The 111,519-nt window shown below is 60.1% G+C and overlaps 6 protein-coding genes and 1 non-coding gene across 8 annotated transcripts; 5 read left to right on the top strand and 2 right to left on the bottom strand.

Moving 5' to 3' along the window:
* Nucleotides 1-2,839: 2,839 nt before the first annotated feature.
* Nucleotides 2,840-18,482, bottom strand: SCAMP4 (secretory carrier membrane protein 4). The gene is made up of 7 exons (XM_031438165.2): nt 18,397-18,482; nt 12,063-12,110; nt 10,720-10,848; nt 10,377-10,533; nt 8,920-9,021; nt 5,969-6,086; nt 2,840-4,494 (listed from the first exon to the last, which is right to left on the bottom strand). Exons 2-7 carry the CDS (start codon nt 12,067-12,069, stop codon nt 4,315-4,317), a joined length of 693 nt encoding a protein of 230 aa, XP_031294025.1. The 5' UTR covers nt 12,070-12,110; nt 18,397-18,482; the 3' UTR covers nt 2,840-4,314.
* Nucleotides 12,119-18,469, bottom strand: ADAT3 (adenosine deaminase tRNA specific 3). Its single transcript, XM_031438115.2, has 2 exons — nt 18,397-18,469; nt 12,119-14,764 (listed from the first exon to the last, which is right to left on the bottom strand). Exon 2 carries the CDS (start codon nt 14,746-14,748, stop codon nt 13,693-13,695), a length of 1,056 nt encoding a protein of 351 aa, XP_031293975.2. The 5' UTR covers nt 14,749-14,764; nt 18,397-18,469; the 3' UTR covers nt 12,119-13,692.
* Nucleotides 18,483-20,289: 1,807 nt separating the features above from the next.
* Nucleotides 20,290-20,364, top strand: TRNAA-UGC (transfer RNA alanine (anticodon UGC)). The gene has a single exon. It is a non-coding gene; the product is annotated as a tRNA-Ala (tRNA).
* A 13,955-nt stretch (nt 20,365-34,319) lies between these two features.
* ABHD17A (abhydrolase domain containing 17A, depalmitoylase) lies at nt 34,320-42,769 on the top strand. 2 transcript variants are annotated; one of them, XM_064479662.1, is made up of 6 exons: nt 34,320-34,454; nt 37,845-38,381; nt 38,888-39,052; nt 39,565-39,759; nt 42,033-42,212; nt 42,296-42,769. In XM_064479662.1, exons 2-6 carry the CDS (start codon nt 38,050-38,052, stop codon nt 42,519-42,521), a joined length of 1,098 nt encoding a protein of 365 aa, XP_064335732.1. In that variant the 5' UTR covers nt 34,320-34,454; nt 37,845-38,049; the 3' UTR covers nt 42,522-42,769. The 2 variants fall into 2 exon arrangements, with proteins under 2 accessions (XP_064335732.1, XP_064335733.1); XM_064479663.1 differs by lacking the exon at nt 38,888-39,052.
* Nucleotides 42,770-51,932: 9,163 nt separating this feature from the next.
* KLF16 (KLF transcription factor 16) lies at nt 51,933-62,566 on the top strand. Its single transcript, XM_064479661.1, has 2 exons — nt 51,933-52,533; nt 60,271-62,566. Exons 1-2 carry the CDS (start codon nt 52,083-52,085, stop codon nt 60,570-60,572), a joined length of 753 nt encoding a protein of 250 aa, XP_064335731.1. The 5' UTR covers nt 51,933-52,082; the 3' UTR covers nt 60,573-62,566.
* A 2,975-nt stretch (nt 62,567-65,541) lies between these two features.
* On the top strand, nt 65,542-89,327 carry REXO1 (RNA exonuclease 1 homolog). Its single transcript, XM_031438054.2, has 16 exons — nt 65,542-65,787; nt 77,561-79,317; nt 80,266-80,370; nt 81,501-81,711; nt 83,360-83,523; nt 83,839-83,970; nt 84,046-84,169; nt 84,835-84,948; nt 85,054-85,191; nt 85,362-85,475; nt 85,849-85,922; nt 86,098-86,208; nt 86,670-86,785; nt 86,951-87,089; nt 87,264-87,384; nt 87,455-89,327. Exons 1-16 carry the CDS (start codon nt 65,631-65,633, stop codon nt 87,541-87,543), a joined length of 3,666 nt encoding a protein of 1,221 aa, XP_031293914.1. The 5' UTR covers nt 65,542-65,630; the 3' UTR covers nt 87,544-89,327.
* Nucleotides 89,328-91,675: 2,348 nt separating this feature from the next.
* Nucleotides 91,676-109,727, top strand: ATP8B3 (ATPase phospholipid transporting 8B3). The gene is given in 28 exon segments (XM_064480273.1): nt 91,676-91,777; nt 92,401-92,459; nt 92,952-93,043; nt 93,462-93,575; nt 94,678-94,776; nt 95,034-95,095; nt 95,607-95,679; nt 95,779-95,849; nt 96,269-96,351; nt 96,932-97,090; nt 97,521-97,609; nt 98,294-98,484; nt 98,610-98,946; nt 99,793-99,954; nt 100,361-100,556; nt 100,638-100,750; nt 102,300-102,464; nt 102,565-102,676; nt 103,490-103,565; nt 103,758-103,878; nt 104,126-104,510; nt 104,620-104,843; nt 106,389-106,472; nt 106,617-106,856; nt 107,023-107,161; nt 107,415-107,542; nt 108,684-109,308; nt 109,311-109,727. Coding segments are annotated over 28 exon segments (4,602 nt in total). The 5' UTR covers nt 91,676-91,688; the 3' UTR covers nt 109,625-109,727.
* Nucleotides 109,728-111,519: the final 1,792 nt, after the last annotated feature.

Here is a 111,519-nt window from a genome sequence, read left to right as displayed (position 1 = left end):
TGCATGCGTGTCTGTGTCCAAACTTCCCCTTTTACAAGAAAGTTAACCAGTCATAAGCGTTGGGTACCATCTCAATAGTTCCACAAGCATTGACACTACGGTCGCGTTCTGAGGTCCTAGGGGGTTGAGACTTAAAACAGAAATTTTTAGCCAGGGAGGGGGACACAGTGCAACTCATCACAAAGTGCAAACACATTCCCACATGCTCGCACACGCACGCACATGCACACGCACGCTAACCTCAAACGCAAAGATAGACCAGCACCCACCATTCTCCACCTGAGGGCAGAGTTGAGCCCCCTCGGCACCCCCAACTGTGGAGGTAGGGGGCTGAAAATGTGTTTTTTTCCTTAAGTTACAAAAATGTAATGAGTTTTTTTTTTTTAAGTGACATTAACGAGTGTGTTAAAATTTTGTGTCTTCAATCCTAATCTAGTACATTTCAGTATTTAGCTGGGAGAGGCAAGAAGGATGCCCCCAGGGCTCTCAGAGGAGCCTTGACCCTGGGACACCTCAACCTCACTGGTCAGACCATGTGAAGCTGTCCAGTCTGTGGCCCCTGTTACGTGGACCTTTCTGCCTGCCCCTGGCCTCTGGGGAGGTTCTGGGTCTTTGTTGATGAACGCAGAGCATCTGAACCCAAATTACACCCCACTACACACACACACGGGTGAGCTTTCTTTGAGAGGGTAGGTTTGAGAAGAAACCCTGCTAATCAAACGTGATCCTGATCGGTCATTTTCTCTGCAGCAAAGTGAAATGACTATCAGTTGCCTTCTGTTTCCACGTTCTTACTCCTGGGAATTACTTCCATCAGGATCGATGCTTCTGGGTGAAACTAGTACTTGATCCTTCTATAAGACTGAAGAAAAGAAAAAAAAACCTACATCAATTTTCTAGTTCAGTTGCAGCTCTTGACTTCCACTGAGAACAATTTTGCCAGGTCAAATCTCACATCTAAAGCAGAGGGTCTCACCTGGGTGGTCCGTCCTGCCCTCGGGGGACACTGGGTGATGTCTGGGGTGGGGGCCAGGGAGGCTGCTCCACACCCCACAGCACCTGGGACAGTCCCCACAGAGATGCTCCAGACCTAGTGTCCACAGCAGGTGAGAAGCTGGCAACTGTTGGCTATGCACTAGCAGCAGGAACTTCCTCGCCCGCCAGCCTCCCATTGCTGGAGGTGACTGGTCCCTGCTCCTGACCCAGGGCAGGGCCTCCCTTACAGATCCTGCTGAGGAAGCTCTCAGCCCAGCCTCCCCTCCACGGGCCCTGCTCCCACCCTCACCTGCAGCCCCCTTGGGCTTTGTGCTGCCCCGCCATGAACACGGTTCTCCTCCCATTCCAGGGACCTGGTCCCCCAAGGGCAGTCCCCTTGGTGCAGGGCTTGGCTGGCGGACACACCCGCCCAGGGCTGTCTGCTGCTCCGCTGCTCTCCCTCAGGCTCGTAAGGCTGAAGTTCCCCCGCAGGGGCTGCACCACGGCCCCACCTCCTAGAACTGGTGGGTCCTTTCAGATGTAATAAAGGTACAGATGACGTTGAGGTCATGCTGGAGGCAGAGTGGCCCCCAACCCACGGATAGTGTCTTGTAAGAGACAGAAGGAGACGCAGTGACAAAGAGAGCAGGATCCCCCAGCGGCTGGGAGAGGCAGGAAGCACCCTCCCCAAAGCCCTGCCACGTGTCTGGATCCAGAACCGAGAGATAAATCCTTTGTTTAGAGCTCAGGTCTGTGGTCCTGGCACAGTAGATGGCTCCCTTCCCGACTCCCCCGGGGTCTCTCTCGCCTCCATACTGTTCTGTGTCCCTACATGTCACCTCTGAGCCGATGACACGCAAATCGCCTCCCCAGACCCAAGTGCCCACTGCCCCAGCACCCCATCAGGTCTCACTTTCCTTCTCTGCTCCCTGCTCTGCCCACCTGCCCCGGGAGACACAGCTCCTCACCCTCCAGGCGGGTCTGCCCGACCCGAATCACCCCCTACCCATGACACGCGAGCCCTATGGCACAGCGCCCGCTACCTCACCTCCCCCATAACCAGGAGCTGGCTGTAACCAAGCACCACAAACAATACGACAAACACATCCCCTCCCAGTTCCAGGGCCTCGAAGCCTGAGATGAGTGTCTATCACAGGGCTGGCTCTTGCCCCCCTGCCCCACTCTCTCCCGGCTTCTGGGGTCACTGGCAACCCTGGCCTTGTGGCAGCATCACCCATCTCTGCCCCCATCTTCTCTTGGCCTGCCCTGTGTGTCCGTGTCCAGGTGTCCTCTCTTGTAAGAACAAGAGTCCTGCGGCATTAGGACCACCTGCTCTGATGTGACCTTGCCGTGACCAGTCACTCCTGCAAGGACCCTGCTCCAAATAGGCCCTGCTCTAAGGTGTGGGGTCAGGACTCCATGAACCACTTGGGGGGCCACGAGGAAACCCAGGCCACTTGCTTTGGGCTCGCTCTCTTCCGCTGGTGGCCAAGTGCTCCATGGAATAAAAGACCTGCAGCCTTCCCTCCAAGTCCATGTGGGGGGTCCGCTGCCGCCCAGTAGGCCCCACAGTGAGCCAGGATGGGGGTCCCTGCAAGCCACACCCATCCCTAGTCCGGCCACCTCTACCATTACGTCTCCTTTCCGGCGAGGGGCGCTGGTATCCAGTATCTCACCTTCTGTAAACTTCCTTTTTCAAACAAAAACTGGGGAGCAGGAAGAAAATGAGGTGATTGAAAACAAGAAGAGGGCACCACGGTGGAGGCCACAGCTTGTCTAGCCGGGCAGGGGCTGCGGGCGGGCAGCCCATCGACCAGACCTCCGGGGGTAGACTCACCACAAACAGCCCCTGAGGAGGCCCACCTAGTGCAGGAAGGATGTATTTATTTCCTGGATATTCTCACATAACAAAACCTTCAAGGTACAGCAGGCAGTGGGGAGCACAGGGTGGGGTGTGCGCACTGGGCGAGCCCCACAACTGGCCCCATGGCTGGCTGACGCCGGGTCAACCGCTGTCACCAGTGGCATCCCGGTCATAGGAGACTCAGCCCTGAGGAGCGTGGCACCAGCCTCGGGTGAGGGGCCTGGGCTTCCCATCCCAGGAGGCCCTGCCCCTGGGGGACCCAGACCCAGGCGCTTTCTCAGGGCCATGGCCACCCTCGAACAGTGCGTGGCGTTCAGCAGTAGCAGCCAAGCGAGCAGGCGCGGGCGAGCAGGGCGGGTCAGCGGCCGGGAGGCTCCTGGGAGAGGCCGGTGTGATGGGAGGGGCCCATCCTGCCCAGGAAGCAGGGCCAGCGAGGGCCAGGAGGCTGCTGGGAGGGCTCTCCGGCCCATCCATTCACCGGGCTGCTGGCTGCTGCCTGGGAAGGAGCTGGGAGGACCGGTGGGGAGAGGGAGGAGGGACGGCTCTTTCCTCACTAAGGCACAGGTTTGTCTGTCTGGTTGCTCCTCCTGAGGAACCTCCCAACCCTGCAGCTCCAGAAAGGGCTGTGCCGCGGCCCTGCGCCTGGCCTTGGGGCACGCACTGTCTGTCGCCCTACCTGGACCTGGACCTCGACCTGGACCTGCAGGGACAGGCCAGCCGCTGCCCTCCTCCCCTAGAGGGAGTGGGTCCCAGGTTTCGGATCTAACAAGCTCCTGCCCGAGGTTCCCAGCTCTGAGACCCGGGACCGGCATGGCCGCTGGCAGGAAGGCTGGAGGCAAGATGGCCAATGGACAGATGGACGGACAGACAGATGGGGAGGAGCTCAGATCATGGCACTGAGGCTGCAGTCGGTCTCTAGCCCTCCCCATGGGCTCGTCCACTAGACGACGACAATATTGAGGCTCTGGCTACACATCAGGAGATGAAAACTTGGCAGGGAGAAGGCCCCCTCTCCCAGCTGGGCCCCGGGCAAGGGCAACCGACCGGACAGAGGCTGGGCGGGCAGCATGCGGGGCCAGGGCCCTTCTCAGCATCATCAGCTCTGGAAGAGGGCAGCCAGCCCGCCTCCGACCTGGGAGGCCCGGGTCAACCCTCCACGACCCCCGGGGAGAGGGCCTGCTGCGTAGCAGGCCTCACGGGGACCATGCGTGCTTGGAAGGACTGAGATGGGCGCTCTTCCACCAGACAGCAGAGGCCGGACAGCCTCTGGGCGGAGCTTGCAAGAAGCCTGCTCCTGGGAGTGCGATGGACACCGCACGGGTCCCCCACTGCCAGCTGGCTTGGGGTTGGGGCCTGGCCGCTGCCTGGGAGGTCGGGGGACAGCCACTCAGGGCCTCAGCAGACCCAGGGTGGCGGGGGTGGACCAGGAGGAGGAGGTGGGCTGGTAGGCAGGCAGCAGGGCCGCCTGGCTCCCCCTAAGGCCACTGGGCACCGCTGGCCGGGTAGCTGGGCACGGTGGGGTACTCGGGCAGGCTGTTCCCAGAGAAGTTGTTGTACCGGGCCTCCCGGGATGGCGGGTTCCTCCAGGTGCCTGCGCTCCACTCTGACTGCGCCTTCTGGAAGCTTCCACCTGTTCCCCGGTAGATGCTGTGCACCTGTGGGGGGGGCGCGGGAGGCAGAGAGCGGATGTCAGCAGGCAACCACACACACAGGCTACAGCGTTTGCGCTCTGAGAGCTCCACCTGCCCCAGCAGAGCCCACGCACTCGGCCACAGGCGCCTCTTCCAGCAAAGAGGGAGGTTCAGGGCCTGCCTCCCCCTAGCACCCACTCGCCGCCCACCCCCCACCCCTCTGGGGTGCATTGGGTCCTGGACCCCGCAGGTCGCTAACAGCGGTCCCTGCAGTGACCCCCTCAGCAGAGAGCCCTGGGGAGACCACCGCCTCCCACCATCCAGAAAGGCCGCGCCTCTTGGAACACTGAGCTGTGCTATTTCTAGAAATTCTGGCAAATTCAGTAACTGAGAAAACGGCGTTTGCTAATCGCTTTTGTCCTTTTCCACTGGAATTTATCCTTCTTCTGTGCAACCACCTCCTGGCAAACACCCAAAACGGGGGTTGGTGCTGAGGCCTCAGTAGGGGGTCGGCTGTGCTCGGGGGCACTGCTCAATCCTGGAGCACCCCCCGTACATACGGGTGCTCTCGGCTCCGCTGCGGCCAGCATCTTGCTGGGCCTCCCAGCCGGCCTGCTCTCTGCTGGGTCATCCCTCCCCTCATCGTGGTCCATGCAGCTGAAAGACTTTGGGGACAGGCACTGGGGAACCCAAGCACCTCTCTGTCCTCCTAGATGGCCCAGTGCACCCACTGAACAGCCCAGGCCTCAAAATCCTGCTGTAACAGCTGAGACCCGTGGCAAGGAGGCAGTGGGGGTTCAAAACCCAGCTGTCAAGCATCACTGGCAATGCACAGCCCAGTGCAACGCTGGGCGTGTGGGAGGAAGACGGCCGAGTCAGGCACCTCCAGGAAGGCAGAGGAGGATGCGCCACCAGCCTTGTTGTCACCCGTCACCTTCCGTGAGGTCCCAGGGCAATCCTCACGTGGCCAAAGGCTCAGGGCTACAGTGCACACGTTTTCCCCAGAAGTCTCCAAACACCAGGAGCGGTGGCGCCTGGGGGAGCTTGTGTCCCAGCCCCACGTGGCCACTGAGCACTCGGATGAGGCAAGCAGGATGGACAGATGGACTTTCTAATTTTAGTTTGTTACACTTAATTTGAATTTAACTGTAAACAGCAACACTCAGCCTGGGATGGCCGAATCAGCAGTGTGGACTTCATTCTGCAACACGTGTATGGTGGGGCTCTGGCAGATGACATCCCCAAACACAGGAGTGCTCCCCACTGACCCACACAGAGCTGCTTCCTCGAGTCCGCCCTCCTCAGAAGGCCACGTGGGTGGGGAGGCAGGGCCCCGGAGTGAACAACCAAGGGTCCTGACCACGGAGGGTCTCCCCTGCTGACAGCGATCACTTCCCTCCCCAGACGCACCATTTCTTGCTACTGGAATGGGGATAAGATGAGCCCCTGCAGCCAGGAAGTTCAAGGCACAGGCTGCGCAGGGACCCAGAGGACTCACCTTCATGATCACGATGGCCATCGTGGCAGCCGACACAGAGAACATGATGGCCGGGAGCAGCATGACCACAGCGGCCCCAACGCTGGTCTGGAAGAACCCGACCGCTGCCAGCCAACCGCTGCAGGGGCAAGAGCTAATGTGGGAGCCAGCACGACCACCAGACACCGGCCCAGCATCCCACCATCCCTCATATGTAAAGAGCTCCGACAAATCAACAAGAAAAATGTAATGAGCAATTCGTAGACGAGTACCTTGGGGCCAGAGAGCTTAGAGAATGATACTCAAACCCACAAATGAAGATGTGCAAGTTAGAAAAGGTGCGGTCTTTACACCGTCGTGTGGGCAAGCCTCGTGTGCAAGGGGTCAAAGAAACAAACTACTGTCAGCAGCGGGGCGCTGCCCTATAACAAGATCTGAACATTTATTCCTTCTCCCCGGCTATTCTACTTGCAAGAATCTAAGCCACGGCCACTGTCTGCAACAAGGAAAAGCCAGGGAGGATGTGAATGTCCACCTGCTGGGAACACCAGGAACCTAAGTCACACTAAGGAGGCATTAAGATGAGAGAGACCTGAACCACGTTACATCATCAGCCCCCATGGAAGAACATTTATCTCATCTCCACATTTACCTCTGGGAGGGGAGGCAAGACGTACAGTGTTTCTGAGAATTTTTTTCTTAGCACGTAATAAAGACGCAGTTCAAGACTCAGGAAACTGGAAAGAATATAATAAACTCTCTCCTGGCGACCCCCTCCCCCACCCAGAGGGAAGCGGTGTGGCTCACCTGCTGTGGACCCTTCCAGAGAGTCTGTAAAACTGTGTGCTGCACGCACACGCCAACGCCGCCCCGCCCCTCTGCGGAACGAGGAGGACGCACACCGCACCGCGCTCTGACGGGTGTGAGCACAGCCGGGCGGCTGCAGGGGTACTAGGCGGGTGGACAGGCAGCTGGGGCTGGGTCAGGGGGCAGGACGCCATTCCCTGGGCTCCGGGGGGGGGGGGCGGCTCTGCTGCAGGAAGGTCACGAAGAGGACGGAAAGATCTCCCATTGGATCTGGTGCTCTGAACACGAGGCTGGCTGGGCAGTGGTCTGGGGAGGGTGGGGATGGAGAACAGGGAGCCTGCTCCATGGCACCAGGCCCCAGACACGCCTGGGAGGGACTGCAGCCACTCCTTCCAGGGAACAAGCTCACTTATTACGGCTGGAAACCGGCCTCCGCCAGCGACGGACCGAGGTACATGTGAGCCTGCTGTCCCCTGGGTGGGGTGGGGGGCGCACTGCTGGGAGAGATGAGGGTCAGGGAGGGGACACGGGCACCAGGTGCTCCCACTGGGCCACTTGGCCAGTAGCTCCAGGGGCTAGAACCAGGGACATGGGGACAGAAGGTGCTAAAGGACAGAACAAGGGACACAGTCTACAGAAGCGGCAGGAGGGCCTGGCAGCTCCTCAGAAGGTCAACATCACTACCGTGTCGCCCAGCAGGTCCATGACCAGGTGTGCCCGGAGAAACAAAAAAACACACATGCACACGGAAACAGGAACCTCACAGCAGGACCACGAGCAGCAGCAAAGCAGCACAGCCACCCAAGTGTCCCTCCACGGGCAGTGCGCACACAGGCCGCGTCCCACCACACACGGGAGCGTCGCTCGGCTGTGACCAGGAGAGCAGCCCTGACACCGCTCCCACGTGGACGGACCCTGAGAGCACGGTGCTCAGGGAGAGAAGCAGACACAGAAGGACACAGAGTGTGTGAGCCCATGGACGTGAAACGTCCAGAGCAGGCCAGTCCACAGAGAGGGGGCTCCTGGTTGTCAGGGGTTGGGGAACGTCAACTGCTGATGGGGACGGGCCCTCCTTTTGGAGTGATGGTCTGTTCTAGAACTAGATAGAGGTGATGGTGCACAGCACTGCAAATGTACTAAATGCCACTAAATTGTGCACTTAAAGATGGAAAACTGTATGTGAAGTCCATCTCAATTTAAAAAAAGGGCGGGGAGGGTATAGCTCAGTGGTAGAGCAGGGGCTTAGCATGCACGAGAATTCAACCAAGACACTTGGACACACGGCAGCACACATGGGCGGGAAGAGAGATCACGTGGTGTGTCCTGCCGGGCGCTGACAGTGGAGACAACTCACAGCACCCACGTCCTGCTCCGGGACCTGCGACCTGTCACCTCACGGGGCAGAGAGGACCCTGTAGGTGGGATTGAGTTAAGGCCCCTGGGATGGGGGTGACCCTGGGTTCCCTGGGGGAATCCGTGTCTTCACAGGGTCCTCATCAGAGGGAGGCGGGGGCGTCAGAGTCAGAGAGGGAAGATGCTTCGCTGCTGGCGGTGAGGATGGAGGGAGGGGCCGAGAGCCAGGAAAGTGGTGCCTCTAGAACCTGGAAAAGGCAGCAGCTACTTCTCCCTGGAGCCTCCAGAGGGACCAGCCTTGGCCACGCCTGGGTTTTAGCCCTGGGCGTTCTGACCTCCAGGACTGAGATGAGAAGTCTGTTTCATTTCAAGTCACTGAATTAGGAGTAATTTGTCACAGTGGCCACAGAAAGCTCATATGTGACCCCAAAAGCAAACACACAAGTGACAGCTCTTACCCTTGACAGGGCGGGGGGGCCGCAGGCCCTCAAGCTGCTCTCTGACCGCTCCCCTGGGACACACACTGACCACGCCGCACATTCCCTGTGGTCGGGTGACCACGAACCAGGTGGCAGAAGGCGGGCGGAACCTCTGCACTCGGGCCCCAGGTGACTGCAGACCAGATGCCCCGACCTAGCACCTCCCTGGAGGGCTGACAGGTGCAAACGTCGACCCGCCTCCAGCCGCTGGCGTTACGGGTCCTCCTTGCAGCCCTCAGCCCACACTAACGGTACCTGTGTGTGACTTGTGTTCACACACGTGACACACATCACAGGTGATGCTAGTCCTGGGCTCTCGGGGGCCCTGCTTACCACGCGCCCCAACCTGAGAGGCCAATGGCCTGGATGACGGTCAGGACAAACTGGGCTCCAAAGATGAAGAAAAACGCCATGAAGTTGAAGGAGCTGTCAGACCTAAAGGGAAGGAAAGCAGCATTACCACAGCCTGAGGAGAGGGGGGCCTGAAGTGGGGGGCAAGGTGCAGGGGCTCAAGGACAGGGGGCCCGAGGAGTGGGGGGTGAGGTGGAGGGGCCCGAGGAGGGGGGCCCGGCACAGGCTGCGGAGCCGGACCGTGAGGGGCCCACTCGGCTCAGAGGGAACGCCACACCTAACACGTCCCCACTGGGGCGGAATTCCAGACACCTTCCTACGCCGAGGATATGACCACACCGGCAGGGCACGCGATCAGAAGATGTTAACCTGGGAGGTTAATGGTAGATTCGAGACACTCTCCACGCTGGACTCCTGTCCCTGCCCTAGACGAGGGAAGGCTGCAGGGGCCGTGGCCCAGGCCCCTCCCAGTCCATGGAGTGGGGGCAGGGGCTGGGGGGACCCACAGCTGGGGGTAGGCGAGGGGCAGGAGCCTGTGGGGTCCGTCCCTGCATGCAGTCGCCCGAGCCAGCCTGGGACCTCAGCTTCAGCACACGTGAGTGGGTTTCTGGTTCTTGTCTCCAGGAGACCATTGGGGCCCTGACTCAGTCTGAGAGTCTGGGATTCGGGGACCACCCAGGGGGCAAACAGCACACACTGGGCAGGGTGGTGGGGGGAGTGTTCACAGAGAAAGATTCACAGCAGCCAAAAGATGGCAACAACTCAAGTGTCCATCAACGGATGATGGATAAAGAAACGTGGTCCCTCCACACATGGGAACGTCACTCGGCCATGCACAGGAGAGAAGCCCTGACACTCACTACCACGTGGACGGACCCTGAGAGCACGAGCTCAGGGAGAGAAGCAGACACGGGAGGACGCAAAGTGTGTGAGTCCATGGATGCGAGACGTCCAGAACAGGCCAGTCCGCAGACACAGGGAGGGGGCTCCTGGCAGTCAGGGCTGGGGAGAGGGTTGCGGGGTGGGTGACTGCTGGTGGGGACAGGGCTTCTTTTGGAGTGATGGAATGTTCTGGATTAGAGATGATGGTTGTCCAACCTCGTGAAGACAGTAGAAACATTGAATTGTTGAGGTGAGTTGAGTGATAGGTGAAGTACACAGTGTAACTCATTAAAAGCAAACACAGGCAACAGCTGGATGTGGCCTGTGGGCCACCGTCTACAGAGCCTGATGCAAAATGCTGTCCAAGATGGACCAGAGGAAGGGACTATGCTGACACTTGGGCCCGGGAGACAGGTGCAGACTGGGGCATGGGGGCGTGGTCCTCCACGGGGTTTGGGTGGAGCTAAGCATGCCCAAGGGGAGATGTCCTGTTCCCTCCCCTATACCGGACACCCCGAGAGCCCCTCTAGGGTGCAGGCCACGGCGCCCCGACTTACCGGAAGGCCTTGTAGGCAGGCCGGAACCAGCACACGTAGCCACAGGGGGAGAAGAGCAGCAGCCAGATCAGGGCCAGGCCGAAGTTGGCGCCGGAGCCGCCGGCGATCCACCAGGCGAGGCAGGCGACAAGGTTGACACCCAGGGTGGCACAGTAGACTGGGGGGGCAGGGAGGGGCGCTGAGCCGGGCTGGGGCGTCCAGCCATCCCGCCCACTCCATCCACACCAGGCCCCAGCCAGAAGGGAGCTTACTACAAAAGCCTCAGGCTCTTACCACCTGGGCCAGGGCAACTCCCAAGCTGGGGTCTCCGAGTGGTGCCAGGGACCCCCCTCCTCACACTCACACAGCCACAGCCGGTAGATCCTCTTCACCAGGACCTGGTGCTCGATGGGGATCTCGTCAGAGAAGTTCTGGTAGAAGCAGGGCTTCAGGGGGATGAACTTGGGCAGCGGGGGGAAGTTGTTCTCCTTGCCTGCAGGACACACGGCCTTGAGCTAAGCCCCGGCTGCAGCCAGCTTGTGGCGGCCCCAGGACATGAGGACGTGTCACCTCACAGCGCAGAGGGGACTCTGCAGGCAGGATTAAGTTAAGGCCCCTGGGATGGGGGCGACCCTAGATTCCCAGGAGACCCATGTCCTCACAGGGTCCTCATCAGAGAGAGGCTGGAGGTCAGAGTCAGAGAGAGACGGGGGATGCTGCGCTGCTGGCGGTGAGGATGGAGGGCGGGCCGCGAGCCAGGGATGCGGCGCCTCTAGAAGCTGGAAGAGGCAGGAGCCGCTTCTCCCTGGAGCCTCCGGAGGGACCAGCCCTGCCCAAGCCTGGACTGAGCTCCATGAGGCCTGAGTAGGACCCCTGACCTCCAGGACGGTCAGAGAACAAATTCTGCTTCCATCACTGTGTTTGTGGCGATTTCTTAGAACAGTTCCAGGGGCACACAGACTCGACGGCAGAGCCCAAACGCTGTTCACACCTGGGGCTCCCAGGAAGGGTCTAGCCCTTGGAACGTGAGCTTCTGGCAGGGGCGGCTTAGCACAACAGAAATGCATCCCATCCCCATCCTGAAAGCCAGGCGACCCAGATGCAGATGAGCAGGGCCGCGCTCCCTCTGGAGGCTCCGGGCGAGGGCCCCTCCTGCCTCCTCCGGCTCCTGGGGCCCCGGGCATCCTGCGCACGTGGCAGCATCACTCAGGTCTCTGCCTCCGCCTTCCACAGCTTCATCGCGTCTGTGTCCAAATCTCCCCCTTCTTAGGACGTCTGTCACTCTACAGCAGGGACCCCTACTCCAGTGCAACTCGTCTTACAATTACACTGCTGACAAAGTCCGCTTCCTGGGTCCTGGGGTCAGGACTTGTGTGTGGCTGTTTGAAGGCAGCCGCAGCGGGCACCCAGGTGGACCTTGTAGGGGCAGGGATACGCGGGCATAGCCTGGAGCTGCTCACCTCTGCCCACATCAGAGCGACCAGGCGGCGCCCCGTCACCTCTGCTGCCAGACGCCCAAGCTGGCCGCTCACCATGAGGGCTGTCTCCCCATCGTCTGGCTCAGTGCCAGGAGCAACCCCATCAACCCCCCGCGGGAGGACAGAGGCTACGCCCTCAGGGGTCGACGTGAGTCCAGCCACCTGGGGCACTTCCCAGAGGGACAGAGAAGCTGGAATCTCCACCATGGGGCCGGCGGGCAAGACTCACCAGACATTTCCGCTGTGACGACAGGGCGGGGCAGAAGCCTGCAGCCACCTGGGGAGGAGACAGCCATAGTCAGGGAGTCCTCATCACTGCTAGGGGACCCCGACGCCAATTGCAGGCCCAGGCGGCCGCCGCAAGGACAGCCCTAACCTCCAGACTGTCCACAGAGGTGTCTGGGCTCTTGGCCCAAAGGCCAGCCCCAAGTATGTGACCCGCCACCTCTTCACCTCAGAGGCCCCAGGCAGCTTCTGTACTGACTTGAGAGGAGGCATCGGGCCAGAGCCCGGATGTTCCTGGGATCCCAGACACTCACCCCCGCTGCCCTCCCGCCTCCTTACCCTCTCAAACTTCCCCATTACCTACAGACGGCTCTGCGTGCCTCCTACAGCCCCAGGGGATCTGATTCACCAAGAACTAAGTTCATGCTCCTTGCTGTGTGACCTCAGGCAAGTCACACAACTTCTCTGGTCTGCAGTTTTTGCCCCTGGAGCTTTGCAGGGCCAAGGACCCCACTGCAACCCAAGTGAAACACTTGCAGATGGGCTTGGCTCCCAGCAGTCCTGCCCAGAGGGAGCCCAGGAGCCTGTTTCACAGAGCAGCCCCTCACAGGAGGCACCATCAAGGCACATCACTGTGGGGGGCTCACCGGTTCCACAAGGGCCCTGTGGGTGGGCGGTACCCTGTTCGGGAAATCTGCCTGGCCCTCATGGCACAGCTGGGCCTCAACTGTCCCCAGCACCTGGCCCTGGAGCAAGTGGGGGAGCTGTGCCCGGAGGCAGTTCAGGCGAAAAGGTTCCAGTGACCAAGAGTTCCCTCGGTCCACTCTCCAGCCCCACTGGGACCTGCAGCCCCGCCCGGCCCTGTCCTGTCTGCAGGCCCAGCAGGCTCACTGCCCTGACCGACCGTCCATCCAGCGCGCCCACCTCACTGGCTCTGGCTGAGACCCTCCACCTGCCCTGCCCCCATGAGCTGGGAAGGGCTAGGGGCTCGAGGGTGGGCTCAGGGCAGAGATGTCTCAGGGCCCTAAGCCACCCACCATGTGCTCAGTCAACGTGAGTTTGCTGGATGGACAAGAGGGCCACTGTGGAGCAGACCCCCACCCACCCTTCTAGGGGTCCACTGGCCTCCTTGGACAGTCAGGAAATTGATGTCCAGGTTGGCGGGGCTCTTCCCTGGAGTCCAGCCTCACGCTTCCAGACTTGGGGGGCCCTGCTCTGCCCACACTCGGCTCAGGCGCTCGTCTCCCCAGTACAAACCCAGGCACCAGGAAAGCGGTCTCCCCCGGATCCAGGGACCAGTGGCCACCACAGCCTCTACCTCTGTCAACAGACACCAACCTGGTTTTAAGTTGTTTATTGTCACACAACAGAACTGTCTTCTGACACCTGAGAAAAGGGGACACAGTCCCCAAGGACCCAGGGCTTCGCCGGCTGAACCCCCGCTGCACTTGGGCCAGTGGTGGGGGAGCCCATCCAGGCAGGGGACGCCCCCATGCGCTGGCAGAACAGTGTGGTGGGGGCTCCGGGGCCAGGAGACACGCGTGTCTCTAAAATCGAGAAGGGACGGCAGTCCCCTCGTGACCATGTGGGATGCCTGGGCCAGCGGGGAGCAGAGGAACTTCAGGGCCGGGCGCCTACGGGTCGGGGTCCAGCTGGCGGCACTGGGCCTCCAGCACCCCGCGGAAGGCCTGGAAGCGGTGGTTGAGGTCTGGCCGGGCATGCATGCGGAAGCGGGTGCCCAGCGCGCCGTCGGGCGAGGGAGCCCCATAGAAGACACGTCGCACGCGGGAGTGCACCAGGGCCATGGCGCACATGGCGCAGGGCTCACGGGTGATGTACAGGTCGTAGCCGGTGCACACGTAGGGGAGGCCATCCGCGTCCTCGTCCAGCTTGCGCACGGAGCCCACACGGACACTCTGGGGGGCGGTGGCCGGGGCGAAGGAGCAGGCGGGGTGGGGCACGAGGTCATAGGTGCCGCGGCCCTGGCCCTGGGCCACCAGGTCGATGCACACCATGGTGGCGTGCAGCAGGGGGCGGGCCGCGCCGCGGCAGTCATGGCCCGTGGCCAGCACGCGGCCCGAGGCCGGGTCCACCACCACTGCCCCTACAGCCCTCAGGCCCCTAGAGGCAGCCTGCTGAGCCGCCCACACAGCCCGCTCCATGTGGCCATGCATCGTGGCCCGTTCCTGTGCTGAGAAGAGCTGCCCAGCCAGGGCTCGGGTCACCTCCCTGTCCTCGTGGAAGTTCGTGGGCCAGTGGGCGCGTGCCTCCTCGAACTGGCCCCTGGTCAGGGGCGGCCGGGCAGGCACAGGCACCAGGAAGGGCTGTCCCAGGCCACGGGGGTCCACGGCCGGCTCCGGGAGGAGCTCAGCCAGCGATCGTGCGCCCGCGGCTGGCCCCGCCAGGCACAGCAGCATCTCCAGTGCATGTGGGCAGCTGGGGTCCTGGCTGGGCCGCACCCTTTTGAGGTGAGGCTGTGCAGGTAGTGGGTGGACGGCTGACACCTCCTTGAGGAGGCGCGAGGTCTGGCGTTTGTCCAGGATGGGCGCGGCATACGCCAGCACCAGCTCCACATCCCCAGATTGCTGCTCGGACAGGACCGGGAGGGCTTGCCATGGCGCGGGCTCTCGCTCGGGGCTCCCTGCCTTCTCGTCCACACGCGGCTCTGCGATGCCCAGGGCGGGGTCCATCCTGGCGTGGCTCCGACTGTGGGAGACAGAGACCGGAGCAGAGCATCATCCGTCAGCGTGGAGGCCTGGCTAGGCCGGAGAGCGGGTCCCGGGAGCCTGCAGGGTCTGGAGGCTCAGCGGAGAGCTCGGCCCCCGTGAACTGCGGCAGTGGTCACGCTCTCACTCAGGTCCTGCTGACTCCTGGTTTGCACGCAGTTTGAACCACCCCAGTTCCGGTGTTTCTCCCTTTTTTCCTTTGAGACGTGCTGTGAGTGGAGACGCACACTAGATTCCAGAAACTTATGACAAAAGGACGTGAACGGTCTTGGTGGGTTTTGTTTGTACAGTTAGCCCTCCGCACCCACGAAAAATCCAGATACCGACGACCAGCAGTACTTGGCCATCTGACACCCACGGATTCTGTTATTCTCAGGGGTCCTGGAACCAATCCCCTGCAGATACCGATGGACGACTGTGAGGACTACATGCGGAGGCGGGGATACTTCACATGTTTCAGGGTAAATAAATGTATCGTTAGGGTTAACGTCACCTGTTTCTTTGTACTTTTCAAAAAAGCGGTTTCTAAAAACTCGACGTCATGTACGTGCCTCGCGTGACATTGCTACTGGGCAGGACTGCCTAGGGCGCTGTTAGAAAGGAACCTCCTCGCGGGACCCCAGAGAAGCACCGCCCGCCCAGGCCGCACCGCCCCGGCAGCGTCTCAGGGGGACCAGCCGCTCCCAGCACTTCCCCACGGACAGGGAAGTGCTGAAGCGACTTCACCGCTGGGGCTTTTACTGCTGTGATGCACCCCGGCTCAATCCGCAACCCGCCACCCTCAGAGGGCGTGTGCGGTCCCCGCCCACCATAACGTGTCCTGAGCCCACAATACAAGCGTGGCAGACACTCAGAACCGGGGGCCGCTGGCAGCTCTCAGAAGCAGCAGGCGTGGAGCGGCCCTGGCACACCCAGCACGGCCGTGCCAGGCAGGGCCTCAGATTCCAAATCCGCGCGCCCGGCACACACCACGCCCGGGACGCCCTGGCCCCACTGCCTGTCCCAGGCCACAAAAGCTCCCAGTGTCTCCGGGGCAAGACAGACACAGTCCTGTTTGTCCCTCCGAGGGCACAACCTCTCTCTGCTTAAAAAAAACACGCGGCAAATAAAGGAGGCTGCCACGGGGACACTGCTGGCCGGACTGCTGACTCCTAGAGAGGAAAAATAAAAACCACAGGGGTCACCATCTGACCCTGCAATGCCACTCCACTCCTAGGTGTGGACCCTGAAGAACTTAAAACACACGTCCATGCAGAAACCTGCACACAAATGTTCAGAGCCACACACTTCACAGCAGTCAAAATGCAGCAACAACCCCTGCCAAAAGATAGACGGATAAACAAAATGTCTCCCCACACACAGGAGCATGGCTCAGCCGTGACCAGGAGAGCAGCCCTGACACCCTGGACGGACCCTGAGAGCACGACACCCAGGGAGAGAAGCAGACACTGAAGGACACACAGTGTGTGAGTCCATGGATGTGAGGCATCCAGAACAGGCCAGTCCCCAGACACAGGGAGGGGGCTCCTGGTTGGCACGGGCTGGGGAGAGGGAGGGAGATGATGCCAATGGGGACGGGGCTGCTTTCTGAGATGACAGGATGTTCTGGAACGAGACAGGTGATGGTTGCACGACATTGTAAATATACTGAAAGAGGCTAAAATGTACGCTCTAAGTGGACGAACCACAAGGCGTGTGACACGTATCTCAGAAAAGCTGCTGCTGCTGAAGGGAGGAGGAGGGACACCTGGTGATCGGTAGGGCAGCAGACCCCCAACCAGGCCCAGTACCTCATGATGGTGCCGGAACCCCGGCACGTCCTCGAGCTTCCACGAATGGGTTCCCCGACCCCTCTCCACGACCCAGGAAGGAGACTGCAGGACTGTCCCCTTTCCTTAAGCCAAGGGGTTTTGCCCAGGGCCACATGGCTGGGTCAGGGAGGGGGCAGAGCTGGGACCGAACCCCACGGCCAGGTGGCCAACAGCTCACTGACTCTGCCTCCGGCCCCGCAGGACAGGGGTCCTGAGCCCACAGACCGGAAACAAGTGTGGCAGAGGGCAGCCCCCCTAGACAAGGAGCAGCGGCCCCTCCCTGGACAGCGCCAATGCCTCAAGACATGCTTGAACACCCCAGGGGCCTAAGAGCAGCCAGGCCGGCCTCTTCCTCTTTTTGTCCTCAGAGCCTCGTATCCACTGCCAGCTCTGGGCACCCAACTGCCCGACATCCTCACTGTGCTCTTTGCGGGCCCTGTGCACCTCCCTCTGCCCACCGCTATGGCCTAGAAGTGCCTGTGCTCCGGTGCGGTGGCCACCTCCCCAGGGCTGTTTACACTGGTGATTGTAGCCTCTGCCACAGGCAACGACAGGGCCAGAAAGGGCTCCATGGGCCGTATGCCATGCGTGGGTCCCCTGGAGGGTCTGGGGGACCAAGAAGACCCTCAAGAGCCAGTCCTCTCACTGGGTACTCTGGGACTCCTGCAGCAGCGGGGGCTGTGGGTCTGGGGTCCCAGGAGAAGTTAGCTCAGCAGGGAGTAAGGAAAGGGTGCTTATTCAGGTAGCTGAGTCAGGCTCTGCAGGTGACAACCAGGAGAGGCCTTACCACAGCCCTGGGTGTGTCCCACCCCTGTCCTAACCCCGACCCCAGCTTCCCCCTCTGGGACATGGGATCCATCACTGTCCAGCACTGCTCTCTGGGGCAGAAAGTGAGAATACCCATGTGGGGCCTGGCACTGTCCCTGGGCACAGCCCCTCAGGGGCCCTGTGCCCTGACTGTGGCAGGAGGGCTCCTCAGAGGCGGTGACCCACCGCCGGGCCTAAGGCAGGTCGAGCAGGGTAGGGAGCCCAAAGCAGAAGGAACAGCCGGTGCCGGAGTCTTGGAGGCGCCCACATCCAGCTTTCGAATACGGTTTCCAGGACTCGGCCCCACTGAAGGGCGAGCTCCCCCTTAGAGTGGGGGTCGCCAGACAACATACAGGACGCCCCGCTAAATTCCAATTCCAGGTGAGCAGACAATTGTTGGCATAAATGTGGCCCACGCCATCTCTGGGATATACTTATGCCCGCTCCGAAAATACGTATGTATGCACACATATTGTTCACACGAAATTCGTACTTGGCGGGGCAACCTGCGAGTTTATTTGCGGACCCTGGCCGCCCTACGGGTGCGTGACATGACAGGGCCTCGGGCACGGGGCTGCGGGAGAGACGCGAGGCCAGGCCCTGAGAACTCACTTTGCTTAAGGCTCAGGAAGGACTATCGACGTTGAGGACGTCCAGAAAGACTAGGGCCTTCCACCCAAAGCGGGCGGGAAGCCGTTACACGGACAGTCCGGGCGACAGCGCGGAAGCAGAGGGCTGGCCGCGATGACCCCACGGCGGGGCGCACCGGAAGCGGCGGGGACACAGGGTCTCCATCCCCGGCCGCAGGGGCGCGCGCACGCGCACACGGCGCCTCCCCCCGCGCCCGTCCGCGGCGCGCACGATCCCTGCCTGGCTGCCCCCTTGCTCCGCGCTGCAGGCGCCCCCCAAAGCCGTGCCCCCCGCCCCCGCCCGCGCTCGCCCTCCGCGGGAGACTGGGACGCAAGACCGCAAGACCGCGGGGTCGTGCGCTTACCTGAGAAGAAGGCGGGAGCGCTGCGCTTCTCCAAGTCTTAGCAACCGGCCAGCTTGCCCCGCCTCCGCCACCGCCTGGCGCCGCGGGGCACGCCGGGAGCGTAGTTCCAGGGGCGGGGTCGGCGCGAGGCGGAGGTGGGGACCGGGACTACAATCCCCAGAAGGCCGCGCGCGCTGCCTCGCTCCGACCCTTTCCTGAGAGCGGTTCCCGTGACCGGCAGGAGTGCGGGGCGAATGCTGAGTTGAATGTTCGAGACCCATGGGGCGGCGGGGAGAAGTCCGGCCCTGGGGCCTTTGGGAAATCAGCAGTGAAGGTACTGAGGCAGGAGGCACACGACCCGGAGTGTAGTTTGCTGCTGCCACGTGGCTCATCCGGAGGGGGTGTCTCCAGAGAACTAGATGCAATCTGGTTCCAGTGATGGTCTGGGGTCCCAGCCAACTCCAGCCTCATTTTTCTATCTGTACAGTAGGCGAAGGAGATCTTGTGAGTCTCCCAGAAGTGAAATGAAATCAATATTTTATGGCAAGATAAAAATTTAAACATAATTTTCTGCCCTTTGACCTCTCCTCCCTGCTCTGTGCTACTGTGTATCTGCATATACATCAGCTCAATCTCCCCCATGGCAGGAATGCCTGCTCAACCATAAACAGCAATTGTCTCCGAGCATCAACAAGACAGCTCCTTAAGAGATAACATTTCTCCTAGAGCTTGTAAGGGGGTTACGTGACTAGGATGACCCTTAGGTCTGGATTATGTAAACTGTCAACAATATATCATTTGATGTTCAGCCCTCTGTCTCAAAAAACCATTTAAACTGTGCCTTTATTTTTTTTTTTTAATGGAGGGACGGGGGATTGAACCCAGGGCCTCCTGCATGCTAAGCATGTGCTCTACCACTGAGAGTTACCCACACCCCAAAAGTTTATTGAGGGCCAAGCAAGGAGGACAGGGTGTTTCATGCCCAAGAAAACCCCAACTCCATTTTTTTAAAATAGTTGTTAGTACTGTGTAGGTTCTATACTTTGTGTTGAGCGTGACTTATTTTATATATATATATATATATATATATATATATTTTTTTTTTTAATAGAGGAACTAGGGATTGAACTCAGGACCTCCTGCATGCCAAACATGCGCTCAACCACTGAGCCATACCCCCATCCCCTGTGCCTTGATTTCCAATGGATGGAACAGTCCTCAGAGCAGAGATGCTCTTCCCAGGTTATAATCCTCAAATTTGGCTTGAATAAAATTTCCCATTTCTTTCTTAGACTGACTTGAGTGATTCATTTTCCATCAACACAGACAAAATATGCTAATTTTATGAGCAAGTCCAGTTATTAATTCTAGTTACACAGGTTTAACCCAGAGGGTCTCAACCAGGGGCAGTTTGTCCCCCCACCCCCAGGGGACAGTGGGCAATGTCTGGGGGTATTCGTGATTGTTAGGGTGCTCCTGGCATCCAGACCCGGAAGCCAGGGAATGCTACTCAACACCATACAATGCACAGGATGCCCTCAAAACAGAGCTTCCCGTCATGTCTGCAGTGCGGGGGTAAGAAGACCCTGGTTTGACCCCATTGCTAAGCAAGGACTTAGTATCAGATCTAAAAGGACTCTGAAGGGCGAAAATTTTATTCATATCTTTCTATTTTCTCCCTGCTCCCCTCCTGGAAGAACCAAGGAATCCCCTGCCAAGATCCATCAAATGTCTACCTTGGGACCGGTGGCTGGAGGGGAGAACCCACTTCCTGGTGTCCCCACTGCAGCCCAGATCCTCAACACTGCAGGGCCCTTAGAGTCCAACCCCGTGTGTTTCTCCTCTTAATTTGCAAAGCATCGCCTGGTGTCCTGATCTATTGCATACAACAACACTCGGGGTGGGGGGTGGCTGGGGGTGAGTATAGCTCAGTGGTAGAGCACATACCTTGCGTGCATGAGGCCCTGGGTTCAATCCCCAGTACCTCCATTAAAAAAAACTAACAAATAAGTAAACCTAATTACCTTCCCCCCCCCAAACAAACAAATGACACTCTGGGAAAACATCCTGCTTGAAGCTGGTCGCTCTCTTTTTCTCTTTTCTAAATAAAAACGCAGATTAATATGTGTTTTAGTTTAACTTTTTTTAAAGATATCTTTCCATCCCTGGATGTCCCACTCAAGCTAGCCAAGAGTCCCTGTTTTGCTGATTCTTTTTTTAAATGCTCTTTGACAAGTTGTTAAAAGCAATGCCTAGATTTTCTGCATCTAAAGAATGAATCTCTTCAGCATATGTTTCTGCTTATCTTCAATTTCTCAAAATGCAAAAACATGTACAGGTAGGGACATAGAATGGTACAGCTGCTGTGCAAAACGTTTTGGCAGTTTTTCAAAAAGTTAAACATAGAATTACCCTATAATCCAGCAACTCCACTTCTTGGTAAATATGGGAGAGAGAGGCAATTGGGGACTTGAACACTCACATTCATAGCAGCATTATCCACAATAGACAAAGGGTGGAAACAACTCAAGTATTCATAACCAGATGATGGATAAACAGAATGTGATCATCCATACAATGGAATATTACTCAGCCATGAATTCGAAGGAGATTCTGACACCTGCTACAACATGGATGAACCTTGAAGATATGATGCTTAATGAGAGAACCAGACACAGAAGGACACACAGTGTCTGATCCCACTCACTGGAGGTCCCTGGAGGAGTCGCATCCATAGAGACAGAAAGCAGGTGGTGGGGGCCAGGGGCTTGGGGAGAGGATGAGGAGTGCCTGCAAATGGGTATGGGTTATAAAAATATTCTGGGGTTATAAAAATGTTCTGCAAATAGAGTTGATGGTTACACAACATCGTGGATGTACTGTCTATAAAACTGAATTGTACTCTCTAAATGGTTAATTTTATATTACGTGAAATTCACTTAAAAAAAACAAACAGGAGGGGATGGGCGGATATAGCTCACTGGTACACTAGGTGCTGGGCGTGCACAAGGTCCTGGCTTCAATCCCCAGTACCTCCATTAAGGGGGCAGGTGTGGAGAAAAAGGAAAAAGAGACGTAAAAGAGAGAAAGGAAATGACCCTTCTCTCCCTACCTCTTGTTCACACGCTGCCTTCATCTCCTTGCAGGACAGGGACAGACAAGATTTCTGAAATCCTCTCTCTGCAACCCGAGAGAGGCCGGCTGGCTCCCAACCCAGGGGTCCCCTGTGTGGTCCCCTTACCCAGGGACCCTGCTGTCAGGCTGTCTGTGTAGACGCATGTTGCAGCCTCTACATCAACACGAATAACTTCACTTTGGGAAAGAAAACCAGCAAAGACCGGCTAAGTCTTTCTAACGAGTCATGCATCAATTCTGTGCATCCAAAGGGCAGTGCTGAGTTGGGAGGGGGAGGCCTGTGGGGAGTGGGCAGAGCAGGGTGCACAACACAGATCAGCTGTTTGCTGGGCTAAGGGGCATCTCTTCTCCCCTGGTACCACCTGGCCATGGGCATGGATACAGCCGAGAGGGTGAAACTGGAGGCAGGGCATTGACTCCCAGGTATACACCCAAAGGAATTAGAACAGGGACTCAAATACTAGTACATGGATGCTCGTAGAAGTTCTACCCACAATAGCCCAGAATGAGAAGCAACCTAAGTGTCCATCAACAGATGAGCAGATGAACAGAACAGGGTCCCTCCTTACACTAGCATGTACTCCACACTGGTCCCGCATCCAAGACAGAGGAGCTGTCTGTGCTTATGTTTCTAGGACTGGGATTGGGGTGGGAATGGAAATGGATTGGCATCTCCTTATGGGAAGCCCCACAGAGGCCAGGCACCTATAAGTGGTGTCTATGTTCTACCCACTTCAGATCCAGCACAGCCTTCTGGACCTGGTGCCCTGATGTTTGTGGGAGACTGTTCCTCTCACGACTCTCAGTCCACGTGGTTCCAGGGACTCCACTATCAGCTTGGCCACATCAGTCAGGGAAGTTCCCTCACCCTGGCCACAATGATTGGCTCAGGAACAAACAGGTGACTCAGGTGGGACCAGTGAGAGTCAGCGGGGACTTCATCTGAAATATAAGCAGAGTCACTCATTGTGCCACAGGGTGGAAGCCTGGAGATGCTAGGAGTCACTGTTAGCAACTAACAGTTGAGCTTGTCTGAGAATGAAGTCAAAACAAAGAGGGCAGATCCTCAAGAGAAAAAAAGGTCGTGCCTCCACAACACTGCTTAACACCTGGATCCAGCCATACCTGAATCAGGATCCTCTTTTTGTTTGTTTTGTTTTGTTTTGTTTTGGTTTTTTGGTTTAAGCTAATTTGAGTCACAGCTTCAGTCTTTTATCAACCAACAGCCTCGACTGGTACTGTCCCTTTTGTTTTGACATTGTTCATCATTCAGCACCTCTCACAAGAAATGTGACCTAGAAAACTCATGGTGGCATGTTTGTGTCCAGCACCAAAAAGTTGCAAAACCATGGACTCGGCTCCCCAACTGTAAGGTTAATAGCAGAAAGCGCCCTGGAGTCAGTCAGAACAGAAGCTCAGGTCGGCTGCCAGCCATAAGCTCTCCCACCTCTGCAAGGCAATCAACAAAAGAGTCCTGGAGAGGAGAGAGGCTGCCCTCCAAGTGTCCCCTATCTCCATGAGGCTGGGGCCAAAATCAACAGTCCTCACGCCAAGTTGTGTGGCTTGTGTTTTTCTGGCTGTTTATCCTGTTGACTTTCTGAGGTTGCCCCGGGCAGCTGGATGGACCCCAGGTATTTCCCGCCTCTACGGTGATCTTCCTGGAAGTAGGCTGGGGGGATTCCCTTCAGTTGCCCAGGGAAGGCAGATGAAAGGCTGCTGGAGTCTGACAAGGAGTGGAAAGCTGCCATCTGCGGCTTCCCAGAGGCTTTAGGACACTTCACTGCTCCCAGCAGGTCTCTCAATGAGTGAATCCCTGCCTACCCACCCAGACTCTAAGAGGACTCCATGACCCTATCTCTCTCTCACCCCCCCCCCAACCATCTGTCATTTGGCAATTTCCCCCCAGGGTGGTAAACATTTTGTTTCTGAAAAGCAAACTCAAATGTCACAAAATTCAAAAACCCAACCTCTTTGCTCACAACCCTTTACTTCTTAGTTCACACACAATTATGACCTACCTGGTTCTCTGCTTTCTCAGGCCTCAGATGCTGATGTTAATGGTAATAATTCATCACGGTTAACATCTCCTGAAGGCTTATTTGGAACAGACACCATTCCAAACTCTTTGATGGTCTCACGTAGTCCTTTCAACAACTCTGTAAGACCGTACCACTAGTAACCCATTTTCAAGATGAGGAAACAGACACCGTCTCCTAGGCACCCAGCTCTCTCGGTCCCATCCGTGTCCTTTTGATTATTCTACATTAGGTGTAGGTTTACGCCGGCACCTCCCCGTGACATCCGGGTAGGGTCCTGCTGCGCAGCCGCCCACCGCAGCTCTGTCGTGGCCTGAAACAGGTCCCGGCACAGATGGGAAGACCATGAACATTTGTCCCTGAGTTTTGCTGCCATGGAATGACCTCTTCCCATGTCTGGGGGCTGGAAATGCACCCCACCAGGCACACGGTCTAACTGACCCTCCTCAAACCCTGGCCACGCGGGAGTGGGGGCCAGAGAGGAGCCCCCATCTCCTAGTCTCTCCTGGCCCGCTCTTTTATTGCCTTCTCCCCATTTACACTACCTGGTGATACCTTACTTATCTAGAATGTCCGCACCAGGATGGCTGGAAGTTTTGATACTGTGACAACCCCATGGCCTGGCCGGGAGTGAGAACACGGTGCACCTGAGTGGACACCATGATTACTGTTGTGCTGGCGAGCGGGATCGCATGGCCCACGCAGCCCCCGGGGCGGCCGGCACCCCTTCCTCGACCCTCCGAGATCAAGCGGGCACTGTCGCCACCTACCGACCAAAGGCAGCACGGTCCGAACCCCTGGCTTCAGGCCGGATGAGGAGCTGCAGTTATATGAGCGCTTCCCAAGAAACACCCACACCCACCGCTCCTGGCTCCCTACACTCGGAGGGAGGGGCCCGGTTGCAGGTCGCAGCGAGGCCGGCACCGCCCGACAGTAGCGGTTCTCCAAGCGGAATCCCCAACACCAGTAGCACCTGAGGTCCTTCAGAAATGCGGATTTTTGGACCCCACTCCCGACCTGCTGAATCAGAAACTGGGATCTGGGCTGGGCCGTTGGCGCTTCCAAGCCCCCCCCCCCAGGGGATTTGGCTTTAGGCCCTGAGCAGCAGTTTGCAACCACGCTTGCTCCTTCAACATTTGCAATGTCTGGGGACATCTGTGGGTGTCACAAGTCGGGAAGTTTCCCGGCATAGAGCGAGTGGGCACCAAGGACGCTGCTCAACACCCCATGGGGCTCAGGAAGGCCCCGCCTCAGAGAACGACTTGGCCCCGGATTTCAGCAGTGCCGAGGTTAAGAAGCCCCGCAGTATTGGGGGGTGGGATGGAATCCTACTCAACTGAATCCCTGCTCACACTACACACACCACGATAAATCCCAGAAGGTCAGACGGTCTAGAGTAGGGCAACCCCCAGCGACTCTGAGTCATCGCCTCTCCCTTCCCCTCAGGTGCATATTTAAATGTGTGCGGAATCCTAGGACCTCAGTAGGTCATGGAACCATCTCCTAGGGAGTTCCTGGAATCCCCTAATCCAGTGGGCCCCCCCCCCCATGGGGGACCCTGCCAACTCCCCAGGGGACGCTAGTAAATTTCTGGGGACATTTATGGCTGTCATGACGGGGGGGAGGGGGTTGTGGCTGGCATCGAGTGGGTGAGGCCAGGGGTGCAGCTGCACACCCCGCAGCGCACAAGACAGCCCCCACAACCAAGAATCATCCACCCCAAGTATCCTAGTCTAAAACTCCTGCCCCAGATGGAGCCAAGCAGATATGCTAATCATAGTGGGGAATCTTGGGCAAGGGTCTTGGGGCTCCGAGTCTCAGTTTTCCCAAGTGTAATTTGGGAATGATGACAACACCTACTGACCTAAGGTTGTTGCGAAGACGGGACCAGCGTGGACAAGGAAGAAACCAGTCCCTGGTTCTGGGGGGAATCTACAGGGCGGCAGACACCTCCCCTAAAACGGAGGACCGTCCCGGACTGGGGGAAATCTACTTAAGGAGATAGGGAAACTTTTGCAGAAGTCCAAGCCCATGTGCCAAGGGCTGGGGGAGCCTCCTTGTCCTCCCGCCCCACTGCTGGGTCCTCCGGGCTGTGCGGTCCCAACGCCAGGCCGCGTTTCTTCGGTAAGGCTCCAGGAACGCGGAGAGCGACTTGCTGCACGTCCCGCCCCCCTCCCGAGAAGCCCGCTTTCATTGGCTCCTGGGCAGCGGTGGCGGGGGCCGATTGGCCGAGAGGTGTGCCGGGGCGAGTGATAGACGGGTCGGGGGCGGGGCCCCCGGGGGGCCCCCGGGGGGCCTCCGGGAGTCCTCCGGGAGTCCTCCGCATTTTCCGCGCGCGCAGGCTCGCCAGGCCCCGGACTCTAGCCTGGGGGGCGGGGAAGGGGCGGGGAGGGGGTGGCAAAGCACCCCACCCCAACGGAATTGCCCCGCCCGCAATTCGGGGCGGAGACCCCAGCTGCCGGGAGACTCCCTGTCCTGCTCTCACTGTTTTCCCTTCTCAGATGGGGAAACTGATGCTTATTCAAAATGTTATTTCCTCTACCGTTTTTTGCGTTACTTTTGATTTTTAAATATATTGCAATAAAATAGTAGTTATCTCTATGACTGAGTTTTGCTGGCGCGACCCAAGTCCAGCTCTGCAGAGAAGGACCCAGGTAAGTGATCCCACTGGGTCCGCTGCGGCTTTTTGGGCTGAGGGCAAGTCACCCTTTAACATTCCCACCTGCGGCGTGTGGAGTTCTGATTTCTTCACACCCTCACCAACACTTGTCATGATCTGTCTTTGAGTTTATTTTATTTTATTTTATTTTTGGTTGGGAGGAGGTAATTAGGTTCATTTAGTTATTTAGAGTATTGGGGATTGGACCCAGGACCTCGTGCTTGCTAGGCACGCACTCTACCGCTGAGCTATAACCCTCCCCCCGCATCTATTTTTTGAATGCAGCCATCCTGGCAGGCATGAGGTGCCACCTCACTGTACTTCGGGTCTGCATCTCCCTGGCGGCTCATGATGTTGGAATGCTGCTATACTCCAGGCTCTTTCCTAGGCCCCGGACTTGGTCCCTGCTCCAGGAGCGCTCCTAAGCAGCGGAAGGAGACAGGTGAAGTAAAATAAAGCTGAGAGCGCAGAGGTAGACTGAGTGCTTACCATGAATGTGGTCCCGGGTTCAATTCCCCGTACCTGTATTAAAAAAAATAAACAATAAGAGGCCATTTCCAATAGTCACAGTAAGCACTCTACGGGGACTGCAACGTGGGTGGTAACGTGGTGAGCTGAGTGGTCGGGGATGGCATCTTTGCAGAGGCGACACTTTCCCTGAACCCTGAAATGATGAGTTTTCTGTGCGAAGAGCATTCCCGGCAGGACCTGACTCTGCGTGTTGAAACCGGGAAGATCCCACAGGTTGGAGTTGGGAGAAAACAGGGGCGCGTGGAAGAGATAAAGCCAGGGGCCAGAGAGCTTGGCTACTTTGGTAAACCACTGGGCAGTTTGGACGAAATCTAAACTCAGGTATATTCCGTGACTCAGCAAATCAATTCCTGAATGCATAGGTGCCTGTTACGGACTGAATTGTATTCCCCAAAATGTGTCGTCCATGGAAGCCCTAATCTTCACCTGTACTTCAGAATGTGGCTGTAGTTGGAGGCAGAGTCTTTTTTTTTAATTGATATATAGTCAGTTACAATGTGTCAATTTCTGGTGTACAGCACAATGTCCCAGTCATACATATATATACATATATTCGTTTTCATATTCTTTGCCATTAAAGGTTTTTATGAGATTTTGAATATAGTTCCCTGTGCTAAACAGAAGAAATTTGCTTTTTATCTATATTTTTATATAGTAGTTAATAATTGGGGATCTCAAACTCCCAAATTTATCCCTTCTCACCTCCTTTCTCCACAGTAACTATTAGATTGTTTACTATGTGGAGGCAGTCTTTACAGAGTTAATTAGAGTGAAATGAGGTCTAGACCCTAATCCCATCTGACTGGTGTCCTTAGAGGAAAAGGAAATCAGGACACACACACACACAGGGACACCCATGTGAGGATGCAGGGAGAAGACTGCCCTCTGCACAGAAGGGAGCGAGGCCTCAGAGGGGACCAGCCCCACCCACACCTTGATCTCTGGAGCCAAGAACTGGAGTGGATAAAGCCAGCACAGAGACAATGTGTGGTGTGACTCTGATTGCAGAAGGTACAAAATCAGGCAAAATGCATCAGAGGAGATGGGAAGTCAAGCAGTGGTAACCTCCAGGAGGGGAGGGACAGGGACAGGGCAGGGGGAGCCTCTGAGGTAGAGGTAGAAGTGGGTCACAGTGCATGGGTGTGTATGCATTTGTGTGCATTTTGTGTGCATTTTGAAGTGCTATTTTTAAGAGCAGTTTTAGGTTCCTAGAAACATTGAGTGGAAGGTACCGAGATTTCCCATTACCCCTCCCCGCCATGCACAGCCTCCCCAACTCTCAACGTCCCCCACCAGAGGGGCACATTTGTGACCAGGATGAACCCACTGGGATTCGCTCTTGGTGGTGAGCATTCTGCGGGTGTGGACAAACTCGTGGCAAGATGCATCTACCATGACGGTATCAGGTATTAGCAAGAGTCTCTTCGCTGCCTTGAACCCCCCTGTGCCCCACCTACTTGTCCCCTCCCTACCCCAACCCCTGGCCACCAGCAATCTTTTTGCTGTCTCCCCAGTTTTGCTTGGATGAGTGCCATTTCACTAAGCTCTGCAGTTCACATTTGTGCATGTTACAGTCTGTGAGTTGTATCTTCTTTTGTTTTGATATCTTCTTTTTTTTTAAACATTCTTCCTAGATGTGTCTGTGGGGGTGTTTCAGGCGAGGTGATCGTTTGAATTGATGGGCTCTGTAAAGCAGATGGCCCTCGCCAAAGTAGGCACCAACCAGTCCATTTTGGACTTGAATACAAAGCAAAGCAAAAGAAGGGAGAATTTGTCCCATGAGCCTGATGGCCAGCGGGAACATCAGTCACCTCCTGCCCTTGGCTTGGGACTTGCAGCGCCAGGTATCTTGTGCCACCAGTTTGCAGATGGCAGATCCAGACGTTATAGCCTCCACAATCCTGATGAGACGTCTGTATAGCAGTATCGTACCATTTATGTCCTTATATATTTATCGGTTCCGTTTCTCTGGAGACCCTAAAATAAGCTCCCAGGGTGGTCCTCCTGCACCTCTTTATTTGGAAACCCAACTCCCGAGGTGGATAGGTGGGGCGGTGGTGCTGGGTCTGGCTGTGTAGATGGCAGGAGGGTGCTGGCTTCCAGGGGAGGGGCTTCCTTAGAAAAGTCCCCGTGCCTCCTGGCACTCATTATTCACTCCTGTCCCATCTCCCCTCCCAATCAGCTGGGCAAGCAGTGCTATTTTCAGATGCCCCCCCCAACTTCCTTCCTCCCCGTGTCAGGAACCCACTTCCTGACTGGGTCTCTCTCTCTCCCCTCTGGGTGGGGCAAGGACAAACTTGCACCTTGGAGTTTTTCTCCACCAGCCCCAGGGTCCCAGAGCCTTAACTTGGGTCTCCCTGTCCTCTCCCCAAACCAGGACTGGCCACCTAATGTGCAGATCCCAGCCCCAAAGGAAAATACAGACCCCCTGGTTCAAGGATTGTTAGGAATTCCAAGACACAGGGCACAGAGCAGTAGGGCATGGGGCAGGGGGCCCCTTCTGAGCTTGGGGCCCTGAGTGACTTTCAGCTCATGGTTTCAGCGCATGGAGCTAGCATTGCCTCAGCCACCTCCCACCTTGTGGTTTCAGGAAGTTTTATTTATTTATTTTTATTGTGGTAAAATACATCGCAAGACTCACCGTCTCAACCATTTTTAAGAGCACAGCTCGGTGGCATTAAGCACATTCACACTGTTGTGCGACCCTCCCCACCATCATTTCCAGAACTTTCTCATCTTCCCAAGTTGAAACTGTCCCCATGAAACACTGACTCCCGACCCCCTCCCCCAGCCCCGGCCCCACCATCTGATGTGACTCTCCCAGGGACCTCCTGTGAGTGGGATCAGACAGTATCTGTCCTTCTGTGTCTGTTTCTCTCCCTGAGGATCATGTCCTCAAGGTTCATCCATCATCTGTATTGTAGTCAGTGTCAGAATCTCCTTCTTTTTTTTTTTTTAATGGAGGTACTGGGGATTGAACAGTGGACCTCCTGCATGCTAAGCATGCATGCTACCACTAAGCTATTATCATCCTCCTAGAATTTCCTTCCTTTTTAAGGCTGGATCACACTCCAGTGTGCAGATGGACCTCGTTTTGTTCATCCTTTGGTGGACACTTGGGTGGCTTCTACCCTTGGCTGCTGTGAACATTCATGTACAGGAATCTGTTTGACATTGTTTCAGATTTTTCTGGTTTGTACGGATAAGCACAAACATTAATTTTTAATGGTCAGTTTTTATTTAAACCTCTAGTTTTTTTCAGCTTCTGGCTGATCCTAAAGGTGAAACATCCTTTGCCCAACAAAACTGACATGAACTCAGAATTTTCATCAAAGTGTGATGAGAAAAAGTCCTCCCACATCCTCAACCCCCAGCGTCCTCGCGTTCCCACTGTGGTGTGTCTTCTTTCAGGGGGAGCTAGGCTCACTCTATTTCCTGGATGTGGTAGGTGGATCTTTTCATTAGACTCCCCTGGGGGGAGGAGAGTATAGCTCAGTGGTAGAGTGTGTGCTTAGCACTCACGAGGTCCTGGATTCAATCCTCAGTACCTCCATTTAATAAAATAAATAAATAAACCTAATTACTCCCCCCAAAAGACAAATAATCCTGTGCTTTCTAAAGTCTTCCCCACAAGTCCCGCCCACGGGTGGGAAATGCCCCCACGTGCTGTTGTCACCCCCCCACAGCGGGAACAGTCTGCTACGTGTGTCATCGAGAGGGGACTGAGACCCCCTGGGGGGCTGTGTGAGAGGACCCCACGATGGGCCAAGGTGGAAGACATGACCACCAGTACAGTGTTTTTGAAAGCTATAATGTCTGTGCGGTTTTTTTTAGAGTGTTTTTTTTTAATTGAAGTATAGTCCATTACAATGTGTCAACTTCTAGTGTACATCACCGTGTCCCAGCCATGCGTATACATACATATATTTAGTTTCATATTCTTCTTTATTAAAGGTTATTACAAGGTATTGAATATAGTTCCCTGTGCTGTACAGAAGAACCATGATGTGTGTTTTTTTTAATTAAAAAAAATTATTTAATTTTGGTGGAGGGAGGTCATTAAGTCTATTTATTTATTTATTTTTAGATGAGGCACCGGGGATTGAACCCAGGACCTCGTGCATGCTAAGCATGTGCTCTACCACTTGAGTTATTCCTTCCCCCCCATGATGTGTGTTTAAAACATAAAAATAAAAAGTGGAGAAGGCCTCTTTACAGCTGCTCATAGGTGAAGACAGGTGCCTGGGTTTCCTGGCATCAAATCTGGAGCGACTGGCAATACTGGCTACCTTGAGATGGGGCCATCTGTTTCCTGGCAAACAGGGTAGGGGAAGAGATGTTTTATGCACAGCCTTTTAGACCCTTTGAATTTTGAACCATGCTACACATTTCCCATAAAAACATAAATAAAAGTAAAACTATTAAAAAAAAAAAAAGACCAATAGCCTTGTTATATCAGTCTCCATACCTCAGCTGCATTTTTTTTTTTCATCAAGAGTTAACCATGGGGAAAAAAAGTCAACCGTGGACCTAGAAATTGTCATGCTAAATGAAGTAAGTCAAACAGAGAAAGACAGATATCATAGGACATCACTTATCTGTGGAATGTAAAATATGAAACAAATAAACTTATTCACAAAACAGAGTCACAGACATAGAAAACAAACTTATGGTTACTAAAGGGAAAGTGGGGTGGGAGGGATAAATTAAGAGTTTGGGTTTAATAGATACAAACTGCTGTATATAAAGCAGATAAACAACAAAGTCCTGGTGAGTAGCACTATACACTATATTCAACATCTTGTAACAACCTATAATGGAAAAGAACATGAAAAAGAATGTATACACGTATAACCGAATTACGTTGCTGTACACCAGAAACTAACACAACATTGTAAAGCAAGTATACTTTAATTATTAACAACAACAACAACAACAACAACAGTCAACCATGATCTTTTAATCCAGTCTCTTCTCGCCACTTTGAGGCTATTTTTCTCTTTTCACTTTTGGAAATAAGGCAGGGATGGACATCTATGGACAGAACGTGAAGCTTTCACCATATTATTAACTTAGATTTTTAGAAGAATTCCTTCTTTCCTCTCTCCCTACTTCTCTTCTTCAAACAACATTTATTGAGTGCCTACTGAATGCTAAGCCCCAAGCTGGGCGTCAGGACACAGCTGGGAACAGAAAGGACACAGATACCGATGCCTTTCCTCTTGGTGCTCACAGTCTAGCCTGTTGCTTCTAGAACTTTCCCTGATGGATTTGTTCTCCATCAGTGCCATCCCAGATAGCAGCAGCCAGCCCCACTTGGCTTGTGGGCACTTGAAATGAGCCCATTGCAACTGGAGAAGTGAAATTTAAATCTTATTTAGTCAATTCATTCAAATTTAAATAGCCGTACGGGGCAGGGGTGGGGGTGTTGATGGCTTCCATATTGGACGATGTGGCTCCCTGCGGGAATACTTTTAAGACCATTGGTTCCTGTGGTCAAGTTATTTTCCTGATGGGTTGGGTGTCTCAGGTCAGGAGACAAGGAAAAGCACAATGTCGGCCTGAGGTATGTGCTGGTGGCACCCAAAAGCTCATGGAGCCTCCGTCCATCCTCCTGAAAGCCTTCTTCTGGGTTAAGAATCCTCTTCCTCCTGTGTGTTGTGAACCCATTGTTCATTAGACAGCATGGAGGACAGCTGGGGACATGGTGGACAAGAGCCTGGGTCCCTGCCCCAGGGAGACTGGAGCTCATGAAATACAGGGAAGACAGATGATAATCAAGGAAACAATTCAATAAAATGACCAGATGGCAAGTTCTATGTTGGAAATAAATAGGGTGTGGTAGGGACTTTGGCTGGGAGTGCTCAGGGAGGGCTTTGTGAGGAGGTGATATTTGAGTGGGGTCCTGAAGATGAGGAGGAGTTGGTCATGTATCAATGTGGGTGCAGGGTACTCCAGGCAGGAGGCACAGCTCATGCAAAGGCCCTGAGGTAGCAACAAACTTGGCAAGGCAAGCTTAACTAGGACAGAGAGGGCAGGGGCAAGTGAAGGTGGTGGGAGGAGAAGTAGGGAAAATGGGCCGGCAGCTTCAGGGCTATACCAAGCAGGAGCTTTGTAGAGGGGAGGAGAGAGGGGTCTTCTGAGACATTGGGGCATTCACATTGGTGCCTTCATCCTTCTAGAGCACACTCTGGTCAGTAGGGGAACTTGGTGAGGATGGAACAGGCCACATCTGAGTGGGGACTGAGCCTGTCCTCACCTCCTGGGCCCGCCGCCCCTCTGCAGTGTTCTCCTTGGGGCATGTTGGTCCTGGTGGAGCTGGCTCTCCCAAGCGATGCAGCCACAGCTCAGGCCTTTTCCAGCCTAGAGGAAGAGGGGGAAGGGGTTAGGGAGGTTGCAGGCAGTCCTCTTCCTGCTCTAGTTCAAGGAAATTGGAAGGAACCTAGCCTAGTTGTGACCTTTGGACCTCGGGAGAACAGCTGACACTGGGAGCCTTGACAGGGGCAGCAGAGGCAGGGGGACTCTGGGCACCCCTCGACAGCCCCTGGGCACACAGCTATGGGAGGTGGCAGCGGAGCCCTGCACTGGGGGCTGGAGGAACTGGCTGGAAACCAGCCCTGGGCAGTGTCCACCCCTGAGCCTGTGTTCTCTCCTGGCAGCTGCCCCCAGCAATGGGGCCCTGGGGGAGGGTTGGCTTATCTGTGCAAATGAGGCCGAAGATTAGAATCCCTGGGGAGGAGAGGGAGCTGGGGCTTCCTACTGGGGGTGGGGCGGCTTTTGAGGCTGGAATAGGCGTGCAGGCAGTGGAAGGGTGAGGCTGTCCTGCTAACTCACCAGCCTGCCTCAAGCTAGGGCCCTCTGCAGCCTTCCTGCCTCTGTCCCTGTCACTGGCCTCTGTGCCCCGCCTCAAAGAAGTTCCCGGGTCACCTTCGGCAACCCTCCCCACTGTGCTCCCAAGCCTCATCCTAATCCATCTCCTCTGCTCTCAGCTCTGTAAAAGCTGCCTCCCTCCCGGCAGTGTGAACTGAGCCAGTGTGACTGGGGTGAGCAGGGCGGGGCACTTGCCTTAGGACATTTAAGGACATTTAAGGAATACCAAAAAATTCAGCCAGTAAGACCCATAATATTTTAATGCATTAGTAAAAAGCCAAAACCAGTGCAAAAGAATCCGTGATGAACGAAATAGCCAGATTTTAAATAAAGGCAGGATCACTCCCCTTACCCCAGTCAGGGGACTGGTTTCAGTAAAATTTTGGTGTTTTTTTTTAAGTAGTGCATTAAAATTTTTTTAATCTTGATAACTGAGTTTTATGGGATCCTGTAGATCTTGCTTCCCAGGATACTGCCTCACTTGCCTCACCCTGGTCCTGGCCCTGGAAGGAGTGAAGGAATCTCCACTCCCGAAAACCTGGGCTGGAACCTGAAGCCAGGGCCCCACCCACTCCACGATCGGCCACGCCCACCTGACTAGCCCCGCCCCCATCCTGGCCCCGACCTCCGCCCGCTCGGCCCCGACCTCCGCCCGCTCGGCCCCCGTGCGCACCTGAGCGTCACTTCCGGGGCGGCGGCGGGAGTAAAGCTCACTTCCGCCCGCGGGGGAGCGGCGGCGGCGGCGGCGCAGGAGAGCCGGCAGGGGCGCGGGGGACCGACAGACGCACGGGCGGGCGGCCGGGAGCCATGGAGCGCGGCCCTGGGGCCGGGGGGCGCGGGCTGCGGCGGTGAGTGGCAGGCAGGGGGGGCGCGGCGGCGCGGATAGGTCTTGGTGCCTCCCGCGGCCGTTTGGGGAGCCGGGCCGGGCCGCGAGGCCGGGCAGTCCGGCCAGACGTCCCCGAGACCCCGCACTCCCGGAGTGTCCGCGGTCCGGAGCGGGGGACCGCGGGACAGTGTCTCCGACTCTGGCAGAGTCCGGTCCGCCGTCCGTTCAGCCCTGCGACGTGGGGTGTGCGCCCGCCTCAGGGACGCGGCCCCGCCTTGGGGGAGTGCACCGTCCGAGCCACGGACTCTGCCCCGGCCCCCGAACTTTCCCCCATCCGGACCCGGGCCCGCCGCAGCAGCCGGAGCCGAGCCCTGCTTCCTAAACGTCTCCAAGACATTTCTGCCCTTTCGCAGGCGTCCTCCGGCCGGCTGGGACACCGGGGCAGGTTTACGGTCCCATCTCCAGGCTTGAGCCAGAGAACATCCACAGCCCTTCACCCTTGGGGTCCACGCCTACCCCGCGCCCAGGACTCCTCCAGGGTTCCCCGTTTCCCCCACGATGAAGTCCAAACTCTGCATCAGGGCTCACGGGCGCGGCCCAATCCAGCCTTTCTCCAGGACCAGGCCACTCACCTCTTCCTCCCAGTGTCCCTCTATCGCGGGACCCGCAGTGCCTCGAACTTGCTGTCACCTCTGGGGTTGGCCTGTGCTGTCCCTTCTGCCCCGCTCCCTGGCACCTGGCACTTTCCCTGCGCCTTTCAGGCTGCATCTTCTTCCGGGCAGCTCCCCACCCCGACTGGCTGGGCGAGGTGCCGTCGCAGTCGTCCGTATACAGGTCGTCCTGGAGGACTGTGATTGCCGGGCTCCTTGTTGGTCCTCTTGACGCTGCCAGCCTGGCAGCGGGGTGCCCTTATCTGTGCTTGTGGACGGGATCGCTGGACTCCGGGTGCCAGCCGCGCCTGCCAGTGAGCGAGGCACCTGGGAGTTCTCTGTCCTGTCTGAAGCCCGTCTCTCAGGGCACACTCAGTGACATCCATAAAAGACAGTGGGAAGCCCCAGGTTTATGTGCCCTGAGATGAGACTGTCCTCCCTCCATCAGGCCTGGTAGACTGTAGCTCCCTCCTTTCCCCTTTGCCCCTGGTCCTTTGTCCATTCGTTCTGCCACCGTTAATTGAGCAAGAACAGCTGTCCTGCCCTCCTGGAGTTTCTGTTTGGTTTGTGGGTGGGGTATGGTTGAACGTGTAAATATAAGCTGGAGAGACAGATCTGGAATCATGAGCGAGGGGGTGGGGCTGAGTGTTTGAAAGGGCACTGGAAGGGAGATCTGAAGGCTGGCTGGGACGAGGGGCAAGGGCTGTCTGGTGAAACAAGGGGGACTGGGTGAGCTGCGGCTCTGAGGCAGGAGGGGGCAGTGTGGCTCGTCTGGGGAGAGCCGGGTACAAGATGAGTGAGGCTGAAGAGGGTGGCCGCAGGCCTGCTGCAGACTGTCAGGTTGTGGCGAGGAATTGGATGTCTATCCTGAAAATAGTGGGGTCACTGGGGCACCCCAAAAGGGAGACTGGGTGATCAGATTTGTGTTGTGAAAAGATCTTTCGGCTGCTAAGGGGAGGATGGCCTGGAGTGGGGTGATGGTGGCCAGGTGGCTACCAGTGAGGAAGGAGACTAGGCATGTACCAGGTGTGGGTCGGGGGCAGAGGTAGGGTCAGCAGGCCTTGTGAAGGATGGTCTGAGGGTGGAGGGAGGTGTCAAAGACGACATCCAGGTTTCCAGCTTGGTCAGTGGAACCTTGTCCACCTTGCTGTGCCCGTTCATCCTCGGGTTGCCGGGGGCCTCCCACCTGCCCACTGGCTCTCACCAGCTCTTCCTCTCGAGACCAGACTTCCCTGTGCCACCCAAACTCCTGGAGCACCAGGGAGTGTCACCTGTTGGCACCTGGATCTCTTTGAGGATGTCTTGGAGCAGCCTCAGTTTGGAGGAGGGCATCTGGCGCATTGTGCAGTGTTGAGCAGTATCCCTGCCTCCCTCCTCAATGCTACTACACTCTTCTCTTCCCAGTCATCACCACTGGAAAAGTCCCCAGGCATTGGCAAGTGTCCCCACGGGGCAAGTTCGCCTTCCTCTGAGAACCAGTATGATGGACTCTCCCTCTGAAAATACTTGCACGCAAAGTGCATATCCCACCTCAGAATCTGGGGACTCCTGGAGGCCATTGGTGTCCCCACCTTGGCTTTCATGGCCTCTCCCACTCCCCTCCGTGTGCCCCAATCCGGGTGACTGTGGGATGTGGCGTATCATGGCCCTCGGTCTCCAGTCACAGGTCTGGAGGGAGCAGGTGTGTTTCTGGGCCTCAGACTGCTCCGACCTGCTCTGAATCTGAGTGTCCCTGGCCTGGTGGTTTTCAAAGGCTGTGGCCCCGAAACAGAACATTCTCAGGTGCTCTGCTGCCTGGAGCTGAGTTGTGAGTGTGCCCTCTCCCTCATTCGGCCTGTAGGAAAGACGTAGTAAGCGAGTGGGTTTTGCTCAAACTTTTGTTATTTCCTTCCAGTCTCTGTTGGCAGCTCTGTATTCGGTTGCTGTTGCTTTAGCAGTTTAGCTGTGGTCTGTTTCAGAGCACGTTTCACAACCTTCTGCGAAAGGGAGAATGTTTGTTTTTCTCTGCCTCGTGGGGCCCTCCACTCACCCCTCATCTCATTTGCTCCCTCTGTGAGGTGAATGGTGTCTGCATTGACAGATGAGGAAACTGAGGCCGCAGACCCTTAAGCTGGCAGAGCTGAGGGGAGCCCTGGCTCTGTGGCCTGGGCCTGGCCCCAGTGGGGGAGAGAGCCTTTGTCCAGGCACAGCGGGTGTCCCCAGCCCCAGTGTGTCCTGCTTTTGTTTCCAGAGCCTTTGTTTGTTGTATTTCCTTTGCTTGGGCTCCTGTCTCCGGATGTCGCCGTCCTGCATCCTGCACGGGGCTGGCTCTGTGAGCACTCTCCTGGGTCCCGGTGGTCAGCAGTCTGTCCTTGCCTTGGCTGAGCTGTGTCACCTGGGGGTGGCAGATGAGATGGGCCCTGGGGAGTCTGGGCCAACTGTGTGGACAGAGGTGCAGGGGGTGACAGGGTTTCCCTGGACCACAGGCGGGAGCTATGTGGGGGACAGCTGGGTGTGTCGGGTCTGATCGCCCAGTGTAGCCTGCAGGCTGAAACTGGGCTGATGAGTGGGCTTAAATGGCAAGAGTTGGTGCCTGCAGGTAGAGGAAGAGTGGTAGCAGGCGGGGGCTTGGTCAGGTTTGGGTCCCATGAAGGTCACTCAGGAGGTGTTGGTGCCCAGGGTGGGCAGGCTTGGCCCAGATGCCGGAGGCTGTGGGTAGAGTGGGCTGTGGGGAAGGCCAGGGCTCGGAGTCCATGAACCTGCATCTCACTGTCCCCCTGCAGGACTTCCCTCTGCACGACGTGGACACACGAGGCTGCCAGGCTCCCGAGCACTCGGCTTGGACCACGATGGGGTTGGGCTGCGGCCTCCTAACGGGGCTCTCGTCTGGGGCGGTGGCCGGGGGTCGCCCTGCCCCCTGCCTGCGTCTCCGAGCACCCCCACCCCTCCCCGGCTGGGCGAGGTCTGCCCCGGGGCCCGGCGCCCGCCATGAACGGCCTGTCAGTGACCGAGCTCTGCTGCCTCTTCTGCTGCCCACCCTGCCCCGGCCGCATCGCCGCCAAGCTCGCATTCCTGCCTCCGGAGCCTACCTACTCGCTAGTGCCTGAGCCTGATCCCGGGCCCGGTGGGGCCGGGGCCGCCCCCTCGGGGACCCTACGGGCCTCAGCCGGCACAGCTGGGCGCTGGAAGCTCCACCTGCTGGAGCGCGCTGACTTCCAGTACAGCCAGCGCGAGCTGGACACCGTCGAGGTCTTCCTGACCAAGAGCAGCCGGGGCAACCGCATCTCCTGCATGTACGTGCGCTGCGTGCCTGGTGCCAGGTGAGCCTCGGGGCCGCCACGTGGACATGACCTGAGGGTGGAGGGTGGGGCCCGGGAGGCTCCTGGCCCTGGGTGTGCTCTGTCCTCAGAGCTCCTGTTCCAGCTGGTGGTGGCCCCCAGAGGCCCCCCCAGAAAGCCTGTCTGGTGGTGTGTGTGCACCAGGATTCTTCTTGCTGAAGGAAGGGGCAGCAGATGAGATCTGCCCATGAGGCCAGGTGCCCTTCCACAAGCAGCACCCTGAGGCTTGGGGAGGTGGCTCTGAGTGCCACATCACCCCACCTGCTTGATGAGGAGCTGCCTGCTTCTGGGTCTCTGTGTTGACCTGCCCAGGGATGGTCTCCTGGGCCCTTGGTGCCCGGTGAGGCCTTGGCACCTGCTTTGGGGCAGGGGCACCTGAGGCCTGGCTGGTGGCTTGTGCCAAGTCTGATTCCTTGAGTTCCAAGGTGGGGCAGAGGGGGGCCTTCCTGATGCTTCTATCTTCAGACCAGGCTGGGTTCTGACTGCAGATCTGAGTCCAAAGGGCAAACTTCTACCTTCCGTCTGCACCGGGCTGGGCGGGGCCCGTGGTGCTGGAGGAAGAAGACTCTGGGAGGCCATCAGCTTGGATCCAGCCTGGTCTCCTGCTCTTGGCATGACCAACTCGCAGGGCTGCCACGGGACACAAGGCAGAAGTAAGGGCTGTGGTCATTCCCTGTCTAGGAAGAGCTGCACCACTTTGAACAGGGATCGGCTTCATTCACTTGTCAGGGCTGGAGTAGGGGCCTGCTGTCAAGAGTGTGGGGCAGCCCTGCCGACAGAGAAGGCGCTGTCTCATTCTCTAGGAAGGTTCTGAGCAGTGGGCAATGTGCCTACCATCCCTAGGGGCTGCCGGAGTACCTCCAAAGGAATGTTCCAGAGGAGAGGCGGCTGCTACCCACGGGGATACGTGTGATGGTCACTGTAGCTTGCCAAGTTCACGCGGAGGGGCCCACCTGTGCCAAGAATGTGACCAGTGGTCCCAGTGGCCCCCTTTCATGAGGGGAAGCCTGACACTCCGCTGGCCATCCCCTGTCTGAGGCCCACTGGGAGGAGTTGGGCCGCTGTTTGGCACAGGCAGCCTGTCCCCTCATCAGGACTCCTGGGTGCTGGGCGTGAAGAGCCCCTCCCTTGCCCTCTGACCTGTGCTTCTCCACCCCTGCCCAAGGTACACGGTGCTCTTCTCGCACGGCAACGCGGTGGACCTGGGCCAGATGAGCAGCTTCTACATCGGCCTGGGCACGCGCATCAACTGCAACATTTTCTCCTACGACTACTCGGGCTACGGCGTGAGCTCGGGCAAGCCCTCCGAGAAGAACCTCTACGCCGACATCGACGCTGCCTGGCAGGCCCTGCGCACCCGGTGAGCTCTGTGCTGGGGCTGGGGGAGATGAGCGTTGCCTCACAGGTGATCCACCCAGGTGGAACCTCCCACCTGGGGGAGGGAGGGAGCCCAGGCGGGTGGGCCTGCAGGAGAGGGAGCCTGTCTGCAGCCACCCTGGGCCACAGGGCAAGGCCTGGCCTATGTTCTCTCTGCGTGGTGATGGGCGGGCAGGCCTCAAGCCTTGCCTGGGCAGGGGAAGGGACAGGGCCTGACACTGTCCCCATTGGAGGCTCCACCTGAAGGGAGAATGAAGGGAGAAGGGTGGACAGAGGACGTGGGCCCCTCCCAGCCCAGGAGGGGGTGTGTGAGGCCTGTGTGAAAGGACTCAGGGGACCCCCGAGGATGTGGGAGCACTTGGTAGGGTGGGTGGGGCAGGGCCTCTGCATCAGGTGCTGGCCTCATCCTGAGGGCAGGGCTCCTCTGGGCCTAGAAGGTTCTCTTAGGCAGCTTGGTACCCAGCACAGCCCTGGTGGCTGGTAGGTCAGCGAGCAGAGGCTGGGTCCTCCCCAGGCACGGTGTCCAGCACACACCTGCAGGCCTTACTCAGTGCCATCGTGATCTGGTCTGCACCTTCCCTGGACCCCACTGCCCTGATCATCCAGACCCTGGCAGCCCCCTTCCACCCTCGTGCTCGCTCACCGAGCACAGCGGCCCCACCTGAACCAGTGCGTGCGGTGTGGCCCCATGCCCCATGCTGCTTAGAGGGACACCCACCCAGCCCCTGCCCTCCTGGAGGCTGCACCCTCCGCCTGCTCAGGGCTGGCTGCCCCATCTCCACCCTGCCCGGCCAGCTGATGCGACCAGCTCCTGCTGGGACCAAAGCCAACCTGCCCTGGGGAGGCGGGGGCCCTGGTTGCCATAGTGATGCCCCAGCAGTCCCTGATGCAGGCCCTGTGAGCAGGGTTCCCTGACACCACCCTGGCACTGGGGACCCATGGTTGGTGGCACAGTGCAGGTATGTGTCCACCCTTGGCTGCCTCAGCCTGTCCCCACTGGCTGGGGGGTCACTGCAGAATCACACCTCATGAGGGACTGAGAGTTCGGAGCTCTGTCATCCATCTGTCTGTCCTGCTGCCAGCCTTGACCTCCAGGGACCTGGTTCCTCAGCCCCAATAGCTGAGAAACATCAGGAGGGCGGGAGGCTTGGGTCCAGGTTGTGACCAGGGCTGGGGAGGCCTGGAAGAAGAGCTGCACCATCTGGCACCTGTTGCGTTTGTCCTGGTGGAGACAGCCAGGTGGCAGCTGGGGGTCCCTGCCTGGAGCTGGGTGATAGGACTGGGCTGGGACTCAGCATAGCAATGCTCACAGCGAACCAGGGAGCCGGCCGGGGAGGAGCGGCCAGAGTAGTAGGCATGAGGCCAGATGGCTCCCCGAGGCCTGGGGGTGTGTCTGGGGGTTGGGGCCAGAGGACCGGGACTGTGCACATGGCCCCTGGGTGGACAGGGAGATGGAGTCTGGCTGCCTAGGTGAGATACAGACCTTCCCTGGCTACTGGGAGGAGAGCCTCCTTTGGGATCAGGGTCATGGGTATGTGGAAGGAAGGCCACAGAGGCCTCCTGCACTGGAGGGTGGTGAGTGGTCCTTGTGTGGTCAGGAAGGGGCACGTGGTGTGGAGCTGAATCAGCCCTGCTGGTGTGGGGCTAGGAGAGCTTGGGGTGGCGAGTGGGGCCCAGGACCTTGCCACTAAGTAGGGAGGGAGCCCAGAGAAGGAGGCGGCGGCTACCCATTTTCCCTCGGGAGCCACTGTTCCTGCTCACCTGTGTTGTACTAACACCTCATTGGGTATAAGGGACACTGAGGGGTCACAAACTGGCTGAGACATCAGAGGACACAGCTGCCTCCAATCCCTAGGGCTTGCCAAGGGGGTAGATGAGGGTCGGGTGAGGGCTGCTGGGGGGAAGACGCGCCCCCTTCCAGTGCAACCACAAAGGGCCGTCCAATTCAGAACAGCAGGGACAGGAAGGCCCCAAGCAGGTGGCCTTGGTCAAGTGTGTGTAGGGGTTGGGGGTAGCTGGATGACCAAGAGGAGCGGGTGGGGCCCTTACAGGTGCACTGCCCAGGTGCGACCAAGTAGATACTGTCCAAGAAACGGCAGAGTGGGGCCGCTGTTGGCCAGCTCCCCTCACGCCTGTCTGGGTCCTACCTCCCGTATTAGTCCTACCGCTTCGGTGTTGGGGGACTGCCCCAGGAGGGCGGGCAGTGGGAGGGGTGTGCGCGCTGCGTCGCGGCTGATCCTGCCCCCTCGCTGCCAGGTACGGCATCAGCCCGGACAGCATCGTCCTGTACGGGCAGAGCATTGGCACGGTGCCCACCGTGGACCTGGCTTCACGCTATGAGTGCGCCGCTGTGGTGCTGCACTCACCCCTCACCTCGGGCATGCGCGTCGCCTTCCCAGACACCAAGAAGACCTACTGCTTCGACGCGTTCCCAAAGTGAGCATGGGGCGGGGCGGGGCGGGGCGGGGCGGGGCCTCGGCGGGGTGGGGCGCGGAGTCCTAATATGCCCCGCCTCGCAGCATCGAGAAGGTGTCCAAGATCACGTCGCCGGTGCTCATCATCCACGGCACGGAGGACGAGGTGATTGACTTCTCGCACGGGCTGGCGCTGTATGAGCGCTGCCCCAAGGCCGTGGAGCCTCTGTGGGTGGAGGGCGCCGGGCACAACGACATCGAGCTCTACAGCCAGTACCTGGAGCGCCTGCGCCGCTTCATCTCCCAGGAGCTGCCCAGCCAGCGCGCCTAATCTAGCGGCCGCCCAGCCGCGCCGGGACCTCAGCAATAAGGCGGCGCCCGGACCCTGCCCCGGTCCCGGGGGCTGCATGTAAACCCCTGGGTGCCCCACGCCCTCGAGGCAGCCGGCAGGTAGGGGTCGGGACCTACCCCAGCCCAGGGGACGTGGACAATGTACAGGCGACGGAGCTATGCTCTCATTTCCTTTTGGAAGCAAAACAAGGAAGAACGTGAAAACAAATTAAAGATTTAAAATTTTAAGTTTCCTCTCCTTTTCACGGCGCGTGCTTTCCCTGGGGCTCAGCCAGCCCGAAGAGCAGCCCGGGCTTTGTCCCCAACCCCTCAGCAAAGTTCATCACAATTGTAGATGTCAGCTCACCCTCTACAGAAGATGGGTGGGGTTCGGGTCCTTGGGGCTGCCGATTGTCTGGGTGGTGATGGAGGGGCGACAGCTTTCGAATCCAGGACCCTGCCTGCTCATAGGGCTTGCCTGGGGAGGATGGCGGGCTCCCTGTTTTCAAGACGACCCTGGGGATGGGAGTGGCCGCAGCAGGTCTAGGCTGGGCCTGCTCTGGGGCCCCAGTGAGGCATTCTTCCCTACCCATGTAGTAGACGGGGACGCTGTGTAGTCTTAGGGCTGCCCTTCCCGTCGTTGACCCCCCTGCACAGAAAGTCAAGAGGGTCTTTTGCAGCGAGGGTGCTTGGGTCCAGGGGAGGGCAGTGGCAGGTACGAGGCCCTGTGGGGTCTCCCCAGGAATGGGGACCCACCCTGGGGCTGGGGTCATAAGGATCCCTCCTGCAAGACGCCACGGGGCCTTCGTCTGAGCTGTGTTCAACTCCCGGGGTGCCCTTGAAGGCAGGGGTGGCATGGGTCTCCCCAGACACTTGGCGGACGCCAGGTCCCTAGAATACCCTCTGCGACCTACAAGGGCAGTGCTTTAGAGTGCGGAAGGCCTCAGAGACGGTGACCTGTCATCCATTTGGAGGTCGGGCGGCGGCTTGACGTGTGTGGCGGCACTGGGCAGTGGCGAGGCCAGGACCCAGAGCTGCTTTCGCCTTGGCCCCTCTGGGTCCGCGGCCCCTTTAAGAGGGGGAGGTGCTTCGGCCTGGGGGCGGGGACGACGCCTAGGGGCGCAGCGGGGGCGGAAGCGGGAGCGGAAGTGGAGGGGCGCGCGCACGGCAGCCGTGGCGGGCGGCGAAGCGCGAGGAGGCCGGGGCCTCGGCGGTAAGTGGCGGCGGCTCGGACCCGGGCCGGCCGACCCTGCCCTTGCCGCCGCCCGGCCGTGGGGCGCGCAGAGCGGACAGCCGACGCGGCGTGGGTCCTTGTCAGCGTTGAGGCCGAGTCGGGCGAGGCCGGGGTCTCTCGGCGTCCGCGCGGCGGCTTTGCGCGCCGGTACCTGGCCCCGCGGTGCTCTTTGTCGCTGGGAGCTGGGACTTGGGACTGAGGCGCTCGAAGAGCTTAAAGCGGCCCCTGGGCACGTCAGGACGGCCTGCCAGAATCCCGGGCTCTCTGGGCGGACCCGGCCTGGGCCCCCGAGTCCCGACCTGCCGACTCTAACACAGGACGGTGCCCGGCCTAGTGGTGGGCGGGAAGCTGCCGTGCCTTTGTTCCTCCCGAGTTCCACGGGCCTCCTTGCTGGGAGTCTCGTGTCGTGTTCGATAGTACGGGACGTCTGGGAATAAAACTGAACGTGTGTGTGCGCTCACGGGAGCAGAGAGCATCAGGGCCCCCTCTCTCGTCTGCCCCTTTCCCCACCGGGCCTCTGCACAGGCTGATCTCTGTGACCGGCGTGCCCTCACCACCTCCCGGTCTTGTCCCTGTCTTTGCCGATGCCCCTCAGCATGGCTAACGTTTCTCGACATTCTGAGTCATCTCAGTCTCTTGCTGCAGTAGTTTCTCCCCGAAGACCCCCTCCCCGCCCGCCCTGACCCCCTACTCTGTGCTCCCACTGACCCCAGGTGCTGACGTCATAGAGCCTACTGTCTTCACCTCATCAGAACGTAAATTCCCTGAGAGCTGGGCTCAGCAGTGCAGCAAGTTCAAAGCCACCGGCTTACAAGTGGACAAAAATATTTTCCCACACACAGAGTAAAAAATTCAGAGTATAAGAGAGTATGGGGTGAATACACAGTGTCTTCCCACCCCTGACCTCCATGGCCTGGTTCCTGTCCCCTAGGGCAGAGAGAAAGCAGTGTCTTCGGTTTCAACAGAGAAAGTGTGCATGTGTATCTAATGAGTTTACACTGAAGTGTGATCCTCTTACTAAACATGGCTTGGAAACTTAATGTTCCCACGCCTAGATTGGATTCAGTCCTCCTTGTGGCTGCCCCATTTTTTATTAGCACTATAATTTATTCGTCCTGTTTTTTGTTGGTTGAAATGTAATTTTTTTCCCAGTCTTCTGTAACAGACAATGCTAGGGTCAGGATCCTTGTACAAATGTCTTTCTGCCCAAGTAGGAGGATCTCTGTGGGTTGAATTCCTTAGTGCAGAAGGGCGAAGTCAAAGGGCCTTCCATAGATCCCTGAGTGGGTATATGATCTGTTAAAATAGTATTTCATTGTGGTTTGATTTGTGTTTCCCAGGAGTGTAATTAAACACCTCAGTGCTTCTGTCAGATTTATTATGTTGGTCATTTCTATCACTAATATCATTTTGAAACCAGAAAAATTTGTTTATTACAAATATGTGTATATTTAAAAGCCATCTGTATAGCACATTCTTGGTCCATTATTCTAGCTGGATTGTGGCTGTTACTGTTTCTGAGGAGCTCTTTCCATGTTCAGAAAGTTAAGCCTATTGTCTGTTAGGAAAAAAAGTACTTTTTTCCGATCAGTCATTTGTGTTTGATTTGGATTGTAGTTTTTGTTTGTTGATTTTATTTATTTATTTATTTATTTATTTATTTATTTATTTATTTATTTATTTATTTATTTCCAGCATTTAAAATTGTCATCATTTTATCATTTATGGCTTCTACATTTTGTATCATGCTCAGACTTGTGTTCCCTACTCCAAGATGATAAAAAGTGTTTTCTTTGAAAAATGTAATGGTTTCTTTTTCAAATAGGTACTTAAATGTTGGGTCTAATTCTAGAGAGGACTTTTGGGAAGGGGTGAGGTAGGAACCCAAACTGCTTTTTTCCACGTCATTTGCCCCAACTCTATCTCCCGAAAAAGCCTTTCTTTCCCCCACTGAAATGCCACCTTTATCCCTCACTGAGCCCCTTGTGCCTGTGGGTCTGTTTCTAGACTCTGCCATCTGAGTTAGTGGGAACCTGGCTGTTTTCTTTACTGACTGTCCAGAGGCCCGTCTCCCCTCATCTGAGTCAAGAAAAAATTGCCCTAATAAATATTCGATGACTTGAACGTATTCCATGGAAGGGTAGTTCCACAGGGCACTCTGGTGGAAGAAAACTTGTCTTTGCCTGCCCGCTTGGATCTTCACAGGGCCCGGCGCTGACCTCTGTTGAGGCGTGGCTTTTGTCAGGCTGACACCCTAGGAGCCCCACACCCCTGCTTTTCTCCTACGCCTGCCCATTGCACGTGAAGGGTAAACTAAGGCAGGCTCTGTGGATCAGGCGCTTGTCAGGCCAACCTGGCCCGCAGCTCTGCCCTTCTGTGGGGACGCCCCTCTCCTATGTGGGCTGCCTTGGAGGGGCTCACCTGCAGCCTCTGGGGAACCACACCAGGGCAGTGATTGGGGGGAAGATCTTGGTACCTTCCAGTATGTGCCCCCCTTCCCTTCCACTTGGTATGGCCCATGGGCCAGGCCGCCTGGGACAGAGGCCAACTTTCGGTTCTCCATTTTGTGAATTTTCCAGGACACATGTGTGTTCACACCCAGCAGCATTCTGCTGTTCAGCAGATGCCCAGGCATGTGCTCCCCGGGCACGGGCCCCCTCAGCTCACCGGCACCTTGGGTCCTCCCCTGGGCACCTTACCAGCAAAGCTCAGGTGTGGGCCCTGGGTCCCAGAAGCAGATTCCTGGTTTCTCTCCCATGGCTTAGGCACATTGCCCTGACACCAGAGACCCCAGGGGACGCAGCTTGCCCAGGGTGTGTGGCTGCGGCAGGGGCAGTGGGCTTCAGCTGGTCGGGTCCCTCCCTGAGGGTGGGTCTGGGGCGCACACATGTCCTTCACCCCGGAGCTTCTTTCCTGGGGCTCGATACCCGTGGAGCCCGGACTGGACTTCCTGTGGGCCCAGAACCCGAGGGCCGGTCCAGCCTTCCTCCCCTCCTTCCCCCCAGGCACCCTGCTTCACTGATCACCCGTTCAGCTGAGCTGGTGGAACCCACCCCTCTGGTTCTGGCATATGAACTGGCGGCCCCCAGAGATTCCGGGAGAGGATGGGGGAGTTCAGTCTCCTCCCCTGCCCATGGTGGCCCTGGTTGTGAGGAGCAATGGCCCTGCGGGGCCCAGATCTGAGATGGGCCCTAGGGACGGGGTAGCACCCTTCGGGGCCCCGGGCACCCCATTTAAGGTGTGGGCACTCCCTCGGGGCAGACACCTGTCTGGTTCACAATCAGAGTACAGGGCCGACCTGTTAGCTGTGGGACCCCATCACGTGGGGGTGCCAGCCCAACATCAGAGTCCCCCTTCCTTACGTTTCGAAGCTTCTGCCATGTGCCAAGTTGGTCTCTGGGACAGTGACAATTCTGGGCTGCTGGAGTCGCCGTCCCCACTGTCCCTGCTCACAGGGGAGATGGCTCAGGCCAAGCTGCCCTCGGAGAAGGTGCCCTGGCACCCTGGCTGGGCTGAGGCCCTGGCTTCCCAGGGCTCAAACCCTCTTGGGACACAGGCATGCCCCTGCCAGACAGTGGACCCCAGGACCAGGCTCAGGGGGGTGGGGTGGGATGCAGGTCAGGGCTACTACATGTGTGTCCAGAGCACACGCGCAGGTGAGATGGAAACCTGCCTGGCCGTGGTCACAGCAGAGCTCTGGGGCTCTCTGAAGCTTGCGGAGCCTAGCAGAGCGCCCTGACCCTCGTGACAGGAGAGGGTCTTGAAGGAGGCTGGTCAGGGGAGGCTAGGCCCCTGGGTGGCCCTGGTGAGCATGGCAGGTCAGACCCCCACTGTGGCTGTCTGTCTGAACAGTGACTCTGAGCCACTGCTTTCCAGGTGATCCTGGCCAGCCAAGGAGTCAAGGTAATTCACCTGGATGGGGCCGGATCCTGCCCCTACCCCACCACCTCCTGGAGAAGGGGTGGCAGCTCTGGGTTCTCCCCAGCAGCTTGGAGGGGGGCCTGGTGCTTTCTGTGGGGGCCAGCTGCCCACCAACTGGCTAGGCCTGGGGCCGGCTGCACCCACTGTGTGTAACGGACCGCCCGGACCACGGGGAGTCATCTAACCCCCCTCAGGAATAAACACGGATGGGTTACAGATCATGTAAAATGTGCACAGATTGTTTTGATTAGAAAATTTTATTTTGGTTATTATTTGTGCACCATTTTTAAAAAATGCTCTATCATCAAAGTAGAAGATCCTGCTGGAGCAGCAGCTCCACGAGGGGTGGGGGGCTAACGGACTGCAGACACAGGCGGAAACTCGGGGAAACTTTGCAGCGGGAACGTGCGTACCTCCCCGTGGGCTGCAGCTGCCTCTGCCCCGGCCGCGTCCTGGGCCTTCCAGGGCACGAGCTCAGGGATGCGCCTGTACTCGTGCAGGTCCATCCATCTCAGCGGTGCAGCCACACACAGACACACCTGCTTCCTCACGAACACTTTCTGGGTACCTCTTCAGGAGCAGAATTGCTGGGTCAAAGTGGTGAATGTCCGGGTGGTGGCTAGGATGTGAGCTGCTAGGATCTCAATGCGGTGCTGATTACTATATGATGTCCACCTCCGCTCTTCACGTTTGTTTTCAAGTGTTCACCTTGCACCAACATGGGGTTTACACCTCTACCCTTTGCCCCAGTGACCCTCAGGGGAGCGCCTTGTCACAACCAAGACCCAGCTTGCATACCTGCCCATTCACAAGCTACAGACTTGGTTCCCGGCTCAGCAGAAACATCCTTTTCTGCCCCAGGATCCAAACCAGGAGCCCGCACGGCGTTCAGCCATCACGCCTCCTTAGTCTCTTAAATTCTGTGACGCTGCTCCCTGCCCTCCCCTTGTTTTCCATGGCCTTGGCAGCTTGGTAGGGTGTTTTTTGGGGAGGGAGTATTTTGTAAACTGTCCCCTAATCTGGGCTCGTCTGAGGCTTTCTCATGATCAGACCAGGGTTGCAGGTTTGAGAGCACACTGAGGTGAGGTGGTCGCATTCCACTGGGGGCGCTGACACCCTGAGGACATCACCCTGAGGTTGACCTTGACTACCTGGCTAAGGTGGGGTCCCCAGGGTTCCCTACAGGCAGGTTGCTGTCCTCAGCCCAGCCCACACTAGGTGGAGATTTATTTAGAAAATAAATTTTCATACAGAAAAGTAATGAAAGGGCCCACGGCCCATAATTGCACTACCTAAATAGGTGTTAACATTTAAAGAAAATAAAAGTCATAAATACGTGTGGATTTTAAAAAGGTTGAGCTATACAGAAAGCCCTATGAAAACTACTAAAGAGTGAAAGCTTCACTATCTTAAAAAAGGAAAGCTTTGGCCATCCCAGCATGTCTGCACATAGTTCCACACATGCACACCAGCCTCGGTGCTGACTGTGGCCTGACCAGGCCCCCAGGGCGCCCGTGCTGTGGGCACACCCCACTTCATGTCACCCTCTTCTCACCTGCACCCCGGGAGACTGGCCATATGCTCTCGCCCTGAGCCCACGTCCCTTCCACACCTCTGTCTGTCCCTCCCCAGCTTGGCTCCGTGGGCCCTGTGACCTAGCAAGAGTCTCCCTGAACCCCTCGGTGCTGGAAGGGAAGGGTGGAGATGGGCCCCCACTTACAGGTGAGGAAACTGGGCTCTGGAGATAAGGGACTGACCACCATGGGGGGACCCAGCTGGGACAGCTCAGGCCCCCAGACCCTCTGCTGTCTTGCAGCTGTGCACACGGGCCGCTTCTGGGTCCTCTCCCAGCATTGATTTCCTCATCTAGGAAACGGGAGTGACAACTGAAGGGCTGTGATGAGGACAGGGTGGCAAGACACAAGGCAGAGGTGAGCAGGGGGTCACCCAGGCACCTCTGGGGCTAAGGTGTGAACAGAAACACCGTGGGTGGGGTGTGGGCCCCCGACATGGGGTCTCCTGCCTGCAGGTTGGCCAGCATGACCCCTAGATAGAAGCACAGATCCAAGGCCCTGATGGTCTCTGGGAGGGGGCACACCTGAGGCTCTAAGGGAGTGTTTTGTCTGGGGTCATGAGGCTTGTCCGGCACAGCCAAAACAGTGTCCTGACCTCTACTTTGCCACGGCTCCGCCTCTCCTCAATTATCACCCCATCTCCCTGAGGCTGCCCCCTTGAACTTCAGGCCCCAGGTGAAGCCACCTGTAGGATGCAGCCCCCACTTCCTCCACTTGCCAGGCCTGTGCTCACCCTCCTGTGCCACTCTGACTCCCAGCTGCCTTGCCCTAGCCTGTGAGCCCCTGCAGGTCAGGGCCACTGCCAGGATCTTGCTCTGGGCCCAGTAACATCAGTGGAAGGACTGTACAAAGGGTCCTGCCCTCTCTCTTGCCCTGCTTCTTCCTCATGTGTTGGAGGTGAGCTGGGGGTCTGTGGGGGGCTGCCTGCAAAGCACTTCCTGCCTTGTCCAGACTTGGGAGAGGCCAGGCACAGGGGCAAGCCCTGTGGGTGGAGATTCTGAGGCCCTTGTGAGCTGCTGAGATGGTGGAGGTTGGGGCCCTGTCCGGGTGGTCCAACCTCCCAGATCTACTTTCAAAGGCACTAGGGGCCTGGGGCGGCAGGTATGCTGACCACCAGTGCCCACCTTAATAGTGGTTGTCCCAGGTGGGCTCATCTATTAAGGGTCGGCGCTGCATTTCATCTCCGCAGCTTGAAGTCAGTACTCAAGTTCCCCTCTCCCTCACTCTGTCCAGCCACGTGGAAGGGAGGGACCCCAGATGGGGCTGGCACAAGCAAGAACCAAGGATGGTCAGGCCTAGACCAAGGGGACCCATGGGATAGTGGCAGTGGCCAGCTTGGGGACAGAGGAGCCGAACCAGGTCATATCAGCGGAGGCGTGGCAAGTGGGGAGGGTGAGTATAGAGTCCCGCAATGGGGTCTGGGCTAGAGTCACGGTCGCTGTCTACACCTAGCCCAGGGCAGGTCACTGAGCAGCCTGGAACCCGTGCAGAAAGCCCCCTGGAGGCCGCTCCGGCCACTGCAGGGCCCGGTGGCCCGCCTAGGAAGGGGCGGGGGCGTGGTCGCAATGGAGGAGCCACCCCATCGCCCCACATCCGCGCGCCCGCCACCTCAGGCCTGCGAGTTGGGCAGACCCCGCGCATCTGCGTCCCCGGCGTCATCGACATTAAACAACGTGGCCTGGACGTCCTCGGAGGCTTGGCAAGGCCCCACTTTCCCCCTTCGGGCCCCAAAGATCCCTAGTCGGCGCTGAGGATTGGTGTCCCCGACTCCCGGGTCCTGGAAGGACCGGGATACTCTGCCTCGCCAAAGCACCCCGAGCACGCGCTTTGTGACCCAAGTCCTCCTCACCTAGGGACTCCCGAGTGGGACGCAGAAAGAGGAACGAGCGCAGGCTCGCTCGACTCCGCCAGAGGGTTAGGCTCCCTGTGTCTCCGGGAGAGCGAAGGGGATCCTTACAAAAAGGAATGCAGGGGCGTGCGGTCAAGCAAGGCCCCAGGCTCGGGAAGAGGAGAGGGGGAAGGGTCGCGCACGTGGCCGGGGGGCGGGGCTGGCCACTTCCGCACCCCCACCGGGCCACGTGGGGAGCGGAGCCCTCCCCCACCGAGAACTGGGGCGCGCCCGGGCCAGGGTGGAAGCGTCCGGGGAAGGGGCGGGCTCCCGCCGGCCGCGCGCCCTAGCGTGGGGTGGGCGAGCCCGCGAGGAGGCGGGACGCGCGCCGAACAGGGAGGGGCGCGCCAGGGGGCGGAGACGTCCAAGGAGGGAGGGGCGTGTCGGGATGGGGCGGGGCGAGCTCCGGGGGCGGGGCGCTACCGGGGCTGGGCGGGGCTTCATGGCGTGAAGAGAGGGTGCTGCAAGAAAGGGACCGGGAGCCAAGTTGCAGGGGGAGGGGCGCGCCAGTGAGGTGGGCTCTCCGGCCTGGCACCCCGCAAAGAGGCGCGCTCCGGGAAGGAGGCGGGGGCGTGCTCTGGGACCAGAGTGGGAGCGCCAGGCGGGGCGGCTCCTTGGGCCCGGGATCGGGCCCCGCCCCCGGCGGCCGCGCGCGGCGGGCAGGGTGGTGGAGGGCGCGCCGGGCGGGGGGCGTGGCCGCGCGCCCCGAGGGGGCGTCCTCCGGGCGGGGCGGGCCGCGGCCACCCCCGCGGGCTCCGGTGCGTCAGGGCGCGTCAGGCGGGGCGGGGCGGGCCGAGCGCGGGCGGCGGCGGCGGCGGCGCGCGCCGGCCTCCTCCTCCTCCTCCTCCTCCTCCCGCACTCTAGCAGCCGCCGCCGGCCGGACGGGCGCTTCTCCCGCCGCCTCTGCTCCGCCCGCTCGGCCTGCGCCGCGTGCCCCTGCCTGGCATGTCGGCAGCCGTGGCGTGTGTGGATTACTTCGCCGCCGACGTGCTCATGGCCATCTCTTCGGGCGCCGTGGTGCACCGCGGGCGGCCGGGCCCCGAGGGCGCGGGCCCGGCCGCCGGCCTGGATGTGCGCGCGCCGCGGCGCGAGGCCGCCCCGCCCGGGCCCCCGGGGCCGCCACCGGCGGCCCCCGCCGTCCCGGGCCTGGGCTCCGGCGCCGCCGCGCCCCACCTGCTGGCCGCCAGCATCCTGGCCGACCTGCGTGGAGGGCCCGGCGCCGCTCCGGGGGGCGCCTCGCCTGCCTCCTCTTCTTCGGCCGCCTCGTCCCCGTCCTCCAGCCGCGCCCCCGGCGCCGCGCCCGCCGCCGCCAAGAGTCACCGCTGTCCCTTCCCAGGCTGCGCCAAGGCGTACTACAAATCCTCCCACCTCAAGTCGCACCTGCGGACGCACACAGGTGAGTCCGACCACGCGCCTGGCTCGCGCGGGGGAGGCCTCCCGCGCCCCCTCCCCCGCTGGGACCCCGAAACTGCGTGGCGCTTCGGGGGCGGGGAGGGGGGCGCGCCCGGGCTGCCGCCGCGCCGGCCGGGAGGGCGGGGCCTTGGTGGGTGGGGCGCGCGCGGGGGGCGTGGCGGCCACGCGGTCGGGTGGCGAGCGGATGGATGGCGGGCGCGGAGGCAGCAACAGGGGCCCGGAGCGCGGTGGGGTGCGCGTGCGGGATCCGCGTGCAGGATCCGCGTGCGGGATGGGGCTCCTGGGCAGTTCCCTTCCCCCTCGGCCTCATTTCCCTTCTTTTCCATCGGTTTCGGACCTGGGTGGTGGGCACCGTGTTTGAAGCGTGCAGCTTTGAGGTTTTGGTCTTCCCTTGGTTTAGTTTCCTGATCTGTGTGTAGAAAGGCAGGAGGAACCGCAGAGCCGCCTCCGAGGTGGCCGCAAGGATTCACCCGAGAAGGCAGCGGGGCGCCTGGTGTGGGGCCAGCTTGTGGGGGTGCCCTGCACGTTTTCCCCCTCTTTTTCTGTATTTTAATAAGGCGGAGGGCGGGGTTGGGAGTGCGGGTTAGAGCCTGAGTCTGGAGAGGAGGGGAACCCCTGAGGGTGTCACGCTCTCACCGCCTTTCCCTGCGTGCTGCTCCCCTCAACCTGCAGCGGGAGACAGGAAAGCTGGGGGAGCGGTTCGGCGACACGGTTGCGTCTCATCTCAGCCGGGGGTGGGGGTGGGGGCGCCAGGGGAGCCTGGAAGCAGGGAGCGCCGGCCGCCCTCTCACTGTCACCGCCTCTTTTTCCTCCTGTGGGTCCTCCCTCGTTTTCCTCATGGGGTCCCCCCGTGAGTCCTGGGAATTCTCTCTTGGAGTGGGGATAGGGCAGGAGAGGGTGGGCCTTGGTTGAGAGGCCAGGGGAGGAGGGTGGGCTGACACTTGGACTTTGTGGTTCTGCTACTTTGTAGCCCACGACCTACTCTCAGGGTTTTTTTTCTCTGTATAAAGGGCCCAGCGGCCGCCTTCCCCTGAGGGGTCACATTGGGCAACAGGGCGTCTCAGCGTGGCTCCGTGGACCTGCTCCTGCTGTCGGAACAGGGGGAGAGGGTGGGGGAAAAGAAGAGTTGACCCTGGTGGTGTGGCGGAGACACGGGTGGTCTGACCCCTGAGAGCGGTTTGGACCCCGCAGTGCTGTGCTTTGTTTTGGGGTTTTTCACACTCTGTCCAACTTCTTGGGGCCAGTGAAGCCACCTGCCTCTATGGCTCCCAAAGGACACCTCCCCAGGGTATCCTGGGGTCCTTCAGAACTTTCGCAGGCCCCCAGGCAGTGTTGGCTGACCCCCTAAGTCCTTGAGAGAGAAAGAACTCCCTGAACATAGATGTCAGTGTTACTGTCTGTTTCTATGGGAAACTGAGGCCCAGGGGCTGAGTTGGGGTGTCCCAGTGATGACTGGGGGAGGGCAGGGCGCCATGCCCTGATGCCTTGCCCCCCAAGAGACCTATGGTTTTGGATGTGCTGTCCCGAAGCCCCCTTGATAATAACGATGCCGGGCCCTGGGGGGCATGTGGCTGCTCCTGGGAGTGGGAGTCCTGGACCCAGGCGCCCTTGGTGCTGTTTCTGGAGGGTTTGGGGCGCTTTCATGCTTAATGCTTGCTAATTCAGCATCTCTCTGTCCCCGAGGATCACCAAGCCCTGCCCAGGGTCAGTGGCAAGATCTTTTGGTTTTTCCAACCCCCAGGAGTGGGGGCAGCTGCTCTCATGCCCGTTTTGGGGGTGGGGAAGCCAAGGTTGGCTTGGGCCTCTCAAGGTTAAAGTGGTGTTGCCCACTGCTGGGGGCAGGCCTGGGGACAGATCTGAAGAGGTGTCTTAATTAGATGCTAGCTGTCTGCTGAGCCATTGTCCCCTGAGGGCCTTTGGGAGGGAGTTCTGTCACACATACTTCTACCCGAACTCCCATCCTGGCCTGGCCCCATTTTACAGATGAGCAAACAGGTACAGCAGGAGCCAGGCTGAGTGTGGTCCCCCATCATCCCTGCTCCATTTGGCACAGAGGTTGGTGTCGGGAGGCCAGGAGGGGCAATGGGGTCTCTTCACAGGGCCACCCAGCTGCAGCAGAGCAGGGCGGGCTGTCTTCTAGTCCCCTGTGTCTGGCCCACAGCCCCTGGCCCAGAATGAGCTCTCCTGCCTCCAGCGTGGGGCCGGGAAAGACTTGGAAGCTGCAGGAGATGTTGACGCGGTTGCCTTGGATACCGAGAGGGAGAGGGAGGGAGGTGGGGCGGGGGTGGAGGAGAGGCTGGCTGTCTACTTGCTCTCCCAACCTCCTTCATCTCCGGACTGTTCCCCCGCCCCAAAGCCCCCAGTGCCCAGCACCTTCTAGGGGGCTCAGGCCTCCTCCCTGAAGAAGCTCAGATCTGGAGGTGGAGCTGCTAGTCTAGGGTCTCCCCCTAGACTTTGAGGCTGGGTCATTCTTGGTGTGGGGCCTCCTGACCACTGTGGGGTGTTGAGCAGCCTCCCTGACTCCCACCCAATGCCAGGAGCACCCCCAGTTGTGACAATGACAGATGTCCTCAGACATCACGTAGTGCCCCCTGGAGAGTCGTGGGATCACTGTCAGTTGAGATGCCCTGTAAAACCTTGCCTAACCGTTTACTGTGTGGGAGGCACTTTGGGGATGACCGAGTCCCTGTCCCCTGGGACTCCCAGAATATTGCAGGGGGTGGTGACAGTAGCGGGATGGAGGAAAAGGCTTCCTGGAGGAAGAGGCATCTCAGCTTACACCATGGTGTCAGGTGGAACAGGGAAGGGTGTGTCCTGGGAGAGGGGACAGCACCCTGGCTGCAGGGGGTGGGGACAGGGCCTCGGGGTGTGGATTTGGAGGACCAGGCTGTCATATGAGGTGGGGAGGGGGCCGAGTAGGTGTCTGTTCTATTTAATCCCAAGGGCAGGGTAGGGGTGGGCGGGGAGGCAGGCCCAGCTTTGCAGAGGAAAATCCGTTTATGAGGAAGGGATTAGGGTCCAGGAGAGGGGTTGGAGGGAGAGCCCTGTGTAGGAGGGAGAGAGGTGGGCCAGTCCCCGAATTGGGTGGGAGAAGCCCCAGGACCTAGGGACAGGAGGGGGTGAGGGCGACCCCTGTTTGCTGATTGGGCAGCCCAAGGGGGCGGCTGGTGGTAGTGGTAGTTCTCTGCTGAACAGGCCTCTAGGAGGAGGGCAGATGGGGAAACTGAGGCCTAGAGGGGAAGTTGCCCCTGCACCCCCAGGGCTGTCTGAGTGAACAGACCCCGCCCCCCACCCCAGGCAGAGCTGTGAGCTCCCCTGAGGCAAGGTGGGGCTCCGGAGACTGGTGGCTTATCTGGGGGGCCAGAGTGGGCCAGTGCCAGGCCAGGACTGCCTCCCCACCTAACCCCCTCCTCCAGCAGTGGGGTGCTGCGCCTGAGCCCCAGCTGGCGGTGGGGGGCAGTGCCCTAACATTGTAGGGGGTGATAACCAGCCCCCTCCCAGGCTCCCTGATAAAGGTGGCCCAGATGGCCCTGGAGGTGGCAAATGATACCAGCTTGAGGAGCTGGCCTCAGGGGGGCGCGGAGCCTGCCCTCCCTCAGTCCTGTTTCTAGAATAGCCAGTCTCTGGAGGAACACACATGCTCGGGGGGCCTGTGAAAGCTGTGCGCCCCTCACCCCCGGCGCCGTCCTTGCGGAGGATGTGGTCTGGGTGGGGAAGTAAGCCAGGGCAGCTTGGGTTCTCCGGGAGGGAGGAGTGGTGGGGCGGCCGGTGGCCTGCTTTTTAAATAAACGGGGAAGCCCTAGCTCCCACCTGTGGGGGGGGGGCAGGTTGTAAACCCGATGACGTACCAGCAGGCTAGCTAGCTAGCGGCTTCGAGCCACGACCTGCGTTCCCTCCCGGGGGCCGGTAGCCTCCCCAACGGGTGCACTCAGCACCCCGCAGGCCAGGCCTGGGCCCTCAGCTTTGTGGTCGAGCTGGGTACATCACACCCAGGAGAGGCCGCGTGCCCGGATAGGAAGGTCTAGAGCAGGGTCTGTGGCCGGGTGCGGGGGAGGGGGAGCCGTACACCAGCAGGGTAAGGAGCTGGCTCTGCAGGGAAGTCAAGGCCAAGGAAAAGACTTCAGCTTTGACCCTCAGCCCCGGGGGGCAGCTCGGGAGCAGGACACAGACGGGGCGGCCCAGGCACGAGTTGCTGGGCTACCCTACCTGTCCAGGCCTGAGCTGGGACCTGGAGCTAGGGGGATGTGAGCTGGAGATACTTTGAAGGGGGTACTGATCGGGTTTGCTGCCAGGTACCACGCGGGGAGGTGAGGGCTGTGGAGACGTCTGCCAAAGCTTTTGGTGGCAACAGCAGAGGGGTTGAAATGGAAAACCTACAGGAGGAGTAAGGACTGGGAGGGAGCTAGGTTGTAAGTCTTGGGTTTAGGGGGTAGCAATGACTAGGGGGTATTTAAGATCACAGAGCAGACAAACCTCCCACAGGCTGGTCCTTGTAAAGCCATCAGGATGGCTGGTCACAGGGGGACCCCCTGCCCTGCCCTGCCCTTGGGACCTCACCATCAATTTTCCATCTTTTCTTGGCTGCGTTTCTGTACTGTCTTTGGAGTTCTTTGCAGCCTGCTCAGGCCCATCTTCTTTGGGGAGCCCCCTGCCGTCCCCACCCGCATCTGCCACATGCAGCCCAGCCTTCCCCCAGCTCTCCTGGGGTGCTCCCGTACCTAGACCCTGCCCCTTGTGCTGCCCACCTGGTAGTTGGGCATTTGTGCAAGGCTTGGCTGCAGGCCATTCCTCCCTCCCCACTCCTTAGGTTAGGGGTGATCTTAGGAGATCACATCTGATCTTTGGCCCCAACTGCAACCCCCAGTCTAGGGAGGTGGTGCATTCTCCCACATGAAGGCCCAGCAGGCTGAGCCAGGCCTGGTGCACGGTACCACCTCCAGGCTCACCTCTGCCTGGTCTCCTGGCGTCCATTTTCTGGCTGTCCTGAGCTCACCTCCAGGCCCAGCCTAAGTCAGAGGGTCAAGTCCACTGAAGCCCCGCCCACCACACCCTCCTTAAGCGCTCCGTCCAGCCTGGTAGCCTGACTAGGGGCCGCACCTGGGCGTGCCGGGTCTAAGCCTCCGAAAGTTACCCCCACCCTCCCACACCCCATCCCGGCCAGTGGACTGTGAGAGGGTGGCAGGGCCTGGTATCTTGCAGGCATTCGCTTAACCTTGTGGGGGCAGGAGGCCTGTGCGCCCTGGTACCTGCCACTCACGTGTGCACGTGCGCTACCCAGCAACGGGGTGTGGGGCGGGGCTGGCAGGCGTCCAGCCCGGGAGGCGACCCCGGCCCGGCGGGAGCCGGACCACGTGAGCCGGGCCGTCTGGGGCTGCGGATGTCCCTGCCGCCCGCCGAGCTACGTGCGGCAGCTGTGTTCCCAGCGGCTGCAGGCGTCCAGCCCTTGCGGGCACTGGCTCCGCTCTGGCAACCTGCTGGTTGCAAAGTAGAGCTGCGGGGCCGAGGGGAGGGGAGGGGACGGTGGGAGGCGGGACCTCTCGGCTGCCCTAAATGGGGAAGTGAGCCAACTGCGGGGCGCACCAGAGGCGGGATGCCGTCCCCCTTTCAGCTTCTCCCCCGCCTGCGCCCTGCAAGATGGCGACAGGACTGCGTGCCCCTCCAAGAGGCGTCTCGCCCTCAGGCCCTGGGTCTGGTTTAAAGCTAGCAGCCTCGTCCCCGTAACTGGACTCCCCTCCTCCAGACTTGAGCTCTCAGGAGCTGTCGGATCCAAGTAGGGTGGGGTAGGGCTCCCTTCCGGGGCTCTTTTGAGCCCTGTGATTCTTTTGAGGATGCCCCCACTGGGACCCCTCACCCAGTTGCAGGCTCTGCTTTCTGGATTGTTCTAGGGGGGCATGGGGTGGGGAGGGGACAGCCCGAGGGGACTACAGGGACAGCCACCTGTAGTCTTGAGGACAGTCGCTCTCCCCCCAGCAACACAGTTGTGGCCTGTGATCTCCCCCAGAGGTGGCACCAGCACACCTGGGTTCCCAGTCTCCTGGGGCCTGCCCTCCCTCAGTTGTGAGCATAGCCCACAGGCGGCCCACAAGCCGCCTTCTGAGGGCCCGCTGCGCTTTGAGCCCTCTCTTCTGCCACGCTGGGGGTATGTGTGCGGCCAGGAGGAAGGGATGGGGGAGGGGAGGCTTTAGTCCAGCTCTGTCCTGGGTAGCTGGCGATGGCAGAAGCCCCTCTGAAGTCCACTGGTGCTCCTCTGCAGGTGTTATTACTGACACCTCCTCCCTCCCCGCCCTGCAGCCCTTACGGCTGCCGGTCTGTCCCCAAGGTCCCTGCCCCTGGCCCCTTGTCAGGTCTGCAATCCCCACCTCCCCCCGCCAGTGGCAGTGTTCCCTGAGGCAGGGTCAGCCCAGGTCACTGCAGTCCCCAGTACACGGTGTGGCCTCCCAGTGTGTAATTTATGAGGTACCACCCTGACCCCACTGGCTCCCTATCTGGCCGCCCCCCTTCCTCCACTGGGCTCCATGCACTGCCACGAGGGGCGTCGCCCAGACGGCTGGGCGTCCCTGCCCACGTGTCTACATTCTATTCACACCCCCTCCACACACCCTTCAAAACCTCTGGGCAAAACAACGCCAGGGGATTCCAGGGTCCTAGGTACCCGGCGCCGGGTCCGGAAGGGTGCAAAATCTGGGCTGCTCGCGGCCCCTGGGCCTGGGGCATGGCGGGGGTGCCCCCCGGTCGCCTGGGGAGACGTTGACAACACATGCTGTACCCGGCGTGCAGCTGGGTTAGATGAGGGTTTGGGCGGCACTGTTCTGGGGCAGAGACCCCCACGGGACGGGCGGGTGGGGACAGACGGCCCAGGATGGCGGCCGCGGGGGCAGGATGGGCGAGGCCGGCCTGGCGGTGGGAGGGGTCTGCGGAGGAAGTGGCTGGGTGGTGGCCCGCCCCTCCCCTCGCCTTCTGTTCCGCGGGGGCGGGGCGAGTCCGGCACCGCCCCTTCCCGCACCCTGACCGGGGGGTGTACCCGCCATGCCTTGCGTCCTTCTCCACCCTGGGAGCCCGGCCCGGCGTGGGGGTGGAGGTGTCCCTTCACCTGACCCTCTGCTCAAAGGGGGGCCACGAGGGTCAGCGGTGGGATCAGGCACGGGAAACTGCCCAGACGATGCTCCTGCCTGCGCCCCCGGGTGGTCATTTCCAGTAAGGGAGGGGGTTCACTGGGGTCATGAGCACCCAGGAGGCTCCAGAATGCCCCACAGAAGGGTAGAAGGGAGTTTCGCAGGGGTGGGGACAGCAGGATACCTTTTGCCTAAGAAATCTCTCCGAAAACTCAGCGTGCTTTCGTTCGGAGCGGGCACGTGTGTGGCCAGTACCGTTGGAGATACAGGTCATTGAGGTGGCGCCGTCCTGGGGGTGGGGCGGGAGGCGGACCTGGTAGAACTCGGTCTCTGTAAGTTCTTTTAACCCACGGAAGCTGCTACCAGTCTGTAATTACGATCAGTTGTAGGAAATGGAAGGGGAGAATATTCACAGGGCTTCACAAAATGAGTTGGGGTCGTTTTCTTTCCCCATTTACACGTTTAAATTCACGCCCAGAATTTGGTTTCTGTAACGAGGTGTAGGGGCCTTTGAGACAAATGACCGGGACCCTTTGGGATCTGATGAGATGTCCCTGTCTCTCCCTACACTAATGGCTGTCTGTCTGTTCTCTGCCTCCTCCGCACAGGTGAGCGCCCCTTTGCCTGCGACTGGCCAGGCTGCGACAAGAAGTTCGCGCGCTCCGACGAGCTGGCCCGCCACCATCGGACGCACACGGGCGAGAAGCGCTTCCCCTGCCCGCTCTGCTCCAAGCGCTTCACCCGCAGTGACCACCTGACCAAGCACGCGCGCCGCCACCCCGGCTTCCGCCCGGAGCTGCTCCGGCGCCCAGGCGCCCGCAGCACCTCTCCCAGCGACTCGCTGCCCTGCAGCCTGGCGGGCAGCCCTGCACCCAGCCCGGTGCCCAGCCCGGCCCCCGCTGGCCTGTAGAGCCCTGGTCCCACCGCCCCGCTGGGCCTGGGCCTGGAGCACCAGCAACATGCCTGCTGTCCGGGGGCGGGGCTCGGACTGACCGCCAGCCCCGCCCCTTCCAGTGTACCCCCCGAGGGCCCCCAAGATGTCCCTGCCTCTCTCAAGAAAACAAGGAGGGGGTCTGAGACTGGACCAGGTCATCAGGGCCTTGGAGGTTGCTCTCGGGAGGGGTAGCGGCCGTGTCTGTATATAGCCATGATCGAGAACTCTTTCCAGCCTTTCACCAGTGACCCCAGGTGGGCGGTGGCCAGAAGGCATTCCCCTCCCCCCTTCGCCACCTCCTTCCTTTGGGGGAGGTGTGGGCCTTGGGGGGAGGTAGCCCAGGAAGGACACCCCCTAACCAGTGTTCAGACTTGGTCCTCCCAGTCTCTCTCTCTGGGTTGGGATGAAGTGTGGAATGGGCCATAGGTGAACCAGGGGGTTCCTGTGGGCTTTCTCCTGTCCCGCCTGCCCCCTGGAACCCCTCACCCCCACAGAAAGCCATTGGAGACGTTCAGGGAAACGGGTGCGGCCTGGCCGCCCCCATTCGGGTACTCAATCTCAGGTGTCCATAGGTTCTGCCCCACTGCCCCTGGGAGGGGCCACGCAGCTTCTCAGCCGCGCGGGGGAAGGGGGGTGAGTGTGGAAGGGGGGAGGCGGTAGGGTTTCCATAGAGGTCCTGGTTTTGCTTCTGAGAGGGGAGGGGCAGAACAGGGGTTCTTCCAAAGAGCAATTTGATTCACTTGGGGGGATATTAGGAGATGGGAATGAATGCAGGTTTATTTATTTTCCTCTGTCTCTGCTGGTGGGGGGCTCTACTGCCCCACTCTGGGTGGGTGTGCGAGTGTATGAGTGAGAGACTGGGGGGAGCTGGCGCCACAGCGGCTCCCCGTGCAGGGGCAGAGCCCCCGACTTCGGCCTTGTGCAGTACCATGTGACAATCATTCCCTCTGATTTGGGACTTGGGACCACGACAGCCATTGGGCGAGGTGCACCCCTTCCCCTCTTCCAGGTGGGGGTAAGGAGGCCGGGAACCCTGGCTCCATCGCGCCGGGGCCCTTCTCCCCCACATGACCCCCGTGCGGCAGGGCCCCTGGACCGGTGGTCGAGGTCCTGTCCACACGGGCCGGAAGCAGGAGGGCTGATCCCCGAACCCCCTGGGATAGCTCAGTTTTTTTGGACCGGGTAGAATATTTTTTCAGGCGCCAATCCCTTCCTTGACCTGGGCCCCAGTGGGTGGTCTGTTGTCCTCAGGGGTTGTGGGTGTGGGGGAAGAGTCTCTGATCTGAACTTAGGATGGGGAAGGGTAAATGCCGTTTTGTACAGAGGGACTGAAGACGACCTCACCCTGGAACAGGAAGGGACCCAGGCTCCCTGTCTGAGACCCTGGGAGGGCCTACTCCATGCCCCACCCCTCCGGCCTCTGGCTGCAGGAGGTCTGTGGTATCCCCATTTGTTCTAGAACCTTGCACTCTCCCACCTGGGAGCTGGGGGGCTTGGATGGCACTGGCTCGGACCCGGACCGGCCCTGGCAGGATCCAGGGACGGCTTCCTGGGGTCCTGGGGAGGGAGGCAGAGAAGCTCTTTGGGAGCTGGGCTGGCCCATCTGTCCTTCAGTGGGCCGGTGGTGAGATGCCTTAGTTTGGGGATAAGGATGGGGTGCAGGGGGCCAGCCAGGGCCTTTTTTCCCTTTGTGTCTGCCCTCTTGATTGTCCCAGCCCTGGCCGGTGCCTGTCTGCAGGAGGTGGACTGCAGTCTAAGGGCCCAACTGAGAACTTGTCCCTGGCTCCTCTCCAGTGTCCAGGGGCCTGGAGGGACTGGTGGTCACTGGGACCTAGTTCAGCCATTTAGCTGGGGCCTCTCAAGGAGGGGGGGTGCATGGCCCCAAGGGACTTGTGCTTCAGGGTGACCCCCTGCCCTACCTGGCCTCATCCTTGTATTTAATTAATTAAACAAGCCTTTTTTAAACCCGATTCCAGAGCCTGTGTGGTTTTTCCTCTCGCGGATCCAAGCCGGTGGGCCCTCTGAGCCCCTCTGTCCCCCTTGCCGATGTGGTCCTCAGCCTTCTGGGGAAACTGAGGCAGGGGGCCAATGAATCCGGGGACCTGTTGTAGGTTTTGGCAAGGCCCCGCTGTCTGGGACGCAAAATAACGCCTCCCAGCCCTAAAGCCCAGGGAGGGGGCAGCAGCAGCGCGCGCCACAGTCCGGCGTCACCCACGCCTCGCGCAGCTGCGCCCCCAGCCCGCCTTCCAGCTCCGTTACCCGGCAACCGAGGCGCGGTGACACGGCGCCCGGGGGCGTTTACTGTCCGCCCCCTTCCGGCGGTGGGGGGGATCCCGCGCTCCTCCGGCCACTCGCGGGTGCCACAGGGCTTCTCCCCGGAGGGTCCCCGGACCCCTGGCCACCTCACACCCCCGCTATCCGAGCCCCGCAAGGCTCCGGTGCCCAGTCGTCCGGCTGTATACCAGCTCACAATAGGAAGGGGGCTAGGAGGGGAAGGGGCCTCGGGAGCATTGAGAAGCTAGTGAGGACCCTGAACCCCTTCTTAGGAAAAGTGCATCCCAGATTCTAGCGGTCTCTAGAGCCGGGAAGGCCGCTGGGGCTGCGGTGGGGGGACCGCAGACCCTCCCCACGGGTTTCCCTGCTTCTTGCGCCCGGGAACGCACCGGTCCCGCCACCTGGTGGTCGCTGCTGGTATTGCACCACCGGCTCCGGCCAGCCCCTCCCCAGGGTCCTGCCTGCCCTTGGGGCCAACAAGGTCGCCCTAACCTGGGCACGGGGCCCTCGCCTTAACTCGAGAATAGCTCCCATCTGGCACCCTCCTCTTGCTCCTGTTTCACCCATGTCCCCATTCTACTGGATTCTGGCCCGAAAGTCTGGAGATACCGCTCCCTAAACCCCGCCCCCCTCCAGCTCTGGCAGGCTTCTGTGCCCCTTTGTGGCAGAGTTCCTGGAATTCTGGGTCGACGCGTGCAGCCCCTCCCTTCAGTCCCTCTTGCACGCACTCGCATGTGCCCCGGAAATAGCTCCAAGATTTCCCCTCGGCTTCGTGGGCCTCCATTGACAGGCAGCCTCCAGGACCTCTGCCACTCCCTACTAGGTGCAGGTCCCCTTGTGTGCTGAGGACACCCCTGGTCCCTGCCAGCCGGCCTCGTCCTCAGCTCCAGACCTGAGGTGTTCTTACCCCCATCCCCAGTCTGCCCTGGCCGGCTTCCCTTCAGTCACTGGCAGCTCCATCTTTCCACGTGTGCAGGCCAAAATCTTTGGGGGGGTTCACCCTTGACTCCCCTTTTTGTCTCACCACCCACATCCAGTCCGTCTGAAAATCTCCCTTAAGTTCTGCCTTCAAAACATATCCAGAATCCACCCCCTTCTCCCTGCTCTACCGCCACCTGGTCCAACCTCATCATGGCCCACCTGGAACACACAGGCTTCTTCGCTGTTCCTCCCACACACCTGGTGCGGTCCTGCCCCGCGGCCTTTGTACATATTTTGCCCTCTGCCTGGAGTGCCCTTCCCCCAGATCCCTGTATGCTTTCCTCATTCCTTTCTTCAAAACAGCTCAAATCCCACCTTCCCCCAGGACTACGTAGACCACCCCTTTTCCCAGCCCCCTACCCTGTTCTACTTCCCCCCACAGTATTTTTCGCCTTGTATCGAGATACCTCATTTGATCGTTTCCTGTTGTTTGTCTCCATCTAGAACACTGCCCCCCTCCCCGGGTGGGGTTCGTTACTTTGTTCACTGATGTTTCTATTGCTGTGTCTGGCACATACATAGTAGGTCCTTGGTAAATGTTTGTTGAATAAATGACCAAGGTGTGCAAGCATAGATGGACCACCTACTAAATGCAAGTTCAGGGGTGACCTCACTTCACTTCACTACCATCGTCAGGGCCATGGTCAGGCGTCCACCCTCCTGTTGGCAGTGGAGGAGAGACATCAGGACGCCCTGGGGTAAGGGGTTTCAAGCCCAAATGTCCACGGGGCCAGGGGCCTGAGGTCTTACCTCCAAGAGAGGTGGGCTGGGAGAGGGGACAGGTGACCTGCACAGACCACTCCCTGTTCACAGGGAGATCTTTGGCAATTGCCAGCTGGTGGACAGGCTGGGAATTGTAATTTTATGTGGCATCTCCCCAAATTAAAAAAATGGGCGTCAAACAAATTTACATCATTTTAAAAACTAGTACTGAAGCAAAAGTGGTTGGTACTCAGATACACGTACGCATATGTTCACAACCGCACAATTCACAATAGACAGAAGGCGGGAACTACCTGAATGTCCGTCAGCTAATGAATGGATAAAATACGGTTTAGGGCAGGAACTTTGTATACAGTAGGTGCTCAGTATTTGGTGGACAAATGAGTAAATCGAAACAGGACTCCGCTGGTGGACCCGGGGATTAGACTGCTGGCAAGAGTCCAGGTTGGGGAAATTGAGCACTTACTGAGAATCAAGCAGGCGGAGTGGAGTTTCAAACCTGAACCGGGTAACAGGTGCGAGTTCCCGAGTACAGGTGAGAAGAGCCCGCAGAACTCGCATCGACAGGCAGAGGGCGCTTTGGGGAAATATGCTAATAAACAAAAATTAAATGCAAATAAGCCATAATCGGGACTTTGAGGGGCTTTTGTTTTGATCAGGCGCGCCTTGGACAGCCCGGGAGAAACCGGGGCCTGGGGCTTAACATGGCGTTGCTGCAGCCACCAAGGGCCGGGCGGCGGCGTCGCCGAGGCTTCTGCAGGCCTCAGGCAGGGCAGCCCGCTCCCACCATCCCTCCCGCCGCGGCCGCCTGTCCCGGACCATGGTTCCGCGACCCGCCTCGGTCCCGCCGGAGCAGGCGTTTCTGATCAGGCGCACTTGGGGCAGCCGCTCCCGGGGTCCCTTGCGGCGGCGTCATGGGGGCCTCTGGGGACCTCGGAGCAAGATGGCGGCGGCGGCGGCGGGGTCCGTGAGGCGCGGGCGGCGGCGACCGCGGCGCCTTTGAGGGGCCCGGGGGCCCGGGCGGCTCCCGGCCGGGGCCCCGCCGCGGGACGGACCATGCTACGCTCCACCGGCTTTTTCCGGGCCATAGACTGCCCCTACTGGGCTGGGGCTCCCGGGGGGCCCTGCCGGCGGCCCTACTGTCACTTCCGGCACCGCGGGGCCCGGGGCCCCGGCGCTCCCGGCGGAGGCGGAGCGGCGCCCCCAGCAGCAGGTACTGCCCGCCCCCAGGCTCGGCTCTCCGCCCGGGCTTCCTTAGCCCCCCGTACCCCGCCCGGCCCTCTCCTCACAACGCTCGCGAGCGAACGTCCCCCAAGCCGGGACCACCCACCCCGGGGCCCAGTGCAAGTCTCAGGACATATGTGAACCTCCGTTTCCACAAATGTAAAACGTAAGCAATGAGAGGACCTGCCTCCTAGAGGTGTCGCGAGGGTGGAGCTCGGTAACGCGGGCCGAGCGCGGCCGACCCTGGTTGGCAGGCCCAGGGCTTCTGCCTGGGGAACCGTTCCCGCCGCTTCCCCGGCCCCGAGTGCTGGTGGTAGCCGTTGCTTATTTCCACGCTCCTTCCCCCGCCGCGCCTCTGGTACTGGTCACCCCTGTTTACAATAATGGTATCAGTAGTGTCTGACTTAGGAGCACTACTGTATGTTGAGTCCCGTGCCAGACACGACCCGTCGCGGAGTAAGTCAGGCCCACTTGGCGGGGCGGGGCTTGGGGGGCTTCCAAGGAATGCCCTGCTTTTGGTTGGGCAGAGACCGACCGTTCATGGACCACACATCGCATCATCGGGTTGATGATCCGTGTCGTGGTAGTTTGGTGAGAGCCGTCCCGGATCAGGCAGTGCTGCTTGTAGGGAGTGTGGGACTTGAGACATTAAGAACGGGGGAAAAGAGGGACATCACAAGGAACGGTTTGGAGGGAGGATTCAGTGTGGTGGTATTCCTGCTTAGTGGAACTCGGGCTCCTGCTGTGGCCTCTGTCCTTCTGGACTGGTTCTCCCTTCCCATCAGGCCTGAGTTCGCTATCCTATCCTTGTTTCTCCCTGAAACAATGATTTTCATCTTAGAGCCTTCCTGCTTCGAAGGAGGAGCACACTCACTAGGATTAAGTAATAGGACTGTTGGTCCATTTTGCCAGAAAAAAAAAAAGACAGTTTTTGCAAACTTCCACCATAAATTTGCTCAGACCACTGGCACCTGCAGCCAACTGTTTGCAGCGGGCCAGATGCACACATTCATTGTCTGGCTCCACACCTGCGCCGGGCCAGGGGCTCACAGCTGCGTGAGGCGTGGGCCTGGCCTTCAGGAGCCTCTGTGTCTGAAGGGAATACAGACGTGCCCACAGGTGTCTTAGCTTCAGGTGGTGCCTCACCCCCGCTCTGGTGGGGAAGGGAGTGAGCGTGGGAAGCCTTGCAGCAGTTGCAGTGCAGTTTTTTGACTGTTCTGTTTACTTCTGGGCGTGGAGAGTGGTGTTCTGCCGACTTCTGGGCTCCTCACCACCAGGACAGAGAGGGTGGGACTACCTTCCACCACTGTTGTTGGACTTGTCTCCAGGCCCACGTGTCGCCTTCGAGCCTTCTGAACTCTAGAGGTTTGATTTCTCTCCTCACGTGTTCCTCCCACGCCAAGTCAGTCTCTTGGTTCTTGTCTACATCACAGATGGCCAATTAGTTTCCTAAAGGACCCTTCTTGAGAGCCCATTTGGTGGCGTAGCCCTGCCTGCTTGACTTTGCTGCAGGAAAGTCGCAGCTGCCTACCCCTGACCCCAGTGCGTCTGCGTTTTCCTTTTGCAGGTGAGAACAAGCGGCCGCCTGCCCATCCCTGGCGGAGGGGGCTCTGCTTTCTTCTGGTAGAGCGCTGCCCGCCCTGTGGAAAGGCTGGGCCAGACCCCAGCTCAGCCCCTTTCTTGTTGTGGGGCCTCTCCGTCGCTATGTTTCCTCCTCTGGCATGCTCATGGGCCGCCCTCTGAGTAGGCTGGGGGAGAGCGTGTACCTAGGCCTCCCCCTCCCTTTCAGCTACCTCCTGCTGCAGATTTTGACAAGGCTGTTTTGCATCGGGCTTGATGGGACTGCAACAGTCCAGCCTTTGGCTGAGTCCACTTGTGACCAGATGTGCACAGCCTGGGCAGAGGTGCTCTGGCAAGGGTTGGCCAGACAGGGATGCTAAGGTGCTGGGTGATTGGCCGCCTGCAGGTGGGACATGGGGATCCTGTATGGCCCAGCTCCTCTGGCCTTGGGTCTCTGGCCTCCAGAGCCTTCCAGCAGGGTCTGGGGCTCGTGTCATGGCTGGGCAGGGATGCCCCTCCTTCTGGCCCTCAGATCCACCTTCCGGTGCTCCAGGATCGCCACCTCCGCACTGGGCTGTGGGAGGGCCCAGTTACTGCAGCACACCCTCAGGCATGCTGTTTTTCCGAGCCTTAAACTGTGGTAGGGATGATTGTCCCGTTTTACAGATGAGGAGACTGGGGCCCAGAGAGGGGAAGCCACGCACCTGTGTCCACATGGCCGGTAAGTGGGGGAGATGGGATTGAGTCTGGGCTGTCAGGCCCTTGCCCCCTCACCACCTTCCTGCTTGTAGGCACTTGTGGGACCCACGAGTCATGTGTTGGACTCGGAGTCCTGTCCTGAGGCTGGGAAAGGTGGTGTTGCCTGACTTGAGCACTGAGATGTACCAGAAGGCAGGAGTGGCCCCAGCTGCATGGCAGTGGTGGCTCCCTGGTCAGCCCTCCCACTGAGGTCTCCGATTAGGCCCTCAGCAGCCTTTTCGGTCTGGAATCCTGAAAACAGGCCTGCTTCTCCAGGGTAGCGCTAAGCCAGGGAAGGGGGTGGAGCCAGAGAGACCAGCGCTTCCCAGCAGAGGGTGGGCTTCAATTTATTTTCTCTGAGCTGACTTGGAACAGGAGGGTGCGGCGGCGTTAAGAGGCAGCCCCTGAGGAGTCCACTGGCTCTGCTGCCCTTAGCTGTCTTCCCTGTGGGCTGCACGCCCGCGGGTTTCACGTGGGGTGACTTCCCACTGCCCTGTTGAGTGTGCCTGCAGAGACCAGACTAAGTGTGCTTTCTTGGGTCTGACATGTGCTCTCTGGGGTGAGCTGCTGTGTCCCTTTCCCTCCGCCTCGGGCAGAGCTGGCACGGGGAGAAAACCCCAGTGGAGAGCGGTACTGCCTTTGGTGTCTGAAAACCCCAGTGGAGAGCGGTACTGCCTTTGGTGTCTGGAGGCCTTTGGTGCCCCGGGTGCTCGAGGGCCCTGGAGTGCTTTTGCTTGCTGGCTGTCAGCATGGTCTTCCATCAGGCCAGCCGGGGTCTCTCACTTTGGCTGGGTTGGGAGCTCTAGGGCTGGTAGGAGGAACAGCAGAAGCCATGGACACAGGTCACTCTCAGCGGGGGTGTCCTGGGTGCTGGAGGGGTGTGGAGCAGCGTCCCGGGCCCCAGCCCCAGTGGATGCCAGGAGCCCCCCAGGTGTAACAACCACAGATGTCCCCAGACATTGCCAAGTGTCCCTGGGGGCAGGGTCACCCTGATAAGACCCCCGGTTGTAGGCTGCTTCTTGCTGAGGCCACTTTCTCTTTAAGTGTCAGCTCCCTGCCCCCGGGGAGCTGTGTGCCCAGGTGCAATGCCAGCCCCAGGGGGCTGGGGCCACCGAGCTTGGGACTGAAGCTTGCAGCCTCCTGGAGGACCCTTCACTGCCATTGGGTGGGGGGCGGTTCTGTTGTTCTTGACTTTTCTGTAAAGATGGGATGGTGGGGAATTACTGTAGACTTTCAGGACAGTGCTCTCTGTGAACATTATCAGCGCTAAATTTATCTCTTACACCAGGATGAGAAGAACCCAGGTTCTGGTGGTGGTGCAGTCTGGCCCAGACCCCTTGTCTTCAGGGGCAGCGTCCCAGGTGGCAGCAGCCCGGACAGGTTGTCTCCGTTCAGAGCCCTTTTTTTCTGGACTTGGAGTAATGGTCATTTTAAAAACATTGGTGAATACCAGAAAGTCAGGAGGAAAATGTGTACGTTGCCCCAAGTCCCACCTGCATCTGCCAGCTTGCTGTGCTCCCTCCCCGCCTTGGAGAAGAAGGGCCTCGTGTCTTTTTACCATAGTTGTGCTCCTGCCGCACTGATTGAGTTGAATGTTTTTGCTGAGACTCCACAAGCCCCAGCGAGGTGCGAGCCCTCCCCAGGCCTGTGGTTCCTACACCTCGTGGGCCCTCTTTAAGCACCTGGGGAGCTTTAAATCCCTGCCCTCTTGCCCACATCCAGGCTTGGGCCGTCCGACTAAGTGTGTACCTGCACGTAAAGCTGATTTTGGTACTTTAGGATTCTCTGCTTAGTGTCAGTCAGTAAAAAAGTGTCTCCCACCTTGGGAGCACAGAGTGCTACCTGGGCCATCTGTGGCTCTCACGACTTGGGGGTGCGCCTGGCAGTGAGAGCGTGGGGGCCAGGAGTGCTGCTCAGTGCCCTCCAGTGCCCAGGATGACCCCTTCCCCTGCACACAGTTCATCCAGCCCCAAGTGTCAGTGGTGCCAAGCAAGACTGGGGAGCCTGATCAGTGTCCCAGCACCTGGCCTGCATCTGTATTTGGGAGCTGGGGAGAGAGCTGGCCAAGGCCTGTAGGGACGGGAAAAACCCTGAAAATCCCCTCTGGGTCTGGAGAGGCAGAGCAGCCCAAGTGCCCAGGTCGGGGTTGGTGGGGACAGCCAGGCCAGCTGGGTGAGCTCAGGGGACCATGCGGGGGCTGAACTGTAGCCCCACCACCACAGTCCTCAGCATCCTTCCGAGAGTACGTGTAGGCGCCACGGCAGCTTTCAGCCCCTGCAGGTGGAGTGTTGCCCAAGGGAATGCGTTTGGGCTTCACTTTCCATTGTGCGAGGAGCCTGGCCTTGGGAGGCCTGGCCTCCTGCTGGTCAGTATAATTGCCTGGGCCTCAGTTGTCTATTCTGTGAAATGGGGTCATAATGTAGACTCTCAACAAAGAGTACTTCTCTCCTGTCTCGCTCAGCTGTGCTGCAGAACATTCCTGCTTTGCCATCCTCCTCCACCCCCAGTCTGCCCTCAGATTCCCCTTTACAAAATGATTCCTAGCGACAGGCAGATGGTTTTTAAGCCTGGCGGTGGGTGCACAGGAACTCGGTTTGTTGTTCTTTCAGGTGTCTGTGTGCGGCAGGTAGACTTCCATTGGTCTGGTCTGATTCACAACAAAAAGCGGACGCCAAGAAGGAAATGCCGAGGGCAGAGGGGACTCTCGGGTCATGGAAGCTGGGAAGTGGTCAGGCAGACTCCAGTCGGAGTGCCACAGAGGTATCTCCCGGCCACCTGTCCGCCTTCACGGTGGCGGGCCCTCATGAGTTCCTGTGGCAGTCAGCCTGCGCCCCTTGAGGAAGCAGGCCCGTGTGCTGGCAGTTTTAGAGCAGTCGGCCCTGTGGTGCCCCGAGTGCTGAGGTTTTCTGTGAAGGGCTGTGTGGGCGGCAGGCAGGGGGCCTGCTCCCAGGCTTGCTGCTTTAGTTTGCTGCAGAACAGGACTGGTGGCTGATGGGGTCGCAGCACCTGGGTACTTGGGGGCAGGGGAGGGGGACTTGGCTGTCTCACAAGCTGTGGCCTTGGCGGGGATGAGCACTCACATGTGGAAATACCTGCGCCTCAGTGTTGACTGTAAACTCAAGAGCCTGCCCTGGGGCCCTCCGAGGGCTCTTCCCAGTCTGTCTGAATCTGGTACTTACCTGTGGTCCGGGCTCTGGAACTCTGGAAGTGAAGGAGAGGTGTCCAACAGCACAGATATGGCCCGGAATCCAGGAGAGAGAGTGGTTGGCACCTGGGGTTGCAGGGGAGTCAGGCAAGTGTCCCCAAGCAAGCAGTGACTGAGCTGGGCTTTAAAGGATGGGTAGAAGTTTGCCTGGTGGCTGGAAGCGTGACGGGGAGAGGGGAGCAGCAGTCCAGAATTCTGGGCAAGGAGATGAGCGCAGAGAAAGGCCCGGGACGGCCTCATGCTCTGCGGTTGTGAGGGGGAAGGAGAGGCTGACCCGCAGCATTGCTGCCACCCGCAGTGGGCCTGGAAGGGCTCCCTTTTTTCACCCCGACTTGTGACTTGTCCTTCTCCAGCACAGTCCCCGAGAGTGCCACCACAAAGACGGGAAGATGGGGGACTCAGGGCCAGTTACCTTTCCTGTGTGGCTGCTGGGAGCTGTCTGTCCAGCAGGGACTGTCCTTTCCGGTCACCACCGAAGCCTGTGTCTGTAGGAGTGCCCGTGCTCAAGGCATTGAGGGGCCCGTGGTTCGAGGTCCATCTTTCATTCATTCCACGAATCTTTGCAGACATTTGTACTGGTCAGCTCGGTTGAGGCTGCGGTGCAGAGAGGCCTCGGGGGGTCAACGTGTTGAGCTGACAGGTGGTGAGGGACAGGAGGAAGCAGCTGGAAGGTGACAGGGGAGGTGTGTCCAAGAGGCAGCGGGACCGGATTCACTTGGCGTATCCTGGTGTTGCTTGTCCCTGTGTGTCCTGAGACTAGATCTGTCCCTGCCCTGTGATAGTCAAACCTCACAGTTGCTTGTCCAGAGAAACCTCCAGAGGCTCTCAGAGACCAAGAGTGTGGGCACTGTTTCAGGAGAGGAGTGGAAGCCTGGGGCCCAGCCAGCTGCCCCCATCCCCGTGTGCCCTGCCCTGGCACTGTGCCGGGCCCCTTGGTGGGGAGCACAGGCCCCTGAGCAGCTCAGGCCCCTGGCTCCACAGGGAGCATCCGGGAGGGCTGCCTGGAGAGCCACCGTGCCCTCCCACCCTGGCAGGAAGCTCACCCAGGCCTGAGTGAGGGGATAGGGCTGCCTCACCGGGATGGCCAGCGTGCCCTTGCCCTTCCCCAGTCCCTGCCTCTGGGATTGAGTAATAAAAGCCACCTATGGTCCTGTGTGACCCTGTTGCGCGAGCTCTTTCTTAGGGGGTAGGCAGCCTGGCAGCCGTGACCTGTGGCCCAGAGAGAGCCCCCTAGGTGGCAGCGGCTCTGGCTGTGGCCCCCTTCTTGCCTGGATCTGGCGGTGTGGTGCTGCCTGCCCTGACGCCCTGGCCTTGGGCTGCCTCCTGAGTTGGGGGTGGTGTGATGGCAGAGGGAGGCCAGGCCTCTGGGCCCTCTGGTGCAGATGGACCCCACACGTGGGGAGGAGGACTCCAGACCCTGCTTCTCTGGGCACAGCCAGCTGCAGCTGCGGGCGCATCTAGGACGCCCCCTGTGTGCACCCGAGCACCCGCTTGCTTGGCCATCCCAGGTGTCGGGGGTGCCCCGGGCGGTGCCGGGTTCTTCCCTCCAGAATGAGTGAATGGCCAGGTGCTCTCATCCCCGGGCTTGAGGCTACTTGCTGGCCTGTCCAGTGGGGTGCCCGCATGTCCAGGGGTGCGGGGTGAGGGCATCCCACGGCGGGGAGAGGGGATGCTCCAGCGGCAGAGACTCCAGGCCCGGAGGGAGGAGTGGCAGCTGGCCCCTCTGAGGACCTGGGGGCTACTCTGCCCTCTGCCAGGTCCCACTCCCCTAAACGCCCAAGATACATGCGTTGAGGGATGAGTACCCAGGCCCTGGGAGCGCTGCACCTCCCGCCCTGCACTGGGGCCGAGCGGGGGCTGGCTGTTAACCGCGTCTTTTCTGCCCCGCCACCTTTCAGGAACGTCCTCCCTTCTCTCTCAGCCTTCGAGGCCTCTGCCACCCAGGCAGCTTTCTGGGGCACGGGTGGGTCTAGTTGCTCTGCACTGGCTGGTCCTTGTGTCTGGCTTATCTCTCATGCAGCAGGGATGGTGTCTGTTCCCTCATGGCCCCTCTGCCTACCCCCTGGGACTGTGACAGCCACCTGGGTTGGAGGCATCCCTGCTGGTGTCTGATCGGGCACAGAGTTGGGGCTTGACCACTGTGGCCCTGGGACAAAGGAGGAAGCCGGGTAGGGGGATGGTGAGTCTTCTCTCATCCTTCAGGAGCCAGAGCCGATCAGGCAGCGCTGGGTCTTCCTGTCTGGGTGGGGGAGGACTGACCTCTCACCGGCTGTGTGGGCCTTAGGGAGCTGCTCGACCTGGCTCAGCCCCGTCTCCTCCTCTGTGAGGTGGGCTGGCACAGGCAGGGCAAACCTGGGCATTAAATGCAGGGAGGCCTGGGGGTCTCCGAGCCTGCTCTTCAGCTCCTTTTCGCTGCTCTTTAATCCTACGTGCAGCTAGAGCTGGCGGGACTGGCGTCTGTGCAGGTGCAGAAGGGCCCGGGGTGTTCTGTAACCAGGGGTCGTGGTGGGAGCAGAGGGGAGCAGAGGCAGGATGGAGCCCAGGAAAGGGCGGTTCCAGGCAGAGGGAAGGTTTAGAGGGCGGGGAGGTGGCTGCCCAAGACTCGGGGGAGACCTTCGACCCGATACGGGCTCCGGGCAGTCCTTTTCCTGAGCACTGTGGCCGCACCGTGTTGTTCTCCCCCCGTGCTGGACGCCTGGCTCAGGAGCTGGCGATCAGAGTGTGTGTCAGGACCGGGTCACTGGGAGAGCTGCCAGCGGCACCAGAGCCCGGACAACTGTCTTTTTCCAGTGGGCGGGGCCGCTGCTCACACAAGGACCGGCACAGGGGTGGGCCTGGGGACGGGCTGAGGGCGCTGGGAAGAGGCCTCTGCCAGACTTCCCCTCCGAGCTGACCAGGGCCTTCCCAAGGGACGGCCCTCAGCTGACGGCTGGGCAGGCCCTTCGCCTTGCAGGTGTCCCTTGAGCTGGGCAGCAGCCAGCCCTTTTCTCCCCTGGGCTGAGGGTCTCTGCTTCTCCTGAGGGTGTCACCCCGGCACCTGGGCCTTCAAGGAGCTTTTCCAGTCATCCTGAGATTGGCTCCCTTTCTGAAAAACAGCCCAATTAACCTTGTTTACCAGAGGCACGCCTACCTGGCACAAACCCCGAAGGAGCACCTATTTGCTTCTATCCAGACTAGTCCCCGGTAGTTGGAAGGTGCTAAGGCACCCCCAGGGCCCTCCCTGGCCTCTCCAGGCTCGCCTGTCGAGTTGCTTGTAAGACATTTTCTTGAGGTGCTCCACCAGTTTCTCTTGGGCCCTTGAGGGACCCGCCCCCTGAGGAAGGGTTGGGCAGGGGCTCGGTGGCTTACAAGTACCTTCTCCATTGCCCCTTCCCCCCAAAAGCCTCTGGGGGCCTTGGCGGGGGCTCCAGGGGCTGCTGCTTCAGGGCCCGAGCTCTGGGCCTGATGCACTCACTTCTAAGCCTCGGGGGGTAGGGCCCGTGCCCCTCTGGCAGCTGTGTGCTTGATGTTTCTAGATCAGTCTGGAGCCCCCCAGCTGGTGACGTGGCCTTACAGTGCCTTGGGGAAATGGAGGCCCAGAGGGGGTCTTGACCTAGACCATCCCAGGGCCACCTAGGGCTGTTTCTTTTGCTTTTCGGTGCAGCTGGGTAGAGTGCGGGAGGCAGCCTTCCCCAGGACTGAAAATGTCACATGTTGGTGGGGCTCCTGGATGCTTAGCTCAAGGGGGCTGGAGCTGAGCCTGGTGGGAGCTGCACCCCCTTGAGAGTCTGAGGGCGCCTGGAAGGAGCGGAGCAGGCGAAAGTGCCCTTAGTCAGGCTCACCGGTGCCAGTCAGGCTCTTAGTTAGGCAGCAAGAGCACCTCTCCCCGCCAAGATGCCTGGCTGACCCCCCAAACATCAGCCTCTGCCTCTGGTCCCCCTTGGGGCCTTGGCAGCCCGCCCCCCCTTCCTTCCGTGGGGCTGGACCCTAGGGTGCCTCCGCACCGTGCTTCCAAAGCACAGGCTCGTTTGTGGGGGGATCCCATCCTTTCAGAATCTGAAATGCAAGGTCTGAACTCGGCCATTACTTGAGCGGGGTTGGAGGCACTCCCGGATGACTTGTCTGTCGCCTTGGAATCTCTGTGAGCTGTTCCAGAGCAGGCAGTGGGTGGGAAAGGACCTCTGTCCATTAGCTCCCCACTGTGCCCTGTCCACCTCTCTTGGGAGCAGAGCGTTCCTTGCTGCTGTCCCCGACCTGGGGCAGTGGGATGGGGCAGGAGGGAGGCTGGGGAGTGACGCGAGTCGGGCTAGAGGCCCCTGGAGACCAGCAGGACCCCACCAGCCCCTCACTGGGCATGCCCCTTAAGTGCTCCCAACTTGCTGGCCTGGGCCTCTCCACTCTGCTCGGCAGCCAGGACTTGGAGGGGGCCGCTGGCTCCCCTGTTCATCCAGACAGGTGGGGGTTAGGGGTGGGTTTGCTGTTAGCGCCTTTGGACCCGTTGTGGCTCAGGGTGGGCTGGGAGGGGGGCCCTAGATCTTGCTGTTGGGGTTTCTAGCCTTCCCTCTGGACCTCTGCATGGTCTGTTCATCTTGAACCTTGCCGGGGCCGGGGGGCCGGTGACCATGTGTCCTGACCTGGGCCCCTGGCCTGACACCCTCAGCTGGGAGGTGGGGACATGAAGTGACTGCTCCCCAGCACCCAGTCCTGCTGGGCCCCCGTGGCCTTCATTGCTTAGCTTTACCTCCTCATCTGTAACTCACAGCCCTGGCGTGTCCTTGGTGGCACAGATACACACAGCCTTTCTAAGTATCACTTGAAAAAGAAGTTCCAAGTTAGAAGCCAGACAACAGGCCTGCAGTGGCCTTGCCCTCCCTCGGGCCGCCAGGCAGCCGGCTGAGCCCCGGCCCTGCAGCGCCCTGTTCTCGGTGCGCTCCCTCGTTCGCTGGGGCTTCTGCAGCTAGATGCCGCACGCTGGGTGCCTGGAAGCAGCACAGGTGTTTCCTCTGGTGGTTTTGGGGGTCAGAGGTCCAAATGGGGCTCCCTGGGCTACAGTCCACGTGTGGGCGTGGCTGGTTCCCTCTGGAGGCTCCTGGGAGACCTGGCTGCTACTCTGCAGCCACAGGGCACCAGGACAGAGTCACTTGTTCTGCACAGGTTTCACGGGAGTGTGCCCGGTAGGCCACAAACGATGAGCTGCGTTCAAGTTCTGGGGCGTTTGGCTATGGAGTGTTGTTTTTCTCTCGGAATGCTGGGCTTTATTTGCTCACTTTTTACTGAGAATTTCTGCGTTTCGGTCTGTAAGTGACAGTCTCCTGTGAGTTTTGTGGCAACTCTGGTGGTATCTGGGTTGCGCTAGTCTTGTGGAATTTACCCCAGAAACAGGCAGATCACATGAGCTACCTGTCTGCTGGGCGCCCCCTTGGGGCTGGTGTGAACGTTGGTGCTCACACTCTGTGGGCCACCACGCTGTGTCCTGAACACGGTACATTGTTTGGCCATCTTTTGCAGCCGTGGCATGGTACCTAGGCGGCCTTCTGCCTTGTCGCCTTGTAAAATGTGTCCTGTGCTGTGGATGTGCTGTCCCGTGTCCTCAGCAGTGGGTAGTCAGTGGTTTATGCTCTCCCGCTGGTACCTGCCCAGCCGGTGGGCTTTTCTGTGGGCGAGAAAGCGAGTGGGACAGAGTGCAGAGGGCACTACCCCAGACAGGGCTGCACACGCGTTCCCCGCTGTTCCGAGCAGGCTGTGTGGGGCCCAGCCTTCTGCTCGCCTCCCACCCCCGCCTCCTGAGCTTGGGAAGCTCTGCGCACCTCCCCCCGTACGCCCTGTGGCCACCCCCACCCCGGCTGGGCATCTGGACTTCCAAGGGTATCCCCCCACCGCCCCCGGCTGCAGGTGCGGCGTCACTGTGGGCTGGCTCTGTGGGCACCCCTCTACCTCGCCCTGTTCCGCACCTCACGTCCCATTTCACAGTGGCTAAAGTCCCCGGGCTCCTGCGGCCTTCTCTGGGGCCCGAGTTCTGTGCCCCTCACTCCTGGCAGCCTCAGCGGGGCAGGGCCTACGTGGAGGGGCCCGCTGGAAACCTTGACTTGCAGGTAGAGCCTCGGTGGGGGTTGGCCGGAGGCCTGGCCCCTGGATGTTCTGCAAGGCTGGTTCTCCCCTCTCTGCTCTGGGCTTAGCCCGTGGGCTCAAGGCCCGGGATGAGGCAGTGGCTGGTCGCTGGCTCACGTGGCTGCTGCCTTAGGGCCTGCTCACTGCTGTTTTCTCCCTCTTCCTGTTTTAGGGCTTGGTTATGACCCGTACAACCCTGAGCTGCCCAAGCCCCCGGTGCAGAGGGAGAATGGCGCCCTGGGTAGAGGGGACGAGCCCCGCTCAGACATTCTGGAGCTGGAGCTGGTCAACCAGGCCATTGAGGCTGTGCGCTCTGAGGTGGAGCTTGAGCAGAGGCGGTACCAGGAGCTCCTGGAGACGACCCGGGAGCACGGCTCGACTGAGGCCCCCGCGCTGGCGCCCCGCGGCCCCATTGCCTGCCCCGCTGACGGCCTGGATGAGGATGCTTTCCCGCTGTCCTTCAGTTACAACCCTGGCGGCCGTGGCCTGTTCAGCCCCGATGCCAGCTACCAGCCCACACCACTGGCTGCCTCTGCCGAGCCCAGCAGCAAGTACTCGCTGGCCTCTCTGGACCAGGGTCAGGGCCATGGTGGAGGGGGTGGCAATGCCCTGGAGTACGTCCCCAAGGCTGTGAGCCAGCCCCGGCGATACAGCCGCCCTGTCCACAGCAGCAAGTACGTGGTGGACAACTCCAAGCCCTCTACAGACCTGGAATACGACCCACTGTCCAACTTCTCTGCCCGCCTGCTCAGCAGAGCCAGCGCCAAGGACGACAGGGCCCCCAAGCGACCCAGGGGCTCCCTTAGCAGTGAGCCCTACACGCCCGCACCCAAGAAGACCTGCGACCCTTTCGGTGGCTGTGACGCAAGGTTCTCGGACTCAGAGGATGATGCTGCCGCAGCCCCGGGTGATAAGCCCACCACCGCCAGCCCCCCGAGAGCCCAGGTGGGTTCTGGGAGCAAGGCCCTGGGGAAGCCTGGCTCCAGGGCGGGTGCAGAGCCTGAGGAGGGCAGCCTGCGGGAGACCAAGGAGATTGCCGTGCAGTACGACGTGGGGGACCTCGGGCAGCCTCCCAAAGGCCCAGGTGGGCCGCCACCTGCCAAGCCCAGCTCCCCGGCCAGGGTCTCACAGGAGCACGGCAGCTCCAAGGAGGGGAGACCCAAGAAGAAGAAAAGTGGGGTGCTTCCGGCAGCCGGCCCCAAGGACAGTGTCCGGAAGACAGACAAGGATAAGGATGGAGCGCGTGGGAGGCTGGCCGAGAAGCCCGGTGTGGACAGGAGGGGCCCGCAGGCCAGCAGCCCCCGGCACAGGGCAGAGCGGTCCCAAGGGACCAAGAAAAAGCCATCTTCAGCCACTCTGGTGGCCAGCTCAGGGAAAGGCCGGCCTGACCAGCCGGGACCGAAACCAAGCCCCACACAGGGGGGCGCCCGCCAACTGCCGGACAGGACAGTTAGTGAGACCCCATCAGGGAAGCTGGCAGAGCGGAAGACCCGCTCACTGGACGAGGGCACCCCCCGGGACACCCCCAAGCTGCAGAGGCGGGCCCTGAGCCACGCCGACCTCTTCGGGGATGAGAGCGAGGACGAGGACCCCGGGCCCAAGGTGCCTGGACTCCGGCCGCCTGCCCTCCCCAGCCTCAGTTCCAGCTCCGATTCGGACTCTGACTCAGACACGGACTCCAGCCTGGGCCTCTCTGCTGCACGGGGGCTGCCCAAACGCCTCAAGGCCTCCCCGCCCCCCTCGGCTGGCCAGTCCTCTTCCTCCTCCTCCCCCTCGTCCTCGTCCTCGATGGGGGCGGGTTCTGACGTGGACTACTCAGCCCTGGAGAAGGAGGTCGACTTTGACTCCGACCCCATGGAGGAGTGCCTGCGCATTTTCAACGAGTCCACCGCGGTCAAGACGGAGGACAAGGGCCGGCTGGCCCGGCAGGTGAGGGTCTTGCTGGGCTCCTCCCCGACTTTGCCTATGACTGGAGTCTCGTGTCTGCCTCTTAACTCGTTCAGAACTCAGGGACCCTCACTGGCTGCCTGCTGCCCCCTGCACCCCATCCAGAAAGAGGACGCCGGCTTACAACCCACCCCCACCATGGGGTTCTGCAGCCCCCTTCTGAGAGCACTCCCGTGAAGGGGTAGCGGCCTTTCTCAGCCCGCTCCCTTCCCCCCGCTGCTGCCCTCTGCCTCCTCCCTGTGGCCTCCTCCCCATCCTCCCCATCCTGGTCCCTCCTCTCCCCATGCAGCCCCCCTCCCCCCTCTCTCCTTTCCTCCCTCCAGCCCCCCCCCAAAAAAAAGCCCCCCAAGAACTCAGCCAGCCTCAACCTTTCTGGTCTCCTGCGCCAGTGTCCCCACCTCCGCCGGCAGAGGGAGCTCGCTGTAAACAGCACGCTGTGCCAGCTCCTGCACTGAGCCTGCAGCTTCTGAGGGTTCAGATCACAGGCTTGCCGCGGCCCTGCCCCTGGGTCCCTCCCTTAGTGCCCCACCCTGTTCCTGGCCCTTTGCTTTTCAGTTTCATCCCCTTCATTCTCATGATTCTGAGCCCTTCCCTGTGCCAGGCGGGTGGTATGTGGGCTGGGCCAAGCCTGCAGAACTCACTCTCAGTGGGGCCTGGAGATGAGCTCAGGGCTCAGGCAGTGCTGGGGGGAGACTTGGCTCCAGAGCGCTAAATCTCACCTGCGAGGAAGGCCTGGCACACCTCCTGGGAAGTCGGTGAGAGCCTCAAGTCACATGTCTGGACACGGCAGCCTGACCTTCAAGCCTGTTACTGTCTTCCCGCCCACTCCCGGCTTGGCCTGGGAGTCACATCCTCTGTGTGCCCCAGCGTTGGCATGGGGAGCTGAGGCCCCAGGAGGGAGCCTCGTTGACGGATGAACGTGTGTTTCAGCCTCCCAAGGAAGAGAAGATGGAGGACCAGGGGCATTCAGGGCTGACCACTCTGTTCCCTGGGCAGAAGAGGAGGATTTCTCATCTTTCCAAGCAAGGCAAGGAGGTGAGGTCCTCCTCTGGGGTCCTGGGTAGAGGCTGGCAGGAGGGAGAAGGGCTCCCATCTGCAGAAGCAAAGGCCCCATGTTCCTTTACTGATGGGTCCCTTTGGTGCTGCCCGTGTCCTGCAGAGACGTGCCTGGGACCCACAACCAGCCACCAAGTTGCGCTTAGTGGTGCGGGGAGCGCGGCCCGGGGCAGGGAGAGTGAGGGAGGGACGGCTCTCCAGCAGATACACTGCTAGATCCCAGCTCCAGAGTACACTGTGTGATCTTGCACAAGTGAGGTGTCCTCTCTGAGCCTTGGTTTTGTCCCTCGTGGCCTGAAGACAGGAGCAGTTGTCAGTCACTGGTCGGGGGTGGGTTGGTTAGTGTGCTAGCGCAGGAAAGGCTGGGGCAGAAGACAGAGCTCCAAGCTGAAGAACTGCAGGTGATCCAGTCATTCTCCCTCCGCCCGAGGGGGTTCTGGAAGTGAGGTCTAGAGAAGATTGGATCAGCAGGATCTAATCTAGGGGCTGGGGATTTCCATTCACTCTGTGCCTACATCAGGGCTGAGGGCATTTGTGCTGTGTGATCTCAAGCAAGTGGTGCAACCTCTCTGAGCCTTGGCTTTCTCCTTTGTGGCCCAGAGACAGGAACAGTCTTCCATCACTGGGGTGGTCAGTGTACTAATGCAGGGAAGGCTAGGGCAGAAGACAGGGCTCCAAGCTAGAGAACTACAGGTAATCCAATCACCAGACCCCGCCCCCACAAAGGAGATCCTGCAAGATCTATCTAGAGAAGATTGAATCAAGCAGGATCTAATCCAGGGGTTGCGGGTGCCCACCCACCCTGTGCCTATATAGGGGCTGAGGGCCCAGCCTGGGTAGTCAGAAGCCAGAAGTCTGGAGAGCAGGGCCAGGAGGGAGGCCTGGGGTAGTGAAGCAGCATGATGAATTTGAGAGCCAACGCACCAAGCTGGTTCCCTGCAGGAAACGTGCAGACTCAGGAGATGGTGCCCGTGCTGGGGGTGGCCTGCCCCTTCCTGGACCTGGGGTCCCTGCTGTCTGTGCAGCAGTTCCCCTGTCCTGCTGCCCCGGGTGGCCTGCTCTGGGTGCCCTTGATGTGCACCCTGCACTTGGAATTTGCCATCTCCCAGGCGGAGCCAACGAGGAAAGGCCCCACGCTCCCCACCCGGCCCCCGACTGCCCAGGAGGTGTGCTACCGGCGGGCCCAGCAGGCGCAGAGGGAGTCAGCCAGCTGGTTCCAGGCTGCCCAGCAGCCGGCCGAGAGGCCATCCTCTGTCCACATCTCGGCCCCAGGCGAGAAGAGAAGGATCGCCCATGTCCCCAACCCACTCCTGGCTGCAGGTAAGGCCCATGGTCCAGCAGAAGGAGCCTGACCGTGGCAGTGGCTGTGAGCCCGGCCTGGCTGGGTCTCAGGGTGCTTATCTTTAAGATGAGGGTGGAAGTCTCCTGATTGCCAGCAGGAGGCGGGAGCAGGCCTGACAGCTCTGGGCCTCTGTGGGCTTGGGTGGCAGTGGTGGGGCTGGCTGTAGGGAGCCTGACAGGTGTCCTCCTCCCTCCCCCAGCTTGTTAGGCAGACCGGGGCCGCCCCACCTGCCTGGTCTTCGGGAGGCTCCTACCCAGGTGTGGTTTGCAGCCGGCAGGGTGTCAGTGGGGCTTGGGGGCTGTTTTTCTTCTTTGTCCCACCCCGAGGGCCAATTCCTGCCGGCTTGGGCTTGTCTGGAAGCTGGGCTGCACCTCAGCAGTTGGATGGGCGAGCCGCTCAGGGGTGTGTCTAGGGCTTAGGACTTACGTGTCTGGAGGGCTGGTTCACGTCTAGAGCCATCTGGCTTCTCTCTGGCGGGGGGGACCCTGCTGTCTTACCCGCTCCCCAGGGCCACCCTTGCTGCTGGTTCAAAGGCCCCTTTGAGGAACTGGCCCCGAAGTGGCGGCTGCACACTCTGGTCCTGCGAATACAGGCTTCCACTGACCTCCCTGGTTTTCCCTGGTGCCTAGAGCCTCCTTTAGGAAAAATTCTCCAGGTTCTGATCCTTCCCCTTCCCCAGAGTGCCTGAGGTAGAGCTCAGAGCCAGGGGTTGGTCAGCCAGGGGTTTCCTCGTGGATTTTGGCACAGGTTTGGCCCTGGGGTCCTGCATGGAGATAGCCCTGAACTGTGGACCAGGGACACACTCTCCAAAACCTCTCGAGTTGTCTGGTTGTCGCTGATGGCTTTGGACAGTCCTGTCACTGTCATCACTGCCCTCAGGTGGTGTGGCTGCTCTCCTGAGCCCTGGGGGGCTCACCTGAGCCCAGGGCCTTGTGCTCTAAATGACCCTAAAGCTCTCGTTCCATCCCTGGAAAGTGCACGTCCTTAGAGAGGACAGCAGTCGGCAGCTTGCTTCCCTCGTGGCCCGCGAGGCTGGCCCTGGCCCCGCCGCTCCGGGCCTCGGTCCCCTCGGCTCCTGTCCTTCCTCAGGGCTAGCCACCCCAGCACCCCTGCCCCGGAAGGGGGAACAGCCCTGCTGGTGGGCACCCTCCTCCCTGGGGCAGGAGACTGTTGGGTTTGTGACCTCATCAAAGGGAGAGGCAGAACCCAGGCAGCTGTGGGCAGGTCGGCTGCTCAGTGACCGGGCTGGGCCATCCCACAGCCTCTGGTCCTTAGCCCAGGAGCCAGGGCCTTTCTTCCCTCACACTTCAATGCCTCGGAGTCGGGGGCCGGAACATGTGGCAGAGGCTCCCCATGCCCTCTGTGACTCACCGGACCACCCCGGCGGCAGCCTTGCCTGAGCCGGCCTCTGCAGCCCTGTTTTCGTCTCCCCCATCTCGATGGACTTGCCGGAAAGCAGATAGAGCCTAATGTCCTTCCACAGCCCGCGGGCCAGGCCCCGGCCCTTCCCCCTGTGCTCTGAGATGCACGTCCTGCTGACGCTGAACAGCCGCGGCCGCTTGGTGCTCTGCAGCTCAGTGATGGGTGTGCTCTCCTCCTGCACTCACAGTCCCTGCCCCCTGCCAGCCCCCACAGGTGCCAAAAGGACCCTCTCGGCCAGCAGCAGCCAGCCTCCCAATGGCCCCGAGCCCGGCAGCCAGCCCCTGAAGACGCGCACGCTGTCAGGCATGGCGTCCAAGACCACCACCACCATCACCCCCAAGCGTGTGGCCCACAGCCCGTCCTTACAGGTACCGCGGCCCCCCACCCCCGCCCCCCAGCAGCTCCAGCATTTCTCCTGTCCTCCCGCTTGTTTTCTCTTTAACTGTAGGTTTGTTTCTTAGAGCCATTTCGGTTCGCAGACACACCGAGCAGGGGGCCGCATGCCCCTCCCCTGCCCGCAGTTTCTCCCCTCCTGTCAGCACTGGCTGGTCCTCTGTCGGCGCCATGAGCCACTAAGGCCCAGAGCTTCTGGCAGGGTCCGCCTGGGGTGTGGGATGCCCGAGGGCTGGAGGGGCTGGAGGTGCCGGTGGGCGCACCAGCCTCTGCTCTCTGTGTTTCTCTAGAGTTTAAAGAAGCCCATTATCCCGAAAGAGTTCGGGGGCAAAGTCCCCACCGTCATCCGGCAGCGCTATCTCAACCTGTTTATTGAAGAGTGCCTCAAATTTTGCTCTTCTAACCAGGAAGCCATAGAGAAGGTGCGAGGCCCGGGGTGCGGCTGCCGGCTGGGGCGGGCGGGGCTGGGTGGGGCTGAGCCCGGTGTCTGCCCACAGGCGCTCAGCGAAGAGAAGGCGGCCTATGACCGCAGCCCCAGCAAGAACGTCTACCTGAACGTCGCCGTGAACACGCTCAAGAAGCTGCGTGGCCTGGTCCCCAGCGCCGGGCCCGGCGTCAGCAGTAAGTCACGCCCAGAAGGCCCGGGCCCGGGCCCGAAGCAGAGCCCCACCCCACTCCGGGCCACCCCTGGGCTACAGGAGCCTCTCTGCAGCTCTGAGCCTGGTGGGCTCCTCAGACAAGGGCTCTGCGTCCCCGCTCCGGCTTCTCTTGGCCCCGTGCCCTCAGAACGGCCTCCCCTGGTCATTAACCGCCCTCCTCAGTGAGCTCAGGGCCACCGCTAATGGGGGCCTCTTCAAAGCGCGAGGCTGGGGCGGCTGGCTCTGCGCCAAGTGTGGGTGGTCGCTTCATTAGTCCTCTCGGAGGATGCATTAGCGCTGCGGCCCGCTCTGCCCCGCACGCTCCTCCGTGCTTTCCTGCTCTCGCCTTGCCAGCTCCCTCCGCTCCCCCACCCCCGTGGGCCTCACGCAGAGCCCGAGAAGGCCGTCAGATCTTGTGTTAAGTTCTTCCCTTCCCCTCCAGGGGGTGAGGACCCCGGGCAGATCCAGGGGAGGTGGAGGGGCTTCCAGGCAGCCTACTGGTCTCCAGAGAGTTAAGGTGGGGGCGATTGACTGCCCCAAGTTGGCCAGAGATCAGGCTGCAGGGGGCAGCCTCAGGAGGAGGGTCGGGGAGCCCTTGGGAGGGAGAAAGGGGTCTGAACCTGGTTACCCTTACCTCCCCTCTTCCAGAAACCAGTGGCCGGAGGGTTGTGTCCCATGAAGTGGTTCTGGGGGGCAAGTTGGCTGCCAAGACCAGCTTTTCGTTCAGTCGCCCCAGCAGCCCCCGAGTGGAGGATCTGAAAGGTGAGCCTGGCGGCCCTCCTACCCTCCCTGCCCACTGCTCCCCGTGGAAGAAGAGAGGCCCTGGCCCCAGCCCCACAGGCCGACCGCCCCTCCCGTTGTCCCCAGGGGCCGCCCTGTACGGCCGCCTCAAGGAGTACCTGCTAAGCGAGGACCAGCTCAAGGAGAATGGCTATCCCTTCCCGCACCCCGAGCGGCCGGGCGGCGCCGTCATCTTCACGGCTGAGGAGAAGAAGCCCAAGGACTGTGAGTACCTCCCTCACCGCTGCTGTGGTGGAGGCTGGGCTGGCAGGGGGCGCCGTCCAGGGAAAGGGAACAGCACAGCCCCGGGGGTTCAGACAGAGCTCTGGGCCAGGCGGGGGGTGCAGGGCCAGCCTGACACCTTGCCCTGCCCCCTGCCCCGTCCACACCCGCAGCCTCCTGCAGGATCTGCTGCCGCTGCGGCGCCGAGTACCTCGTGTCCTCCTCGGGCCGCTGTGTGCGGGATGAGGAGTGTTGCTACCACTGGGGGCGGCTGCGCCGGAACCGAGGTGAGGCTGGGCTGGGCCGCTGCTGGGCTGGGCCACCTGCTCTGATCACTTGTAGTTTTCTTTCCATTGTTCTTCGTGACAAATCATGCAAAGACCTTCCTGTGACAGTGCTCACACTCAAAAGGAAGGCCTCCCGCTGCCCCACCAGCAAGTTCCCACTCACGGGAACACTCACAGCCCCTTGAGCTCCCCGCTGGCTGCCTGTGGACTGTCCCTGGGTCCAGGGCCTGCCCGCTGTCCTGAGTCCTCCTGCCTAGTAGGAAGGGCGTGGGGAAGGTGCCCCTGCCCGGGCAGACTGGGTGTCAGGAACCCCCTGTGGGAGGGCAGGGTCGGGTGGTGACATGGAACTCTGCTGACTGCCGCCTCCCCTCAGTGGCCGGTGGCTGGGAGACTCAGTACACGTGCTGCTCGGCCGCCATTGGCTCCGCCGGCTGTCAAGTTGCCAAGGTGAGTGTCTGGGAGAGCCCTCCATGGTCCCCCCGGGCCAGAGCCCTAGCCCCTCCTTGATTCATCTGCGTGGTCTGGGGGCCTTGGGAAGAGGGGGACAGTCCCTGAAAGTCGCCCAGCAGCAGCTGGGCCTTCTGAGGTGCCACCCTCACATTCCTTAACCCCCTACCCTCAGCAACACGTGCAGGACGGCCGGAAGGAGAACCTCGAAGGGTTTGTGAAGACCTTTGAGAAAGAATTTTCAGGAGACTCGCACCCAGGAATCTACGCCCTCGACTGTGAAATGGTGAGTCAGCCTGGCTGCCTGTGGCCTCCCGAGTCCTCAGGAGCTGTGGTACTGTGGTGGTGTTGCCACCCGAGGGGTGTCCCTGCTCCTCTGCCAGAGCCTGGAGGGTGCGGGTGTTCAGATGAGAGAGTGACCAGCAGCCGGGCACACCTCCCCGAGCACAGGAACCCAGCATGTCCCCCAGCGCCCAGTGCACACACAGGGCCCCCTCTGTGCTCGGAGGCTACCTGGATATCGGGAGCACAACTCTGGCTTTGGGGAAGGGCCCCCAGGTTCACGCCCTCTCTGACTCCGAGAGGAGCCCAGGGGGCCTCTGGCTCAGGTCTCATAACTGAACGCCAGTGAAGGTGGGGCCTGAGCCTCTGCCTGCAGGGCTCAGGGACCAGGGGTGGCCTTATGACGTGGTGTGTGGGAGGGGCTGCCAGGACGCTGTCTCTGAGGCGTGTCCTTTGACCTCGCAGTCCTACACCACGTACGGCCTGGAGCTGACGCGTGTCACAGTGGTGGACACGGACCTGCAGGTTGTGTATGACACCTTTGTCAGGCCAGACAACGAGATCGTCGACTATAACACCAGGTGCGCCCCATCCCAACCTCCCAGAAGCTGAGAGCCTGTGCAGGACCCCTGTTCCTGTCTGGGGCCCAGCTTCCCGGCCTGCAGCCCGGCTCCTACCCGGCCTCTGTGCTGGGGGCCCCCGAGCCCTCCCCAGCCCCTCCAAGGCCTCTGTCCTCCCGCCTCCAGGTTTTCAGGGGTGACCGAGGCCGACCTGGCAGACACGAGCATCTCCCTCCGGGACGTCCAGGCCGTCCTGCTGAGCATGTTCAGTGCAGACACCATCCTCATTGGCCACAGTCTGGAGAGCGACCTGCTGGCCTTGAAGGTATCCCCAGCCCACCCTCAGCCCAGGGAGGGAGCTGTGGGGTCCGCGACTGGGCATTTCGAGTCTCCCTCCCCAGCATGCCCTCTGGAACCCTACGGAGTCCCAGGCACCTTTCCACCCCAGTCCTCCTGGGGCCCTGAGCCCTGAGGTCCCTGACCGGCTGTCCGCCTGCAGGTCATCCACAGCACCGTGGTGGACACGTCTGTGCTCTTCCCGCACCGCCTGGGCCTCCCCTACAAGCGCTCCCTGCGGAATCTCATGGCTGACTACCTCAGACAGATCATCCAGGACAACGGTGAGGGGCTGGGCCAGGGGGCGGGACGGCCCCACAGGCTCCCCTCCCTGACCCATCTGTCCCCCAACAGTGGACGGGCACAGCTCCAGTGAGGACGCCAGTGCTTGTATGCACCTGGTGATCTGGAAGATCCGAGAAGACGCCAAGACCAAGCGGTGACCGCCGCCTGCCTGCCCGCCTCTCCCACAGCCCCGGCCCGCCCTCTACCCCAGGCCTCTTCCAAAACAGTGCAATAAATCTCGAGAGCTAACCCTGTCCACGTCACCAAGACACGGAAAACCGAGAGAACGGGACGAGCTGGCGGCAGAGAGCCCAATGCCAAGAGCGACCCTGGAGCCCTGCGCCCCCGCCGCGCCCCCTCACGCCTGTCCCTGCCTCTCTGCCCCCAGACCTCTGTCCTCTGGAGACTGCTGCTGACTCGATGGGCCGAGGCCGGGCCCATGCTGCCTGCACCCCAGCCGGGCCCTGCTCCCACCGCTTCTCTTGGGTGGTGGGTGGGAGGCGGCCAGGCAGGCTTGTCGAGGGTGTGTTTGAGACAGGGGTTGTCTTTTTATTTTGTATTGTTATTTTTATTATTTTTAATTTAAAGCTGATGACTTGCACAGTTGTCTTCCTCTACCCAGAAGAGCGAGACCCTGGTGCTGCCTTCCCTCCTGAGGGGTGGGGCGGGGCTGGGAGCAGCCAGCTGGCGCCCCAGCAGCCACTGGGACCCGGGAGTTCAGCCCCCAGCCCACCTGGGCCCTGTGACTTCGGGGAACCGAGCCAGCCCCTCTGTCAGCCCCCAGGGCCTCGCCTTCCGGACGCCCCGGGGCCTGTCTGCCTCTGGACACTGTCTTCCCGCCAGAGCCCCACCCTCCTCAGGGAGGCTGTCTAAAGCCCTGCAGCCCCCAGGTTCCCCAGCCCCTCTCCCCCACCCCCAGGCAGGGACAGAATAAATGTTTGTATTGATTTTAGAGCTCGTGGCGTCCGGAGGTGTTTATTTTGGTGTCAGATGTGGCCCTCCATGCAGGCGGAGGGCACAGCCTCAGTGGCCAGGACCCACCCCCTAACGGGGGCTCAGGAATGGGGCCTTGCTCCACTTCATGAAAACCAGCCTGGTGCCCTTGGACAACTGTTCCAGAGCAGATCCAGGGCCCTGGAAGGCCTTGATTCAGGGGCTGTCATGCTTCTGGCCCCCTGGGGTTCTGTGACAGTGGAGCCAGCGGCCACCTCCTGTGAGCTGGGGGCCGGGGAACCCGGACGGCCGCTGCATGTTGCATGTCTGAGAAGCTAACTTGGGAACGGGAGGCTGCGGAGGAGAACCAGGTTCCTTCCCTCTCGAGGTCCTGGGGGGTGGCGACTGAGGAAAAACCACACGACCTAGAAGTTGTGAGTTATGTTTTACTTCAGGAACTCACTGAGAACTATAGCCGGGGAGACAGCCTCTCAGATAGCTCTGAGGAACTGTTCTGAAGAGGGAAGGGAGGAGCCAGGATATGCAGGAGTCTCTGCTGAAAAGAAGACAAAAAAAGTAACCCGTGTAGTTGAACACGGAAGATTGCTGCTAATCACAACAAAAGTCAGACATCTCAAGTGAATGATTCTAGTGCTTTTGTGTGTGTGGAAAGTTCCAAGAGTCCAGGCCCATGGAAGTGACTCCTTTCACATGTACCTCAGCTGTCTGGGGCCAGTGTCCTGTTTTTCTCCATCCTGAACCCCCTCAGGGCGCACCTTTGGGGGGTGCCGCTGCCATGGCTGGACGGCTGCAGCAATGGCGGTGAGCTGGAATGGCAGGCAACATCCTCTGTCCACTAGGGCTCTGAGGGAGGGTTCTCGTCTGAGTCAGACCCCTGCCGCCGGCATGGGCACGTCCCTCTGGGGGTCCTTGGGACCAGGTGACTTTCCCCCCCTTCTGTAAGTTGGGAGTGGCTTTCTAAATAAAGGGTGCAGGCAGCATCCTGGAAGCCCTGTTTGTGTGTGGTGTCTTTCCCCCTCCCCAGAGCATGAGTCCTCTCCCCTCGGTCACCATGGGGTGGGGGACGGGGTTCCCTGACCCCACTCCTGACAGCCACCTCCGGGGAAGCTATCTCCTGAAGACTGTTAGGGCAGTCTGTCCCAGCCCCTCTCCACCGGGGTCTTCCTCGGTCAGGGCTGAGGAGGGCTGGGTGGACGTTTCTTGGGTGACTGAAGAAAATGAGAGGTTTCCTTGGCACCCCCAGCAGCTGCCGGGTGCGCAGGACTTCCCAGGAAACGTGGGGAGGGGGCTGCTGCTCTGCTGTGGGAGGTCAGCTGCTGTGTCTTTGGTCACTGATTCACTCAGCATCATCAGCTCAGAGGTGATGCCTGGGCCCCTGGCAGGGCAAGAGGACTGGGGCACAGAGTCAGACAGGCACCCTGGTCTGGGGTCAGGGCTGGGCCAGTGGGAGGCACTGACCTCAAGGCTGGGGGGAAAGGACAGTGGAGTTGCCCAGCAAGTATCTTCCCAATTTCCGTGCTTCAGGGGATTCTAAAAAGAATATGAAAACCAGCTTAATCCTTCCCTGTTCCCCGCCAGTTTGCCCCTCCTAGGGGGACCCTCCCATACAGCCACCCACCCTGGCTCAGGTCCCCCATTTCCAGCCTGGATGCTGTCCCAGCCTCATGGCTGACTCCCACCCCTGTCACCTCCTTTAGGAAGACCCCCAGAGCCTCGGTCCTGCACTGGGTGGGCACACACTGGGCCAGAACCCTGGCAGGCTTCTTCCACGCACAATGATGTCGGTGGTTTTAACAGCCTCCCCAGCCTGGCGCCCAACAGTGCACCTGCGCATAGGAGATGCCCACTGAACGGGTATGGGATGAACAAGAACCCAGAAAGCCAGCTCAGACTCACGCCCCGCCTACCTGCGATTACCTGCATGTCCTTCCTCCGCCCCTAGTCACGAACCATTGGCCCTGCCCAGGCTCAGCCAGATCCAACCCACCCCACCTAGTGCATGCTTCACAAGGTTCCGCCCCTAAATGACTGGCTCCTTAATACCTTGGCCCTTTCTTTTCACTCTGCTCTCCAAGTTCCCGCCCACTGACCCAGCAGGTCCATGCCCTGACACACCTCATCCTCTGCAAGGCCCCACCCCTGGGTCTTGGCCGCGGGTAGACAGGCACCAGTCGGCTCCGCCCACAAACCCCACCCTGCCCCACCCCTCCTCTGGCCCTCTCTGCAAGGCCTGGCGTAACCCAGTCCTGCTCCCTGAGGCCCCACCCATCTCTGCAAGGCCCCGCCTCCTGCCCTGCACCCTCCGGCCCGTTTCCTCCAGGCCTCCCTTGCTCGGCCCCGCCTTCCGCCCCCAACCCCGCCCCCATCTGGCCTTGTTCTCCACCGCCTCCCAAGCTCGGCCCCACCTTATACCCTGACCGCCCCCCTAGGCCCCGCCTTCTGCCTGGAGCCCCGCCTTCGGTCTTGGCCCCGCCTCCTGGGGTCCCGCCCCGCCCCATCTCTACCCTGGCCTCGCCCTCGACCCCGGTATTCTGCCCGGCCCCGCCCCTAGGCCCCGCCCTTCCGCCCCGCCCAGCGCCCGCGCCGCCCGTTTCAGGCCCGTTGGCCCCGGGCTAACAGCCCCACCACGTCCGTCGCCCTGGACACCCGCGGACTGCCCCAGGCAGCCCGGCCCCACCTGCCCCGGGCCGCGCAGGTGAGCGGCGGCGCTCCCGCAGCTGTACGTCCCCGGGCGCCCGTGCACTCTGAGCTGTACCCGGCCAAGGGGCCGGAGGTCGCGGAGGCGGCGGAGAGGGAGCCCTCTAGAGGTTCGCGCCGGGCAGGGTCCGGACTGGCGCCGGAGTGCCCGGTGTCCTGTGGACCTGAATCTCCCGTCCAGGGAGGCCCCCGGGACTAGGCATCGAACCCTGCGCAGCTTCGCTGCGGGAGTGCTCGGGGTTTCCCTGGGGTTAGTGGGCGTTCTGGTGAGCTGAGAGTGGGAGTGGGGGGAAGCAAGCCCGGAGGCGGGGAGGTATGTCGGCGTGTCCTGCCCTCAGGTGAACTTTGTGTAGATCCTGGCCATCTCAGCATCCCTCCAACCCCATCTGTACCCCACTCTGGGCTCCCGCCACTACAGGTCGCACTGGCTGAGCCTCATTCACCCTGAGCCTCACTTTACCTCATCTGGTGAATGGGCGCTGGCCTTGCTCAGGCTCCCAGGAGCTTCAGAGCTGGTCCTGAGCCAGGCCCTACCCCCGGGCCCCGGGGACACCAATGACTTAGACGCCAGCAGTCCATGCCTGGGGAGGTTCCAGTTTCAGCCGGCAGCCCAGACAGCGAAAGCAGAGGAGAGTGGGTGGTCAGAACTGAGATGGGGGACAACCCAGGCAGAGAGGGAGCCCAGAGGAGGAGGTGCCAGAAGCCTGGACGGTCTGAGAAGTATGAGCTGAGAGCAGAAGGGTGAGGAGGTTCTGGCCAGGCGTGCAGGACGGGTGCTCCTGGCAGAGGGAACAGCAGGGCAAAGGCATGGAGAGAGGGGCTGCTGAGCGCTGGGGTGGGGTCATCTGGGGAGCTGCCGAGGGCATTGAAGGACTAGGAGTGACCGTGAACCAGCAGTGGGAAGGTTCCGAGTTCTGTGTAAGTCGGGTGTCACCATCTCCTCCATCTCAGTTAGCTCCCCAAGATCACACTCAGACCTCCCAGAGCCCTTTAGCCATACACACACTTGGAGATGTGGCGTAGAAACCCCAGGGCCCCACTTAGTCGGTCAACAAACACTGATTGAGCACCTGACCAGGCTGGACATTGTGTCCCGAGTGGGGCAGGAAGGGGAGCAGGGAGGCTTAGGAGGACCTGGGTGCAGTCATCCCAGGGGAGGAGATGGAGGCCTGGACTGTGAGTGGCCATGGGGGTGGGGAGCAGTGGCCAGGTGACTGTAATGGGGAAGGACACACAGCCGGCGACTGGACCTTCAGAGCCTGGTGAGGGGACAGCAGATAGATGTGGGAAGTGACATCTCAAAGAGGGCAGAGTAAAGAGCTCTTTCCAGCAAGGGTGTGACCTCAGGCTCCTCTTCCCGACAGCCCCACCAACATGGGCAGTCTCGAGGACCGAGAAGACCTTGAGGAGGAGACGAACTCAGGTGCACCTCCGGGCTGAGCTCAGACACGGGCAGGGGCTGGGGGAGGGGGCCTGCAGTGGACCAAGCCAAGGGATGTTCAAGTGTAGCGGCTGAAGTGGGGAGACAGAAGGCCCAGCGTGGAGTTCTTGGCGGGTTACAAATAGTTCAAAACCCTATGACTGAAAGGTGGGCTCGGAACTGGGGCTACTATGTGGGCTGGGCATGGAAACTCGGACACCTCGCAGCCCGTCGGGGGACCGCATTTACCTCTCTGTAGAAGAAGTGGGCGTGAATGGGTCTCCCAGGCCTAGGGACCAGCGCAGGGTGGCTGGTGGGCGAGGGGCTGCTCCTCAGATCCACCTGGGCTCCTCCAGCGCCTACTGTTGGGCCCTCTCATCTGTTTACCGGCTCCCACAGCCCTGGGTCCCCCAGGCCCCATTAGCCCTCCTCTGGGGTGTCGTTAGCCCATGTTTGTCCCCGGCCCTGAGCGGTGCCCGCCCTCTCCGGCTGCAGCATTCACCTGGGAGGTGCAGGCCAACAACCGGGCCTACAACCGCCAGTTCAAGGAGAAGGTCTTCCTGTGCTGGCAGAGGAGGAAGTACAAGGTGCGCAGGCCCGGCCGTGCCCCCGCACCCCTGCCCTGCCGGCCTGTTGGGGTCTCCCCGCAGGGTTAGTTTGGTGGCCACCCGAGCTCCGCCTCCGCCTGCACCTGCTTCGTGTTTGTCCTCATGGAATCGCTGGTTTGGTACTGGAGTTTCGAGGGTCTACTCTGCCCCACCCTAGTTCAGGTTCAAATACGTTAACAGGAAGCTTTTGAAACTTTCATGGTGCAGTGTGTCCCTCAGGCTCTACCTAAACCCCCCGCGTACGGCTCGCTCTGGGAAGTCCTGGGGTCGCGCGCTGGGAGTCTGCACCTAGTAGGGGCTTGGTTGATGCTGGTCGAGGCCGGAGGGCGGGGTCGGACAGGGTGGGCGGTGGGGCCCCCTGGCCTGGGCAGCACCCCCACGCTGGTTCTTGTTCCAGAGGAATGTCATCCACACAGCCAAGTACAACATCTTCTCCTTCCTGCCCTTGAACCTGTACGAGCAGTTCCACCGCACGTCCAACCTCTACTTCCTTCTTATCATCATCCTCCAGGTGGTGCTGGTGGGGGCAGCCCCAGGGGGTCAGTGCCTGTGCCCACGCCGCTCCTTCCCCCTGCTCAGGCCGCCTCCCCCAGGAAGCTCTCCCTTCCCACCCTCCTGCGTGGCTCTGCAGACAGACCCAGGTGGTTTTGCTGCATGATCGTCTGTGTATTTTCTGGGTCAACGTCCGGCTCCCCACACACTGGGAGTGCCCTCGGGGCCAGTTCCCCGCGGCCTGGTGCCTGCTGCCCGGCCCAGGGCCTGGCACACAGGAGGCGCTCAATGTATGTTGAATGATGAGGGCGCAGGGGTGGCTCCTACCGATCTGAGGAGGAGGCCACATGACCCCTTTGGCCCCAGCAGGCGGAGCTGACCGCAGAGGGCGAGGAGGAAAGACCAGGTTCTTGGGACCCGCCGGGTCATTTCCTGGCATCGGGCTGGTCATGGGTGAAGAGGGTGAGGTGGAGGGTGGAGGTGGGCCCTGTGTGGGGTGGGCTGTTCCCAGAACACTCCAGCCCCCACCTAGTGTCTCATTCAGTTCTGAGTAAAGTGAGACACTCCGCTTTTATCCATCGATCTGATAAATATTTATTGAGCACCTACTGAAGGCAGGTCCTGTTCTGGGCACTGGGGGCCTGGTGGTGGCCCTCACGCCTGTCTTCGGGTGGCTCAGGGACTGGTGAGGTTGACTGTCATCAAACCACGTGGTAGGGACCAGTGATGGGGACGGGAGCCCCTGCCCAGACCGGTCTGGGGGCCACTTAGAGCTCAGATCCGAGGGTTACAAGGAGGGGAGACAGTGAGAGCTAGGTCCCCAAGGAGGGAACCAGCTTGGGGCTGGGAGGGCTTCCTGGAGGAGAAGACATGGGAGCTGGGCATGGAAGAGAGAGGAGGCAGCCCTGGAGAGAAGTTCCAGGCAGGGGGCAGGTCTGGAGCGCAGTTGCCCTGAGCTTTGCAGGGGGAGGTGGCCGGGCTTGGGCCCTGGCAGTCAGCAGGGGGCACACAGGTGGGACACAGGATGCCAGGCTGTGGGGCCGGATGCGCTGGGCAGGAGGGCGGCGGGCAGTTGCGGGTGCCCTGGTTGAGGGGCCAGCGTGACCCACCCTCCATGCCAGGGCGTCCCCGAGATCTCCACGCTGCCCTGGTTCACTCTCTTCGCCCCGCTTGTCTGCCTCCTCATCATCCGGGCCACCCGAGACCTGGTGGACGACATTGTGAGTGGGGCAGGGAGGGGCGGGGGGGCACAGAGGACAGGTAGGGGCCTCAGGACCGTGGGCTTGCTGGGGAGACGGCGGGTCATGCACAGTCAGCTCGGGAGGCAAGTAGAACCTGCCCTCCCGCGGCTGCTCCCTGAGGGCAGGGTCGCTGGACAGATAGCAGGGTGAGGGCTAGCCAGCAGGCACCTGCGTCTGCACCCTCCCCTGGGCTGCACAGGGGGAGTGTCATCCTCTGACTGCCCCCGTTGGCCCAGGGGCGACACATGAGCGACAGGATCATTAACAACAGGCCGTGCCAGGTGCTGATGGGGAAAAGGTGAGGCTCTGCCGCTGGCTACGGGGTGTTGGGTGCTGGGTGCTGGGTGACAGGTGCAGGCCGTTCTGGGGCAAGCCAGGGCCCCCAGCACAGCCGAGGTCGGGCACCACAGGGAGGGTGCCCCGAAGATCATCCAGCACCTCCCACGCTCCCTGACATCCTGGCTGCGTCTGACAGTGGGGGTACCCAGGCCAGCACGTATGAGGCACCTGCTGTCTACCAGGCCTGGGATGGGCCCTGTGATGAGGCAGAGTTGAGTTCAGCCGAAGGGGAAGGCAGGAAGGTCTGGACTTGGAATGTGGGAGGAGGGGGCGGGCAGGGAATAATGGGCCTGCAGCCCTGCCCTGTGGGCTGAGGCCCCCGGGTGGGGGCAGCAGGAGCAGAGGCTGGGTGTTGGCACCCCCCCTTGCTCCTCCAGCTCCACCAGGGCAGGCCGGTGGGTGGAGGGTGGGACTTCCAAGGCTGGGAAGGGGCCCCCACACCTGCTGCCCCCTGCTTCCGCCCCGCGCAGCTTCCTGTGGAGGAAATGGAAGAACCTGTGTGTGGGAGACGTGGTCTGTCTGCACAAGGACAGCATCGTGCCGGTGAGCTGGTGGGCTGGAGGGCAGGGCCGCCGCCCACTCAACTCCCTACGCCCATGCAATGCCCTCTCCTCCCACCCCCGCCGCTGCCTCCCCCCGCAGGCTGACTTGGTCCTGCTGGCCAGCACGGAGCCCAGCAGCCTGTGCTACGTGGAGACAGCTGACATTGACGGGTGAGGCCGGTGATCACTGGGCCTTGGGGGTGAGGCCTTCCCCAGTGGCCAGAGAGCTGCTTGCCAAGCCCACTGGGAGGCTGTGGTCCTGGGAGCCTGGATGAGGCGCTCGTGAACCAGCAGGGGCAATAAGATGAAACCACAGGAAGGGGACACCCCTTCCTTGTACATTTCTGGAAGCTCCACAGTGTGCCAGGGGCCACTGCCCTCAGAGCACAGAGGCCTAGGGTCTGGCCTCGGCCCTTTCGCAAATGCCCTGTGTGACCTGGGGCAAGGTACTCTCCCTCTCTGGGCCTCAGCCTCCTGCTTGGCAGCCAGCGCACCCGTAGGTGCTCAGGGAAGATGTCGGGGGGGCCAGGGACACCTTGCTTGGGCGCTGTCTGCCCCAGCTTTCGCCTTGCTCCCCTTCTGGTCACCAGGGAAACCAATCTGAAGTTCAGGCAGGCCCTGCCGATCACCCACCACGAGCTGACCAGCATAAAGAAGATGGCAGCCTTCCAAGGTGAGAGCCGACCCACCCATCTCCCCACTCTGGGTCCCCATGGCGGCCCCCTGTGTGGTGGGTGCAAAGGCTCCCCAGCTTACTGGGTTGGAGGTGGTAGTGGGGTGTGCTGGGGGTTGAGGAGGCTTCCAGTTGTCTCCCATTGTCATCGGTGTTGTTTATTCCTAGGCCCTTGGGGCTGGGATAGCTTTTAATGGGCGGGCTTATTCCAGGCCTATAGCATATCCCTCAGATCAACGTGACAGTGGAGGCAGTGTCCGGCCTTATTACAAAACAACCATGAGGAAGGGGTTCGGTGGGGGGCACCTGATCTGGCAGGAGGACCAAGGAGGGCTTCCCTGAGGAGGTGTAAGTGTGGGAACAGGGAACAGCACACACAAAGGCCCTGAGGCCAGAAAGGGCCAGCTTTGGAGCCTCCAGGAGGAGGCTGTGCGTGGGAGTGGAGGTGCCAATGGGGCTGGTTTGGGGCCATGCGGGGCCCTGACTGGCGGTGATGGGAATATGCCCTGAGTCCCCCACTGGGGAGGGATGTCTGGGCCCAGCCGTGCCCTTGGCTCCCTGACCGCCAGGTTGCCCACAGGCAAAGTGGTGTGTGAAGAACCCAACAGCCGGATGCACCACTTCGTGGGCTGCCTAGAGTGGAAGGGCAAGAAGCACCCCCTGGACAGTGGCAACATCCTCCTGCGGGGCTGCAGGGTCCGCAACACGGACACCTGCTATGGACTGGTCATCTATGCCGGTACAGCCACTTTGGGCCCGCCCCTGTGGTGTCCTGCGTGGCCCCGGGTCGGGGGTGGGTGGTGAGAACCCTGCAGTCATCGGCAAGAATTCACAAGGCCAGGCCGCTGTGTGATGAGGGGCTCCTGGCGTGGTTTCTCTGGACCCTCAGTTCCGAAACTGTGCAAATGGACATGTTGAGCCAGGACCTTTATTTTGACTGGAAAAAACGGGGTGCTTGTATGTAGATGGAAGGATGGGTGGCAGGTGGATGGATGGGTTGGGTGACAGAGGGGTGGAGAATGGGGGGATGGATGGATGGATGAGTGGGTGGGGGGTAGGGTGACAGAAGGATGGAGGATGGGGTGGATGGATGGGTGGGTGGATGGACTGATGGAGGGAGGGAGGGAGGGATGGATGGATGGACAGACGGATGGATGAAAACCCTGCAGGTTTTGATACAAAGATCATGAAGAACTGCGGCAAGATCCATCTGAAGAGAACCAAGCTAGACTTTCTGATGAACAGACTGGTGGTCCTGGTGAGCTCCCCCAAGCCCCTGCCCTGGGAGGGGGGGCACAGAGGAGGGGAGGAAAAGGGCCCCACCCTGTAGACAGATGCCCTGGCCGTCCTCTTCCCAGCCTCGGTTTTCCTGCTCTGCAGAATATGCAGCCTGATCCTAAGGACAAGTTTGTGGGCCAGATAATGTTTTTTGAAAATGGCAATTTAAAAAAATGTTTTCATAAAACAGAATTTGATTCAGATGTCTTCCGAACCCACAGGAGATAAAGTGCTCACATGTCCTCCTCTACTGACATTTAACAATCCTTAACTTTTTGCCTAATCAACCTTATCTTTCGAAGAGTTTTTGAAATAGCGGGGGGCGGGGTACGCTCAGCGGTAGAGCGCGTGGTTAGCATGCACAAGGTCCTGGGTTCAATCTCCAGTACCTCCATTAAAAAAAATTTTTTTAAGAAATTTTAAAAGTTATTAAAATAATAATAATAAAAAAAAAGCAGCCACGAAGCCCAGCAAAACCGCAGCCCCCCCCACTGCCCCTCCCCCCCGTCCCGCCGCCTGTCTGGATGCAGAGTTGGGGGCACCCCATCGCTGGGCTCGTCCTTCCACGCTGAGCGCAGGAGTCCCGGGTGGCGCGTCCCTGGGGGGTCTTGGTGCCTCCCAGGCGCTCCCTTCACGCTGTGCCCCATTCCCATCCACTGTGCAGATCTTTCTGTCCCTCGTGCTGATCTCTGGGGCCCTGACGTTGGGCTTCTGGTTCAAGGTGAGGGAGTTCAAGGCCAAGCATCACTACGTGTCTGCCAAGCACGTGCGTAGTGTGGCCACGGAGACTTTCTTCAACTTCTGGGGCTTCCTCATCCTGCTCAGCGTCATGGTGCCCATGGCCATGTTTATCATGTGAGCCCCCGGGGCCTCCGACCCGCCCCTCCGCAGCCCTCTGCTAGGGAGGGAGGGAGGAGCCGGAGAGCCTGCCCGCTGGCCAGGCTGGGGCGTGACCCCCGGCGTGCCTTGTGCGTCGGCAGGGCTGAGTTCATCTACCTGGGGAACAGCATCTTCATCAACTGGGACGTGCATATGTACTACGAGCCCCAGGACATGCCCGCCAAAGCGCGAAGCACCAGCCTCAACGACCAGCTGGGCCAGGTGGAGTACGTCTTCTCCGACAAGACTGGCACGCTCACCCAGAATGTCATGGCCTTCAGGAAGTGCTGCATCAGTGGCGTTGTCTACGGTGAGGCCCCAGCCCGGCACCCCTTCCCCACCGGGGCCGCCCGGCCCGGCCCCTTCCAGCTCGCCCGCGGCAAGGACCGCCCCGCCCCGCCCCGCCCCGGGGGCCGCCGCGACTGCCCTGGGGCCTCAGTGGGCCTCACTGACGTCCTCTGGCCTGCCGAGCACGCGGCCCCACCCCCAGAATCCCACCCAGATTTGTGCCACAGAACTGTCCCCAAACAGCATCCTCTCATTTGGGGATCGGCAAACTCCTCCTGTAAAGGACCCACAAGTCAGAATTTCTAGCCGCTCAGGCTGCCCAGTCTTTGTTGAGAATGCAGTGCGCCAACCCCTGGCCTAGTTTATCACTAGTGGATGTGGTCTAGATGAGGAGACGACAGAGGACCCAACTGAGTAGTAACTGGGCGTGGTGGGCAGCCACCAGTGTGAGAGGCAGGCCTGGCCTCGGGGTGATGTGGGGCAGTGGGGTCTGTGTTGAGCGGCATCAGCCCCCAGCCAGGTCCTCTGATGTGTACAGAAGGGCTCTGGAGCCCGGTTTTTATGTGAAGTCACGTAGTGTTTCAAAGCAGGTGGCTGAGTCCAGATTTTAAAAAGCCCACGAGGAGATGCAACCAACATGTTCCGCGGGGCTGAGCCCCACTGCGGGCCACCCTCCCGGGTCCGCAGGGACACGTCTGCCTCTTACTCCTCCTCCGAGCAGAAAGTGAAGCTGGGGCTGGGGGCTGGGGGCTGGGGCCCGGGCCCGCCGGCCCCGCTGCCTCCGGTGGCCCCAGGAGGCCTGACCTGGGTTGCGGAGGTGTGGGCTGTAGGGCTCCCAGCGAGTCCTGGGATCTGAGGCCTGAAACAAGGTCTTTCCCTAGGCCCGGAGAAGGAGGCCCCATGCAAGGTGAGCCCTGGCTGCCCTGGAGCACTGGATGGTCGAGGGCGCGGACAGTGACCCACTCAAAGCTGGCCTGTCCCCCCACCGTCCCCCAGGAGGACCCCTACCTCTGGAACAAGTTTGCTGACAGGAAGTTTCTCTTCCGCAACGCCGAGCTCCTGCAGGCCGTGCAGGCCAATGAGGACCAGAGGGTGCGCGAGTTCTGGCGCCTGCTGGCCATTTGCCACACGGTGATGGTGCAGGAGAAGAACAGTGAGCCTGCTTAGAGGGTGCTCGGGCCCTGGGCTCTAGAGACGCTCGCCAGGCCTTAGAGGTTGTCCCGCCCAGCTCCCAGGGCTACTCTCATCCTGTTCAGAGGGTACTCAGGCCCAGGTCCCAAGCCCCAGCCTCTTCCAGACACAGAGGCCATCCAGGTCTGTCATCACACCAGGAGGGGGAAGTCATGCAGACTGAGACCCAAATGCCCACCTTCCTTTATTGGACTTAGAGGTTGTGCGGCCCCAAGAGACTGGCCATAACTATGCAAATACCTGTGGGCACCTACTGTGTCCCTTTCTTCCCTGTGCTAAGGAGATGGAAGCCGGCCCTTCTGCAAGTGGGTGACGGATCCCCGACAAGGGCAGGCTCTCAGACCCTGCCCCTTCCTCCACCCTTGTCCCCTCCCGGCCAGACCAGCTGTTGTACCAGGCAGCTTCCCCGGACGAGGAGGCACTGGTCACTGCGGCCCGAAACTTTGGCTACGTTTTCCTGGCACGCACACAGGACAGTATCACTGTGATGGAGCTGGGAGAGGTGCGGGTGTACCAGGTCCTGGCCATGATGGACTTCAACAGCGTGCGCAAGCGGATGTCAGTGCTGGGTGAGCGCCTGCAGCCCCGGGTTGGGGTGGGGCAGGTGGGCAGGGGAGCGTGTGTGGGTAGCCAGGCCTGTTCCTCTGCAGTCCGCACCCCCGAAGGCTCCATCCACCTCTACACCAAAGGTGCCGACACAGTCATCTATGAACGCCTGGGCAAGAAAGGCATGACAGAGTGGACCACAGAGGCGGCCTTGGCCGTGAGTCTCTGTGGGAAGGGAGGGTGGAGGGGCAGGGTCAAGGGCACAGGAGAAGGGCAGGGGAGGCCAGTGTGCAGAGAAATTGGCTCAAGTACCCAAAGTGGCCATGTACAGTTGGTCAGGTTGTGCACTGTTCTGCCCAACATACACACACACACACACATACACACACACACACCCCTGTCCAGAGGGGACATCTTTTTCTGAGTCACACAAGAACATCCTGTGGTTGAACTTCTGCCCTGGATGCTACCCCTCCTCCCAACCAGGCCTAGGTTCCAGGACCTGCTCAGCTCTCTCTGCCCTAAAACTTTCATCTCCCAGGGTGAAGCCCAGATGCCTTGGTCCAACTTCCCAGGCTGTGTCTTTCTGTCTCCTGTTGACCTCTCTAGCTTGGTCTCTCCTTGCCCTGGTTAGGTTGCCCGAAACCCCTGTTTCTAGCTTTCAGTTTCCTCCATGCTCAGGTGTTGCCTCAGGACCTTTGCACATGCTATCTCCTCTGCTTGGGATGCCTTCCTCCACTCTGGTGCTCAGGATCCTTTGGTCCTCAAGGTTCAGCCATAGATCCCCACCGCCAGGGAGCTGTTCCTGTCCTGACCCTAACATGGGGCTGTCCTGTCATGCCAGCCTAGCCCTGACCCTGTGGGTCCCCAGTGTCCCCCAGCACCTCAGGGGATGTTTGTGGAAAGACTCTCCTGTGTCCCTCCACTTGGAGCCTCCCAGAATGTCCTGCTCTGTGGGAAGAGAGGAGTAGGGGGCTGGCGTCTGGTTTCGGACCCAGAACAGAGGAGGTGCAGTCAGAGTAATGACCTGGAGCCCAGGAGCCTGGCAGGATGGCTTATGTAATGGACAAATAAACTGAGGCACAAGAGTTGCAAAGGCCTGTCGGGAGCTCCTGATGACCAGGGAGCCCCTGCCACGTCCAAGCTCAACCTCTCAAGTCCATTCCAGTCAGGAATGGAAGCGAGACCGGGGGCCACTTGTTGGGGCAGGGCTGGGGGGTGAGTGGATGTAAGGAGCCATGATGGGTACTTTTCTCAGGGCCATCCGGCCCCCAGAGCACCCCTGGGTCCTCCCTGGGGTCTGGAGACATAGTCTCACCGGATCTTTCCTGTCCCCCAACCCCAGAGGCCTCACTCAGACCCTTGAAAAACGAGGCGCAGTGTGGGGTGCAGACGTTTTTGAGCTGAGGGGTCAGAGGGAGGGGTCCAGGGCTGGGGGAGCCCTGACTGGGGAGGGGTCCGGCAGGGCTGCACCCAGGGTCTTGAGGAATCGTTAGCATCTACCACCCAAAGTGTAGGGAGGGTGTTTCTGGCAGGGGGCATAGCAGAGGCAAGGTCTGGAGGCAAAACAGAGCAGGGCATCTGGAGGCTGAGGCAGAGCAGGTGTGTGCAGAGTGCCCGTGATCCCTGCCTTCTCTGGGGAGGACGGACTGTGGGTAGGGGGCAGGTTGGGTGAGCGCAGGCAGAGGGAGAGGGGCCGAGGGGTGCCTGGGGAGTCCGGTGGTGCTGAGAGGGTGCCGGCGCCCTCCTGCCTGCCTGGTGCCCAGTCCTTTGCTGAGCAGACCCTGCGGACGCTGTGCCTGGCCTACAAGGAGGTGGACAAGGACGTGTACGAGGCATGGCACCAGCGGCACCAGGAGGCCAGCATCCTGCTGCAGAACCGGGCCCATGCCCTGCACCAGGTGTATGAGGAGATGGAGCAGAACCTCCAGGTGGGTGGTGCACCGGGGGGAGGGGTGCCATCACCCGGCTCCAGCTCCCTGGCCCTGCCAGGGAGCCAGGTCCCTGCTCAGTCTGTCCCTGTTCCCCTAGCTGCTGGGAGCCACGGCCATCGAGGACAGGCTCCAGGACGGTGTCTGCGACACCATCCGTTGTCTCAAGCAGGGGAACATCAAAGTGTGGGTACTCACAGGGGACAAGCAAGGTGGGTCCTGGAGCGGCTGCCCCAGCACCAGGAGAAGGGACGCGGGCAGGAGAGCTCGTCCCTGCCCAGGCGCCATCGCCAGCCCGTTCCCCTTGTCTGGCTTCAGCATTGCCTTCCACCTTGTCCCTGGGAAGAGAGGACTGGGAGCAACAGAAAATGCTGGGGTCCCCTGGGCACCTCCCTCGGTTGGGCTGGGGCTGTTCTAAGCACCACCGAGAGGTGCAGCCCTCATCACCCTTGTGTGATGGTGGCCCATAGTGCTCAGAGAGCTCGGGCACCTACGAAGTTTGCCCAGCCACCGAGGGCCCAAGATAGCCTGGAATCTCAGGAACCCTGACTCCCCCACCCCTCGAGGCTTCCCTAGGACCGGGGGCATGGGCACCAGCAGGGCTGCCTTAGGACTTCTGTGGGCAGGAGGCACGTACACACCAAATGTTTACAGCAGTACTGGTATAAAGACCAATATCCAGGCTGGGTTCTTAGGTTCAGTTTTTTCCTCTTTTTTTTTTTTTTTTTTTTAAAGAAATTTAGTCATTTTTCTGAGTTCCTTAGAGTGCCCTGGGGCCCTAGGCATGATGTGATGGTCCTTTGGCCCTCGCCCTGGACTCATCTCCCTCAGACAGGCCATCAGGGCCCCCTGTGCCCCAAGCTGCAACCAAAGTCACAGAGCTGGCTCTTACTGGCTGACCTTGGCACATGCCCGCCTTGGAACCAGTTGCTGTGGCTAGGGGGAGGGGCACAGTGCTGTGATGGGCAGGGTGGGCGTGGCCCCCAGGCAGGCGCTGTGGAGGGGCTGAGTGTGCTGGTTTGCAGAGACAGCGGTGAACATCGGCTTTGCCTGCCAGCTGCTCTCAGAGAACATGATCATTCTGGAAGAGAAGGAGATAATGTAAGAAGTGGGGGTTAGGCAGATGTACCCGAGTTGGGGGGGTCGGTGGGGGCGGGGCAACCACTGCCCCTGCGTGGCCCTGGGGTCTCTGCCTGGCTGAACTCCCAGAGTGGGAAACCAAGGCCAGCAGGGGAGTGGGTGGAAGGAAGCCTGTGTGGCCGGCGTGGCTGAGCCCCGGCCGGGCCCCTGCAGGCGGATCCTGGAGGCCTACTGGGAGAGCAACAACAACCTGAAGGGCGACAAGAAGGACCATCGGAGGAGCCAGCTCCTGCCACAGGTCAAGATGGCCTTGGTCATTAACGGGGAGTTCCTGGTCAGTGTCAGCTCCTGGCACACGGCAGGGCCCTGGCACCCGGGAAGAGGCCGGGAGGAACTGTGGGCTGGGGCTGGGGCTGGGGCCCCTAGAAGCGCTGCCGGACAAGCAGAGGGGAAGGGTCTCACTTGCCACACCAAGAGTTGAGGGGGTGGGGTCAAGTCCAGCCCGGGAGGAGGGTCCGGGGCAGTGTTCACCGAGGGGAGGGGTGCAGCAGAGTGATGTGCCCCCGCCCCCTGCGGGCCAGGATCAGCTGCTGCTGTCCCTGCGCAAGGAGCCCCGGGCCCTGGCCCAGAAGGTGACCTTGGACACAGAGGAGTCCTGGCAGGGGCCGGGCGAGGGGAGGATGGACTTCCTGCAGGCCAGGCGCCTGTCCCTGCTGTGGCGGACGCTTGGGACCCAGCGGAAGACCCCCGGGCTGGCGTCGGAAGACAAAGACTCCAGTAGCCACGAGAGCCCCGAGGCGCTGCGGGAGCAGGCTTTCGTCGAGCTGGCCTCTCAGTGTCAGGCAGTCATCTGCTGCCGGGTGACGCCCAAGCAGAAGGCCTTGATTGTGGCGCTGGTCAAGAAATACCAGAATGTGGTGACCCTGGCCATCGGGGACGGCGCCAACGACGTGAACATGATCAAGAGTGGGTGGTGGGCAGCAGGGATGGGGGGGGTGGGTGAGGCCCGCGGCCGGCAGCAGGTGGGGGCGGTGAGTCGGGGGCCCGGGGCTGACAGGCTGGTGTTCCCCCGCAGCTGCGGACATCGGTGTGGGGCTGGCGGGGCAGGAGGGCATGCAGGCGGTGCAGAACAGCGACTACGTGCTGGCCCAGTTCTGCTTCCTGAAGCGGCTGCTGCTGGTGCACGGACGCTGGTCCTACGTGCGCGTCTGCAAGTTCCTGCGCTACTTCATCTACAAGACGCTGGCCAGCACGATGGCCCAGATCTGGTTCGCCTTCTACAGCGGCTTTACCGCCCAGGTGTGCAGGAGGGCACTCCCTTCTGGGGGTGCTGTTCCCCTCCTGTAGCCTCCAGGACGGCAGCAGGCACACTCACCCCCTGGGGGCCTCACGGGGGGGCGGGGCGGGCGGGGGGCGCGCTGAGCTTGCCTGAAGTCACAGGGTAGCTCAGCCTCTTGTTTGGCTGCATTCCTGCAAGTACAGATTCCAGACAAAGGGAGAGGCTGGTTCCTGCCGAGCTCTGTGCTAAGCATTTTCAGGGCTATTTGGCAAATTTGAGCTTTGAGGCAAGGGCAGGACAGGTGCTCCAAATGTATGTACATCCTTCAAGGGGAGAGAATGAGAGGGTTTGAACCCCAGAGAAGAAAAGGCTGTAGGGGCTGGGTCCCTGCCTTCAAGAGTGTTGACGGTGCCGTGGAGAGCACCAGAGGTGCTCTCTGGAGCGTCGAGGAGCTGCGGCGCGTGGGTCCCCTGCATGGAAGGAAGCTGTCTGAAGACAGGCTGCCGTGAGGGGATGCGCCTCCGCCACTGACACCCGGGCATCTGAGAGGGAGCCTCCTGGCGGCACCCTTCGGAAGCAGTGTGTTTTTGTTTTGCTTTTTGTTTCTGGGTATCTCATGCTTTTAGGTGCTGCTCTACGTGGGAATGTTTTCTAAGTCCCCTTTCGTGAGTGTTTATTGCTGACGTAGAGACACACAAGTCTTCTGTGAGTTGATCTGGGCCCTGACACTTTGCTGAATTTGTTTGTTGGCTCGAGTAGCTTTCCTGTGAATCCTTTGGGACCTTCTGCATATAGGATCATGTCCTCTGCAAACAGAGAGTTTTACTTCTTCCTTTCCAATTTGGATGCTTTTTGTTTCTTTCTCTTGTCTAATTGCTCCGGCTAAGACTTCCAGCGCGGTTGACCAGCCATGGTGAAAGCAGGCATCCTCGTCTAGTCCCTGGTCTTAGAGCGGATGGCGTCTAGTCTTTTTACATTTGTCAATTGGAATTCTTCTTTAGGAAGAACTGTTCCTTCTCCCCCATTTAATTATTCAACCATTTATTCCTATCAGTATGCACTTACGGGTGTTGATTTTATTCTATGCTGTGTTGCTCAGATTGTCCCTTATCTGTCCCTTTGACATGTGCCTGCTTTTCGCTGAACACACCCCCACCTTCTGGTGCTACAAGCGGTTCTCATAAAAGAATGAGACTGTGCCTTTTCTCTTCCAGCCTTTTTTTTTTTTTTTTTTTATGAGGGGGAGATAATTAGGTTTATTCATTGATTTCTACCTGGAGGAAGTACTGAGGATTGAACCCAGGACCTTGTTCATGCTAACCATGCGCTCTTCCACTTGAGCTGTACCCTCCCCCCTCTTCCAGTCCTTATCGCTGAGTGCATTCCTGGTCTCAGCCCCAACCCTGATTATAACCTGACTGTCTAACCCACCAGGAATCCTCTCCAGGTGCCGAGCTAGCTTGGGTGGCTCTCTGCAGGTGAAGACGCTTGTTTCTGGCCTTTGACCCTGAAGGCTCACTGTGCTCTCCCTCCCCTCTCCCCCTCTCCACACTCCCCTCCCCCAGCCTCTCTATGAAGGCTGGTTCCTGGCGTTCTTCAACCTGCTGTACAGCACCCTCCCGGTTCTCTACATTGGGCTCTTTGAGCAGGTGAGCATCTGTGGGTCTTGTCGCCTCCCTCCCTGCAGACGCTCCTGTCTCTGCCCCACCTCCTCCTCCTGGGGGACCCGGGTGGGGTGGGGGTTGTCCCCACTTGGTCCCAAGAGCCGGCCCCCCCGACGCCTGAGCCTCCAGGACGTGAGCGCTGAGCGGAGCTTGGAGCTGCCCGAGCTGTACGTGGCGGGTCAGAAGGACGAGCTCTTCAACTGCTGGGTCTTCCTTCAAGCCGTCGCCCACGGCATGGCCACCTCCCTTGTCAACTTCTTCGTGACCCTGTGGGCCACCTGGGACTCGGCCGGGCCTGTCAGCTTCAGCGACTACCAGTCCTTCTCGGTGGTGGTGGCCCTGTCGGGGCTGGTGTCCATCACCACGGAGGTGGGTGTGGCTGCCCGCCTGCCTGACCCCCGGGGCCTCGTCGGCCACTGAGTTCTCCCCGCCTGGTGACCTGCCCCTTCTTGGACCCTGGAGGCTGGGCCACCCCCTCCCCATGAGCCCCACTCCGGGTTCGTGCCCCCCCGTCTTAACGCCCCTCCGTGTTCAGGTCATCCTCATCATCAAGTACTGGACAGTCCTGTCCGTGCTGTCCATCTTCTTCAGCCTCTGCTTCTACACGGTCATGACCTGGGCCACCCAGAGCTCCTGGCTCTTCACAATCTCCCCCAAGACCTTCCCATTTCAGTGTGAGCCCCCAGCGGGGAGGGGGTGGGGGGCCTAAGTCGGAGCCCCGTTCTGCCCCTCTCTGAGCCTCGGTCTCCGTGGCCATGCAGGTTGGAGGGGTGGCCATATAGAGGGGGTGTCCGTGTCTTTCGGGAATTTGCGTCACAGTGTCTACGGTGAAGGGAGGGGAGGGAGATGGAGTGTTGAGGGAGGGGCACTGAGCAGGCTCTGAGGAGGCTCCACCCCAGGCTGGCCATGACCCTTCTCTGTCACCAGACGCTGACCTCAACGTGCTATCCCAGCCCCCCGTCCTGCTGGTGATCCTGCTGAATGTGTCACTGAGCACCCTGCCCGTGCTAGCTTTCCGCGTCATCTACCAAGCCCTCAAGAAGCCGCGGCCCAAGGTGAGGGACAGTGGTCCCCACCTCACATGCGGGACCCCAAGGAGACTCTGGGCCTGGGGTGCAAGGGATGGAGACCCAGACACACCCCCAGTGCCCCCAGGGAACCAAATGACAGGTCCCAGGACCCCAGAGGGGAAGCCACACGTCCTGGGGCTGAGGCAGCAGGAGCACTCAAAGGGCCAGTGCTGATGTGTCTGGACCCTGCCGTGAAGTCACTAGGGCTTGGGGTCCCCGTGACAGAAGCAACTTGGAAACGGTGTCAACAAAAAGGAAATTTAGGAGTAACCCCAGTGTTCATTGGTGGGTGATGGGTGAACAAAATGGTACATACACGGAGTGGAGTATTACTCAGCCTTAAAAAGGAGGGAAATTTTGACACTCACTACCATGTGGATGAACCTTTAGGACATGATACTCAGTGAGAGAACCAGACACAGAAGGACAAATACTGTCTGATTCCACTCACAGGAGGTCCCTGGAGGAGTCAAATCCATAGAGACAGGAAGTAGACAGTGGTGGCTGGGGGAGGGGAGGGGGAGTGAGTGTTTAATGGGGGCAAAATTTCAGTTTGGGAAGATGAGAAGGTTCTGGAGAAAGGTGGTGGGGATGGTGGCACAACAACGTGAATGTGCTTAATGCCACCGAGCTGTGCAGTTTAAAGTGGTTAAGATGGTGCATTTTATGCTATGTGTGTTTTACCACAATGGAAAGTTGGGAGAGAGGACTTAGTGGTTCATGGAACCAAAACCTTGAAGGATGAGGGGCAGCTGGGATGGGCCCCAGAAGTGACTGGAGTGGTGGATTAGCACAGGGCCACCAACCTGCCATCTTCAGGCACACAGGTTGGACATGGGGCTGCCCCAGGCTCTCCTCTCTTGGCTTTGCCAACAGAAGGTGCCCAAGGTGCTTGGTGACTGGTGCAAAGTTAAGTCCCAGGGAAGGATTCTGATTGGCTGGTGCAAAGTCAGGCCCCAGGGAGGACTCTATTGGGTCGACTTGGGAGGAAAAGAGCCTGGCCAGAGACTGGTGGCCAAGGGCTCTGAATGGCCCGCACTGGGTGGGGGGTGGGGGGACAGGTGACCCAAAAGCGATGGACGTAGCTTGGGAGCCTGATGACTCTCGCTCTCCCTTTTGCCCTGAGGAGGAGGAGGAGGAGGCGGCCCCAAGTGAGGAGATCATCACCGTGGAGCCCATGGCCTTCATTCACCGGGAGTCTCGGGCCCGGCGATCCAGCTATGCCTTCTCCCACCGGGAGGGCTACGCGGACCTCATCACGCAGGGCACAATTCTGAGGAGGTCACCAGGAGTCAACAGCGACATGCTGGTTGACCACACGATGCCATCTGATGAACTGTCCACGAGCACCAAGGAGTCACCCTGGTGCCCCAGGAAGATGTCGTTCCTGGGGAGGAAGAAGCACCAGCACTGGGGGCAGGTGCCCTCCGCGGAGGTGCAGCCTGCCTCCGAGGCGAGCTCGTCCACGACTGTGGACAGGCAGCCCTTTTCTCAGGAGAACCAGTCCTCTCCCACTGAAAGCTCGGCCCTCACCCTGAACCGCCAATCTGGGTCTTTCCAGGAGAAGCTGCTGAAGAGGCAGGAGGGGTCACTATCATATGAGCAGTGGCCACATTCTCCTCCTGAGAGTCTGCCACCAACCAAGGAGAGGCCACCTTCCCTTCAGGAGAAGCCACTGTCCCCCAGGGAGAGCCAGGTGACAGCTGAGAACTAGTCACTGCCTTCCAGCCAGCCGTCTTTGAAGAGCCAGTCAATACCCCTGCAGAGAAGACATCCGTCTGGATGTTCCCGAAGCTGTCCTGGAAGGCCCGGGCACACAGCTGGCAGGAGCAGCCCAGGCTCCCCGAGGAGGGGACGGTGCCAGTTCCCAACTCGACCTTCACTGCTCTGGTGGAAATGCTGCCACCAAACGTGGGAGAATCATCCACAAATGAGCAGCCGATGAAAGCGGAGCCCTCGCCGGTGGAGAGGCAGCCGTCACCCAGGGAGGGGCTGCCCGGGCTGGTGGGGAGCCAGGTTCTACCTGATCCGGCAGGACAGCCGCCCTCGCCTGAGGAGGAGCAGTGACTGCCCAGGCCTAGCAAGTGTCACCCAGCGAGCATGAGGCCTCCGCCCGAAGATGGGACTCCACACGCTTTTCTCTGTCTAATAAACCAGGGTCCGTCTTACCCCAGGGCTCCTCGAGGTTCCCTCTTTTCCTGTACTTTTTGTGATGCCTCACCAGATAGTCTTTCCTGGTTTTAAAAATCAAAACACTGACCTCTAGTGGCCTGATGAGGGATTTGCAGGGAAAGCTGGGTTTTTACTTGAGATTTTTCTTCACCCTGGGGTCAATAACATGCTCTCAGAAGGGAGAAAGGTGCTAAGCAGATTCTGCCTGCCATCTCTGGTTTCTGGCTGCTGCCTGCTGGCCGCTCCCGGGGCAGTTTATGAGGTCCACTTCCGGCACTGCCCAGCCTCTTCCTCCACCGGGCTGCCCTGGTTTCTTGTGCTCAAACCACCTTCTACTTTAGACTCCAGAAAGAGATAGGATCCGAGTCCTGGGCTGGGGGACTCCAAGGCCCTGTGGAAGGTGGATTCCTGTGGGGGTGGGGGCTCCGGGAGGCCCTCGTGGGAGAGGCCCACATCCTCTTTCCCTGCCCCCTTTGTTGGGGGGTGAGCGCCATGCCTCCCGCTCCTGCACAGGCTCCCACCCCACTCCCAGCCCCAACTCCCCTCCCCCCACCCATCAGCCAATGCACGAGCCCAGATGAGTGACTAGAAAATAATTTATTGGAGAAAAACAAAACAACAAATCCAGCATAGCAATGGTTAACAATGATGATTTTTTTTTTTTTTTTTTTTTTTTTTTTTACTTTTAAGCCTGTCGCCTGAGGGTGGGGTGGAGAGGGCCTCTGTTCCCTCTAGCTCTGGGGGCTGCGAAGGAGGACTTTGGATGACCCAAATAGTGTCTCCTCTAAAAGCAGCCCTGGTGTCCAGTTGTGATCACACACTCAGGGCCACGTGGCCTCTTGACTGAGAGAATCCCCCCAAAGACCTGGGAGCAGGTGTCTGCCTGGGCCTCAGGAGGAGCCCAGGGAGCTGGAACTGCTTTGGGCATAGACCTTGAAGTGGCCCGAGTGCGGGACCATGGAACACGTCCCTCCCCCACCCTCATTTCCTGTGGGATGGACCTGCGCCCCAGGCCCAGCCCTCCAGTGGGGCCTCCTGCCCCTCAGGGTATGAGGGGCCACCTTCGGCTACCCTAGTCCCCCCTATCTGGCCCCCGTCCTGGAAAGTGGGCTCTCCCCTGGTGGGAGTGTGGGGCCTCTGGCAGAAGTGGTGTCACAGGCTGGGAGGCTGTCCCCGGGCCCCCTTTCATGGTGTTTTGGGGGCCCCTCTATTCCCTAAGGTCCCAGCGTGGGCTAGGAGGGAGGACTCCACAGGCAGGCACCCCTCACCTCCCGGGCCAGACGGGAAGGTGAAGTGGGGCCCTGCCAGGGCGGAGGAGGCTGGGGTGTCTGGGTGGGGCCTGGGCAGGTGCCTGCCAAGAGAGTGTCTCAGGAGGGCCCTTCAGATCTTGGGAAGCTAGGGACACCACGCCCCCCACCCCCCACCCCGGGCGACAAGACTCGAATTGGCTGATTGTCTCTCTCCTCTGAACAAGACACTTGGGAATTCATGCTAAGGTGAAGCCGACCAGGTCGGGGGGCCCAGGTGGCAGTGACACTCACTAGTGCCCAAAGACCAGGAACAGGAGGCCTGGGTCCCCGCCCACCGGCACAGGGAGGTGGAGCCTGGGGTGTGGGCGGTCAGGCCCCAGGGCTGTCGCCTTCCTCCTCGGCCCACTGACGGCGGCGGGACACAGATCCCTGGGAATGGGAACGGAACAGAGCAGCGACAAGGAGCACCGAACAGCACCCGCTGGGGCATGAAACACAAGATGCGACAGAGAATCCGGGGCTCCGGCCCCACGGCCCCGT

This window comes from Camelus dromedarius, chromosome 27 (genome assembly GCF_036321535.1).
Source record: "Camelus dromedarius isolate mCamDro1 chromosome 27, mCamDro1.pat, whole genome shotgun sequence".
Lineage (NCBI taxonomy): Eukaryota > Metazoa > Chordata > Mammalia > Artiodactyla > Camelidae > Camelus > Camelus dromedarius.
The sequence above is the reverse complement of the archived record's forward strand: the minus strand, read 5'-3'. Positions and strand labels throughout refer to the sequence as shown.

What these genes read in the sequence shown, in the direction of transcription:
- SCAMP4 (XM_031438165.2), bottom strand. An exon ending in GATCTACCGGCTGTGGCTGT is followed by an intron (nt 10,534 to 10,719) that starts GTGAGTGTGAGG and finishes CTGCCCCCCCAG; the next exon opens with TCTACTGTGCCACCCTGGGT. An exon ending in CTCTCAGGTTGGGGCGCGTG is followed by an intron (nt 6,087 to 8,919) that starts GTAAGCAGGGCC and finishes TTGCCCCTGCAG; the next exon opens with CGGTTGGCTGGCAGCGGTCG.
- ADAT3 (XM_031438115.2), bottom strand. Translation starts at nt 14,748, where the DNA reads ATGGACCCCGCCCTGGGCATCGCAGAGCCGCGTGTGGACGAGAAGGCA.
- ABHD17A (XM_064479662.1), top strand. Translation starts at nt 38,050, where the DNA reads ATGAACGGCCTGTCAGTGACCGAGCTCTGCTGCCTCTTCTGCTGCCCA. An exon ending in CCACGGGACACAAGGCAGAA is followed by an intron (nt 39,053 to 39,564) that starts GTAAGGGCTGTG and finishes CCCCTGCCCAAG; the next exon opens with GTACACGGTGCTCTTCTCGC. An exon ending in TGGCAGGCCCTGCGCACCCG is followed by an intron (nt 39,760 to 42,032) that starts GTGAGCTCTGTG and finishes CCTCGCTGCCAG; the next exon opens with GTACGGCATCAGCCCGGACA.
- KLF16 (XM_064479661.1), top strand. Translation starts at nt 52,083, where the DNA reads ATGTCGGCAGCCGTGGCGTGTGTGGATTACTTCGCCGCCGACGTGCTC. An exon ending in GCACCTGCGGACGCACACAG is followed by an intron (nt 52,534 to 60,270) that starts GTGAGTCCGACC and finishes TCCTCCGCACAG; the next exon opens with GTGAGCGCCCCTTTGCCTGC.
- REXO1 (XM_031438054.2), top strand. Translation starts at nt 65,631, where the DNA reads ATGCTACGCTCCACCGGCTTTTTCCGGGCCATAGACTGCCCCTACTGG. An exon ending in GGAGAAGAAGCCCAAGGACT is followed by an intron (nt 85,192 to 85,361) that starts GTGAGTACCTCC and finishes CCACACCCGCAG; the next exon opens with CCTCCTGCAGGATCTGCTGC. An exon ending in ATCGTCGACTATAACACCAG is followed by an intron (nt 86,786 to 86,950) that starts GTGCGCCCCATC and finishes TCCCGCCTCCAG; the next exon opens with GTTTTCAGGGGTGACCGAGG.